Raw genomic sequence first — 144,179 nt, 5'->3', positions numbered from 1 at the left:
TATTCAAATCACATTCCATTAGGGCTTACCTTATGTCTGTTCAGAATTTCTATTCAAGAGAGGTTCTTTTAAAAAATGTTCAAAACAAATTTGGCTACGTACTTGTGTGATATGTCTAGGGAGCAAATTCCATCCAGTCATAGCTCTAAACATAACCATTCGTTGGACTGAATTTGTTCTTGCCTTCTGTAATGTAAAATTCCCTCCTATAGCATGTCTGGTAGAATAAGTGTGTCTATCTAAGCTGAACGATAAGTTCTTGTATAAACTAAATGGAATCTTAGTAACAGAGATATTTCTTATAAATACAAGTAATGAATAAAGTAATCTGTTTTCAACATATAACCAGGAGAGATATTTATGCATTGCAACAACAATCGTTCTGTATTTGCAACGAAGCTCAATACGCGCTGCTCTGTTTTGTACAAGTTGCAACTTCTTTATATTACGCATTGTAGCACTAGACCATACTGCCGGGCAATAGTCAAGTTGGGACAACACCAAGGCTTGAATTACCTGTCTAACTGAATTTTGTGTCACAAACTTTGAACATCTTTTATTAACCGTCAGGCTGTTTCCCATACTACCTTATCTATGTGCTTTACCCACGATAATTTACTATCTAAGATAATTCCTAGGAGCTTGGTTTCTTGGACTTGGTCAATCGACACATTATTTATGTAAAGATTCAGACATGGCTTCATGCTGAGAGAGTGATTTGTACCAAATTCAATGCTATTTGTCTTAGAAACATTCAAAACCAATTAATTGCTCCTTATCCATTCAACCACTGATTGCGGTTCAATACTTAAACATGTAGTTAACTCACTGGCTGTAAATGCAGACATGTATATTGTTGAATCATCCACATACATAGATATATTGGCCTTATTTAAAACAAGTGGTAAATCATTACTGAAAACAGTGTACAGCAGTGGCCCAAGGCAGCCTCCTTGAGGCACTCCATACTTTACAGTTGTAACCTCTGAATAGCTTCCATTAAAATTGTTTGTTTCTGATTAATTAGATAGCCCTTTATCCATAATAATGCAGATTGAACAAAACCATAACACTGTAATTTTGTCAATAAGTCATGATCAATAATATCAAAGGCTGCTGTAAAGTCAAGCAGTACAGCTCCCACTATTCTTTGCTCTTCAGTCTCTCTCATTTAATCATCAGTCATTTGCGTCAAAGCAGTAGCTGTTGTATGCGTGTTGAAAATCAGTGGTCAAATTATTCATAGAAAAATTGCATTGAATTTGTTCACTTACAATTTGTTCCATTATTTTAGTTAAAACAGGTAATAAACTTATAGGATGACTAATAGACCCAGAGAAAGTGCCCTTGTTACTTGTGTTACTACTGGATGCAGTTGCTGTTTGCCCTTATGTTTAGGTTTTCACTGTACAAGCCTAGTATCTCTGATATTGAAGCCCCTATCAAGAACAACATCTCCAGGTGACAGCATCTCCAGATGTCCACAGTTTTCTGTGATGTGCTTATCATTTCTGCTGTGTCATGATATGACTTGTTTAATAGTATTTATATAATATTTTTTTTCTTAAATTGCCATGGAGGATTAACAAAATTGAGTCTAACAGTAATATCCTAGCCAATGCCAAGTAAGCAGGCCGTAGTGATTTTCTAGTGAGCCAGCCAAGGCCGGCCAGCATAACTTATCTGATATGAAATGTTCATTTCAAATTCACTGGTGGTGTCCAGTGATCCCAGGTGACCGAAGCTCGCCACTTATTGCGACGATCTGGGTCTTTTGTTATGGAATAGAAATTTAAATCCGTATTTCTCTGTCGACTATTGTCACAACCCATGGCACAGCAGATCGAAGGCACTCTGAACACCAGAGTGACTGGACACTATACAAACAACAGCGCTGCTGATGTAGTGTGACGTCCCTTGAGATAAACGGATTGGTCTAACAAATCGTATGATTTGTCAACATTTAAGTTTTTCAGATTTCAATTCATCTTAAATAAAAACGCCATCTGCAAAATATTTTTCTTAACAAACAACAGTTAACCTCACACACACACACACACCAATTTTTAAATTACAATTAGAGTGCTTCTTTCACCATATAAAATAGACAAGCAGAATTAATCAAATTAAAAATTGTTAAAAAATAAAATGCTTGACACTAAGTCAGAATTTTGTCTTGAGCCTTTGCCCATTGTATCCTAGTCTCTACTCCAAAATACTGCGAGTTGTAGTTTGATTAGAGTCAGTTCAGTTAACCTGAACAAACAGCTGATTTTTGGCATTAGTTAGCTTACTAGACAGCATGCTAACTGAGCAAAGCAAAGGTATTAAAGATAATGTTAGGATAACTTATAGAGATTAAAAAGAGGGGAATCAGTTCTATTCTGGTAAGCCTTGATGCCTCTAATTAGATAAGATAATTTAAGATAATGAAATTTGTTAGTCCATATAACACACAGGGAGGTTGCCAGCACAACTCCATAGCAACCTTCTCCAAAACAACTGAAGTCAGTGGGGACCAGTTCTTCAGAGTTCCAAAAAGACCTACAGTATATTTACACCATCATTTAGTGCAAATCTTAACTACGGCTGATTGATTTGCAACAAATAATGGTGTATAGGTCTTTCTATTCACAGTGTGATTGTTTGGCTGTTTTTGTTTTGGAACACTAAAGAACTGCTTCCCCTTGACTTCAGTTGTTTTGGAGAAGGCTGCTACCAAGTTGTGCTGGCAACCTCAACTGTCAACCTTCAACTGACATGAGGGTGAGTAGATGATGACAGAATTTTCATTTTTGGGTGAACTATTCCTTTAAGGGCAGCTTAGGCTGTACATAGACTGTTTGGGGTTTATATAACAAGGGTATATGTCACTACTGTGTCCACCTTGATAACATCTTAAGATCTTGTTTTGGTTCAGCGACAGTCAGCAAGAAGTCCGGGTTCTGAGCATAACAGCCCCATTAGAACATGTTCCCAATCACCACTCCCATATAAACTGACCCATGGTAAAAGCCTTGCCTCCAGACCTGAATTATTTTTTAGTTTCCATTGCACACACTTTGTCTGTCCTCAATTAGCATTTTATTGAAATAGGTTCAGGTTTATGCATTTCAAAGCTTCCAAACAAACTGACATGAAATGCTTTCACAACACGCAGTGTTGAAGATGTTAACCGTTTCACAACCTTGTTATCTAAAATGCCTCATTGATATGGGTTTCACAACATATTGCAAAGAAAGCTGATACATTTCCTGTGCATATCTGGCAAACAACAAATATTGTGCATCATCAATAAAGTCACATAGTCACAGTGATGGTTGCAGGCTGAGAACTCATACTGGTCACGGTCTGAGAACTCATGGCCTACAATCAAACACACTTTTAAGTCATACAGTTGTTAAATGCCAACATGTGAGACTTTTCTGTCATGTTTCTGTCATTTGTTTATTGTACTATTCTAGGAACTATCCTGGAACACAGGATCAATAGCATTGCTACATTTATTGTCAGGGCGCTATGATTTTAACTCCTTACTATTACTTGCAAGCAATGCTGGTGTTATACTGTAGGAATTTAAGCTTCTTTCACTGTTGAATAAGCCTATTCTACTGTTGCACTCATTGCAAGTCACCGCATAAGAGCATCATCTAACTGCCTAAAGTGTAAAACATGAATGTAAATTGCAGCCACTCTTAGCTGCTCAGCATTAATTCCATTCTCTGTTGCTTTCAATATTTCAAGATCAGAATGAAAGGAGTATAAAGACTATGTACTGTCTCAAAGCGCAATACTGGAGAGTTATCCTTACTGAAACTCATATTGTTCCAACACTGTTTATATCATATATAAACTTTCATGTGCTGGAATATAGTATCTTGATAAAATACTAATTTATAAAATGTATGGTTCATGTTTTCCTACAATGCTTACTAATTAATTGCAAATTACATAATGGAAATATTTAATATTTAATTATGAGTTACTACATTAACATTTCAATTAATGGTTTACATGTTGCATTATAACTGAAATCAATAGTTTTGATTGTCGTAATTAACAATTTGTTACCAAATTTATTTGGATTTCATTTCATTTGTTATCCAGGTTAAACACTTTTTCAGAATTAATTAAAACTAGAAATAACCGCCTCGCGGTTGTATGCCTCCACCAATAAACTTTGTTTTATCATTGCAAGGACAGTCTTTATTTATTGAACATATATAATTAATGTGATTATTAGGTGAACTTAAAGCATTTTGGTGTCTGCAAAAGTAAGTCACAGCACAAGCAAAACATTATTATGTCACAGTGAAGTTGAACTTTTGGATATAAAATGTCATCACTTCATCATTTTATCCTATTAGACATTTGTGTGAAATTTTGTCATAATTAGCGTATGAATTCTTGAGTTATGGCCAAAAATGTCTTTTGTGAGGTCACAGTGACCTTGACCTTTCACCTTTGACCACCAAATTCTAATCAGTTCATCCTTGAGTCCAAGTGGACGTTTGTGCGAAATTTGGAGTAATTCCCTCAAGGTGTTCCTGAGATATCGTGTTCACGAGAATGGAACGGACGGACGGACGGACGGACGGATGGACAGACGACCCGAAAACATAATGCCTCCGGCCACGGCTGTAAACATAAACATATTTGTTGCACATAAATAACCATTATGTGGGATGCTATCAGTTACAACAGATGTTTGCAATCCTTAGTAAAGGGTTAGTAAGTGCTTTGCAAAACATTCATTTTTTAAGTTGTGTGCAGAGATCGACTATAGCTTGGCAGCATTTTGACCAATTTATTTATTTTTTTTTTCATTTTACTTTCCACAAGGTTTGCAGGTGTAGATCAACAAGTGATCTCTGTCAATAACATAACATATAGGTATACCAGGGCATTGATAGACAGGTAAGTAAATAAAACAGGAAATAGAAAAATAAAAAAAACAAATAAAATATATACTTTTTTTTTTTTTTTTTTTTTTCCGTAATAAATTCATAACTTAACGTTTTAGTCGCACTAAAGCCATGCAGTTATAACTAAGACAGTACAAGATACAGACAAGTAACAGAAAGCATACACCTGCACCTTTGGGCGCTCCTGAACCCTGACCTACCCCATCCCCATGGGTCTTTCTCTAAATTCCACACCAGTACGTTGCAAAATAAATAAGGAAACAAAAAATAAAAATAAAAATTTATATCGTGGTTATAGCTTCCTAGCCTTGAGCATAACCTGGCCTGCCCCATTCATCCTTGCAACAGAAAGCTCCATAGATAAAATCTCTATTAAAGAGTGATTCCACTGATGAATAGAAAGAGTGTGCGGTGGTTGCCACCTAACGGCCAACATTTTTTTAGCAACAGTGCATGCTGATAGCCACAGCTGTCTTTGAGTATGGTTAAAATTCTGCCCGGAATCATCATTCAAGAGCATACATTCTGGGGAGCAGTCGATCTCTAAACCTAGTGTTTCAGAGAAACGTTTTGTTATTTGTGTCCAAAAAGCTTGGCAGCATTTTAATGGCACTTCAACCGTCAAGATCAGAATCCTAGCAAGATTCTTAGGAAACTATGCTATATAGATAATATGAGCTAATTAGCTAGCAGACTTGGTTGAAGGCTTTCTATTCGTTGATGTAACACACCCTCAGGTAGCCATATTGGAGGTCCGCAAGGGGCTGGCTCCAAAAAGACTCCAAGCCCAACCCAACTTCTCCCTAAAAATATAAAGTCAATAAATTATTTCGACATGAGGTTATGGTCTCAGTAACTAATTTCACTTCTTCTAATGTGTGTCCTTAAGGCGATTTTCTAAATAATTGTGTCATTATCGGGATATAAAGGATCTACAACAGGGTTCTTTTCTTAGCGATTGACAGGTCACCCGCTCAGTGATCGACAGGTTATCGATTATGGACCAATAGTAGGCAGCGCTGCGGCTCTGCGGACAACCCGCGGCCTCGCTTTGGCTGCACTGGCTCCAAAAGATGTCAGCATGGCAGTGACAGTAAACCCAATCTCCAGGCTACTGTAACGCTCTTTATTCCAGCCTAAGCCAAAGGTCCCTCTTCTACCTGCAGTTAGTGCAAAATGAGGCAGCAATGCTTTTAACCAAGACTAAAAGACAGGACCGTGTCACCCCCATTTTAGCTTCTCTTCACTGGCTACCTAGATTTAGAATTGATTTTAAGGTTTTGCTCATAACTTGCGAGGCACTGTGTGGTCTGGCTCCCAGCTACATCACTGACCTTTTAACCCCATCTCTAAAAGTACGTCAGTACGTTAGTTTACCTTCTAAACTAAAACGCCCTGCCTGAGAATCTCAGGCTAGCAAATTCAGTGTCATCTTTTAAGTCTCTCCTCAAAACACATTTTTGTAAAGAGGCTTTTTTATGATTGTTATTTGTGTTTATTTTTCATTCCTTGTTTCGTAGTTGCTCTATTTTTTACTTCTTATTGCTGTAGTTGTGTTTTTATCGATACTACCTTATCTTTTTACTCTTTGTAAAAATAGCTTTGAAAGGTGCAATATAAATAAAGTTTATTATTATTTATTATTATTATCTTGAGGCTAATCCCTCACTCACTATTGCAGACTTGAAGTTGAGGAAGTGATAAAAAGGGGAAGTCCTGTGTGGACTGACTCAGGGCTCCTGGTAGAGATTAGATCAATGTTTTTTGTCCACATAAGCCTATGTTACGAAATTCAATAGGACTGTATGTCCAACCTGCAGAATACTACACACACACATTGAGAAAATGAACCCATGGGAGACTAATACCCACCCATAAACCAAGCCAGCCTTGCCCATATAAAGATGGGTGTACCTCTCAACTGACACTCTTCACTTTGCTGTCTTTGACATCAACCTTTTAACGTTGACTCTCAATCTGTGGAAAGGTAAGAAGTAAATATGTCATCATTATTTTACTAATATGAGGAAGACGATGTCCTTGGGATCCATGCTAAGTAAGGACACTGAATGTATATTGTGATTTGTACCCTGAATTACATTGTTGGATGACCGAATGAAATAAGATGACAACTGTTCACAAAAATACATGAAAAAAGCATAAAATATATTTGTCAAATTGATATAGTCACAAGACTAGAAACAGCTGAGTTGAAATGGGTCCGATGTGTTTGGTTCTTGTTTTCAGGATGAAGTCTGCTGTGGCCTTCGCTGTGTTGATGCTGGTTGTCAGCATGGTTGATCTTGGGGAATGTCAAGGGAACTTCGATCTGAACCAGCAGGGAGGCAGCCAGTACGGTTCTTCTCAAACTAAACAATTGCCACATTATCACTACAGTGACTAGTAGTCGTCAAAGTAATATATACATTTTGTCATATGTGATTCCCTTCCTTCCTCCTGCACCAGGTATGGCTTCGTGGGCTCGTACGGAGGACCCCAAAACTTCAACATGAACCAGCAAGGAGGCAACCAGTACGGTTTTTCCAAAACTCAAGCACTGTAACATTATGATGACAGTGACTAGTAGTCTTCTAAGTAATACATCAATTTTATCTTGTCAAATAAAATCTGAGTGTTATTCTCTTCCTTCTCCACCAGGAATGGCCCTTTGGGACGCTAAATCTTTCAGGGTTCATCTGAAGGGGCCACTCTGATGCTACGCTTTTGGAAAAACACAATTGGCTCTTACTGCTAAAGCTTCTTGCTCTGCAATGCCAGTAACAAATTGACTAACTACCATACTAGTAGTCTCATGACTCCATGACTCACTTGAGATGAAGTGATGTTTTTCATGTCAATCAACATATGCCCTGCACTGCCCTGATGAATAAATCTGCATTATGAAAAGTCAAAGCAACTCTCCTTTGTGTTATTATTAAAGTGAATAAGTTACTGTAATTTCATTTCAAGATGATGATGAGCATTGATATTCAATTTCTCTTAGGGAAAAAGCTCTGTTAGTGGGGTAGATGTAAAAAAAAGAGAAAGAAAGGACAACACAACTGAAAATTTATATTTTGCTCAAAGCTCAGTTAATGAACTTCAGACTGCAAATACTTTGTGGTGCCACTGGATTGTCGACATTTAGATCCCTACAGATATATTCAAATCACATTCCATTAGGGCTTACCTTATGTCTGTTCAGAATTTCTATTCAAGAGATGTTCTTTTAAAAAATGTTCAAAACAAATTTGACTACGTTCTTGTGTGATATGTCTAGGGAGCAAATTCCATCCAGTCATAGCTCTAAACATAACCATTCGTTGGACTGAATTTGTTCTTGCCTTCTGTAATGTAAAATTCCCTCCTATAGCATGTCTGGTAGAATAAGTGTGTCTATCTAAGCTGAACGATAAGTTCTTGTATAAACTAAATGGAATCTTAGTAACAGAGATATTTCTTATAAATACAAGTAATGAATAAAGTAATCTGTTTTCAACATATAACCAGGAGAGATATTTGTGCATTGCAACAACAATCGTTCTGTATTTGCATCGAAGCTCAATACGCGCTGCTCTGTTTTGTACAAGTTGCAACTTCTTTATATTACCCATTGTAGCACTAGACCATACTGCTGGGCAATAGTCAAGTTGGGACAACACCAAGGCTTGAATTACCTGTCTAACTGAATTTTGTGTCACAAACTTTGAACATCTTTTATTAACCGTCAGGCTGTTTCCCATACTACCTTATCTATGTGCTTTACCCACGATAATTTACTATCTAAGATAATTCCTAGGAGCTTGGTTTCTTGGACTTGTTCAATCGACACATTATTTATGTAAAGATTCAGACATGGCTTCATGCTAAGAGAGTGATTTGTACCAAATTCAATGCTATTTGTCTTAGAAACATTCAAAACCAATTAATTGCTCCTTATCCATTCAACCACTGATTGCGGTTCAATACTTAAACATGTAGTTAACTCACTGGCTGTAAATGCAGACATGTATATTGTTGAATCATCCACATACATAGATATATTGGCCTTATTCAAAACAAGTGGTAAATCATTACTGAAAACAGTGTACAGCAGTGGCCCAAGGCAGCCTCCTTGAGGCACTCCATACTTTACAGTTGTAACCTCTGAATAGCTTCCATTAAAATTGTTTGTTTCTGATTAATCAGATAGCCATAATAATGCAGATTGAACAAAACCATAACACTGTAATTTTGTCAACAAGTCATGATCAATAATATCAAAGGCTGCTGTAAAGTCAAGCAGTACAGCTCCCACTATTCTTTGCTCTTCAGTCTCATCTCTTCAGTCATTTGCGTCAAAGCAGTAGCTGTTGTATGCGTGTTGAAAATCAGTGGTCAAATTATTCACAGACAAATTGCATTGAATTTGTTCACTTACAATTTGTTCCATTATTTTAGTTAAAACAGGTAATAAACTTATAGGATGACTAATAGACCCAGAGAAAGTGCCCTTGTTACTTGTGTTACTACTGGATGCAGTTGCTGTTTGCCCTTATGTTTAGGTTTTCACTGTACAAGCCTAGTATCTCTGATATTGAAGCCCCTATCAAGAACAACATCTCCAGGTGACAGCATCTCCAGATGTCCACAGTTTTCTGTGATGTGCTTATCATTTCTGCTGTGTCATGATATGACTTGGTTAATAGTATTTATATAATATTTTTTTTCTTAAATTGCCATGGAGGATTAACAAAATTGAATCTAACAGTAATATCCTAGCCAATGCCAAGTAAGCAGGCCGTAGTGATTTTCTAGTGAGCCAGCCAAGGCCGGCCAGCATAACTTATCTGATATGAAATGTTCATCTCAAATTCACTGGTGGTGTCCAGTGATCCCAGGTGACTGAAGCTCGCCACTTATTGCAAAGATCTGGGTCTTTTGTTATGGAACAGAAATTTAAATCCGGATTTCTCTGTCGACTATTGTCACAACCCATGGCACAGCAGATCGAAGGCACTCTGAACACCAGAGTGACTGGACACTATACAAACAACAGTGCTGCTGATGTAGTGTGACGTCCCTTGAGATAAACGGATTGGTCTAACAAATCGTATAATTTGTCAACATTTAAGTTTTTCAGATTTCAATTCATCTTAAATAAAAACGCCATCTGCAAAATATTTTTCTTAACAAACAACAGTCAACCTCACACACACACACACACACACCAATTTTTAAATTACAATTAGAGTGCTTCTTTCACCATATAAAATAGACAAGCAGAATTAATCAAATTAAAAATTGTTAAAAAATAAAATGCTTGACACTAAGTCAGAATTTTGTCTTGAGCCCTTGCCCATTGTATCCTAGTCTCTACTCCAAAATACTGCGAGTTGTAGTTTGATTAGAGTCAGTTCAGTTAACCTGAACAAACAGCTGATTTTTGGCATTAGTTAGCTTACTAGACAGCATGCTAACTGAGCAAAGCAAAGGTATTAAAGATAATATTAGGATAACTTATAGAGATTAAAAAGAGGGGAATCAGTTCTATTCTGGTAAGCCTTGATGCCTCTAATTAGATAAGATAATTTAAGATAATGAAATTTGTTAGTCCATATAACACACAGGGAGGTTGCCAGCACAACTCCATAGCAACCTTCTCCAAAACAACTGAAGTCAGTGGGGACCAGTTCTTCAGAGTTCCAAAAAGACCTACAGTATAGTATAGTACTAGTATATTTACACCATCATTTAGTGCAAATCTTAACTACGGCTGATTGATTTGCAACAAATAATGGTGTATAGGTCTTTCTATTCACAGTGTGATTGTTTGGCTGTTTTTGTTTTGGAACAGTATAAAAATGGTTCCCCTTGACTTCAGTTGTTTTGGAGAAGGCTGCTACCAAGTTGTGCGGGCAACCTCAACTGTCAACCTTCAACTGACATGAGGGTGAGTAGATGATGACAGAATTTTCATTTTTGGGTGAACTATTCCTTTAAGGGCAGCTTAGGCTGTACATAGACTGTTTGGGGTTTATATAACAAGGGTATATGTCACTACTGTGTCCACCTTGATAACATCTTAAGTTCATTTCCGTACAATAATGTGAGATCTTGTTTTGGTTCAGCGACAGTCAGCAAGAAGTCCAGGTTCTGAGCATAACAGCCCCATTAGAACATGTTCCCAATCACCACTCCCATATAAACTGCCATGGTTGTGACTTTTGCCTTGTCTAGGTTTTGTATTTCTTTGTATGTTTCCCTGTCTAGTTCTTTTAGTTCTTTGTGTACCATGTTACCTGTCTGCCCCAGCTGTGTCTAATTTGTAATCACCCCCCATGTGTATATTAGTCTTGTTCCCCAGTTAGTCTTGGTCGGATCATTGTGTTATGTTTGTGTCAGTTTGTGTAGAGCTCTTATTTTTGGATTTCCTGTGTCACCTGCTATCTGTTCAATTAAACACCCAGTCCTGGGGTTTGATCACAACCTGCCTCGCTGTCCTGCGTTTGGGTCCTCACCACACCTCCCCGTGACAGACCCATGGTAAAAGCCTTGCCTCCAGACCTGAATTATTTTTTAGTTTCCATTGCACACACTTTGTCTGTCCTCAGTTAGCATTTTATTCACTGTAAACCCGAACAGTACTACTAACTTATAAAGATTGAGAACACTAGGCTACAAAAACCTCGCATAGTTGATAGAACTTAAAACTTTTCTATTTTCTGAACATGTGATCTAGTCTTCTTTTATGTGGCTCATCATTTCTGATTAAACACCGCTAGTTCAATGATTATTTTTAAGTGTGCGACGCACACTGACGTCATCCACGTCACGACGTTGCGGCTCTGCCCTGACCGACGCACGTTACCAGAAAAATCAATCCAACATGGCTGCCCTCCGCAAGCAACGGGAGTTAAGAAATGGAGCTACTTGTAAGTAAAAAAAACTTGTCATAACTAATTTGCGTGTTTTAACGTTGTAAGGATATCATAATGAGGAAAATGTTTGATCGCTAGACTGCCCTGTTTTTATATTTAGGGTAACGTAACGTGCAAAGCACTGCAGTTCCCCAGTGTTTCGCGCACATTTTTTGAACGCCATTAACGTCACTGCCTGATAACGTCGTTAGCTGGTAACTTTTTTTCAGTCAATGACAGCTGACTGTTTCTAAGTGTGTTGCGCACATTTTTTAATTCCATTAGCGGCACTGCCTGAAAACGGTAGTGTCAGCACTGCAGGGCAACAATGCTAGCGTTAACTCTTTTCAGTCAACGGCAGTCCTACTGTTTCTAAGTGTGTTGCTGCTGTTTATGTTAAGCGCCCTGATCTGGTAAATGTGATTTGTACATGCACCTGAATGAACTAGTCGCTAGGTGTAACTTTTATCCACGATTATGTTAAGGCTAATACACATGAAGTTAGCAAGATATTGAATATTAGTTAGCTAATTAAATCTTCAAACTTGTACTAAACCTTTGTACTAAATTTTCTTTCCTCGTAGGCTGAAGTGGATGCTGAGCTGCAGTGAACGTCCTCAAGAATCAAGGTAGCGTTAGGCTGTATTTTTTATTTTTTATTTTTTTTATTTTTTTCTCATTTCATTTATTTGGAGCATTTTTTTTCAGTACGTTAGCTTCACAAATAAACCTACATTAAATGTTGGGCTAGCAACTCAGTGAAATCAAATAACATGGTTTCTGTGTTGCCAGACAATTAATTTGAATGTTCAGGAAGACTGGAGGCAAAGACGGTATCGGTCTGATTTTATCATATCGAAGCAAAAGCCAGACAAGACCCCAGCTCTGTTTTGAAACCTGATAACATTGGCGTTGCACTCTTGGCCATAAAGTGACATTTTGGATGGAAAAAAAAGATTTTTTGTTGATGAAAACGAGTGGACACCCTGATTGTTTTGTGCATCACTCTGGTTAGGGAAGACGGATGTAATGCTGCAGTGTCTGGAAAAAAAATCTTAGTCAACCAGCAATCACTTGTAGCAGTAGTAAAAGTAGTAGTAGCAGTAGTAGTGCTAATGTTAGTACTACTAAAAGCAGTAGTATTAGTATCTGTCAGAAAATGTTTTTCCTTTTTTCTGTTCTTGAGTAAACTAATCAAAATCATCTCTTAAAAATGAAATGCTTTTTTGTGTGCATGTGTAGACCTACATAGAGGCACCTGACTCATCAGAGAGCAACTTTATTGGTAAGTTACATTAACACTTGAAATTTTGTATTAATAAATTAAATTTAGATTTGTTTGTAAAGATCTTGACTGCATAATTTGACTGGTTTCATATTGCTAATTTAATCTGTTTCTGTTTCATTGAAATTATAGGGTTCAAATGATTCAATGGAGTGGAAGTGCAAGTTGTGTGCTGTCTCCTCAGACACCCGGGCACAGTTATTTAGGCACTACCGTTTGAAGCATAGCCATTATTCAAGAGTGAGCCCTTTGCCATGTCTCTATGACTCTTGCATTTGTACATTTCAGTCATTTAATGCATTGAAAATTCATTTATCACGGTTTCACAAAGACATGTGTAGAACTGGTGCAAGTGAAGGAGCACAAGCAGGACGTGCGCTTTTTAGCTGTCCCTTGTGACTTTAAACAGCCCTTCTCAGAGGCAACACTGTTCAGTCATTTAAGGGGACACTTAAAAAACCATGAGAATGTAACATGCCCATTTAAGAACTGTAGCTACCGCACAAATGTGTATTCATCATTTAATGCACACAAAAGTAGGACACATGCAGGTAGTTTGGACATTTGTGATGACATTGTGTCAACAGAAAATGATAGTGCCCCAGTCATAAGCACTGCTGACCTTGATGGCGAGGATTAGCATGCAGGCACATCTGCTTTTCCTGAGGCTGACAGTTGGTGTGACACCAGCCAGTTAAGAGCCCAGTTACACCATAATTTGTCCTCCTTGTTCCTCAAGATGCAAACTATTCTTCATGTTTCCAACATGGCATCTCAGGAAATAGTTGATCATCTGACTCAGATATTTTCCTTGTCTCAACCTCTTATCAAAGATACTATAAAAGAGATACTTCAGAGGCATCACATCTCTCCTACTGAAGCTATCCTGAATGATTTGGTGAATGCTGTTATGGACACAAATATTTTTGTCAGTGCCACAGCTAAAGGTGAGGAGTTGTCTTCAACTAAACGAAGAAAAACATTTATTGAGAAATTACCCTGTGGTAATGCCAGTGCAGTATGTGTTAGAGCCCGGATGCACAGTGGTTTATGTCCCTATACTCCAGATGATCCAGGAAATGTTCAAACATACTGACATCCTTGACAGAATTAAGGAAAGCAAGATCTCACAAAAAGGCCATTACATGAGCCATCAAGATGGCTCATATTTCCAAGAGAATGATTTGTTGTCTTCTCCAGAGCTGTCACTGCCACTGCTTTTGTACATTGGTGACCTAGAAATTGCAAATCCACTAGGCACTTCACGGAAAATCCACAAACTGTGTGCAGTATACTGGGTGGTTGCTGATCTACCAGGTAAATACCGATCAGCGCTGCATGTGATTCAGCTAGCAGCACTATGTAAGGTACCTGATCTTCAGAGGTGTGGCTATCGAAGAGTACTTGGTCCTTTGTTACAAGACCTTTGCACTCTTGAACAAGATGGTGTATTCATTGAGTGCCTTGGTCAGTCAGTTCGGGGCACTGTTTTATGTGTTGTGTCTGATAACCTGGCAGCCCATGCATTAGCAGGCTTTATGCAGTCTTTCAGAGCAGGATATATTTGTAGATTCTGCACCGCTACGCGAGACCAAATTCAGTCTCATGATGTTGGAGATGGCGAATTTAGTCTAAGGACAAAAGCCAGTCATGACCGTGATGTGCAGGATGTTATGCACGGAGATGGTCAAAGTCAGTTTGGTGTCAAAGGGGACTGTATCTTGAGAGAGAGTTTGCAGTATTTTCATACAACCACTGGTTTCCCACCCGATGTCCTGCATGATCTTTTTGAGGGCATTGTACCTGTGTATTCAGGAGATGATTCGGCTCAAATATTTTACCCTTGAGTATTTTAACAGGAAAATTGTGTCATTCCCATACCAACACACAGACAAGACTGACAAACCAAAGCCTATCTCAAAGAACTTTGCTGGAAAGAGGACCATTGGTGGCAATGGCCATGAAAACAGCACATTGTTGAGACTACTCCCATTGATGGTTGGTAATACAGTTCCTGAGGGAGATGGTGCTTGGACTGTATTGATGGATTTGAAAGAGATTGTGGAGCTGGTGCTGTCCCCAGCATTTGATGATGAATCTATCCAGTATTTGCAGACTAAGATACAGGATCACAGACAAATGCTTCAGGAGGTTTTCCCTGAGTTCAGACTGCTCCCTAAGCATCACTATGTTGAGCACTACCCAGATCTCATACGTTGTTTTGGGCCTCTTGTCCATTTGTGGACTATGAGATTTGAGGGCAAACACCGCTTTTTCAAGCGTGTAGTACATGACACACAAAACTTCAAGAATGTGTTAAAAACACTAGCAACTAGGCATCAGCACATGGTGGCATACTACCTCAGTGCACCATCATTCTTTAAACCACATCAGCAGACATCAAATGTCTCTTCTGTCTTTGTTTCAGTGCTTCCTGAGGTTGCAAAAGAACACAAACAAAAAACAGACAGCAACATGATTTACAGCACATCAAAGATCATTATTGATGGCACTAATTATGATGTTGGGATGTTTGTATCTGTGGGGCAGGAGGGGGGACTGCCTCAGTTTAGCAAAATTGAACAGATCCTCCTTGTTAACAACGATGTCACATTTCTTTGTCAAGAACACAAAGCATGCTACATTGAACACCTGAGATCATATGAACTTTCCCCGGGGAATATGACTGTCCACAGCATGTCAGAGCTCAATGACAGCTCACCCCTCTCTGTATACAATGTTGAGGGACAACTGCTGTTGACGCCCAAACGATTCATACTGCTACACTGAAAGTAGATTTACATCTTGTGATTTTAAAAAACAGATCAGTTGATTTTAAACCAGATTAACATGAGGGTAAGGAATAAGGCTGATATAATTGTATTTCTTATTGTCAGCAAAGCCTACAAAAATAGAAATCTATGCCATATCCTTCCATTCTAAGGTGTTGATACTAGGACTGATAATATGTAAAGGGTGATAATTAGCTGTTAAATATTTGTATGCATTGAAACCGTTTAACTAAATCTGCCTGTTTTTCCATTCAATCCTTCCTTCATGCATTTGTCCATTAGATGATGGCAGCACCCCAGAAATTCCTGCTGCGTGTTTACATTGCCACAGATGTTGCCATGAAAGTAACTCTGACTGAGCAGCCAGAGTCAGTGGAAGAGCTAATCAACATACTGCGAGAGAAAGTCAAGCCAAGACTGGACTTTGAGTTTACCCTGCAGTATGAGGACCCTGACTTTGGTGGACAACTCAGCAGTCTAGTTGATATTCAAGAGTTACCAGAGAAGGGCACATTGAGAGTCGTCAGATCAGAAACTGATGCCAGCTCATGTGCCAGTTCTGACACAGACATCCTCCCTCACGTGCCTGTAAGCCAGCGTCAGAAGACCTGGCCTGACATTTTCCCTGTGCCTACCTTTTCCTATGAAGTGCAGCATGTGCTTGAAGACGGAAACAGTGCCTTTGAGGAATCTGGAAAGACACTGAAATTAAGCAGGGCCCAAAAGCACAACATATTGGAGAGCATGGCTGCAGTGATGCACAACTTCAAACTTTACCCAAGTGACAGGGACGTGGGTATGGCAGCGGAAGCTCTCGTAGCAGCTCATCCATGTCTTAAAGAGCCTGGAAGTGTGAGTGGATGGTACGGATGGAAGATAAGCCTCAAGTTTAAGATGGGGAATTATCGTACCAAGCTGGCCAGATCTGGATGTGTGGAGGTGTCTGTCAACGCAGGCAGAAGGAGCAGAAACAACCCTGACACAGAGCACCCCAACTCCAACATAAAAAGAGCCAGACGAGCTGAAGTGAACTACCTTCCAAACTTTCCCAGAGGAGAAAACCAGGCCAGTCTGGAAGAAATTAGACTACAGATTGTGCATGAAGTTGAGAAGAGTGAGAGAAACCTACAGTTGATAGAAAAGCTCATGCAGACGACCTTTGCCCTTCGTCGCCAGGAGATCGTTCAGGACAACCCATTGGTGAAGGACTTCTTAGAGAAATGGCCGGCCCTTCGGATCGAATCACAGGTAAAACACAGACTCTCAATCTTTCTCTTTTTTCTTTTCTCTTTTTTTTTGCTCCTCTTCACACATCTTTCTCAGTCTCCCCTCTCTATTCTGACTATTCTGTATCTCTCACCTTTTTTGTTTTATTAGGGCCCCCCTGGTAATCATCCTCTTTTTGTGAATAACGGTTACCTTTTAACCAGATGGTTACACCACCATCACTTTGAGGATAATTAATACTTTGCATGTGACCATGTTGCTCAACAATATATTTTAACAGAAAACATGTTGCATCACATCTAATTTTTCAGTTGCAAATCCATTATTGGTCTTTATACACTTGTCTGTGTTTGTGGTTTTGTAGGTTTGCGCTGAGTTTCCACCGAATCACAAACGTCAACCTACGGAACCAGTTCTATGCAGAGCTTGACCGACACACACCACGACTGGTGGCCATGTACAGACAGAAGGCGGCACGCACCGGAAAGATAGCAGAGGCGCTGCTTGACATCATAAAGATTTATGATCTCCAGGTGAGTTAAAGATGAACTTGGTCCAAATCAAGTTCTGCCAAGGACAGCTGAGTCTAAATTTGTCAATGTCACTACCACATCACTATCTTCATTGTATACAAACTAGTCACTCAAAATAAGTTGGCTTGCTTTAAGTCACATTCTGGCTGTGACACAAAGAAGGGCAATCCTACACTGTCATTTACGTTGTCAATTAGAAACTCCTGATAAGTTAATTGTCCTGTAATATAGACATGTTTTGAGCTTTAAGTCATGGAAAAATCTTTTTTGCCCCGCTGGCAAGCAGGGCCTCAGTTGTCTGTCTAACACTTCGCTCCAAGGCAACATATCTCAAAATCTATTGGGCCGAATGCCATGAAATTTGGTGAGCACATCCATGCTCTCCAGAGGATGAAACCTGTCAACTTTGGTGACCTCATGACCTTTTCTCTAGCGCCAACCTCAGGCCCCATTCTCCCACTACTTGCATTCTCCCAACATGCACCAAGCCAGTGGGAGGGCCTGCACTTGTTTATCATGTTAATTGTTGCTTGTCCTTCCAGCAAGTACACGATGTCAACATAAAACGCTCTGCAGCCCTTCGTGCCCTGCCAGTATACCTGCGTGAGGAGGACCCACAGTTCTTCAAGACTTGGAATGTAAGTATTCAGTGCATTTACAGAACTGTTAGTATCAATGAGATATATATATATATGAGATAAATCTACATGTCATAATATCTACCTGTACAATACCTACCTGTATAATATTTACCTATAAAATGCCTACTGATACACTTAACTGTTGGATGGTGGTCTGTAGAATAGTCACTTATGAAATACCTACCTATATACTTACCTGTTGAGTAATGACCTGTGAAATACTCACCTGTAATATAAATGCAATTGTCTAGTTCCTTCAAGTTAAACTTACAGTTGCTCCCTCTATGCATATTCCAGGTGGACGAGTCGGACGAGCCAGACATCACTGACACTCCTGTTGCTCTTGCCACAGTGGTCACCGAGAGCACTACAAGTCCGGTTAATTTCAGTCCTGCAAGCACTGCTATTGTGGTGGAAGATGATCTTGTGATGAGCGATATCCCCAGGTTGGCTGATGCATTTGCATTGTTGTTTGGGTTGATGTATGCATTGCATTTGGACTACCCCAGGAAACGTATTCACACTTTTACCTTCATCCAGAAAGTACTGATGGGTCTTGATGATGGTAAACCACTGAAACCCTGCCTACTCAATCTAAAAAATGACTTGTTACTGAAAGAGTAGGCCAAGTTACAAGTTGTGTGTACGCACGTGCACGTGTTTGTGGTGCCCAGTATCATAACTTGAGAGTATGTTGTTGAACACATTGTTGCTTAAACCATTTGAATAAACAGTTTACATTTGGTAGATTATGTCTTGTCCACCAAATCTACCTCAGTTGCTCATGTTTGCACTTTTAATAGTTTGTACAACAACTTGGTGATCTGAATCCTGAAATAATGTGAGATGTGCCTTTTTACAAAAGTAAATTATTATTTATTTTATTATTTTAGGTTTTGTTTTTGTAGGTCTTTCCAAACAGGATAGACCTGATGTCTTTGAATTGAATTCTTGTTTTAATAAGTGAATTATTTTATTGATTCATTTTATTTATTTACTATTATTTTTATGTTTTCAATTTCATTTGCAGTTTGATGGCCAGGGCTGCAAGATCATTTTAATTGCTGTTTTAAGAAATCAGGCCATAAGTTTTACATTAAGCACTTTAAGATGCTCAGTTCCTGATCCTCCTGTTCCTGTGTGTTTGACATGTAGAGATACACACGTTCACACACAACCACCCACATTCACCCACAACCATACACAAAATCAAGAGGTGAACGAGTTTTATGTTTACAGTTACATTTGCAGCTAGAGCAGAGGTGTCCAATTGTGCTGTGCCTGTGTGGGTTTTCCTTCCAACCAAACACTTCACCAGGTGATTTCACTGATTAACACACAGCCACAGAGGAGGAACGTATCAGTGAAATCACTTGGGTCTTTGGTTGGAAGGAAAACCTGCATACACTTGGCCCTCTATGGCACATGGTTAGACACCCCTGAGCTAGAGCAGGGTTTTTAAAAAATGATTGCTGTTACATGTTCAGACATGTTTGGATAAAAAATTTAAGACTGGATAAAAGAAAAAAGCTTAAATTGCACAGCTGAAGTGGTGTGTGTGTGTTTTTTTTTTTTGTTTTTGTTTTTTAAAACGGAGTATTCTGAACTTAAAAAAAAAAAAGTATATTTTTTGAGTTAGTAGATTTTATTCAATTAAGTACTGTTGTATCAAAATAATTAAGTATGGAGAAACTAAAAACATTACATATGTTGAACAATATTTTTAAGTACAATGCACTTAAATTAAAAAAAAATAAAATGTCAACTTAAGTTTGAATAAAGTGTAATTTTTAATAATTTCTTACTTAACAAAATTAGGTAAGTTAACTTAAATATTTTGATGTAATCAGTTTCCACAAACATTTTGAGTATTCTGAACTTATCGGGCTTTACAGTGTTGAAATACGTTCAGGTTTATGCATTTCAAAGCTTCCAAACAAACTGACATGAAATGCTTTCACAACACGCAGTGTTGAAGATGTTAACCGTTTCACAACCTTGTTATCTAAAATGCCTCATTGATATGGGTTTCACAACATATTGCAAAGAAAGGTGATACATTTCCTGTGCATATCTGGCAAACAACAAATATTGTGCATCATCAATAAAGTCACATAGTCACAGTGATGGTTGCAGGCTGAGAACTCATACTGGTCACGGTCTGAGAACTCATGGCCTACAATCAAACACACTTTTAAGTCATACAGTTGTTAAATGCCAACATGTGAGACTTTTCTGTCATGTTTCTGTCATTTGTTTATTGTACTATTCTAGGAACTATCCTGGAACACAGGATCAATAGCATTGCTACATTTATTGTCAGGGTGCTATGATTTTAACTCCTTACTATTACTTGCAAGCAATGCTGGTGTTATACTGTAGGAATTTAAGCTTCTTTCACTGTTGAATAAGCCTATTCTACTGTTGCACTCATTGCAAGTCACCGCATAAGAGCATCATCTAACTGCCTAAAGTGTAAACAGCCACTCTTAGCTGCTCAGCATTAATTCCATTCTCTGTTGCTTTCAATATTTGAAGATCAGAATGAAAGGAGCATAAAGACTATGTACTGTCTCACAGCGCAATACTGGAGAGTTATCCTTACTGAAACTCATATTGTTCCAACATTGTTTATATCATATATAAACTATATTGGAGGTCCGCAAGGGGCTGGCTCCAAAAAGACTCCAAACCCAACCCAACTTCTCCCTAAAAATATAAAGTCAATAAATTATTTCGACATGAGGTTATGGTCTAATTTCACTTCTTCTAATGTGTGTCCTTAAGGCGATTTTCAAAATAATTGTGTCATTATCGGGATATAAAGGATCTACAACAGGGTTGTTTTCTTAGCGATTGACAGGTCACCCGTTCAGTGATCGACAGGTTATCGATTATGGACCAATAGTAGGCAGCGCTGCGGCTCTGCGGACAACCCGCGGCCTCGCTTTGGCTGCACTGGCTCCAAAAGATGTCAGCATGGCAGTGACAGTAAACCCAATCTCCAGGCTACTGTAACGCTCTTTATTCCAGCCTAAGCCAAAGGTCCCTCTTCTACCTGCAGTTAGTGCAAAATGAGGCAGCAATGCTTTTAACCAAGACTAAAAGACAGGACCGTGTCACCCCCATTTTAGCTTCTCTTCACTGGCTACCTAGATTTAGAATTGATTTTAAGGTTTTGCTCATAACTTGCGAGGCACTGCGTGGTCTGGCTCCCAGCTACATCACTGACCTTTTAACCCCATCTCTAAAAGTACGTCAGTACGTTAGTTTACCTTCTAAACTAAACGCCCTGCCTGAGAATCTCAGGCTAGCAAATTCAGTGTCATCTTTTAAGTCTCTCCTCAAAACACATTTTGTCACGGCTGTGGTCATACCCCTTGTTGTTCCTAGTGTTTCTTTGTGTTTCCCTTCCCTTGTGTTTCCCTGGGTGCATTCCATTTGGCCAAAATGCGTCATCACCTCCGTCCTCGCGGCCTCGTCTCCTCGCTGACTCGGCATCCAAAAATGAGCCGCCATCATGAAGGACGTTCCAATTGGTCAAAAAACGCATGAAGGATCCTTCATGTCTCCTCGGGTGCATTGTATTGTGTCTCCTCCTCCGTCCTCGCGACCTCGTCTCCTCGCTGACCCGGCATCCAAAAATGAGCCGCCATCATTAAGGATGTTCCAATTGGTTAAAAGACACATGAAGGATCCTTCAAGTCTCCTCGCCTCCGTCCTCCAATAAGGCGTGGTCGGAGGATACTCAGGTGTATCCTCGATGCGGAAATAATGAGTGAAGTCAATTAACTATTGGCACGTGCGGATATAAGCCCGCCTCCATACCATCAGAAAACGTGCGGACATTGGCAGAAAAAAAATCCACAGGTGTAAGTAGCTAACCTGACTTGCCAGATGATTCCGCGAATCCAGCTGCCTCGCAAGGTAAGTAAGTAGCACCAACTTGTTATATATTTTTCAAACAGAAATAGCAGAGGTTTTAAATGTTAGCCTAACATTTGTTAATGAAGGGGTATACTTAAATGTTCATATACTGACAGATCTGCTGTAGTTGTAGGATGTCAAACTTTTCCCAAATAGGCATCAGGAAATGATCTTAAGGCTTGAATGTGATATAGGGACAGAGGAGACGCGCCAGCTGATCCTCCAGCGCATAGTGGGGTGAGTGGGGGGCAAGTAACGTGAATTTTATAGGCTATGGAGTTATTTTATAGGATTTATCATTAATATGAATGACATTCCATGGTCTAATAAGCCTAAATGAAATCCGTTCATTAGGACATATAGAAATAGCCTATAAATGCACACATGCGTCTCTTTTACCATGCGCGTCTCTTTCTAATAGGACCTCAAGTCACCAGCAACGGGCTCTGGGTCTGAGGATGGGGAGCAAACGGCTGCAGCTGGCCCCGGTTCTCCCTCATGCATGAGGCTACCGGCGGGAGGCCGTCGGCGCTCCCTCCCGCTTTAACAGACTCATGTGGACCAGCAGCCGGAGTCAGCCGCTGTGCGCTCCCCATCCAGCCCCGATCCCAGTCCCCCTGACGAGCAACCGGGGCCATCAGATGCTGCTGCCCGCTCCCATGTGTGACCTCCGCGGCTTCCTCGGGTCCCCCGGCAGCCAAGAGGCGAAGAGCAGAGGGAGCGCTGCTGGGGTTTCTCCGGGAAGTGACCGAGGACGCACGGGCTGAGCAGCAGACGGAGCGATTTTCAACTATATTAGAGACAGTTTTATTTTATTTTTTTAATGTAAAAAAAATAAATAATAATAATTCTCTGCCTTTTAGGCGTAGCCTTCCTCTGTTTCCATTCTCACCATATTCATAACCTTGGTCACGGTGCGTAATGACCGTTGCCATGACAGGACATATTTTCATCATAAAGGCCGCATGTTTGTCTTTTGCTGGAATCACTTCTGTGTCTTCTCTGGATCACCAGCTGGTTTGCTGCGTTTGTTTGATGTGTCTCTCATTCTTATCATGCTTATGAATTATGTTTGTGTGTGTTGCCATGGAATTTCTCTTCTGGAGAATAAATTCTTACTAAACATTAACAGCATTTCCTTGTTTTAAATCGCACATTTTGCTCTTACAGCTAGATCTATGGTTATTTGGGAATTGTATTTATTTATTTAGGAATAAAAAGAAAGCACTTTGGTTCATTGCCAGTGAGTGTCAAACAGCCACATGATCGTTGTCTAATCCAAGTCGCATAAAGGATAAAAGTTGGACAATTTGTATCGCACCTTTCTTATCAGTGCTGCAAGTGCTTCACAAAATTAAAATGTAGCATACAGCAGACAGAATAACACAAAAAAACTGAATAAAAACAGAAACAGAAACGCTTTTTAGGCATTAGGGATTTTTTGTTCTACGTTTTTTGAGGTAGACAAGGCTCACTATAGGCTGGCATAATTTAGATGAATTAAACATTAATCTGAACTTTGTTAAACGTTTTTATGTGGATAAAACATGAGCCTCAGAATAATTTAGACAGCTGTCATCCTGTGTGGGAGGAGCCTCAACGCAGCGCTTCACACGTCAGTTCAATATGGCGGAGTGAAGACGTTCCAATTGACAAGCCAGGTTCACTCGCCTCCTCGCATCTTCTCCTCGTTTCCTCCGTGACCTTTGACCGAGGAGTCGAGGAAGAGACGCGAGGCGAGGAGACGAGGAGAAATCGTTACCAAATGGAATGCACCCACTGTCTGTCTCCATGTTTTGTATGTGTGGGCGTGGTTTCCCTGGCTCCCGGCTCAGCAGCTCATCACCAGTCTGCGCACCTGCCATCAATCATCTCATCAGCCTCAGTATATCTACCCTGGTTCCGCATCCACTCTTCGCCAGATTGTCTTCTCCACCACCGTGGTAGATAACCAGGCCGTTCTGCTAGTCTTGTGTATTTCTCTGTGTATTATTCTTGCATTTAACCTGAATCTCCTGTGCCCAGGATCGCTACTCTCCAGCCTGACTTTGTGCCTGTTCCACCGCCTGCCCACCAGCTGCCTCCGGTCTTTCTCTGCCACCCAGCCTGCCTCGCTCCACGTTCACACCGGGACACATCCACCATCCACCCGCCAGCTCCCTCCGGTCCTCCTGGACGTCCAGCCTGCCTCACTCCACGCTCACGCCACAATCCATTCATTGTGCAATAAACCGTTTCTTAACTTCATCCCTTTGTCTGTGTCCTGCGCTTGGGTCCGACTCCAGTTCATAACACATTTTTGTAAAGTGGCTTTTTTATGATTGTTATTTGTGTTTATTTTTCATTCCTTGTTTCGTAGTTGCTCTATTTTTTACTTCTTATTTCTGTAGTTGTGTTTTTATCGATACTACCTTATCTTTTTACTCTTTGTAAAAATAGCTTTGAAAGGTGCAATATAAATAAAGTTTATTATGATTATCTTGAGGCTAATCCCTCACTCACTACTGCAGACTTGAAGTTGAGGAAGTGATAAAAAGGGGAAGTCCTGTGTGGACTGACTCGGGGCTCCTGGTTGAGATTAGATCAATGTTTTTTGTCCACATAAGCCTATGTTACGAAATTCAATAGGACTGTATGTCCAACCTGCAGAATACTACACACACACATTGAGAAAATGAACCCATGGGAGACTAATACCCACCCATAAACCAAGCCAGCCTTGCCCATATAAAGATGGGTGTACCTCTCAAACTGACACTCTTCACTTTGCTGTCTTTGACATCAACCTTTTAACGTTGACTCTCAATCTGTGGAAAGGTAAGAAGTAAATATGTCATTATTTTACTAATATGAGGAAGACGATGTCCTTGGGATCCATGCTAAGTAAGGACACTGAATGTATATTGTGATTTGTACCCTGAATTACATTGTTGGATGACCGAATGAAATAAGATGACAACTGTTCACAAAAATACATGAAAAAAGCATAAAATGTATTTGTCAAATTGATATAGTCACAAGACTAGAAACAGCTGGGCTGAAATGGGTCCGATGTGTTTGGTTCTTGTTTTCAGGATGAAGTCTGCTGTGGCCTTCGCTGTGTTGATGCTGGTTGTCAGCATGGTTGATCTTGGGGAATGTCAAGGGAACTTCAATATGAACCAGCAGGGAGGCAGCCAGTACGGTTCTTCTCAAACTAAACAACTGCCACATTATGACTACAGTGACTAGTAGTTGTCAAAGTAATATATACATTTTGTCATATGTGATTCCCTTCCTTCCTCCTGCACCAGGCATGGCTTCGTGGGCTCGTACGGAGGACCCCAAAACTTCAACATGAACCAGCAAGGAGGCAACCAGTACGGTTTTTCCAAAACTCAAGCACTGTCACATTATGATGACAGTGACTAGTAGTCTTTTAAGTAATACATCAATTTTATCTTGTCAAATAAAATCTGAGTGTTATTCTCTTCCTTCTCCACCAGGAATGGCCCTTTGGGACGCTAAATCTTTCAGGGTTCATCTGAACGGGCCACTCTGATGCTACGCTTTTGGAAAAACACAATTGGCTCTTACTGCTAAAGCTTCTTGCTCTGCAATGCCAGTAACAAATTGACTAACTACCATACTAGAAGTCTCATGACTCCATGACTCACTTGAGATGAAGTGATATTTTTCATGTCAATCAACATATGCCCTGCACTGCCCTGATGAATAAATTTGCATTATGAAAAGTCAAAGCAACTCTCCTTTGTGTTATTATTAAAGTGAATAAGTTACTGTAATTTCATTTCAAGATGATGATGAGCATTGATATTCAATTTCTCTTAGGGAAAAAGCTCTGTTAGTGGGGTAGATGTAAAAAAAAAAGAGAAAGAAAGGACAACACAACTGAAAATTTATATTTTGCTCAAAGCTCAGTTAATGAACTTCAGACTGCAAATACTTTGTGGTGCCACTGGATTGTCGACATTTAGATCCCTACAGATATATTCAAATCACATTCCATTAGGGCTTACCTCATGTCTGTTCAGAATTTCTATTCAAGAGAGGTTCTTTTAAAAAATGTTCAAAACAAATTTGACTACGTTCTTGTGTGATATGTCTAGGGAGCAAATTCCATCCAGTCATAGCTCTAAACATAACCATTCGTTGGACTGAATTTGTTCTTGCCTTCTGTAATGTAAAATTCCCTCCTATAGCATGTCTGGTAGAATAAGTGTGTCTATCTAAGCTGAAAGATAAGTTCTTGTATAAACTAAATGGAATCTTAGTAACAGAGATATTTCTTATAAATACAAGTAATGAATAAAGTAATCTGTTTTCAACATATAACCAGGAGAGATATTTGTGCATGCAACAACAATCGTTCTGTATTTGCATCAAAGCTCAATGCGCGCTGCTCTGTTTTGTACAAGTTGCAACTTCTTTATATTACCCATTGTAGCACTAGACCATACTGCCGGGCAATAGTCAAGTTGGGACAACACCAAGGCTTGAATTACCTGTCTAACTGAATTTTGTGTCACAAACGTTCAACATCTTTTATTAACCGTCAGGCTGTTTCCCATACTACCTTATCTATGTGCTTTACCCACGATAATTTTCTATGTAAGATAATTCCCAGGAGCTTGGTTTCTTGGACTTGGTCAATCGACACATTATTTATGTAAAGATTCAGACATGGCTTCATGCTGAGAGAGTGATTTGTACCAAATTCAATGCTATTTGTCTTAGAAACATTCAAAACTGATTGCGGTTCAATACTTAAACATGTAGTTAACTCACTGGCTGTAAATGCAGACACGTATATTGTTGAATCATCCACATACATAGATATATTGGCCTCATTTAAAACAAGTGGTAAATCATTACTGACGGACGGACGGATGGACGGACGACCCGAAAACATAATGCCTCCGGCCACGGCTGTCGCCGATGCGGAGGCATAAACATATTTGTCGCACCTAAATAACCATTATGTGGGATGCTATCAGTTACAACAGATGTTTGCAATCCTTAGTAAAGGGTTAGTAAGTGCTTTGCGAAACATTCATTTTTTAAGTTGTGTGCAGAGATCGACTATAGCTTGGCAGCATTTTAATGGCACTTCAACCGTCAAGATCAGAATCCTAGCAAGATTCTTAGGAAACTATGCTATATAGATAATATGAGCTAATTAGCTAGCAGACTTGGTTGAAGGCTTTCTATTCGTTGATGTAACACACCCTCAGGTAGCCATATTGGAGGTCCGCAAGGGGCTGGCTCCAAAAAGACTCCAAGCCCAACCCAACTTCTCCCTAAAAATATAAAGTCAATAAATTATTTCGACATGAGGTTATGGTCTCAGTAACTAATTTCACTTCTTCTAATGTGTGTCCTTAAGGCGATTTTCAAAATAATTGTGTCATTATCGGGATATAAAGGATCTACAACAGGGTTCTTTTCTTAGCGATTGACAGGTCACCCGTTCAGTGATCGACAGGTTATCGATTATGGACCAATAGTAGGCAGCGCTGCGGCTCTGCGGACAACCCGCGGCCTCGCTTTGGCTGCACTGGCTCCAAAAGATGTCAGCATGGCAGTGACAGTAAACCCAATCTCCAGGCTACTGTAACGCTCTTTATTCCAGCCTAAGCCAAAGGTCCCTCTTCCACCTGCAGTTAGTGCAAAATGAGGCAGCAATGCTTTTAACCAAGACTAAAAGACAGGACCGTGTCACCCCCATTTTAGCTTCTCTTCACTGGCTACCTAGATTTAGAATTGATTTTAAGGTTTTGCTCATAACTTGCGAGGCACTGTGTGGTCTGGCTCCCAGCTACATCACTGACCTTTTAACCCCATCTCTAAAAGTACGTCAGTACGTTAGTTTACCTTCTAAACTAAAACGCCCTGCCTGAGAATCTCAGGCTAGCAAATTCAGTGTCATCTTTTAAGTCTCTCCTCAAAACACATTTTTGTGAAGAGGCTTTTTTATGATTGTTATTTGTGTTTATTTTTCATTCCTTCTTTCGTAGTTGCTCTGTTTTTTACTTCTTATTGCTGTAGTTGTGTTTTTATCGATACTACCTTATCTTTTTACTCTTTGAAAAAATAGCTTTGAAAGGTGCAATATAAATAAAGTTTATTATTATTTATTATGATTATCTTGAGGCTAATCCCTCACTCACTATTGCAGACTTGAAGTTGAGGAAGTGATAAAAAGGGGAAGTCCTGTGTGGACTGACTCAGGGCTCCTGGTTGAGATTAGATCAATGTTTTTTGTCTACATAAGCCTATGTTACGAAATTCAATAGGACTGTATGTCCAACCTGCAGAATACTACACACACACATTGAGAAAATGAACCCATGGGAGACTAATACCCACCCATAAACCAAGCCAGCCTTGCCCATATAAAGATGGGTGTACCTCTCAACTGACACTCTTCACTTTGCTGTCTTTGACATCAACCTTTTAACGTTGACTCTCAATCTGTGGAAAGGTAAGAAGTAAATATGTCATCATTATTTTACTAATATGAGGAAGACGATGTCCTTGGGATCCATGCTAAGTAAGGACACTGAATGTATATTGTGATTTGTACCCTGAATTACATTGTTGGATGACCGAATGAAATAACATGACAACTGTTCACAAAAATACATGAAAAAAACATAAAATATATTTGTCAAATTGATATAGTCACAAGACTAGAAACAGCTGGGTTGAAATGGGTCCGTTGTGTTTGGTTCTTGTTTTCAGGATGAAGTCTGCTGTGGCCTTCGCTGTGTTGATGCTGGTTGTCAGCATGGTTAATCTTGGGGAATGTCAAGGGAACTTCAACATGAACCAGCAGGGAGGCAGCCAGTACGGTTCTTCTCAAACTAAACGATTGCCACATTATGACTACAGTGACTAGTAGTCGTCAAAGTAATATATACATTTTGTCATATGTGATTCCCTTCCTTCCTCCTGCACCAGGCATGACTTCGTGGGCTCATACAAAGGACCCGGAAACTTCAACATGAACCAGCAAGGAGGCAACCAGTACGGTTTTTCCAAAACTCAAGCACTGTCACATTATGATGACAGTGACTCGTAGTCTTTTAAGTAATACATCAATTTTATCTTGTCAAATAAAATCTGAGTGTTATTCTCTTCCTTCTCCACCAGGAATGGCCCTTTGGGACGCTAAATCTTTCAGGGTTCATCTGAAGGGGCCACTCTGATGCTACGCTTTTGGAAAAACAGAATTGGCTCTTACTGCTGAAGCTTCTTGCTCTGCAATGCGAGTAACAAATAGACTAACTACCATACTAGTAGTCTCATGATTCCATGACTCACTTGAGATGAAGTGATGTTTTTCATGTCAATTAACATATGCCCTGCACTGCCCTGATGAATAAATCTGCATTATGAAAAGTCAAAGCAACTCTCCTTTGTGTTATTATTAAAGTGAATAAGTTACTGAAATTTGATTTCAAGATGATGATGAGCATTGATATTCAATTTCTCTTAGGGAAAAAGCTCTATTAGTGGGGTAGATGTAAAAAAAAGAGAAAGAAAGGACAACACAACTGAAAATTTATATTTTGCTCAAAGCTCAGTTAATGAACTTCAGACTGCAAATACTTTGTGGTGCCACTGGATTGTCGACATTTACATCCCTACAGATATATTCAAATCACATTCCATTAGGGCTTACCTCATGTCTGTTCAGAATTTCTATTCAAGAGAGGTTCTTTTAAAAAATGTTCAAAACAAATTTGACTACGTTCTTGTGTGATATGTCTGGGGAGCAAATTCCATCCAGTCATAGCTCTAAACATAACCATTTGTTGGACTGAATTTGTTCTTGCCTTCTGTAATGTAAAATTCTCTCCTATAGCATGTCTGGTAGAATAAGTGTGTCTATCTAAGCTGAACGATAAGTTCTTGTATAAACTAAATGGAATCTTAGTAACAGAGATATTTCTTATAAATACAAGTAATGAATAAAGTAATCTGTTTTCAACATATAACCAGGAGAGATATTTGTGCATTGCAACAACAATCGTTCTGTATTTGCAACAAAGCTCAATACTCGCTGCTCTGTTTTGTACAAGTTGCAACTTCTTTATATTACCCATTGTAGCACTAGACCATACTGCTGGGCAATAGTCAAGTTGGGACAACACCAAGGCTTGAATTACCTGTCTAACTGAATTTTGTGTCACAAACTTTGAACATCTTTTATTAACCGTCAGGCTGTTTCCCATACTACCTTATCTATGTGCTTTACCCACGATAATTTACTATCTAAGATAATTCCCAGGAGCTTGGTTTCTTGGACTTGGTCAATCGACACATTATTTATGTAAAGATTCAGACATGGCTTCATGCTGAGAGAGTGATTTGTACCAAATTCAATGCTATTTGTCTTAGAAACATTCAAAACCGATTAATTGCTCCTTATCCATTCAACCACTGATTGCGGTTCAATACTTAAACATGTAGTTAACTCACTGGCTGTAAATGCAGACATGTATATTGTTGAATCATCCACGTACATAGATATATTGGCCTTATTTAAAACAAGTGGTAAATCATTACTGAAAACAGTGTACAGCAGTGGCCCAAGGCAGCCTCCTTGAGGCACTCCATACTTTACAGTTGTAACCTCTGAATAGCTTCCATTAAAATTGTTTGTTTCTGATTAATTAGATAGCCCTTTATCCATAATAATGCAGATTGAACAAAACCATAACACTGTAATTTTGTCAATAAGTCATGATCAATAATATCAAAGGCTGCTGTAAAGTCAAGCAGTACAGCTCCCACTATTCTTTGCTCTTCAGTCTCTCTCATCTAATCATCAGTCATTTGCGTCAAAGCAGTAGCTGTTGTATGCGTGTTGAAAATCAGTGGTCAAATTATTCATAGAAAAATTGCATTGAATTTGTTCACTTACAATTTGTTTCATTATTTTAGTTAAAACAGGTAATAAACTTACAGGATGACTATTAGACCCAGAGAAAGTGCCTTTGTTACTTGTGTTACTACTGGATGCAGTTGCTGTTTGCCCTTGGCTATGTTTAGGTTTTCACTGTACAAGCCTAGTATCTCTGATATTGAAGCCCCTATCAAGAACAACATCTCCAGGTGACAGCATCTCCAGATGTCCACAGTTTTCTGTGATGTGCTTATCATTTCTGCTGTGTCATGATATGACTTGTTTAATAGTATTTATATAATATTTTTTTTCTTAAATTGCCATGGAGGATTAACAAAATTGAGTCTAACAGTAATATCCTAGCCAATGCCAAGTAAGCAGGCCGTAGTGATTTTCTAGTGAGCCAGCCAAGGCCGGCCATCATAACTTATCTGTCAAGCATTGAACATCTATAATTAATGTGATTATTAGGTGAACTTAAAGCATTTTGGTGTCTGCAAAAGTAAGTCACAGCACAAGCAAAACATTATTATGTCACAGTGAAGTTGACCTTTGAACCTTTGGATATAAAATGTCATCACTTCATCATTTTATCCTATTAGACATTTGTGTGAAATTTTGTCATAATTAGCGTATGAATTCTTGAGTTATGGCCAAAAATGTCTTTTGTGAGGTCACAGTGACCTTGACCTTTGACCTTTGACCACCAAATTCTAATCAGTTCATCCTTGAGTCCAAGTGGACGTTTGTGCCAAATTTGAAGTAATTCCCTCAAGGTGTTCCTGAGATATCGTGTTCACGAGAATGGAACGGACGGACGGACGTATGGACGGACGACCCGAAAACATAATGCCTCCGGCCACGGCTGTCGCCGACGTGGAAGCATAAACATATTTGTCGCACCTAAATAACCATTATGTGGGATGCTATCAGTTACAACAGATGTTTGCAATCCTTAGTAAAGGGTTAGTAAGTGCTTTGCGAAACATTCATTTTTGAAGTTGTGTGCAGAGATCGACTATAGCTTGGCAGCATTTTAATGGCACTTCAACCGTCAAGATCAGAATCCTCGCAAGATTCTTAGGAAACTATGCTATATAGATAATATGAGCTAATTAGCTAGCAGACTTGGTTGAAGGCTTTCTATTCGTTGATGTAACACACCCTCAGGTAGCCATATTGGAGGTCCGCAACGGGCTGGCTCCAAAAAGACTCCAAACCCAACCCAACTTCTCCCTAAAAATATAAAGTCAATACATTTCGACATGAGGTTATGGTCTCAGTAACTAATTTCACTTCTTCTAATGTGTGTCCTTAAGGCGATTTTCAAAATAATTGTGTCATTATCGGGATATAAAGGATCTACAACAGGGTTCTTTTCTTAGCGATTGACAGGTCACCCGTTCAGTGATCGACAGGTTATCGATTATGGACCAATAGTAGGCAGCGCTGCGGCTCTGCGGACAACCCGCGGCCTCGCTTTGGCTGCACTGGCTCCAAAAGATGTCAGCATGGCAGTGACAGTAAACCCAATCTCCAGGCTACTGTAATGCTCTTTATTCCAGCCTAAGCCAAAGGTCCTGCCTGCAGTTAGTGCAAAATGAGGCAGCAATGCTTTTAACCAAGACTAAAAGACAGGACCGTGTCACCCCCATTTTAGCTTCTCTTCACTGGCTACCTAGATTTAGAATTGATTTTAAGGTTTTGCTCATAACTTGCGAGGCACTGCGTGGTCTGGCTCCCAGCTACATCACTGACCTTTTAACCCCATCTCTAAAAGTACGTCAGTACGTTAGTTTACCTTCTAAACTAAACGCCCTGCCTGAGAATCTCAGGCTAGCAAATTCAGCGTCATCTTTTAAGTCTCTCCTCAAAACACATTTTTGTAAAGAGGCTTTTTTCTGATCTTTATTTGTTTATTTTTCATTCCTTGTTTCGTAGTTGCTCTATTTTTATTTCTTATTGCTGTAGTTGTGTTTTTATCGATACTACCTTACCTTTCTACTCTTTGAAAAAATAGCTTTGAAAGGTGCAATATAAATAAAGTTTATTATTATTTATTATGATTATCTTGAGGCTAATCCCTCACTCACTATTGCAGACTTGAAGTTGAGGAAGTGATAAAAAGGGGAAGTCCTGTGTGGACTGACTCAGGGCCCCTGGTTGAGATTAGATCAATGTTTTTTGTCCACATAAGCCTATGTTATGAAATTCAATAGGACTGTACATCATAACTTATCTGATATGAAGTGTTCATCTCAAATTCACTGGTGGTGACCAGTGATCCCAGGTGACTGAAGCTCGCCACTTATTGCGACGATCTGGGTCTTTTGTTATGGAATAGAAATTTAAATCCAGATTTCTCTGTCGACTATTGTCACAACCCATGGCACAGCAGATCGAAGGCACTCTGAACACCAGAGTGACTGGACACTATACAAACAACAGCGCTGCTGATGTAGTGTGACGTCCCTTGAGATAAACGGATTGGTCTAACAAATCGTATGATTTGTCAACATTTAAGTTTTTCAGATTTCAATTCATCTTAAATAAAAACGCCATCTGCAAAATATTTTTCTTAACAAACAACAGTTAACCTCACACACACACACCAATTTTTAAATTACAATTAGAGTGCTTCTTTCACCCTATAAAATAGACAAGCAGAATTAATCAAATTAAAAATTGTTAAAAAATAAAATGCTTGACACTAAGTCAGAATTTTGTCTTGAGCCCTTGCCCATTGTATCCTAGTCTCTACTCCAAAATACTGCGAGTTGTAGTTTGATTAGAGTCAGTTCAGTTAACCTGAACAAACAGCTGATTTCTGGCATTAGTTAGCTTACTAGACAACATGCTAACTGAGAAAAGCAAAGGTATTAAAGATAATATTAGGATAACTTATAGAGATTAAAAAGAGGGGAATCAGTTCCGTTCTGTTAAGCCTTGATGCCTCTAATTAGATAAGATAATTTAAGATAATGAAATTTGTTAGTCTATATAACACACAGGGAGGTTGCCAGCACAACTCCATAGCAACCTTCTCCAAAACAACTGAAGTCAGTGGGGACCAGTTCTTCAGAGTTCCAAAAAGACCTACAATATATTTACACCATCATTTAGTGCAGTGGTTCCCAACCCAGTCCTCAAGGACCCCCTGTCCTGCAAGTTTTTATTCCATTTTTACTCTTGCACACCTGATCCCACTGGGGCCTACACACTTTCATGCTGCTCTGTTCAGGTAGATCTGTCTCTACCAATCAGCATTAAGACCTTAACTGGATCAGGTGCGCAAGAGTAGAGCTGGAACCAATACTTGCAGGAAAAGGGGTCCTTGAGGACTGGGTTGGGAAACACTGATTTAGTGCAAATCTTAACTACGGCTGATTGATTTGCAACAAATAATGGTGTATAGGTCTTTCTATTCACAGTGTGATTGTTTGGCTGTTTTTGTTTTGGAACACTAAAGAACTGGTTCCCCTTGACTTCAGTTGTTTTGGAGAAGGCTGCTACCAAGTTGTGCTGGCAACCTCAACTGTCAATCTTCAACTGACATGAGGGTGAGTAGATGATGACAGAATTTTCATTTTTGGGTGAACTATTCCTTTAAGGGCAGCTTAGGCTGTACATAGACTGTTTGGGGTTTATATAACAAGGGTATATGTCACTACTGTGTCCACCTTGATAACATCTTAAGATCTTGTTTTGGTTCAGCGACAGTCAGCAAGAAGTCCAGGTTCTGAGCATAACAGCCCCATTAGAACATGTTTGCAATCACCACTCCCATATAAACTGACCCATGGTAAAAGCCTTGCCTCCAGACCTGAATTATTTTTTAGTTTCCATTGCACACACTTTGTCTGTCCTCAATTAGCATTTTATTGAAATATGTTCAGGTTTATGCATTTCAAAGCTTCCAAACAAACTGACATGAAATGCTTTCACAACACGCAGTGTTGAAGATGTTAACCGTTTCACAACCTTGTTATCTAAAATGCCTCATTGATATGGGTTTCACAACATATTGCAAAGAAAGCTGATACATTTCCTGTGCATATCTGGCAAACAACAAATATTGTGCATCATCAATGAATTCACATAGTCACAGTGATGGTTGCAGGCTGAGAACTCATACTGGTCATGGTCTGAGAACTCATGGCTTACAATCAAACACACTTTTAAGTCATACAGTTATTAAATGCCAACATGTGAGACTTTTCTGTCATGTTTCTGTCATTTGTTTATTGTACTATTCTAGGAACTATCCTGGAACACAGGATCAATAGCATTGCTACATTTATTGTCAGGGTGCTATGATTTTAACTCCTTACTATTACTTGCAAGCAATGCTGGTGATATACTGTAGGAATGTAAGCTTCTTTCACTGTTGAATAAGCCTATTCTACTGTTGCACTCATTGCAAGTCACCGCATAAGAGCATCATCTAACTGCCTAAAGTGTAAAACATGAATGTAAATTGCAGCCACTCTTAGCTGCTCAGCATTAATTCCATTCTCTGTTGCTTTCAATATTTCAAGATCAGAATGAAAGGAGTATAAAGACTATGTACTGTCTCACAGCGCAATACTGGAGAGTTATCCTTACTGAAACTCATATTGTTACAACATTGTTTATATCATATATAAACTATATTGGAGGTCCGCAAGGGGTTGGCTCCAAAAAGACTCCAAACCCAACCCAACTTCTCCCTAAAAATATAAAGTCAATAAATTATTTCGACATGAGGTTATGGTCTAATTTCACTTCTTCTAATGTGTGTCCTTAAGGCGATTTTCAAAATAATTGTGTCATTATTGGGATATAAAGGATCTACAACAGGGTTCTTTTCTTAGTGATTGACAGGTCACCCGTTCAGTGATCGACAGGTTATCGATTATGGACCAATAGTAGGCAGCGCTGCGGCTCTGCGGACAACCCGCGGCCTCGCTTTGGCTGCACTGGCTCCAAAAGATGTCAGCATGGCAGTGACAGTAAACCCAATCTCCAGGCTACTGTAACGCTCTTTATTCCAGCCTAAGCCAAAGGTCCCTCTTCTACCTGCAGTTAGTGCAAAATGAGGCAGCAATGCTTTTAACCAAGACTAAAAGACAGGACCGTGTCACCCCCATTTTAGCTTCTCTTCACTGGCTACCTAGATTTAGAATTGATTTTAAGGTTTTGCTCATAACTTGCGAGGCACTGCGTGGTCTGGCTCCCAGCTACATCACTGACCTTTTAACCCCATCTCTAAAAGTACGTCAGTACGTTAGTTTACCTTCTAAACTAAACGCACTGCCTGAGAATCTCAGGCTAGCAAATTCCGCGTCATCTTTTAAGTCTCTCCTCAAAACACATTTTTGTAAAGAGGCTTTTTTCTGATCTTTATTTGTTTATTTTTCATTCCTTGTTTCGTAGTTTCTCTATTTTTATTTCTTATTGCTGTAGTTGTGTTTTTATCGATACTACCTTACCTTTCCACTCTTTGAAAAAATAGCTTTGAAAGGTGCAATATAAATAAAGTTTATTATTATTTATTATGATTATCTTGAGGCTAATCCCTCACTCACTATTGCAGACTTGAAGTTGAGGAAGTGATAAAAAGGGGAAGTCCTGTGTGGACTGACTCAGGGCCCCTGGTTGAGATTAGATCAATGTTTTTTGTCCACATAAGCCTATGTTACGAAATTCAATAGGACTGTATGTCCAACCTGCAGAATACTACACACACACATTGAGAAAATGAACCCATGGGAGACTAATACCCACCCATAAACCAAGCCAGCCTTGTCCATATAAAGATGGGTGTACCTCTCAACTGACACTCTTCACTTTGCTGTCTTTGACATCAACCTTTTAACGTTGACTCTCAATCTGTGGAAAGGTAAGAAGTAAATATGTCATCATTATTTTACTAATACGAGGAAGACAATGTCCTTGGGATCCATGCTAAGTAAGGACACTGAATGTATATTGTGATTTGTACCCTGAATTACATTGTTGGATGACCGAATGAAATAACATGACAACTGTTCACAAAAATACATGAAAAAAGCATAAAATGTATTTGTCAAATTGATATAGTCACAAGACTAGAAACAGCTGGGTTGAAATGGGTCCGATGTGTTTGGTTCTTGTTTTCAGGATGAAGTCTGCTGTGGCCTTCGCTGTGTTGATGCTGGTTGTCAGCATGGTTGATCTTGGGGAATGTCAAGGGACCTTCAATTTGAACCAGCAGCAAGGCAGACAGTACGGTTCTTCTCAAACTAAACAACTGCCACATTATGACTACAGTGACTAGTAGTCGTCAAAGTAATAGATACAGTTTGTCATATGTGATTCCCTTTCTTCCTCCTGCACCAGGCATGACTTCGTGGGCTCGTACGGAGGACCCCAAAACTTCAACATGAACCAGCAAGGAGGCAACCAGTACGGTTTTTCCAAAACTCAAGCACTGTCACATTATGATGACAGTGACTAGTAGTCTTCTAAGTAATACATCAATTTTATCTTGTCAAATAAAATCTGAGTGTTATTCTCTTCCTTCTCCACCAGGAATGGCCCTTTGGGACGCTAAATCTTTCAGGGTTCATCTGAAGGGGCCACTCTGATGCTACGCTTTTGGAAAAACACAATTGGCTCTTACTGCTAAAGCTTCTTGCTCTGCAATGCGAGTAACAAATTGACTAACTACCATACTAGAAGTCTCATGACTCCATGACTCACTTGAGATGAAGTGATGTTTTTCATGTCAATCAACATATGCCCTGCACTGCCCTGATGAATAAATCTGCATTATGAAAAGTCAAAGCAACTCTCCTTTGTGTTATTATTAAAGTGAATAAGTTACTGTAATTTCATTCCAAGATGATGATGAGCATTGATATTCAATTTCTCTTAGGGGAAAAGCTCTGTTAGTGGGGTAGATGTAAAAAAAGAGAAAGAAAAGACAACACAACTGAAAATTTATATTTTGCTCAAAGCTCAGTTAATGAACTTCAGACTGCAAATACTTTGTGGTGCCACTGGATTGTCGACATTTAGATCCCTACAGATATATTCAACTCACATTCCATTAGGGCTTACCTTATGTCTGTTCAGAATTTCTATTCAAGAGAGGTTCTTTTAAAAAATGTTCAAAACAAATTTGACTACGTTCTTGTGTGATATGTCTAGGGAGCAAATTCCATCCAGTCATAGCTCTAAACATAACCATTCGTTGGACTGAATTTGTTCTTGCCTTCTGTAATGTAAAATTCCCTCCTATAGCATGTCTGGTAGAATAAGTGTGTCTATCTAAGCTGAATGATAAGTTCTTGTATAAACTAAATGCAATCTTATAGTCCAGTCAATCTGTGGTTTGACCAAGGGAAAATTGCAATAGTAATCATTCAATTTTTTATGTGATCCCTAGGGACATCCAAATAACATATTAAAAGTATACCATTATATACTTAGTGGATCAATGTAAATTCAGGGGTCGAAATTTGGGGCCTTCATGTCACAACGTCACACAAAGAAGTGCATATCTCTGCTTCTGAACATGCTATTTTCATACAATTTATGTCTATACATTGGTTTTCTAGGGTGTTCTTTCACATACAACCATCAGATATGACCTGTTCTGAATGTATATGTGCACTTTGGGGGTACCCTTACCCCAAAATGACCAAAGTCATCAAACAAAGTCAATCACATTTATTATCACTGAATTTTCTGCACATACAAATGTGTCTTAGTAATATGTTCTTCCATGAAAACCATGATGCATATCAGCACACAGATTGAAACCTTAAATGAGATCAAGCTTGAAACATGCCTTGACTGTAGGCCTACATGTAATCTTCACTCCATGTCCTCATCCAAATGTTGTGTCAACATATTCGTGTACACACCTCTGCACTCTGAACAGGCTAGGGAGCAATCAAGTCCTTGATGCAACCTGACAATTGCAGCGCACAAGCTCCAACAAGGATTGAGGAGCAGGGTCCTGGTCGGAATGGATGGGAATGAGGCATGAGTCTTGAATCCTCCAGCCCCATTCCTCCGGTGGTAGTGAGTTACCCATCCATTCCTGAACCTGATGGTACACTCTGAAGCTGTGAAACATGGCAGACGAAGATGTTGCTGATTTTAAGAGGGGCATAGTGACTTCCACCGTTACCCGCGCTTTATTGCATTTCTTCACTTTGACATTCAGAAGCACTGGGCAGAATTCACATCGTTGTCAACCCCACCGAGGCGGAGCTGCAACAATGTGGGACCTCGGCCATGGACAGCCTGCTCGTCGCCACCAATACCAATCTGTTGACCAGCGAACTCCACAACCATGGATGCTCTGCCAGCCGCCACCGATACCTTCTCCATATTGACTGACAGAGTGTATACTTGAACTCAATAACTGAGCCAACGTATACGCCCATTTAGTGACGTTTAACGAGGCATGTCCTCAGGGGATCACCCACCCCTTCGTCATCCATAGTCGGGGATTCGCCCACACCGAGGTGGAGAATGGCCCAAGCTCCTCTAAACTATCGAACGCAATCAAATAATTCCCTAAGGCACTGTGACAGAGTTTGGGTTCTATTAAACGCTTCCCACGCTTCCTTCCTTTAGACGCACCGCCTCACCCAGCGGTGTGTATTTGAGAACCTTTTCTTGGTATGCATCCTTGAGTGTCCCCTCAGCCGACTTGAATCTTACCGTCACGTCAATGACCATCGCAACTCGTGCTTTGATCATGACCAAGTCGGGGACATTCGTTTGACCATCTGCATTGTTTGACCATCTGCATTGGTCAAGTGTGGTTCTCTGTAGACCTGCCAGCCTCGCCTCTCAGCCTCTTGGGCCAAGATCTCACACAACTTGTTGTGTCTCGCCATGCGGTTCGGTTTAAGGCTCTTACAAGCGCTGAGAATGTGCTTCAATGTTTCAGCCGCTCTTCCACACAGTCTACAGAGCTTCTCACACTCACCACCACCTTTGCCTCTTGACCCAAACGCCCTAGTGGGGAAGGTGTTGGTTCTCAGTTTGAGGGCAAGGACATACTGGCTTTCGCCAATATTATAATGACTTGGACTCTGCAGCCAGTGATAGCTGATCGGGTCCGCTCGGAAGTTGGTAATTCCCGTACCCTGGGCTTTGAGATTAACCAATTTCTCAAATTCCTACTATTTTCCAGTCAAAATTCACTCTTGGCCCTGATAGAAAGGCGTTTTTAGACACATCACAGGTTGACGAGGGTGGGCTGTCTCCTATTCCGCCCGACGCCTTCCACAGCCTCTGAAGATGACACACAGTGACAGTCTTTCTTGTAATAGCTTTGGTGCACTCATCTTTAGAATTCACCAGAAACACAATCCGGTTGGCTTGCACTTTGGGGATATGTCTTGCCAGCTTGTCTAGTCTCAGACCTCCATCTTTGCACCTGGCCTATGGGGTGGGACATGTTCTCCATCAGGGATGATAGCTTAGCCTTTGTCATAACCCGGCCCGTTAGGCCATGACAAAAACGGGAAAAGACACCGATTGCCAATAAATACAAATTATTTATTGTACTAAAGAAAACGAACTGGGTAACTTTGGATATGGGGTGTGTTAGTCAGTGGCATCAGTAGTGTTCATGTGGATGTGTGTGTATGGTGTGATGTAGGGTGTTGCGGAGTAAAAGCAAAATAAAGGCAAAGGCAAAGCCAAACAAAGAGGTGCAGGCGCTGGCAGGGAAGAGAGAGAGCGAGCCCCGCTGGAAGCTGGGACTTTTATATCCTGCAGAGCACTGGGCCCAGGTGCTCCAGATCTGGATGGCCACTACCAATCAGCTCCTGCAAACAGCTACTGCAATGGTAGACAACATGGTAGACACAGTAACTGACAATACACAGTCAGGCAGGGGCCATCACAGCCATCATTCTCCTTTCTCCCACCACCTCCACTGGGTCAAGGGGGCATTCCAGGACAAAGCTGGCCTTCTTAACCAGTCTGTTAAGTCTCTTCCTATCAGCAGTCGAGATGCTGCTGCCCCAGCAGACCACTCCATAGAAGATGGCTGATGCCACCACAGAGTCAAAGAAGGTCCTCAGGAGTGCCCCCTGCACTCCAAAAGACCTAAGGGGGCTTTAACACCTACCCTGTTTGGTCCGTTTTAATCGAACCATGGTGCGTTTACTCCATAAGTCCGGTTCGTTTGGAGAGGTGAGAACACGCATTCGAACTCTGGTGCGGACCAAACAAGCGAACCATGGTCCTCCTGAAAAGTCGGGACTCGGCCCGTTTCCAAGTGAACCACGGTTCGGTTCGCTTTAGGTGAGAACGTAATCGGACTTAATATAGGACCTAATATAGGAAGCAAACCAAAATACAGTGCATTGTGGGTTGAAAACGGATGTTGACATCCGTTGACGCTGGCCGTTTCCCATAGCAGCAACAAATATGGAGAAAGTGAAAGTGCCGGTGGAGAAATAGGACGTTGTAATCAGTGAATTTACGTTACTGTAACAGCGATCATAAAGGCAGATTATACCGGACATGTATTGGAAATGTCTGGTAAGCCTTTGCTTGTTCCGCAACATTGTCTGCTAGAAGTGCTAACCAGCAGATTACTGAGCTAGCAGCTGCTCAGCTAACGTCAGGTGACGTTATCATTTCTCCTCACAAAAAGCGCTCCATCAAAGCTACTATCGCAATCGCAACACGCTGCTGTTGCTCCATTGTTGTCCGTGACAATGTGGTTGACAGGAAGTGATTTTCTCTCGGAAATGTTCTGTCCAATAGATGAACGGCATGTAGGACCGTGTGTCATTTGTTTACAAATATTGGTTCACTTAACACAGGACCGTGTGAACACTAACCGGACCTAATGAAAAATGCAACAAAGTAGCAATTCATCCACTGATTCGGACCAAAGCAAACGGACTATAGGTGTGAAAGCGCCCTAAGTCTCCTCAGCAGATAGAGTCTGCTCTGGCCTTTCTTGTAAAGTGCATTTGTATTGTCCATCCAGTCCAGTTTATTATTCAGGTGAACACCCAGGTACTTGAAAGACTTCACTATATATACACTATACTGTATATACTATAATCAGCACAAGTGCTTTCATTGCATATTATTAATACTATTGAAATTACATAGTTGTGTTTACAGTGATATATTGGGAGGGACAAATCATAGGAACAATTTATACCCAGTTTAGATGCGGATAAACCCATAGGAGCAGTGTGGCACAAAATGTAAGTGGAAAATTTGGCAAAAAAATTGGGTGTTGGGGTAGTAGTACCCCAAATACAGGTATAAGACATTAGAATATCCTCTGAAAAAGTGTTTTATTGGAAAGATTGACTCCAAAAACCTAGGAAAAGACACCAAATATGTTGGATGGGTGTACATAGACCCTCCAATATTAACACCATTTTACCCAGACCGCGTCACTCTAAAACGTTGAAACTTTACTTTTGACCTTGAAAAAAGTATGTTCCACTAAATCCATGAAGGTATACTTTTAATATATGATGCAGGAGGGTATTAAGACCAATAAAACTATGAAACATTACTATTGCAATTTCTCCTGGGTTGGGCCCAGGAGAGTTAGATTGACTGGACTAAATACTGCGAGTTGTAGTTTGATTAGAGTCAGTTCAGTTAACCTGAACAAACAGCTGATTTTTGGCATTAGTTAGCTTACTAGACAGCATGCTAACTGAGCAAAGCAAAGGTATTAAAGATAATATTAGGATAACTTATAGAGATTAAAAAGAGGGGAATCAGTTCTATTCTGGTAAGCCTTGACGCCTCTAATTAGATAAGATAATTTAAGATAATGAAATGTGTTAGTCCATATAACACACAGGGAGGTTGCCAGCACAACTCCATAGCAACCTTCTCCAAAACAACTGAAGTCAGTGGGGACCAGTTCTTCAGAGTTCCAAAGAGACCTACAGTATATTTACACCATCATTTAGTGCAAATCTTAACTACGGCTGATTGATTTGCAACAAATAATGGTGTATAGGTCTTTCTATTCACAGTGTGATTGTGTGGCTGTTTTTGTTTTGGAACACTAAAGAACTGCTTCCCCTTGACTTCAGTTGTTTTGGAGAAGGCTGCTACCAAGTTGTGCTGGCAACCTCAACTGTCAACCTTCAACTGACATGAGGGTGAGTAGATGATGACAGAATTTTCATTTTTGGGTGAACTATTCCTTTAAGGGCAGCTTAGGCTGTACATAGACTGTTTGGGGTTTATATAACAAGGGTATATGTCACTACTGTGTCCACCTTGATAACATTTTAAGTTCATTTGCGTACAATAATGTGACAGCCCCAATAACAGCCCCATTAGAACATGTTTGCAATCACCACTCCCATATAAACTGACCCATGGTAAAAGCCTTGCCTCCAGACCTGAATTATTTTTTAGTTTCCATTGCACACACTTTGTCTGTCCTCAATTAGCATTTTATTGAAATATGTTCAGGTTTATGCATTTCAAAGCTTCCAAACAAACTGACATGAAATGCTTTCACAACACGCAGTGTTGAAGATGTTAACCGTTTCACAACCTTGTTATCTAAAATGCCTCATTGATATGGGTTTCACAACATATTGCAAAGAAAGCTGATACATTTCCTGTGCATATCTGGCAAACAACAAATATTGTGCATCATCAATGAATTCACATAGTCACAGTGATGGTTGCAGGCTGAGAACTCATACTGGTCATGGTCTGAGAACTCATGGCTTACAATCAAACACACTTTTAAGTCATACAGTTATTAAATGCCAACATGTGAGACTTTTCTGTCATGTTTCTGTCATTTGTTTATTGTACTATTCTAGGAACTATCCTGGAACACAGGATCAATAGCATTGCTACATTTATTGTCAGGGCGCTATGATTTTAACTCCTTACTATTACTTGCAAGCAATGCTGGTGATATACTGTAGGAATGTAAGCTTCTTTCACTGTTGAATAAGCCTATTCTACTGTTGCACTCATTGCAAGTCACCGCATAAGAGCATCATCTAACTGCCTAAAGTGTAAAACATGAATGTAAATTGCAGCCACTCTTAGCTGCTCAGCATTAATTCCATTCTCTGTTGCTTTCAATATTTCAAGATCAGAATGAAAGGAGTATAAAGACTATGTACTGTCTCACAGCGCAATACTGGAGAGTTATCCTTACTGAAACTCATATTGTTACAACATTGTTTATATCATATATAAACTATATTGGAGGTCCGCAAGGGGCTGGCTCCAAAAAGACTCCAAACCCAACCCAACTTCTCCCTAAAAATATAAAGTCAATAAATTATTTCGACATGAGGTTATGGTCTAATTTCACTTCTTCTAATGTGTGTCCTTAAGGCGATTTTCAAAATAATTGTGTCATTATCGGGATATAAAGGATCTACAACAGGGTTCTTTTCTTAGCGATTGACAGGTCACCCGTTCAGTGATCGACAGGTTATCGATTATGGACCAATAGTAGGCAGCGCTGCGGCTCTGCGGACAACCCGCGGCCTCGCTTTGGCTGCACTGGCTCCAAAAGATGTCAGCATGGCAGTGACAGTAAACCCAATCTCCAGGCTACTGTAACGCTCTTTATTCCAGCCTAAGCCAAAGGTCCCTCTTCCACCTGCAGTTAGTGCAAAATGAGGCAGCAATGCTTTTAACCAAGACTAAAAGACAGGACCGTGTCACCCCCATTTTAGCTTCTCTTCACTGGCTACCTAGTTTTAGAATTGATTTTAAGGTTTTGCTAATTTTTGCTTTTTTATGATTTTTATTTGTTTATTTTTCATTCCTTGTTTCGTAGTTGCTCTATTTTTTACTTCTTATTGCTGTAGTTTTTATCGATACTACCTTATCTTTTTACTCTTTGTAAAAAATAGCTTTGAAAGGTGCAATATAAATAAAGTTTATTATTATTTATTATGATTATCTTGAGGCTAATCCCTCACTCACTATTGCAGACTTGAAGTTGAGGAAGTGATAAAAAGGACTGACTCAGGGCCCCTGGTTGAGATTAGATCAATGTTTCTTGTCCACATAAGCCTATGTTACAAAATTCAATAGGACTGTATGTCCAACCTGCAGAATACTCCACACACACATTGAGAAAATGAACCCATGGGAGACTAATACCCACCCATAAACCAAGCCAGCCTTGCCCATATAAAGATGGGTGTACCTCTCAACTGACACTCTTCACTTTGCTGTCTTTGACATCAACCTTTTAACGTTGACTCTCAATCTGTGGAAAGGTAAGAAGTAAATATGTCATCATTATTTTACTAATATGAGGAAGACAATGTCCTTGGGATCCATGCTAAGTAAGGACACTGAATGTATATTGTGATTTGTACCCTGAATTACATTGTTGGATGACCGACTAAAATAAGATGACAACTGTTCACAAAAATACATGAAAAAAGCATAAAATGTATTTGTCAAATTGATATAGTCACAAGACTAGAAACAGCTGGGCTGAAATGGGTCCGATGTGTTTGGTTCTTGTTTTCAGGATGAAGTCTGCTGTGGCCTTCGCTGTGTTGATGCTGGTTGTCAGCATGGTTGATCTTGGGGAATGTCAAGGGAACTTCAATATGAACCAGCAGGGAGGCAGCCAGTACGGTTCTTCTCAAATTAAACAACTGCCACATTATGACTACAGTGACTAGTAGTCGTCAAAGTAATATATACATTTTGTCATATGTGATTCCCTTCCTTCCTCCTGCACCAGGCATGGCTTCGTGGGCTCGTACGGAGGACCCCAAAACTTCAACATGAACCAGCAAGGAGGCAACCAGTACGGTTTTTCCAAAACTCAAGCACTGTCACATTATGATGACAGTGACTAGTAGTCTTTTAAGTAATACATCAATTTTATCTTGTCAAATAAAATCTGAGTGTTATTCTCTTCCTTCTCCACCAGGAATGGCCCTTTGGGACGCTAAATCTTTCAGGGTTCATCTGAAGGGGCCACTCTGATGCTACGCTTTTGGAAAAACACAATTGGCTCTTACTGCTAAAGCTTCTTGCTCTGCAATGCGAGTAACAAATTGACTAACTACCATACTAGAAGTCTCATGACTCCATGACTCACTTGAGATGAAGTGATGTTTTTCATGTCAATCAACATATGCCCTGCACTGCCCTGATGAATAAATCTGCATTATGAAAAGTCAAAGCAACTCTCCTTTGTGTTATTATTAAAGAGAATAAGTTACTTGATGCTGGTAATTTGATTTCAAGATGATGATGAGCATTGATATTCAATTTCTCTTAGGAAAATGCTCTGTTAGTGGGGTATAAAAAAAAGAAAGGTGTACTGTTCTTGTCATCAGTTAATAAAATTATCACACTTCAGTGTGTGTGTGTGTGTGTGTGTGTGTGTGTTAACAGAGCAGCCTTGAGGAGTGATTTAAAGCTGGTAAGAAGTGTGGAAGATGTTTTATGAATCATCTGTGCGTGTGTGTGTGTGTGTGTGTGTGTGTGTGTGTGTGTGCCTTCCATCCTTCCATCTAACAACTGCCACATTTACTGTCTCTCTGTCTCTCTCACTATAGCGCTGGATTTCTAAATATTGGTCAGAATCAATCTGTTGATTGTCTTATAGTTCTCTCTCACACACACAAGAGGTAGATGACCAACTGCATGTTTTCTTTTTATTTGTGTCTATAAGCCAAGAGAAAGCACATGTAGTATGAGCGGCACATGTCACGGTACTATAGCAGCTCACCTTACCAAGTGCATTCACCTCAATCTCTGAACCATAAGAAAATGACACAAAGGTGAAGGCTTTTAAAGAGACGCATGTTAGCTGCAGGTTGTGTTTGGATGACAACACTGTCAAGGGTAAACGTTGTGATAAGTGATTAGTGATAAACACTCCACTCCACATTCACCCATAGGCACTTTTCAAGACAATGCTTATAGGATGGGTGCAACATTGACTGCTGCGTCCCCCATAGAGAACAAGGAATGAAGGCACTTCCACTGTATCCCAGTTACGCAGTCGCTCTTCCTTATTATGTAGTACTGCTGTGCTGCAAACTAGTTGCATCTCGGTATCATCAACTAAGCAAGTATCACACATATTGCAGGCTCAGTAAAGGTCAGGTTCAATGTATCCATAAGTTCATGGTGCTACTGATGTTCTTTGTTCGTAGCTGTTCTGTGGAGACCATAGAGGGGCAAATATTGCACAAGACACAGCAAACTGTGACTATCTTGTCAGGGGATATGATCTGTCCTTGAGTTGCTGCTTGGCACAGAGACAGGGGGATGTCGCTCTGTAAGATGCTGTACTTGTTCCTGACAAGACCAATGACTCTCTCTACATGGATTCAAATGGCAGCAAGTGCCCTTATTACTTCTATTTCTACTGGATGCAGTTGTCGTTTGCCCTTGGTGAATGCTGGTATTTTTAAGTGTTCACTGCCTATAGTATCTCTGATATTGAACCCTCTATCTCCAAGGACAGCATCTCCAGGTGACAGCATGTCCAGATGTCCAGTTTTCTGTGTTGTGCTTATCACCTGTGCTGCCTCATTAAATTACTTGGTTAATAATGTTTATATAATATTTATTTCTTAAATTGCCATGGAAGATTAACAAACGTGAGTCTAACAGTGTTAGCCAAAGCAAGCTAACACTGTTAGACCCACTAGAGATGGTCCACCTTAACACTAGATTTTAGTTCAAGAATAAAAGTGATGAAACAAATATCTGTCCATGGCTTCTTTACCTTTTTCAGTCCTTACCAGTAATCAGTTAATAATATGGGACAAGATGGTTTCCAGATTTATGTGGAATGGAAAGAAGCCTAGAACTAGATACGAGAACCTTCCCAAAGATGAGGGAGGTATGACTACTAAACATTAAGGAATACTTTTACGCAGCACAATTAAGACCATTAGTGTTCTTCTGTAGTCCTAAATACATACAATAATTACAAGATGGAATGATATGGAAGCAAAGATTCAAGATTACATCATTCAGTGCTTAGTGGGGGATATGGAACTGGCAGTGTCATTTCGGATACAATCACAGCATTGCATTAAAGAATTGGTTTACTGTAGTTAAAACAGAAGCTGAACTGGATACTGAAATCTCAAATGATGATTGGTGTAACATATAAGATACAACACACATTCACTACTTCACAGAGACGGAAGGAATTATGTTGGAAGTTTGTGTCGTAGTTTTTTAGGACACCTTTAGTTAAGCGTAGACAACTTCAAACTCAGCCGTGTTGGAGAAGGTGAGGTCAATTGGATGCAAATCACTCACATGTATTTCGGAACTGTCAGAAACTACAGCTGTTCTGGGACACAAGGTAGTCTTGTATATGAGTTTCCTAAGAAATGTTCTGTACTGTATTGTGGAAACATGAAGATGTATTAGGTGATGATAAGTATTTGGTGAGGCTATGACTACGACCAGTGGTTGGACATAGTGCGACAGATTTTTCCCATGGAAAAGGTTAACACACGTACTCAGACTTCAAGGACAATTTGATGATAAATGGAACAAATCTGAGTTTACATCGCAACAGATGGACACGAAAGAACTGCATATGAATACTCCACTGCAAAGTATATTCAGTGCATTCCAGGAGTTATTTTGTGAAGAAGTGATGTCATTCACCTTTTCGTTATACCCATTTTCCCTCAACCTGCCTGGTCTTCTTCTACTTCAGTTCGTGATTTCCTGCATTTCCCAGAATGATTTTCGACAAAACCCCCAGACAATGGGCCTTATGCAAGAACATTTTTGTATTCTTATCTTACATTTCTCATACTTTTTTGGTGAGGTGGACTTGTAGGAGTGTGCCACGTCAGATTCACCTAACGTTCACAAAGACTTGTGTAACTAAGGCTACACTGTGCAGTGTGCGGGGAATGTTGATGGTGGGATAAACCAGCTGGAGATTGGAGAAGTGTATACCGTTAATTAAATTAAAATTTAATTGGAATTTAGTCTATAATTACATTGTGTATGCACTGTGTAGCCCATTTGACCCGCAAAGTTGATGTGACAGTCCCATTACAGTCATTATCATTTTTTTGTTGTTTCTGTCTGTGTCAGGCAAAAGAGTGCAATAAATATTTCTATACATTTTTTTTGGAGAGAGAATCATGATCTCAATTCTAAGCAAGAAAATGAGATTCTCATTTTATCCAGAATCGTGCAGCCCTACTTCGGAGCTTGCTTTGTTACGCAAAATGTCACATGAATGATGACGTCAGAAGCAGCGACTGCTTCATTCCCGCAGTGAATTACATAACTGCTTCCATTTGCCCAGTACCGGGGTTATAGTAGTAGTTGCGTGGATAGCGTTGTCGTTGTGGACAGTCGAATAGATTGCGTTTATTTATGTATCATGATGGAGCCAAAAAGAAAAAGCTGGTTATCATATCACACACATGCCTTTGCCTAAGTAACACTTTCACTTGATTTCTGTTTAAAAACAGATATATAAATACCCAACCAAATCAATCTGTTTGTACGGCACATTCCATACAATAGCAAAATACAGGCTATTTCAAAACGTATTACTGAATTACCTCAGCCCAAATGCCCACAGTCTGTCCTTAAAGGAATAGTTCACCCAAAAATGAAAATTCAGTCATCATCTACACACCCCCATGCCAGCTGAAACTCGGGTGAAGTTTGTTAGTCCATACATCGCCCTGAGCTCCACAGCGGAACGGCGTAGAAGCCTCCTCCAAAACAACTGAAGTTGCTGGGGACCTGGGACTAGACTTCACGGTGAAAGAAATAAGAGAAAATAATCATAATCATTCATGCAGCTCGTCCAGCATAATCACCAGCGAAATCACCACTCTAACTGTTATTTCAAAATATGTCATGGGTGTGCGCACCCTGACCTCGATAGGTAAGACTAGCTCGAATAAGCAGAAACAAGACATCCCGATTGGCCGTTTAGCCTTCAGAATAAAAGTGTGAGATCTAGAAAATAGGTAGAAATACTGTTTTAGACTAATTACTTTATATGTAACCGTGAGTATCCATATTAGTGTCTGATGTCAAAATAACTTGATTTCGTGTTTTTAACAGAAACGTTAACTTAAGGTTAGATGAAAATAGCAATGAAACACTTATTGAAGCATGTCCTCCAAATTACAGTTTCTATCAATCAGACAGGGCAGACGTGGGGATGGAATAGCCGCTATCAGATCAGTTTAACAGTATAAAAGTTAACCTAGGAGAGTTCTTGTCCTTGGAATATCTGACCTTTTGGCATCAACGCTGAAACAGTAGTTCTTATTTTAAAGTTCTATCGGCCACCTAAGCAACTATAATACTTTTCCCCAGAATTCTCTTGATGGATATCATTTATTATCATCGGACATGATATAAGAATTTTAAATGGTGATCTAAACATTCACATAAAAATATGGTTGATTCGAAGGCTATGAAATTCACCAACCTACTGGACAGTTTTGAACTAACTCAACATGTCACTGAGGCTACACACCAACATGTTAACACACTTGACCTGGTTGTGACAAGAGGGTTGACAATGACAATGTTTCAATGTCTAATATCTCCGTTTCTGAGCACTGTTGTGTATTCTTTGATGCTCATTGGATTGTAACCAGAAACATGAAAGAAATTGTAGTTCAAAAGCAGTTCTTAGATGCAATAGCAGACCTTAAGTTCCCAGAGCCTGTAAGGGAATTGGACTCATTTTGTCTAAACTGCTCAGTTCATAAAATGCTTGATGCTTTCAATAACAATCTTATTAATACAGCCGCATGCGGCAATGAACAGGGTCCAAGCACAATGTTTCACAAAGTTTCACAACCTTGTTATCTCGAATGACTCATTAATATGGTTTCACAACATATTGCTAAAACTGAAAACTTTCATGTGCATCTCTGGCAAACAACAAACATCACATATCATCAATAAAATCACATAGTCACAGTGATAATGGCAGGGTGAACACTCATATTCGTGACAGTCTGAGACCGCAAAGCCTACAATCAACAAGTCAATTTAAGTCATAAGTTGTTTAATGCCAAAATGTGAGACTTTTCTGTCACTTTGCTGTCATTTGGCTATTCTAGGAAGTATCCTGCAACAAAGAATAAATAGGATTGCTACATTTATTGCGAGAGTGCCATGACTAACTCCTTACTATTAGCTGCTAGCAATGCTGGTGATCTTCTGTGGGAATTTAAGCATATGCTACTGCTGAATAAGACTATTGTAGAGTTGCACTCATTGCAAGTCACTCTGCATAAGAGCATCAGCTAATTTAAAATATTTAAAATGAATGTTAAATATAATAAATGTATATCGCAGTCACTCTTAGCTGCTTCCAATCAGTATGAATTTCATTCTCTATTGTTTTCAATACTTCAATTACGGATAGGAATGGAAGGAGTATAATGACCATTGTGTCAAAGCGCAAAACTGGAGAGTTATCCTTACTTAAACTACTACTGTTCTAACATTGTTTGTATCATTTTAGAATTTTAATGTGCTATTCAAATTTGATAGACATATTGTACAGCATCAATAAAAACACCCGGAATGCAGTTTCTTGATAAAAGGCTTATAAAATTACAAGTCAATCTTGTTGAACACCGTCGGAAAGAACAACCACTTCTGTCTTTAATATTGCTGTAATTCAACTAATTTTCACCACACATTCGGCCAATCTGATAAGGCAGCACAGCGCAACTCTGGCTAAGCAATATCATTGACTGTCTCAGTTCGGTAACACTTTATAATAGAGATTATTAGTGAATGGTGAATTTAGTATTATTTAATATTTATTAATTATTTAATGGATAAGTAACAACTACTTGACTAGTTAATTTCCAGAAATGGTTACTAATTACTTGTAGATAATGTAAATATTTAATCATTCATTACTGCATGTTAACAATTCAATGAATCGTGTACATGTTGTATTATGAATGCAAACATTTTGATTGCCTTAGTTAACAATTTGTCAGAAAATATAGTTCTATTTCATTTCATTTTATCCATGTTAAACCCTTTCAAATGTTATTAAGCATTCCTAAATAATTCATAAATTATTTGTAAAATATAAAAAAAACCATTATGTGGAACGACTAATGTTCACAATCCTTAATAAAAGGTTAATAACTGTTTTGTAAAATATGAATGGAATTTACGTATCTTGGCCCTTACTGATGTTCACAATGCTTAGTAGTATGGCAGGTTACTTGGTTGGGAAGGGGGCTGTGTGCGAAATGTTCTTTAATTCTCTGCACAATATATTCAAATAATGACAGACTTGATACTTTTCAATTGGAGCCAGATTACAGTTTGGCTGCATTTTAATGGCATTTACTTGTCAAGCTCAGTATCTTAGCAAGACTTACCAAGCTACGATATATAGATAATATTAGCTAAAGAAGGTACCATTGGCTAGCAGATTACTGTAAAATGTGCTTATTATTATTATCCCATCTGATTATTGCTACTTTATTGAAGCAAATGGAACAAACAGCTGATTAGAATGGGCTACCTCCTAGGTATACAACATCAAGTCCGTAATTATTTGAAAAGAGACTGAGTTTAGTTCGTTAGTAGTGGCTTGTAGTCGCATGTTAACATTAACATTGGTGACTTTGCCAAATGAGCTTGCTGACAAGTTATCTAGCTAACATTTTGTTCAGGTTAACTGAGCTGACTCTTCTCAAACTACAAGTCCAGAGTGTTTTGGAGAAGTGACTAGGGCTAAACAGGGCTAGACAGTTTACTGTGTCACAGGAACCGACATTGGGAAACAAATCTACCTTATCAGTCTAGAGCCCTGCATTCTGGCCCAACGGGACCCGACTGATATCAATCAAAGAAACTACTCATTTAAGAAAATACATAAAAATTGATTATAAAACAAAGTTAAAACAGAGAAATGTTTTAGCCTATCACAAAGACTACACACACAGTCTGGCACGCACACACACGCCCTCTCGTCGCTTCCAAGTAAGCACTGGCCTCATGGACTAATGTTACTGTTCTTGAAATGTTCTTGAGAAAATGGACTTTAGCCATTTAGCTTTGGTGAAGCTTTTGATCATCCTACACAGCATGCGTCCCGTTTCTGTATCCAAGCTGCTACACCTGCTCCGTTACGGTGTTTGGTGTAGTTTTGATTTAATAGGCTATTCGAAATTGATCAAACACTTTAGGTTTATATAAAAAAAAAGAAAAAGAAACATCGGGCTTGGGTCAGGCTCAGGATAAGAACTGTCTTAAGCCTTAGGGCTTAAGACAGGCCCGTGCAGGGCTCTATATCAGTCTATATAAAACTTTTACTTGTCATAATACTACTTAATTGACCTACAACTGCACCACAACAAACGTTTTCAGGTACCTCTCTTTTTCCTCCCTGGTTGTTAAATATATGTAGCCATAATTTGCACATAGCCAAACTTCAATAAACCTCTGTGATGGCACCAGAACTGGCTGATGTGAGATCTGTGACTCAACTGAAAAGCCTCTATTCATGATTTTATCATAGTGTAAACAATGAGGCACTTCAGAGTTCTTCTTGACCATTAACTTGAAACCAGTGTAACAGCTCAGCTACACCAGATGCACAGACAGCTCGTTGCTGGATCTGAAATGCAGCAGGATCGTTGATAGTTGAGATGCGCATATATTTTTGGTGGACTACACAGCTGTATGTTGCATGGTAGCATCCGTTGCCTCGCTACATTCGTCTGCTCTTCTCCCTGTACTTCAACGACCCTGGTTGTTGGTGACTCCATCCATTTGTTTCGGGTCCCATCCCCACATTTGGGCGAGGTGTTGGCTGCTTTAGTAGGATTCTCAGCCTCCACACTTGGCTTCAGTCTGCCTGCACCGCTCATGAAATTGGTTTTATTGACAATTTGAATTTATTCTGGGAGTGCTCTGCCTTGTTTAGGAGAGATGGCTTGCACCCAAACAGGCTGGGCACGCGCATACTAGCAGCCAACATGGTCTACACTGTACTGTCATCTCCACGTGATTGACTGTTTACACCGGGTGTGAACGTCACATCCCCCTCTGCGCCTACGTCTATTACTGCTGCTTCTCATAACATACCAATCTTTTTGAGTAGCCGGCCGCATGGCCAAGTGTTATGGTTACATAGTTTAGATAAGAAATATTCAAGACGTTCTGCTAATCTATCTAATCTGGTGCACATTCCCTGTATATCACCATTAATTCCAGAGCCTGCTATAAAAAATCTTAAACTGGTCTTGTTCAATGTCAGATCTCTAAACAGTAAGTCATTTTCAATAAGTGACGTCATTACATCTAATGAAATTGACTTTATGTTTTTAACTGAAACGTGGTTAGACACAAATGTTGATCAAACTGTCTTCTTAGAGACTGCACCAGAGAATTTTAAATTTATAGACTCCCCAGTGTTCTTTGATGAATTTGGTTCCTTGCTGTCCATAGCCACTACTGAGTTTGATTGTTTAGTCATTGCAGGTGATTTTAATGTGCATGTTGACAATTTCAATGACAGCTGTGCCAAAGATCTTCATGCCCTATTAGAAACCTTTGACTTAATACAGCATGTGAATACATTAGATCTAATAATAACAAATGGTGTTACTATTTCAAATGTTGCCTTAGTGGATGTTGCCTTGTCAGATCTTTTTTTTTTTAGATCATTCTTTAATGTGTCTGTTATCCCAGATAACCATGTTACATCTGAAAAGGTTAAAATGATCTATTAATGGAAATACCAGCACAGTTTATGCAAGCAATCTCATATACACCAGCCTTTTTTTCAGCCTCTGTGGAGGAGCAAATGGAACACTTTAGCTCAAAGATTACAAAGGTTATTGATAAATTTGCACCAGTCAAGGAAAAAACTATCCCAGGCTCCATGGAGAAATGCTTTATCTATAAGGACTGAGAAAAGAGAATGACGGAAAGCGGAATGCAAATGGTGAAAATCTACGCTCCAGATTCACTATGAAATATATAAAGAGAGACTACACATTTATCATCTGGAACTAAGAAGGCCAGACAATCATGTTTCTCTAACATCATCAGTACGAACAGTAACGATGCACACATTCTTTATCTAACGTCATCAGTACGAACAGTAACAATGCACACATTCTATTTGCCACTGTTGAAAGGCTGTGCCCCCAGGCACAGTTGCCCCTTGAGTTGCTGTCCACCAGTAAATGTGATGCATTTGCCACATTTTTCAGTGCTAAAATTCATGGCATTAGACAAATCATTAATCCTTCAATGGCAAATAGAAATGACTGGACTGTGCTGCAACCAACTGGAACAAACTCATGTATGGTGGAGTTCAATCCCATTACTCACAAAACTCTTGAGGACACTGTATCATGCCTTAATTCAACTAGTACCTGCACCCTTGATGTCTTACCCACTATGTTCTTTAAAAGTGTTTTTAGCAGCCTGGCTTCTGAACTACTGCAAATAGTGAATACTTCACTACTATCTGACATCTTTCCAACTGCCCTGAAAACCGCAGTGATAAAGCTTCTATTAAAAAAGAGCGGCTTGGAGCCACTGGTACTTAATAACTACAGACCCATATCAAACCTACCATTTATAGGTAAAATCATTGAGAAGGTTGCCTACCAACAACTTAGTGATTTTCTGACTACAAATAACTGCCATGACAATTTCCAATCAGGATTCCGCCTCCATCATAGCACTGAGACAGCTATCATTAAGGTTCTAAACTACATGCGCCTGAATACTAATTCCGGAAAAACTACAATTCTAGTGTTGCTTGACAGATAGGCTTGAAAACTGGGTTGGATTACTTTGTTTCTGTTGGTAGCTTCACATCTGAACATGCCAAATTGACCTGTGGAATCCCACAAGGATCAATACTGGGTCCTCTTCTTTTCAATCTTTACATGCTCCCATTGGGCCAAATCATCCACAATAACAAAATCAATTACCACAACTATGCAGATGATACTCAGATCTATATAGCCCTTTCACCAGGTGATTATGGTCCCATTAACTCATTGTATCAATGCACCGAACAAATAAATGACTGGCTGTGCCTGTCATGCCCTCTGCCTCCTAGTGTCTCTCTCTCTTTGTGTTTGGGTCGATTACAGAGCTGGAGTCAGGTGTGCAGAGTCAGGAGCTGGTCTGCTCAGCTGCAACTCATCACCCAATCATCTCCACAACTTAAGCCCGGCTCAAACCTCCAGACTCCGCCAGATTGTTTGACACAGTTCACTACCCTGTCCTGACTCCTGCCGCCTGCTCCAGCTCTGGAACTGACAGTCCTTCATCTAGCCTGCCGTCTCCCCAGGCCAGCCGCCAAGCCCGGACTCCTCCACCCCCCAGGCCAGCCGCCAAGCCCGGACTCCTCCAGCCGCCAAGCCTGGACTCCTCCAGCCGCCAAGCCCGGACTCCTCCACTCCCCAGGCCAGCCTCGTCCTCCCCCATATAAAATCTACAGCCATATAAAATCTAAACTAGTAACTAAATCTGCCTTTTATCATCTGAAAAATATATCAAGAGTCAGGATTCATATCCAAAGTGCACCTGAAAAAGCTGATCCATGCATTCATCTCAAGCAGATTGGATTACAATAATGGCCTCTATTCGGGTCGATCTAAAAACAGTCTGGGGCAGCTACACTTAGTTCAAAATGCAGCAGCAAGAGTACTGACGAAAATGAAAAAATATGAACACATCACCCCAATTCTCAAGTCTCTATATTGGCTCCCAATGAGTCAAAGAATTGCGTTTAAAATACTATTACTTTAAGTTTATAAATCGATAAATGGGTTAGGTCCTAAATACATTTCTGACATGCTTTTATCATATGAGCCCTCAAGAATGCTTAGATCATCTGAAATGAGTTTGTTGACCGTCCCCAGAGTCAGAACAAAACATGGGGAGGCAGCATTCTCTTATCACGCTCCCAGATAATATTAGACATGCCCCTACTTTGACCATTTTCAAATCTAGGCTAAAAACGTACATGTTCTCCATTGCCAATAACTAAGTCACCTTTTGTCTGCATTATTGATCTCCTGCTACTTTGGTATTTTATTTTAGTCATTTTTTATCCTGTGTGGACTGACTCAGGGCTCTTGGTTGAGGTTAGATCAATGTTGTTTGTCTACATAGCCCTACATTACGAAATACAATGAGAGTGTATGTCCAGCAAAATACTACACACGCATTGAGGAAATCAACCAAAAGGAGACTAATACCCACCCAGAAATCTTGCCTGCCTTGCCCATATAAAGATGGGTGTACTCAACTCTCAACTGTCAGATGCCAAGATTCACATCACCTGTGGATCAAATACTCTTCACTTTGCTGTCTTTGACAACAGCCTTTTAACATTGACTCTCAATCTGTGGAAAGGTAAGAAGTAAATATTTCAACATCATTTCACTAAAATGAGGAAGACAATGTCCTTGGGATCCATCCAAGTAAGGACACTGAATGTATATTGTGATTTGTAGTCTGAATTATATTGTTGGATGTTTAAATTAAATTAAAAAACAAAATAAATGTGAATGTGAATGAAATGTGTGTGATTTTGTTTGGTTCTTGTTTTCAGAATGAAGTGTGCCGTGGCCTTCACTGTGTTGATGCTGGCCGTCCTAATGGTTGATCCTGGGGAATGTGGTAAATACAGTAAATTTCAGTTTTGGAATATGTATGACTATATAAAATGTATAAAGCTAGATGTAAAGCTATATAAAGATAAAGTTATTAAGTGGATTACATATAAAGTAAGGGGTGCATTCTATAGTGTGCAATAACCTAGCTTTAGCTTTTGCATTTCAAAAGCATTTTTTTGCATTTTTGCATTCATCTACGAGTCTAAATGTTTTATCCAATGTTTAATTTAGTCCTGGCAGAAGTCTGATTTTGTTATGAAGCGCTGTATTGCATGTCAAACACACTCTTTAACAAGACATGGTAAATACAAAGAGAGATTCATTAATATATAAATTATTTCAAATATATAATTAAAATGAAAAAATGGAGGAATCAGAACATTGTTATAATACTGATTTGCTGTGATGTCATGTGTTCATAAACATTTTTATCTTTGTTAAATTTAGGTTGCTATCCTTGCAGACCCCGTTGTTGCAGACCCCGTTGTTGCAGACCCCCTCCTTGCAGACCCCGTTGTTGCAGACCCCGTTGTTGCAGACCCCCTCCTTGCAGACCCCGTTGTTGCATACGCCCTCCTTGCAGACCCCCTCCTTGCATACTTCCTCCTTGCATACTTCCTCCTTGCATACGCCCTCCTTGCATACGCCCTCCTTGCATACTTCCTCCTTGCATACTTCCTCCTTGCATACCCCCTCCTTGCATACCCCCTCCTTGCATACCCCCGCCTAGGCCCTGCCCACCTGGCAAAGGAAGGTAAAGACTTCTAACTAGTAAACACTGTTCATATCTGCTACTAAACTGCTAAAAAGATTCAAGATGTAGAAGACTTCAGTATTATAAATGTTATGCCAAACAAAACCTGAATCTGATTCCCTTCTTCCTCCATCAGAACTGGAGGCCAAAACTTCTAGTCTAGTAGACTAGACTAGTAGTCTTTAAAGTAATATATATATTTTGTCATATGTGATTCCCTTCCTTCCTCCTGCACCAGGAATGGCGGCACGGGCTCGAAAGGAGGACCCCAAAACTTCAACATGAACCAGCAGGGAGGCAGCCAGTACGGTTTTTCCAAAACTCAACCACTGTCAAATTATGATGACAGTGACTAGCAGTCTTTAAAGTAATATATACATTTTGTCATATGTGATTCCCTTCCTTCCTCCTGCACCAGGCATGACTTCGTGGGCTCGTACGGAGGACCCCAAAACTTCAACATGAACCAGCAAGGAGGCAACCAGTACGGTTTTTCCAAAACTCAACCACTGTCACATTATGATGACAGTGACTAGTAGTCTTTAAGGTAATACATCAATTTTATCTTGTCAAATAAAATCTGAGTGTTATTCTCTTCCTTCTCCACCAGGAATGGCGCTTGGGGACGCTAAATCTTTCAGGGTTCATCTGAAGGGGCCACTCTGATGCTACGCTTTTGGAAAAACAGAATTGGCTCTTACTGCTAAAGCTTCTTGCTCTGCAATGCGAGTAACAAATTGACTAATTACCATACTAGTAGTCTCATGACTCCATGACTCACTTGAGATGAGGTGATGTTTTTCATGTCAATCAACATATGCCCTGTACTGCCCTGATGAATAAATCTGCATTATGAAAAGTCAAAGCAACTCTCCTTTGTGTTATTATTAAAGTGAATAAGTTACTGTAATTTGATTTCAAGATGATGATGAGCATTGATATTCAATTTCTCTTAGGAAAATGCTCTGTTAGTGGGGTATAAAAAAAAGAAAGGTGTACTGTTCTTGTCATCAGTTAATAAAATTATCACACTTCAGTGTGTGTGTGTGTGTGTGTGTGTGTGTTAACAGAGCAGCCTTGAGGAGTGATTTAAAGCTGGTAAGAATTGTGGAAGATGTTATATGAATCATCTGTGTGTGTGTGTGTGTGTGTGTGCCTTCCATCCTTCCATCTAACAACTGCCACATTTACTGTCTCTCTGTCTCTCTCACTATAGCGCTGGATTTCTAAATATTGGTCAGAATCAATCTGTTGATTGTCTTATAGTTCTCTCTCACACACACAAGAGGTAGATGACCAACTGCATGTTTTCTTTTTATTTGTGTCTATAAGCCAAGAGAAAGCACATGTAGCATGAGCGGCACATGTCACGGTACTATAGCAGCTCACCTTACCAAGTGCATTCACCTCAATCTCTGAACCATAAGAAAAACGAAACAAAGGTGAAGGCTTTTAAAGAGACGCATGTTAGCTGCAGGTTGTTTGGATGACAACACTGTCAAGGGTAAACGTTGTGATAAGTGATTAGTGATAAACACTCCACTCCACATTCACCCATAGGCACTTTTCAAGACAATGCTTATAGGATGGGTGCAACATTGACTGCTGCGTCCCCCATAGAGTACAAGGAATGAAGGCACTTCCACTGTATCCCAGTTACGCAGTCGCTCTTCCTTATTATGTAGTACTGCTGTGCTGCAAACTAGTTGCATCTTGGTACCATCAACTAAGCAAGTATCACACATATTGCAGGCTCAGTAAAAGTCAGGTTCAATGTATCCATAAGTTCATGGTGCTACTGATGTTCTTTGTTCGTAGCTGTTCTGTGGAGACCATAGAGGGGCAAATATTGCAAAAGCTGCTTCAGTAGTCCTAAATATGTTACAAGATGGAATGATATGGAAGCAAAGATTCAAGATTACATCATTTAGTGCTTAGTGGGAGATATGGAACTGGCAGTGTCATTTCGAATACAATCACAGCATTGCATTAAAGAATTGGTTTACTGTAGTTAAAACAGAAGCTGAACTGGATACTGAAATCAGGTTCAATGTATCCATAAGTTCATGGTGCTACTGATGTTCTTTGTTCGTAGCTGTTCTGTGGAGACCATAGAGGGGCAAATATTGCAAAAGACACAGCAAACTGTGACTATCTTGTCAGGGGATGTGATCTGTCCTTGAGTTGCTGCTTGGCACAGAGACAGGGGGATGTCGCTCTGTAAGATGCTGTACTTGTTCCTGACAAGACCAATGACTCTCTCTACATGGATTCAAATGGCAGCAAGTGCCCTTATTACTTCTATTTCTACTGGATGCAGTTGTCGTTTGCCCTTGGTGAATGCTGGTATTTTTAAGTGTTCACTGCCTATAGTATCTCTGATATTGAACCCTCTATCTCCAAGGACAGCATCTCCAGGTGACAGCATGTCCAGATGTCCAGTTTTCTGTGATGTGCTTATCACCTGTGCTGCCTCATTAAATTACTTGGTTCATAATGTTTATATAATATTTATTTCTTAAATTGCCATGGAAGATTAACAAACGTGAGTCTGACAGTGTTAGACTCACTAAGCAAGCTAACACTGTTAGACTCACTAGAGATGGTCCACCTTAACACTATATTTTAGTTCAAGAATAAAAGTGATGAAACAAATATCTGTCCATGGCTTCTTTACCTTTTTCAGTCCTTACCAGTAATCTTCCCTCAACCTGCCTGGTCTTCTTCTACTTCAGTTCGTGATTTCCTGCATTTCCCAGAATGATTTTCGACAAACCCCAGACAATGGGCCTCATGCAAGAACATTTTTGTATTCTTATCTTACATTTCTCATACTTTTTTGTGAGGTGGACTTGTAGGAGTGTGCCACGTCAGATTCACCTAACGTTCACAAAGACTTGTGTAACTAAGGCTATACTTACTGCTACACTGTGCTGTGTGCGGGGAATGTTGATGGTGGGATAAACCAGCTGGAGATTGGAGAAGTGTATACCGTTAATTAAATTAAAATTTAATTGGAATTTAGTCTATAATTACATTGTGTATGCACTGTGTAGCCCATTTGACCCGCAAAGTTGATGTGACAGTCCCATTACAGTCATTATCATTTTTTGTTGTTTCTGTCTGTGTCAGGCAAAAGAGTGCAATAAATATTTCTATACATTTTTTTGGAGAGAGAATCATGATCTCAATTCTAAGCAAGAAAATGAGATTCTCATTTTGTCCAGAATTGTGCAGCCCTACTTCGGAGCTTGCTTTGTTACGCAAAATGTCACGTGAATGATGACGTCAGAAGCAGCGACTGCTTCATTCCCGCAGTGAATCACATGACTGCTTCCATTTGCCCAGTACCGGGTTTGTCAGATTTGAAGTGTATTGGAGGCTTTCCCTATACAATGAACTGTAAGAATGAACTAATCATGGGTTGTAGTAGTAGTTGCGTGGATAGCGTTGTCGTTGTGGACAGTCGAATAGATTGCGTTTATTTATGTATCATGATGGAGCCAAAAAGAAAAAGCTGGTTATCATATCACACACATGCCTTTGCCTAAGTAACACTTTCACTTGATTTCTGTTTAAAACAGATATATAAATACCCAACCAAATCAATCTGTTTGTACGGCACATTCCATACAATAGCAAAATACAGGCTATTTCAAAACGTATTACTGAATTACCTCAGCCCAAATGCCCACAGTCTGTCCTTAAAGGAATAGTTCACCCAAAAATGAAAATTCAGTCATCATCTACACACCCCCATGCCAGCTGAAACTCGGGTGAAGTTTGTTAGTCCATACATCGCCCTGAGCTCCACAGCGGAAAGGCGTAGAAGCCTCCTCCAAAACAACTGAAGTTGCTGGGGACCTGGGACTAGACTTCACGATGAAAGAAATAACAGAAAATAATCATAATCATTCATGCAGCTCGTCCAGCATAATCACCAGCGAAATCACCACTCTAACTGTTATTTCAAAATATGTCATGGGTGCGCGCACCTTGATAGGTAAGACTAGCTCGAATAAGCAGAAACAAGACGTCCCAATTGGCCGTTTAGCCTTCAGAATAAAAGTGTGAGATCTAGAAAATAGGTAGAAATACTGTTTTAGACTAATTACTTTATATGTAACCGTGAGTATCCATATTAGTGTCTGATGTCAAAATAACTTGATTTCGTGTTTTTAACAGAAACGTTAACTTAAGGTTAGATGAAAATAGCAATGAAACACTTATTGAAGCATGTCCTCCAAATTACAGTTTCTATCAATCAGACAGGGCAGACGTGGGGATGGAATAGCCGCTATCAGATCAGTTTAACAGTATAAAAGTTAACCTAGGAGAGTTCTTGTCCTTGGAATATCTGACCTTTTGGCATCAACGCTGAAACAGTAGTTCTTATTTTAAAGTTCTAACGGCCACCTAAGCAACTATAATACTTTTCCCCAGAATTCTCTTGATGGATATCATTTATTATCATCGGACATGATATAAGAATTTTAAATGGTGATCTAAACATTCACATAAAAATATGGTTGATTCGAAGGCTATGAAATTCACCAACCTACTGGACAGTTTTGAACTAACTCAACATGTCACTGAGGCTACACACCAACATGTTAACACACTTGACCTGGTTGTGACAAGAGGGTTGACAATGACAATGTTTCAATGTCTAATATCTCCGTTTCTGAGCACTGTTGTGTATTCTTTGATGCTCATTGGATTGTAACCAGAAACATGAAAGAAATTGTAGTTCAAAAGCAGTTCTTAGATGCAATAGCAGACCTTAAGTTCCTAGAGCCTCCTCCAAAACAACTGAAGTTGTTGGGGACCTGGGACTGGACTTCATGGTGAAAGAAATAACAGAAAATAATCATAATCATTCATGCAGCTCGTTCAGCATAATCACCAGCGAAATCACCACTCTAACTGTTATTTCAAAATATGTCATGGGTGCGCGCACCTTGATAGGTAAGACTAGCTCGAATAAGCAGAAACAAGACGTCCCGATTGGCCGTTTAGCCTTCAGAATAAAAGTGTGAGATCTAGAAAATAGGTAGAAATACTGTTTTAGACTAATTACTTTGTATGTAACCGTGAGTATCCATATTAGTGTCTGATGTCACAATAATGATGAAAAATGCCATAAAATGTGCTATTTTTAACTATAAACGCTGCATGTATTACACTGTGCACAATACATACAGAACAGTGGACATCAAACATTAATATGGGTGCTAAAATGGTAGGCCACCAGCAAACAAATCATTTTTAATTAATGATCTTATTGTTATTAATAAACTTGATTTTGTGTTTTTAACAGAAACTGTTCTGACTCCTGTCAGTGACTGAAAAGGTTAAGTTCCCCCTGGTGGTGATTTTGAGTTACTGCGGCTTTAAGGACCAGGCACTTTCAGTGTTCATGCATAAGCTACAAGTGCTCCACCACAGAGAGTTGGTTGTCTGAGTCTTGGAGTGGAACCAACAGTGAGTATGGATGCAAATGATTATTTTAGTTGTTTCGTGGCACTGTGATCTTGAAGATGGTGTTTGAGACATTTATTTTAAGTCACGAAAACCATGCTAACTATGCTGATGCTAATCGCGAAGCTAACCGTTAGCAAGAGGCTAGTTTAGCTGCTATGGCTAATCCAGTCCATTGTCAAACCTCGTTCGTGTTATATGCTATGTTTATGTGTGAACCAGTATTGCTGTTTACTGTGTTTATGCTGTTACTTAACTGTGGAAGCATACTGTAAAAAAGATGTGTTTGCCTTATTTAATAGTGTGATGTACTTACCTGATTTATAACCTGAAAAGGAAGAAGGAAAGTGTGACCAGTGTTGTTGTATATATTTAATTTCAAATTGTAACATTGTGTATATTTCATTGTGTTGCAGTTTTACAAAAAGTACTGAGAAGATTCAGTAAAGCAACTTCAGTCAAATCTACTGGGTTTCTCAAGTTTGTTCGCTATCTGTCAGCCTGGACAGAATAGTAAAATGTTGACCACTCAGCGGGAAAAGGCAATAGAACAACTGTGAGCAGCACGCAGAAACATTGCAACATGAGCAACCACGAGGAACGTCGGTCTCAGCTGGAGACGAGGTCTCGAGTCTCAGCTTCACACAAATCCTCCAGAACGTCATCCCGGACATCAGTCAGCGCTGCTGCGACAAGGGCCAGAGCTAAGGCTGAAGCAGCAAAAATTAAAGTATCCTTTGCAGAAAAGGAGGCAGCCATGATGAAAGAAAAGGCTTCAATAGAGGCAAGTCTTCACGTGTTAAAACAAGAAAAAGAAGCAACTGCAGCTTCAAAAGAGGCAGCAATATATGAAGAAGCAGCGGCAGCCGAATGTGAGGAAGAACGCTCTCTTGGTGAGTTACAGGATTTAGCTCTTGAAGATCCAATAGAACACACCAAAGACTATATAGAAACGCAGCCATTTGATACACATGCTCCACAAGATTCACTGCATGGGTCCTTTAAGGAGGAGCACAAACCCATTGCTGGAAAAGGCTATGCACCTCCCCCTGCCCCAAAGGTATTTTTGCCAAAGCAGAAATACTCACCCATTACTCCTGACACTCAAAAGAAACATACAGCAGCTACTCCTCCAGCCTCTCATCCAGCCCAGTGTAACAACTACTCACCTTCAACACCTCAAACCCCTGACCTAGCCCAGTATCTCATGAGAAGAGAGATGGTGAGCTCTGGACTCCTTGCCTTGATGATACCCCAGAAAATTACTGGGCATGGAAAGCGTCTTTCCTAGCAGCCACAAGGGAGCTAAACCTATCTGATCAGGAAGAGCTCAACCTATTGGTCAAATGGCTGGGGCCCGAGTCATCATCTCAAGCCAAGCGGATAAGGTCAGTACATGTAAATAATCCTCGAGCAGGTGTTTTTATGGTATGGGAGCGCTTGGAGGAAACATACGGAAGCCCAGAGGTGATCGAAAGTGCGCTACTGAAAAAACTAGATACTTTCCCACCTATTTCTAACAAGGACACACACAAGCTCAGGGAGTTAGGTGACTTGTTAAAAGAGCTAGAAGCTGCAAAGGCTGAGGGATTCTTTCCTGGACTCATGTTTCTAGACACAGCTAGAGGTGTGAATCCAATAGTCGAAAAGCTTCCCTTCTCACTGCGGGAACGCTGGATCACACAGGGATCCAAATATAAGGAGGATTATCGTGTCCCTTTCCCACCCTTCAGCTTTTTCGTAGACTTTGTAGGTTCCCAGGCTAAGACCCGCAACGACCCCAGTTTTGCATTTAACCTTTCCTCTACCCCCAGCCAACTCAAGGTTGAAAAAGCACCAAACTACTTCCGAAAATCAGCTGTAACAGTTAGGAAAACTGATGTTACTGCCACAGTTAGTGCATCTCAGAACAGCACAGCTGTGAAGAAAAATGAACCGGACAAACAGTGTCCTATACATAACAAACCTCATCCGTTGTCAAAATGCCGTGGGTTCCGAGGAAAACATCTTGATGAGAGGAAAACATACTTAAAGGAGAATTCAATCTGCTTTCGATGTTGTGCAAGCACCAAGCATATGGCTAAAGATTGCAAGACTACGCTTAAATGCACAGAGTGTGACAGCGACAAACATACCTCAGCTATGCATCCTGGTCCAGCTCCATGGTCGTTTGGTGGGCAGGCTAAACACTCACCTGAGGACAAGCAAAGCGGGGAGAGTGAAGATCTTTCACCCCCTATAGTCACTTCCAAGTGCACCGAGATATGCGGTGGCGCCCCCAAGCCCAGATCCTGTTCAAAAATCTGCTTGGTCAAGGTTTCCCACGCCGACCATCCAAGTAAGTCTCACAGGGTGTACGCAGTACTAGATGACCAAAGCAACCGGTCTTTAGTAAAATCAGAGTTCTTCAATCTATTGGACATTAACAGCAGTGCATCCCCCTACACTCTAAAAACATGCTCCGGCACGGTGGAGACTGCAGGGAGGAAAGCGAGTAACATCATAGTGGAATCACTTGATGGGAAAACCAAGGTGACACTTCCCACCTTGTTGGAGTGTAACTACCTGCCTGACGATAGATCAGAGATCCCAGCTCCTGAGTGCACCCAATATTTTCCTCACCTCAGACCAGTGGCTGATAAGATTCCTCCGCTTGACCCCAGTGCTCCCATCTTGCTGCTGCTAGGCAGGGATATTTTGAGCTTGCACAAGGTACGTGAACAGCGTAATGGGCCTCACAACTCACCATACGCTCAGCGTCTTGACCTTGGCTGGGTCATAGTTGGGGAGTTATGCTTAGGTGGTGCTCACCAGATAGAGGAAGTCAACGCCTACAAGACACATGTCCTTCAAAATGGACGCTCTTCTTTCCTTAAGCCATGCACCAACAACATCCATATAAAGGAGAGGTTTAAAGGTCCGACTCAGTGTGGTCTTCAAACGCCTTCACACAGTGAAGAGATCTTTCAAGAGATGTGTCGAGATGGTCTGGGGAAAAATGTGTTTCAGAAAACACCTGAGGATGACAAACCAGCCATGTCAGTTGATGACAACAATTTTCTCAGAATTATGGACAATGAAGTATACATAGACGACGAAAACCACTGGGTGGCACCACTACCTTTTCGTTCACCTCGCAGGCCCCTTCCTAATAATAGAGAACAGGCCTCCCAGAGACTCCTCTCTCTCCAGCGCTCATTCAGAAGGAGACCTGACATGAAAGAGCACTTCTTTGACTTTATGCAGAAAGTCATTGACAACCACCAGGCAGAACCAGCTCCTCAACTACAGCCAGGGCAGGAGTGTTGGTATTTGCCAACTTTTGGAGTATACCACCCCCAGAAGCCTGGAAAAATAAGAGTTGTTTTTGATTCCAGCGTGGAGTACAAAGGAACATCACTGAATGATACGCTTCTCAGTGGACCCAACCTCAACAACACTCTAGTTGGTGTTCTACTAAGGTTCAGGAGAGAACAAATAGCTGTCACAGCCGATGTGGAACAGATGTTCTATGGGTTCAAGGTCAGAGAGGACCACCGCCATTTCCTTCGGTTTCTGCGGTACAAAGATAATGATCCAGACAAGGAGATCATTGACTACTGGATGACTGTGCACGTGTTCGGGAACAGCCCGTCCCCAGCTGTAGCAACATATGGGATGAGGAAAGCTGCAGAACATGGAGAGACTGAACATGGTACAGATGCAAAGCATTTCGTCTTCAGAAATTTTTATGTCGACGATGGACTCGCCTCAGTGGCCAAGGAGGTTGAAGCTATCAATCTTCTGCAGCGAGCCAAGGCCCTGCTGGCTGAGTCCAACTTAAGACTTCACAAGATAGCTTCGAATAGCCCAAGGGTCATGGGGGCTTTTCCTGTGGAAGAACGAGCAAGTGACTTCAAAGATCTAGAATTGGGAGCTGACCCCTTGCCCCTCCAGAGGAGTCTGGGTTTAAGCTGGGAACTCCAGACTGACAGTTTCACCTTCAGAGTATCAAGAGATGTTAAACCATTCACTCGGAGAGGCATGCTGTCCACGGTAAATAGTCTTTATGATCCCCTTGGATTCGCTTCACCCATCACGATCCAAGGCAAAGCATTGGTGAGAGACATTTCCTCAGATCAGTACGAGTGGGACACACCTCTTCCACTGGAGAAAGAGACAAAGTGGAAGGCATGGACCAACTCTGAGCTTGAACAGGTTTGCATTCAGAGAGCATACATTCCGGTCTCTATGTCATGTTGTAAATGGATAGAACTATGTGTGTTTGCAGACGCTTCGACTTTGGCGATAGCTGCTGTAGCCTACCTGCGTGCCTTGGATTCTGAAGGAAGATGGCATGTAGGGTTTGTAATGGGAAAATCAAAGCTTGCTCCTTACCCCATGCACACTGTACCTCGCCTGGAGTTGTGCGCAGCAGTCTTGGCGGTCGAGCTGGCAGAAGTGCTCCAATCTGAAATAGATATAGAGTTGCAAGCAGTCAGGTTCTTCACAGACAGTCGCATCGTGCTGGGCTACATCCACAACAGTTCACGAAGGTTCTATACCTATGTAGCTAACCGAGTAGCTCGCATTCGAGGCTCCACTGAACCAAAACAGTGGCAGTATGTGCTGACTGACCAAAACCCTGCAGATCAGGGAACCAGGCCAATTCCGGCAGCTCACCTGGTCTCATCCAGTTGGTTGCTTGGCCCTCCTTTTCTCAGTCAGCTGAGTCCAAGACAGGATGATGAAGCAGAATTCGAGCTTGTGCAACCGGATGCAGATAAAGACGTTCGGCCCCAAGTCACCTGTCTCGTAACCAAGACCGCAGAGCAGTGTTTTGGAGCATCAAGGTTTGAACGCTTCTCTGTTTGGAAGAGTCTAGTAAGAGGCATGGCAAGTCTCGTTCGTGTAGCCAAGTCATTCTCCAGAGAGAGTAAGACTGATAGATGTAAGGGGTGGCATCAATGCAGTCAGCCGCTCACCACAGAGCGTTCTCAAGCGAAGATGGATATCTTCAAGGCTGTGCAGGAGGATGTGTATAAAGAGGAGCTGAAATGCTTAACTCAGGGTACCAAAGTGCACTGCCAAAGTCCCCTTGCAAAGCTGGATCCCTTCATTGACAAGAGCGGATTGATTAGAGTTGGAGGTCGGATACACAGGGCAGATTTGGAAGACCAAGAGAAACATCCACTCATCCTACCAGCTGGCCATCATGTGACCACTCTCCTGGTCCGACACTATCATGATAAAGTAGCCCACCAAGGTCGCCACTTCACAGAGGGTGCATTGCGCACCGCTGGTGTCTGGATAGTAGGAGGGAGGAGACTCACCTCTAGCATCATATTCAAATGCGTCACCTGTAAGAAGTTGAGAGGCAAGTTCAAAAGATGTCTGACCTGCCGGCTGGCAGGTTGGCAACAGACCCGCCTTTTACTCATGTAGGGCTTGACGTTTTTGGCCGATGGAGTGTCACCACCCGGCGGACACGAGGTGGAGCTGCTGAGAGCAAGAGGTGGGCGGTCATTTTTGCTTGTCTAAGTACAAGAGCTGTGCACCTTGAAGTTATCGAATCCATGTCGACCTCGAGCTTCACCAACGCCTTGAGGCGCTTTCTATCCATACGTGGACCTGTCAAACACCTAAGGTCGGATAGAGGCACGAATTTCATCGGTGCATGTAGAGAACTTCAAGTAAACACAGACGACCCTGAGATCAAGAACTACCTGCAGGAGCAGGGATGTATGTGGACCTTTAATGCTCCCCACTCCTCGCACATGGGAGGAGCTTGGGAGAGGCTAATAGGAGTGGCAAGACGCATCCTGGATGGACTGCTAGTAAAGGATGGTGCTATCAGATTGTCTCATGAAGTCCTATCAACCTTGATGGCTGAGGTTATGGCTATCATGAATGAATCAACCTCTGGTCCCAATCTCATACGATGCTGAGGTACCTGAAATGCTCTCACCTGCCACTCTGCTCACCCAGAAGGCGAGTGTTACTCCTGCACCCCTGGGAGACTTCGAATTAGATCATCTATGCAAGGTACAGTGGCGCCAGGTTCAGAGCTTGGCAGACTCCTTCTGGAAAAGGTGGAGATTGGAGTACCTGGCAACACTTCAATCACGCAGGAAGTGGACCTCAGAGAAGCCTGACCTCCAGGAAGGTGACATTGTTTTGATAAAGGACGTTCAAGCAAAACGTAACGAGTGGCCTCTTGGACGGATAGTTAAGGCCATTGCCAGCTCGGACGGCAAGGTCCGTAAGGTCATAGTGAAGACTCTTAGCCAAGGGGTAATTAAGGAGTATCTTAGACCCATTAGTGATGTTATTTTACTTATGCCACAGAAGAAGGTGTAAATAGTGGTATAACATGTTTATACCAAGCGGGGAGTGTTCTGACTCCTGTCAGTGACTGAAAAGGTTAAGTTCCCCCTGGTGGTGATTTTGAGTTACTGCGGCTTTAAGGACCAGGCACTTTCAGTGTTCATGCATAAGCTACAAGTGCTCCACCACAGAGAGTTGGTTGTCTGAGTCTTGGAGTGGAACCAACAGTGAGTATGGATGCAAATGATTATTTTAGTTGTTTCGTGGCACTGTGATCTTGAAGATGGTGTCACGAAAGTCACGAAAACCATGCTAACTATGCTGATGCTAATCGCGAAGCTAACCGTTAGCAAGAGGCTAGTTTAGCTGCTATGGCTAATTCAGTCCATTGTCAAACCTCGTTCGTGTTATATGCTATGTTTATGTGTGAACCAGTATTGCTGTTTACTGTGTTTACGCTGTTACTTACCTGTGGAAGCATACTGTAAAAAAGATGTGTTTGCCTTATTTAATAGTGTGATGTACTTACCTGATTTATAACCTGAAAAGGAAGAAGGAAAGTGTGACCAGTGTTAATTTCAAATTGTAACATTGTGTATATTTCATTGTGTTGCAGTTTTACAAAAAGTACTGAGAAGATTCAGTAAAGCAACATCAGTCAAATCTACTGGGTTTCTCAAGTTTGTTCGCTATCTGTCAGCCAGGACAGAATAGAAACGTTAACTTTAGGTTAGATGAAAATAGCAATGAAACACTTATTGAAGCATGTCCTCCAAATTACAGTTTCTATCAATCAGACAGGGCAGACATGGGGATGGAATAGCCGCTATCAGACCAATTTAGCAATATAAAAGTTAACCTAGGAGAGTTCTTGTCCTTGGAATATCTGACCTTTTGCCATCAACGCCTGACCTTTTGCCATCAACGCTGAAACAGTAGTTCTCATTTTAAAGTTCTATCAGCCACCTAAGCAACTATAATACTTTTCCCCAGAATTCTCTTGATGGATATCATTTATCACCGGACATGATATAAGAATTTTAAATGGTGATCTAAACATTCACATAAAAATATGGTTGATTCAAAGGCTATGAAATTCACCAACCTACTGGACAGTTTTGAACTAACTCAACACGTCACTGAGGCTACACACCAACATGTTAACACACTTGACCTGGTTGTGACAAGAGGGTTGCCAATGACAATGTTTCAATGTCTAATATTTCCGTTTCTGAGCACTGTTGTGTATTCTTTGATGCTCATTGGATTGTAACCAGAAACATGAAAGAAATTGTAGTTCAAAAGCAGTTCCTAGATGCAATAGCAGACCTTAAGTTCCCAGAGCCTGTAAGAGAATTGGACTCATTTTGTCTAAACTGCTCAGTTCATAAAATGCTTGATGCTTTCAATAACAATCTTATTAATACAGCCGCATGCGGCAATGAACAGGGTCCAAGCACAATGTTTCACAAAGTTTCACAACCTTGTTATCTCGAATGACTCATTAATATGGTTTCACAACATATTGCTAAAACTGAAAACTTTCATGTGCATCTCTGGCAAACAACAAACATCACATATCATCAATAAAATCACATAGTCACAGTGATGATGGCAGGGTGACCACTCATATTCGTGACAGTCTGAGACCTCAAAGCCTACGATCAACAAGTCAATTTAAGTCATAAGTTGTTTAATGCCAAAATGTGAGACTTTTCTGTCACTTCACTGTCATTTGGCTATTCTAGGAAGTATCCTGCAACAAAGAATAAATAGGATTGCTACATTTATTGTGAGAGTGCCATGACTAACTCCTTATTAGCTGCTAGCAATGCTGGTGATCTTCTGTAGGAATTTAAGCATATGCTACTGTTGAATAAGACTATTGTAGAGTTGCACTCATTGCAAGTCACTCTGCATAAGAGCATCAGCTAATTTAAAATATTTAAAATGAATGTAAAATATAATAAATGTATATCGCAGTCACTCTTAGCTGCTTCCAATCAGTATGAATTTCATTCTCTATTGTTTTCAATACTTCAATTACGGATAGGAATGGAAGGAGTATAATGACCATTGTGTCAAAGCGCAAAACTGGAGAGTTATCCTTACTTAAACTACTACTGTTCTAACATTGTTTGTATCATTTTAGAATTTTAATGTGCTATTCAAATTTGATAGACATATTGTACAGCATCAATAAAAACACCCGGAATGCAGTTTCTTGATAAAAGGCTTATAAAATTACAAGTCAATCTTGTTGAACACCGTCGGAAAGAACAACCACTTCTGTCTTTAATATTGCTGTAATTCAACTAATTTTCACCACACATTCGGCCAATCTGATAAGGCAGCACAGCGCAACTCTGGCTAAGCAATATCATTGACTGTCTCAGTTCGGTAACACTTTATAATAGAGATTATTAGTGAATGGTGAATTTAGTATTATTTAATATTTATTAATTATTTAATGGATAAGTAACAACTACTTGACTAGTTAATTTCCAGAAATGGTTACTAATTACTTGTAGATAATGTAAATATTTAATCATTCATTACTGCATGTTAACAATTCAATGAATCGTGTACATGTTGTATTATGAATGCAAACATTTTGATTGCCTTAGTTAACAATTTGTCAGAAAATATAGTTCTATTTCATTTCATTTTATCCATGTTAAACCCTTTCAAATGTTATTAAGCATTCCTAAATAATTCATAAATTATTTGTAAAATATAAAAAAAAACATTATGTGGAACGACTAATGTTCACAATCCTTAGTAAAAGGTTAATAACTGTTTTGTAAAATATGAATGGAATTTACGTATCTTGGCCCTTACTGATGTTCACAATGCTTAGTAGCATGGCAGGTTACTTGGTTGGGAAGGGGGCTATGTGCGAAATGTTCTTTAATTCTCTGCACAATATATTCAAATAATGACAGACTTGATACTTTTCAGTTGGAGCCAGATTACAGTTTGGCTGCATTTTAATAGCATTTAATTGTCAAGCTCGGTATCTTAGCAAGACTTACCAAGCTACGATATATAGATAATATTAGCTAAAGAAGGTACCATTGGCTAGCAGATTACTGTAAAATGTGCTTATTATTATTATCCCATCTGATTATTGCTACTTTATTGAAGCAAATGGAACACACAGCTGATTAGAATGGGCTACCTCCTAGGTATACGACATCAAGTCCGTAATTATTTGAAAAGAGACTGAGTTTAGTTTGTTAGTAGTGGCTTGTAGTCGCATGTTAACATTAACATTGGTGACTTTGCCAAATGAGCTTGCTGACAAGTTATCTAGCTAACATTTTGTTCAGGTTAACTGAGCTGACTCTTCTCAAACTACAAGTCCAGAGTGTTTTGGAGAAGTGACTAGGGCTAAACAGGGCTAGACAGTTTACTGTGTCACAGGAACCGACATTGGGAAACAAATCTACCTTATCAGTCTAGAGCCCTGCATTCTGGCCCAACGGGACCCGACTGTATTGACAGATTCGGGCTGGGCTTCGGGCCGATTTCCACATCACTAGTGCGGGTTCGCGGGCTGTTATTTTTATTTTCATTTATTTTTTGGTTTGAGACTTGAAATCAATAGAGATATCAATCAAAGAAACTACTCATTTAAGAAAATACATAAAAATTGATTATAAAACAAAGTTAAAACAGAGAAATGTTTTAGCCTATCACAAAGACTACACACACAGTCTGGCACGCACACACGCCCTCTCGTCGCTTCCAAGTAAGCACTGGCCTCATGGACTAATGTTACTGTTCTTGAAATGTTCTTGAGAAAATGGACTTTAGCCATTTAGCTTTGGTGAAGCTTTTGATCATCCTACACTTCAATAAACCTCTGTGATGGCACCAGAACTGGCTGATGTGAGATCTGTGACACAACTGAAAAGCCTCTATTCATGATTTTATCATAGCGTAAACAATGAGGCACTTCAGAGTTCTTCTTGACCAGTAACTTGAAACCAGTGGAACAGCTCAGCTACACCAGATGCACAGACAGCTCGTAGCTGGATCTGAAATGCAGCAGGATCGTTGATAGTTGAGATGCGCATATATTTTTGGTGGACTACACAGCTGTATGTTGCATGGTAGCATCCGTTGCCTCGCTACATTCGTCTGCTCTTCTCCCTGTACTTCAACGACCCTGGTTGTCGGTGACTCCATCCATTTATTTCGGGTCCCATCCCCACATTTGGGCGAGATGTTGGCTGCTTTAGTAGGATTCTCAGCCTCCACACTTGGCTTCAGTCTGCCTGCACCGCTCATGAAATTGGTTTTATTGACAATTTGTCTGGCGGCATGGCCAAGTGTTATGGTTACATAGTTTAGATAAGAAATATTCAAGACGTTCTGCTAATCTATCTAATCTGGTGCACATTTCCTGTATATCACCATTAATTCCAGAGCCTGCTATAAAAAATCTTAAACTGGTCTTGTTCAATGTCAGATCTCTAAACAGTAAGTCATTTTCAATAAGTGACGTCATTACATCTAATGAAATTGACTTCATGTTTTTAACTGAAACGTGGTTAGACACAAATGTTGATCAAACTGTCTTCTTAGAGACTGCACCAGAGAATTTTAAATTTATAGACTCCCCAGTGTTCTTTGATGAATTTGGTTCCTTGCTGTCCATAGCCACTACTGAGTTTGATTGTTTAGTCATTGCAGGTGATTTTAATGTGCATGTTGACAATTTCAATGACAGCTGTGCCAAAGATCTTCATGCCCTATTAGAAACCTTTGACTTAATACAGCATGTGAATACATTAGATCTAATAATAACAAATGGTGTTACTATTTCAAATGTTGCCTTAGTGGATGTTGCCTTGTCAGATCTTTTTTTTTTTTTTTAGATCATTCTTTAATGTGTCTGTTATCCCAGATAACCATGTTACATCTGAAAAGGTTAAAATGATCTATTAATGGAAATACCAGCACAGTTTATGCAAGCAATCTCATATACACCAGCCTTTTTTTCAGCCTCTGTGGAGGAGCAAATGGAACACTTTAGCTCAAAGATTACAAAGGTTATTGATAAATTTGCACCAGTCAAGGAAAAAACTATCCCAGGCTCCATGGAGAAATGCTTTATCTATAAGGACTGAGAAAAGAGAATGACGGAAAGCGGAATGCAAATGGCGAAAATCTACGCTACCATTGGTGTTGTTTGACAGATAGGCTTGAAAACTGGGTTGGATTACTTTGTTTCTGTTGGTAGCTGAACATGTCAAATTGACCTGTGGAATCCCACAAGAATCAATACTGGGTCCTCTTCCCATTGGGCCAAATCATCCACAATAACAAAATCAATTACCACAACTATGCAGATGATACTCAAATCTATATAGCCCTTTCACCAGGTGATTATGGTCCCATTAACTCATTGTGTCAATGCACCGAACAAATAAATGACTGGCTGTGCCTGTCATGCCCTCTGCCTCCTAGTGTCTCTCTCTCTTTGTGTTTGGTTCGATTACAGAGCTGGAGTCAGGTGTGCAGAGTCAGGAGCCGGTCTGCTCAGCTGCAACTCATCACCCAATCATCTCCACTACTTAAGCCCGGCTCAAACCTCCAGACTCCGCCAGATTGTTTGACACAGTTCACTACCCTGTCCTGACTCCTGCCGCCTGCTCCAGCTCTGTAACTGACAGTCCTTCATCTAGCCTGCCGTCTCCCCAGGCCAGCCGCCAAGCCCGGACTCCTCCACTCCCCAGGCCAGCCGTCAAGCCCGGACTCCTCCAGCCGCCAAGCCCGGGCTCCTCCAGCCGCCAAGCCCGGACTCCTCCACTCCCCAGGCCAGCCTCGTCCTCCCCCTCCACAGTCCACCCAGCCTGGTCACCTCTTTTCTTCCTCCACATTCCCTTACCTGACATTCTATTAAATCATTATTTAAACTACCCTGCTGCCTCCACGTGTTGTGTCTCTGCCTTTGAGTCCAACAACCTCAACCCGTGACAGTACAATCTGGCCACTATGGACTCTGCAGAGCACGAAACGTTGAGACAAGCAATTACCCTTCAAGGTCAGCGTTTAGGCCAACATGACCAGTCCCTGCAACGTCTTTCGGACCAGCTACAGGAGGTTAATACTGCTCTGATGACCCTTAACGAGCATTTAGCCTCAGCACCAGCCCTCACTGCGTCTCCACCTGCCGCTAGCCAACAGCCAGCCTCAGTTAGTCCGTCAGCCCCTCCTGTAGCCTCAGCCCCAGAGCCAAACATTCCTCCGCCGGCTAAATATTCCGGAGACCCAAATTCCTGTCGCCAATTCCTTATGCAGTGTCGGTTAGCGTTCAGCGCTCAGCCCACTCGATACGCAAATGAAGCCGCCAAAGTAGCTTACCTGGTGAATTTGTTGGAAGGCCCTCCGTTACACCTTTTCAATGTCCTCTTCGAACAAGGCTCCCCTCTGGCCATGTCGTTTGCTGCCTTCGCCGAAGAGTTGAAACAAGCTTACGATCACCCAGTTCGTGGGCAGCAAGCTGGTCAGCGCCTGTTAAGGCTCCGTCAAGGGAGACTCTCAGTCCGTGAGTTTGTTAATCAGTTCAGAAGCCTCGCGGTAGAATCTGGTTGGAACAACAGTGCCCTTATATCCGCCTTCCAAAGCGGCCTTAACAGGGAGATTGGAAAGGAGCTCGCTCTCCGGGGGGGAATTGTCTTCCTTGGATGAGGCCATCAAATTAGCCATTGGGGTAGCCGACCAAGTCTCACTGTGGCGTGTCGAGCCTTTTCCACCTGCCCAGCCCTTAGCTCTCCGTCCAGGCCCCCCGAATCTACACAAGCCCTGCCGTGAAGCGCTGAGTAGCTCCGAGGCAGAGCCCATGCAAGTGGATCGTGTTCATCTGTCCCCTGAAGAACAAGCCCGTAGGCTTAACTCCCAGTCATGTTTGTATTGTGGTCAGCCCGGTCATTTCCTTGCCTCCTGTCCTGTTCGTCCAGCAAAAGGCCCGGCTCGTCAGTAGTGGGAGAAATACTGGCGAGCCATGCAGTTAGTTCATCTCCCCCAGTTCGTTCTCTGTTGGATGCTGCCCTCGTGTGGCGAAGTCAATCATATCCCCTCTCTGCTCTCGTTGACTCAGGGGCTGATGATGCTTATTGACAGGACAGTGTGCCAGCAGCTGGGCATCAAGACTGAGCCCCTCGATGTCCCACTGGAGTCTAAAGCCCTCACAGGGATGCCGCTGGCCAGGGTGGACGGTAAGACTGTTCCTGTGTCTCTTCGCCTGTCAGGAAATCACCAAGAGGTAATCAGTTTCCATGTCATTGATTGTCCTCATGTGCCGTTAGTTCTGGGATTCCCTTGGTTAAAGATTCATAATCCACAGATGGATTGGGCCACTAGCAAGATAGTTTCCTGGAGTTCTTACTGTCATTCAAATTGTCTTCACTCTGCTCTGACTCCTGCCTCTGAACCTTGTCCTCTACTGAAACCCACAGATTTGTCCTCGGTGCCTGAGATTTACCATGATTTAGCCCCTGTATTCAGTAAACAGAAGGCTCTGTCTCTACCTCCTCACCGGCCGTATGATTGTGCCATTGAACTCTTGTCTGGAGCTCCTCTTCCCAGCAGCAGGCTCTACAATCTCTCCCGACCGGGGCAGCAGGCCATGGAGACGTACATTCGGGATTCTCTGGCGGCAGGGGTCATTAGACCATCTTCCTCTCCGGTGGGTGCAGGTTTTTTCTTTGTGGGAAAGAAGGATGGCACTCTCAGGCCTTGTATTGATTTTCGGGGACTTAACAACATAACTGTCAAGAACAAGTATCCTCTGCCTCTGATTGACTCTGCATTTGTCCCTCTGCACGGTGCCACTGTCTTCACCAAACTGGATTTGCGCAATGCTTACCACCTTGTGCGCATTAGGGAGGGGGACAAGTGGAAGACTGCTTTCAACACTCCTATGGGTCACTTTGAGTATCTGGTGATGCTTTTTGGCCTGACAAATGCTCCAGCAGTCTTCCAGGCTCTCGTTAATGACATCCTCAGAGACATGATTAACCGGTTTGTATTTGTCTACCTAGATGACATTCTGATCTTCTCCCAGTCTCCTCAGGAACACCAGGTCCATGTCCGTCAGGTGCTGCAGCGTCTCCTTGAGAATAAGCTATTTGTAAAAGCGGAGAAGTGTGAATTCCATGCCTCGACTGTGTCCTTTTTGGGCTATATCATCACACAGGGCGAAGTGCGCATGGATCCAGCCAAGGTCTCCGATGTCTCCAACTGGCCCGCTCCCACTAGCCGTAAGCAGCTGCAGCGCTTCCTGGGGTTCGCCAACTTTTACCGGAGGTTCATTCAAGATTACAGTTGAATGGCAGATTGCTGCCCCTCTGACAGCCCTCACCTCCACCTTGTCCTCCTTCCGCTGGACACTTGAGGCTGATGCAGCCTTCTCTGAGCTCAAGCGTCGCTTTGTCTCCACTCCCGTCCTGGTCCAGCCCGACCCGTCACTGCAGTTTATTGTAGAGGTGGACCCTTCATAGTTTGGACCGATCACAAGAACCTCTTGTACATCCAGACGGCTAAGCGGCTAAACTCTCGCCAGGCAAGGTGGGCCTTGTCCTTTGGTCGTTTTAACTTCACCCTTACTTACCGTCCAGGCTCCAGGAACGTGAAGCCTGATGCCTTGTCCCGTCAGTTCGCTGGTGAGGATGAAAACTCTGACCCTGAGCCCATACTGCCTTCCTCCTGTATAGTTGCCACTGTTGCGTGGGAGATTGAATCTCTGGTTCCTCAAGCCCAGAACGTCCAGCCCGACCCAGGTAACGGTCCTCCGAACTGTCTATTTGTCCCAGACTCTGTCCGCTCCCAGGTTCTGCTGTGGGCTCATTCCTCCCGCCTTACCTGTCACCCTGGAATCCACCGAACCCTCTCCTTCCTTCAGCAACGCTTCTGGTGGCCCACCATGAAGGCAGACACTCGGTCCTTCGTGGCTGCCTTTACCTTCTGATATAGTCTCTGACAGAGGACCCCAGTTCACTTCTCAAGTGTGGAAGGCGTTCTGTGTAGCCTTGGGAGCAACCTCCAGTCTCTCTTTGGGCTACCACCCTCAGACCAATGGCCAGATGGAGCGGGCTAACCAGGAGATGGAGGCTGCGCTCCGCTGCATCACCTCTGCCAACCCCTCCTCCTGGAGCTCTCAACTACTCTGGGTTGAGTATGCCCATAACACTCTCACTAACTCCTCCTCTGGTCTGTCTCCTTTTCTCTGCTCACTTGGCTATCAGCCTCCTCTGTTTCCTGCCCAGGAGAGTGACATTGCTGTTCCGTCAGTCCAGGCCCACATGCGCCGTTGTCGCAGTGTATGGAAACGTGCCCGCTCAGCTCTCCTTCGTGCATCCACCAGGACCCAGGATCAAGCCAATCGTCACCGTACCCCTGCACCCAACTATGCACCCGGGCAGAAGGTATGGCTTCTTGCTAAGGATCTGTCTCTCAAGGTTGAATCAAAAAAGCTCTCCCCTCGTTATGTTGGCCCATATGAAATTGAGTCTGTCGTTAACCCCTATGCTGTCCGGCTGAAGCTCCCTGCCTCTTTTCGTATCCATCCTACATTCCATGTGTCCCAACTCAAGCCTGTCCAGTCCAGCCCCCTCTCTCCCCCCGCAGCTGCTCCCCCTCCTCCTCGGATGGTGGCTGACCATCCGGCGTACTCCGTCCGGCGCATCCTAGACGTCGGCCGCCGGGGCAGGGGGTTCCAGTACCTTATCGACTGGGAGGGGTACGGTCCTGAGGAGCGCTGTTGGGTCCCTTGGCGCAACATCTTGGACCCCACACTCATCAGGGATTTCAATCGGCAGCATCCTGACTGGGCCAGAGGTGCACCAGGTGGCGCCCGTGGGGGGGGGGGGGTGTACTGTCATGCCCTCTGCCTCCTAGTGTTTCTCTCTCTTTGTGTTTGGTTCAATTACAGAGCTGGAGTCAGGTGTGCAGAGTCAGGAGCCGGTCTGCTCAGCTGCAACTCATCACCCAATCATCTCCACTACTTAAGCCCGGCTCAAACCTCCAGACTCCGCCAGATTGTTTGACACAGTTCACTACCCTGTCCTGACTCCTGCCGCCTGCTCCAGCTCTGGAAGTGCCACAGTTCCATTAAATAAGGACAAAACTGAGGTTATAGTTTTTGGCCCACAAAATGAAAGGCAAAAAGTTAGATCTTATCTTGACTCCCTTTCTCTAAAAACTAAAGACCAAGCCAGAAATCTAGGGGTAATCCTGCAGTCAGATCTAAATTTTAACAGCCATATAAAATCTAAACTAGTAACTAAATCTGCCTTTTATCATCTGAAAAATATATCAAGAGTCAGGATTCATATCCAAAGTGCACCTGAAAAAGCTGATCCATGCATTCATCTCAAGCAGATTGGATTACAATAATGGCCTCTATTCAGGTCGATCTAAAAACGAGGGGTCTGGGGGCAGCTACACTTAGTTCAAAATGCAGCAGCAAGAGTACTGACGAAAACGAAAAAATATGAACACATCACCCCAATTCTCAAGTCTCTATATTGGCTCCCAATGAGTCAAAGAATTGCGTTTAAAATACTATTACTTTAAGTTTATAAATCGAAAAATGGGTTAGGTCCTAAATACATTTCTGACATGCTTTTATCATATGAGCCCTCAAGAATGCTTAGATCATCTGAAATGAAGCATCGCCTTAGTTCATGCAGGACACGGACGTCACGCGTTGCTAGTCATCTACCAGCTGATCACCACGCACACCAATCATAATCCATTCTCATAACAAGGCGGTCTATTTAAATGGCCTCCTCCTACACTGATTCCTGCTTCACAACTGCTGCACACTCTGCTGCTTGGTAAAGCTTTACCTCCACCTCCCCAGCCTCCACCTGTTATAGTCTATGCAGTTGAGCCCACGGTGGCTCTTAAGTATCAGCACTGCTGAGTGTTGCTGCTCCGGCTCTGCTCTATATTCTTCCATGGGGGATTTGCATGGCGCCCCTGCTATACCTTCAGCATGCTTGCTGGGTAAGCAGGGAGCTGCTACAGCAGGGCCATATCCGCCAATCATAACTGTATTACCTTTAGTTGCAATTAATGGTTTTATCTTGTGACTAAAGTGTTCCTGACTGAAATTAGTTTGTTGACCATCCCCAGAGTCAGAACAAAACATGGGGAGGCAGCATTCTCTTATCACGCTCCCAGATAATATTAGACATGCCCCTAATTTGACCATTTTCAAATCTAGGCTAAAAACGTACATGTTCTCCGTTGCCAATAACTAAGTCACCTTTTGTCTGCATTATTGATCTCCTGCTACTTTGGTATTTTATTTTAGTCATTTTTTATCCTGTGTGGACTGACTCAGGGCTCTTGGTTGAGGTTAGATCAATGTTGTTTGTCTACATAGCCCTACATTACGAAATACAATGAGAGTGTATGTCCAGCAAAATACTACACACGCATTGAGGAAATCAACCAAAAGGAGACTAATACCCACCCAGAAATCTTGCCTGCCTTGCCCATATAAAGATGGGTGTACTCAACTCTCAACTGTCAGATGCCAAGATTCACATCACCTGTGGATCTAATACACTTCACTTTGCTGTCTTTGACAACAGCCTTTTAACATTGACTCTCAATCTGTGGAAAGGTAAGAAGTAAATATTTCAACATCATTTCACTAATATGAGGAAGACAATGTCCTTGTGATCCATCCAAGTAAGGACACTGAATGTATATTGTGATTTGTAGTCTGAATTATATTGTTGGATGTTTAAATTAAATTAAAAAACAAAATAAATGTGAATGTGAATGAAATGTGTGTGATTTTGTTTGGTTCTTGTTTTCAGAATGAAGTGTACCGTGGCCTTCACTGTGTTGATGCTGGCCGTCCTAATGGTTGATCCTGGGGAATGTGGTAAATACAGTAAATTTCAGTTTTGGAATATGTATGACTATATAAAATGTATAAAGCTAGATGTAAAGCTATATAAAGATAAAGTTATTAAGTGGATTACATATAAAGTAAGGGGTGCATTCTATAGTGTGCAATAACCTAGCTTTAGCTTTTGCATTTCAAAAGCATTTTTTTGCATTTTTGCATTCATCTACGAGTCTAAATGTTTTATCCAATGTTTAATTTAGTCCTGGCAGAAGTCTGATTTTGTTATGAAGCGCTGTATTGCATGTCAAACACACTCTTTAACAAGACATGGTAAATACAAAGAGAGATTCATTAATATATAAATTATTTCAAATATATAATTAAAATGAAAAAATGGAGGAATCAGAACATTGTTATAATACTGATTTGCTGTGATGTCATGTGTTCATAAACATTTTTATCTTTGTTAAATTTAGGTTGCTATCCTTGCAGACCCCATTGTTGCAGACCCCGTTGTTGCAGACCCCGTTGTTGCATACCCCATTGTTGCAGACCCCGTTGTTGCATACCCCATTGTTGCAGACCATGTCCTTGCAGACCCCGTCCTTGCAGACCCCCTCCTTGCATATTTCCTCCTTGCATACTCCCTCCTTGCAGACCCCCTCCTTGCATACTCCCTCCTTGCATACTCCCTCCTTGCATACTCCCTCCTTGCAGACCCCCTCCTTGCATATTTCCTCCTTGCAGACCCCCTCCTTGCAGACCCACTCCTTGGATACTCCCTCCTTGCATACGCCCTCCTTGCAGACCCACTCCTTGGATACTCCCTCCTTGCATACGCCCTCCTTGCAGACCCCCTCCTTGCATACTTCCTCCTTGCACACTTCCTCCTTGCATACCCCCTCCTTGCATACCCCCGCCTAGGCCCTGCCCACCTGGCAAAGGAAGGTAAAGACTTCTAACTAGTAAACACTGTTCATATCTGCTAGAAAACTGCTAAAAAGATTCAAGATGTAAAAGACTTCAGTATTATAAATGTTATGCCAAACAAAACCTGAATCTGATTCCCTTCTTCCTCCATCAGGCCTGGAGGCCAAAACTTCTAGTCTAGTAGACTAGACTAGTAGTCTTTAAAGTAATATATACATTTTGTCATATGTGATTCCCTTCCTTCCTCCTGCACCAGGAATGGCGGCACGGGCTCGAAAGGAGGACCCCAAAACTTCAACATGAACCAGAAGGGAGGCAGCCAGTATGTTTTTTCCAAAACTCAACCACTGTCACATTATGATGACAGTGACTAGTAGTTTTTAAAGTAATATATACATTTTGTCATATGTGATTCCCTTCCTTCCTCCTGCACCAGGAATGGCGGCGCGGGCTCGAAAGGAGGACCCCAAAACTTCAACATGACCCAGAAGGAAGGCAGCCAGTACGGTTTTTCCAAAACTCAACCACTGTCACATTATGATGACAGTGACTAATAGTCTTTAAAGTAATATATACATTTTGTCATATGTGATTCCCTTCCTTCCTCCTGCACCAGGAATGGCGGCACAGGCTCGAAAGGAGGACCCCAAAACTTCAACATGACCCAGAAGGGAGGAAGCAAGTACGGTTTTTCCAAAACTCAACCACTGTCACATTATGATGACAGTGACTAATAGTCTTTAAAGTAATATATACATTTTGTCATATGTGATTCCCTTCCTTCCTCCTGCACCAGGAATGGCGGCACAGGCTCGAAAGGAGGACCCCAAAACTTCAACATGACCCAGAAGGGAGGAAGCAAGTACGGTTTTTCCAAAACTCAACCACTGTCACATTATGATGACAGTGACTAGTAGTCTTTAAAGTAATATATACATTTTGTCATATGTGATTCCAATCCTTCCTCCTGCACCAGGAATGGTGGCACGGGCTCGAAAGGAGGACCCCAAAACTTCAACATGACCCAGAAGGGAGGCAGCCAGTACGGTTTTTCCAAAACTCAACCACTGTCACATTATGATGACAGTGACTAGTAGTCTTTAAAGTAATATATACATTCTGTCATATGTGATTCCAATCCTTCCTCCTGCACCAGCAATGGCGGCGCGGGCTCGAAAGGAGGACCCCAAAACTTCAACATGAACCAGCAGGGAGGCAGCCAGTATGTTTTTTCCAAAACTCAACCACTGTCACATTATGATGACAGTGACTAGTAGTCTTTAAAGTAATATATACATTTTGTCATATGTGATTCCCTTCCTTCCTCCTGCATCAGGCATGGCTTCGTGGGCTCGTACGGAGGACCCCAAAACTTCAACATGAACCAGAAGGGAGGCAACCAGTACGGTTTTTCCAAAACTCAAGCACTGTCACATTATGATGACAGTGACTAGTAGTCTTTTAAGTAATACATCAATTTTATCTTGTCAAATAAAATCTGAGTGTTATTCTCTTCCTTCTACACCAGGAATGGCGGTTTGGGACGCTAAATCTTTCAGGGTTCATCTGAAGGGGCCACTCTGATGCTACGCTTTTGGAAAAACACAATTGGCTCTTACTGCTAAAGCTTCTTGCTCTGCAATGCGAGTAACAAATTGACTAACTACCATACTAGAAGTCTCATGACTCCATGACTCACTTGAGATGAAGTGATGTTTTTCATGTCAATCAACATATGCCCTGCACTGCCCTGATGAATAAATCTGCATTATGAAAAGTCAAAGCAACTCTCCTTTGTGTTATTATTAAAGTGAATAAGTTACTGTCATTTGATTTCAAGATGATGATGAACATTGATATTCAATTTGTCTTATGAAAATGCTCTGTTAGTGGGGTATAAAAAAAAGAAAAAGGTGTACTGTTCTTGTCATCAGTTAATAAAATGATCACACTTCAGTGTGTGTGTGTGTGTGTGTGCGTGTTAACAGATCAGCCTTTAAAGCTGGTAAGAAGTGTGGAAGATGTTATATGAATCATCTGTGTGTGTGTGTGTGTGTGTGTGTGTGTGCGTGTGCGTGTGTGTGTGTGTGTGTGTGTGCCTTCCATCCTTCCATCTAATAACTGCCACATTTACTGTCTCTCTGTCTCTCTCACTATAGCGCTGGATTTCTAAATATTGGTCAGAATCAATCTGTTGATTGTCTTATAGTTCTCTCTCACACACACAAGAGGTAGATGACCAACTGCATGTTTTCTTTTTATTTGTGTCTATAAGCCAAGAGAAAGCACATGTAGTATGAGCGGCACATGTCACGGTACTATAGCAGCTCACCTTACCAAGTGCATTCACCTCAATCTCTGAACCATAAGAACAACGAAACAAAGGTGAAGGCTTTTAAAGAGACGCATGTTAGCTGCAGGTTGTGTTTGGATGACAACACTGTCAAGGGTAAACGTTGTGATAAGTGATTAGTGATAAACACTCCACTCCATATTCACCCATAGGCACTTTTCAAGACAATGCTTATAGGATGGGTGCAACATTGACTGCTGCGTCCCCCATAGAGAACAAGGAATGAAGGCACTTCCACTGTATCCCAGTTACGCAGTCGCTCTTCCTTATTATGTAGTACTGCTGTGCTGCAAACTAGTTGCATCTTGGTATCATCAACTAAGCAAGTATCACACATATTGCAGGCTCAGTAAAAGTCAGGTTCAATGTATCCATAAGTTCATGGTGCTACTGATGTTCTTTGTTCGTAGCTGTTCTGTGGAGACCATAGAGGGGCAAATATTGCAAAAGCTGCTTCAGTAGTCCTAAATATGTTACAAGATGGAATGATATGGAAGCAAAGATTCAAGATTACATCATTCAGTGCTTAGTGGGGGATATGGAACTGGCAGTGTCATTTCGGATACAATCACAGCATTGCATTAAAGAATTGGTTTACTGTAGTTAAAACAGAAGCTGAACTGGATACTGAAATCTCAAATGATGATTGGTGTAACATATAAGATACAACACACATTCACTACTTCACAGAGACGGAAGGAATTATGTTGGAAGTTTGTGTCGTAGTTTTTTAGGACACCTTTAGTTAAGCGTAGACAACTTCAAACTCAGCCGTGTTGGAGAAGGTGAGGTCAATTGGATGCAAATCACTCACATGTATTTCGGAACTGTCAGAAACTACAGCTGTTCTGGGACACAAGGTAGTCTTGTATATGAGTTTCCTAAGAAATGTTCTGTACTGTATTGTGGAAACATGAAGATGTATTAGGTGATGATAAGTATTTGGTGAGGCTATGACTACGACCAGTGGTTGGACATAGTGCGACAGATTTTTCCCATGGAAAAGGTTAACACACGTACTCAGACTTCAAGGACAATTTGATGATAAATGGAACAAATCTGAGTTTACATCGCAACAGATGGACACGAAGGAACTGCATATGAATACTCCACTGCAAAGTATATTCAGTGCATTCCAGGAGTTATTTTGTGAAGAAGTGATGTCATTCACCTTTTCGTTATACCCATTTTCCCTCAACCTGCCTGGTCTTCTTCTACTTCAGTTCGTGATTTCCTGCATTTCCCAGAATGATTTTCGACAAACCCCAGACAATGGGCCTCATGCAAGAACATTTTTGTATTCTTATCTTACATTTCTCATACTTTTTTGTGAGGTGGACTTGTAGGAATGTGCCACGTCAGAATCACCTAACGTTCACAAAGACTTGTGTAACTAAGGCTATACTTACTGCTACACTGTGCAGTGTGCGGGGAATGTTGATGGTGGGATAAACCAGCTGGAGATTGGAGAAGTGTATACCGTTAATTAAATTAAAATTTAATTGGAATTTAGTCTATAATTACATTGTGTATGCACTGTGTAGCCCATTTGACCCGCAAAGTTGATGTGACAGTCCCATTACAGTCATTATCATTTTTTTGTTGTTTCTGTCTGTGTCAGGCAAAAGAGTGCAATAAATATTTCTATACATTTTTTTGAGAGAGAATCATGATCTCAATTCTAAGCAAGAAAATGAGATTCTCATTTTATCCAGAATCGTGCAGCCCTACTTCGGAGCTTGCTTTGTTAAGCAAAATGTCACGTGAATGATGACGTCAGAAGCAGCGACTGCTTCATTCCCGCAGTGAATCACATGACTGCTTCCATTTGCCCAGTACCGGGTTTGTCAGGTTTGAAGTGTATTGTAGGCTTTCCCTATACAATGAACTGTAAGAATGAACTAATCATGGGTTGTAGTAGTAGTTGCGTGGATAGCGTTGTCGTTGTGGACAGTCGAATAGATTGCATTTATTTATGTATCATGATGGAGCCAAAAAGAAAGAACTGGTTATCATATCACACACATGCCTTTGCCTAAATAACACTTTCACTTGATTTCTGTTTAAAACAGATATATAAATACCCAACCAAATCAATCTGTTTGTACGGCACATTCCATACAATAGCAAAATACAGGCTATTTCAAAACGTATTACTGAATTACCTCAGCCCAAATGCCCACAGTCTGTCCTTAAAGGAATAGTTCACCCAAAAATGAAAAGTCAGTCATCATCTACACACCCCCATGCCAGCTGAAACTCGGGTGAAGTTTGTTAGTCCATACATCGCCCTGAGCTCCACAGCGGAACGGCATAGAAGCCTCCTCCAAAACAACTGAAGTTACTGGGGACCTGGGACTAGACTTCACGATGAAAGAAATAACAGAAAATGAAATATGTCATGGGTGTGCGCACCCTGACCTCGATAGGTAAGACTAGTTCGAATAAGCAGAAACAAGACTTCCCGATTGGCCGCTTAGCCTTCAGAATAAAAGTGTGAGATCTAGAAAATAGGTAGAAATACTGTTTTAGACCAATTACTTTATATGTAACCGTGAGTATCCATATTAGTGTCTGATGTCAAAATAATTTTGAAAAATGCCATAAAATGTGCTATTTTTTAACTATAAACGCTGCATGTATTACACTGTGCAGAATACATACAGAACAGTGGACATCAAACATTAATATGGGTGCTAAAATGGTAGGCCACCAGCAAACAAATCATTTTTAATTAATGATCTTATTGTTATTAATAAACTTGATTTTGTGTTTTTAACAGAAACATTAACTTTAGGTTAGATGAAAATAGCAATGAAACACTTATTGAAGCATGTCCTCCAAATTACAGTTTCTATCAATCAGACAGGGCAGACGTGGGGATGGAATAGCCGCTATCAGATCAATTTAACAGTATAAAAGTTAACCTAGGAGAGTTCTTGTCCTTGGAATATCTGACCTTTTGGCATCAACGCTGAAACAGTAGTTCTCATTTTAAAGTTCTATCGGCCACCTAAGCAACTATATTATTTTTTTCCCCAGAATTCTCTTGATTGATATCGTTTATTATCACCGGACATTATATAAGAATTTTAAATGGTGATCTAAACATTCACATAAAAACATGGTTGATTCGAAGGCTATGAAATTCATCAACCTACTGGACAGTTTTGAACTAACTTTAACTAACTAACTGAACTAACTTTGAACTAACATGTCACTGAGGCTACACACCAACATGTTAACACACTTGACCTGGTTGTGACAAGAGGGTTGCCAATGACAATGTTTCAGTGTCTAATATCTCTGAGCACTGTTGTGTATTCTTTGATGCTCATTGGATTGTAACCAGGAACATGAAAGAAATTGTAGTTCAAAAGCAGTTCCTAGATGCAATAGCAGACCTAAGTTCCTAGAGCCTGTAAGGGAATTGGACTCATTTTGTCTAAACTGCTCAGTTCATAAAATGCTTGATGCTTTCAATAACAATCTTAATATAGCCGCATGCAGCAATGAATAGGGTCCAAGCACAATGTGCTAAATTGTACTAAGATGAGAAACCTTAGCTTGCAGAGAACAGTGCCCCCATGTGACCAAGTTACCTATGTTTGGACACAGTGACGTTCATTTTATGGGAATATAACACCCATCACACTCATTAGCACTAACACCATAGCACTATCACAAAGTGATACTTAAACTATTGGTCATTTGAGCACCTCATGTACAATGGAAGTGAATGATATTCATACGTAGTTTTAGTGGCCCACCTGGGGTTTGAACTCATAACCCTGACTTCTGAAGGCAGTCAGTGACACTGTTCTGATTAACAGTCTAAATATTTTTTTCTTTGACTTCTATTGGTTTAAAGCACTTTCAGCTGCATGTTGTTTATGAAATCTGCTACACAAATAAAGGTTATTATACTTATTATGAAACACTTTTACAAAAGGTTGCTGAGAAAGTTTCATAACCTTGTTATCTCGAATAACTCACTAATATGGTTTCACAACATATTGCTAAAACTGATAAATTTCATGTGCATCTCTGGCAAACAACAAACATCACGTATCATTAATAAAATCACATAGTCACAGTGATGATGGCAGGGTGAACACTCATATTGGTGACAGTCTGAGACCTCACAGCCTACAATCAACAAGTCAATATAAGTCATAAGTTGTTTAATATCAAAATGTGAGACTTTTCTGTCACTTCTCTGTCATTTGGCTATTCTAGAAGTATCCTGCAACAAAGAATAAATAGGATTGCTACATTTATTGTGAGAGTACTATGACTAACTCCTTAGCTGCTATATTAGCTGCTAGCAATGCTGCTGATCTTCTGTAGGAATTTAAGCATATGCTACTGTTGAATAAGACTATTCTAGTGTTGCACTCATTGCAAGTCACTCTGCATAAGAGCATCAGCTAATTGCCTAAAATTAGGAATCAATTAGGAATGGAAGGAGTATAAAGACCATTGTCTCAAAGTGCAAAACTGGAGAGTTATCCTTACTTAAACTACTACTGTTCTAACATTGTATCATATTAGAATGGCTAAGCAGTATCACTGACTGTCTCAGTTCGGTAACACTTGATGATAGGGATTATTGATGAATGGTGAATTTAGCATTATTTAATATTAATTATTATTAATTATTATTAATTATAATTAATTATTTAAAGGTTAAGTAACAACTACTTGACTAGTTAATTTCCGAAATCGGTTACTAATTACTTGTAGATAATGTAAATCATTCATTACTGCATGTTAACAATTCAATTAATCATGTACATGTTGTATTATGAATGCAAAAAAAACTTTGATTGCCTTAGTTAACAGTTTGTCAGAAAATGTAGTTCTATTTCATTTCAATTTATCCAGGTTAAACACTTTTAAATGTTAAACATTCCTAAATAATTCATAAATTATTTGTAAAAACATAAAAACATATTATATTTATATATGTATATATGTATATATATATATATTATATTTCACAAAATAAATATTTTTCAACTAATCCCTCACTCATTAATTGAAGACTTGAACTTGAGGAAGTGATCAAAGGAGGAAGCACTGTGTGCACTGACTTTGGGCTCCTGGATGAGATTAGATCAATGTTGTTTGTCCACATAGCCCTACATTATGAAATACAATGAGATGGTATGTCCAGCAAAATACTACACACACATTAAGGAAATCAACTAAAAGGAGACTAATACCCACCCAGAAATCTTGCCTGCCTTGCCCATATAAAGATGGGTGTACTCAACTCTCAAATGTCAGATGCCAAGTTTCACATCACCTGTAGATCTAACACTCTTCACTTTGCTGTCTTTGACAACAGTCTTTTAACACTGAATCTCAATCTGCGGAAAGGTAAGAAGTACATATTTCAACATCATTTCACTATTATGAGGAAGACGATGTCCTTGGGATCCGTCCAAGTAAGGACACTGAATGTATATTGTGATTTGTAGTGTGATTTATTTTGTTAGATGTTTAAATGAAATTAAAAAAACAAAATAACTTAACAAATGTTCCTGAGCCAAAATTTGTTAATTCAATTTAATGGATTTTTTGTCATATTGTTATAGTCAAGTAAGTTTTTCTGAGACTGGAATTGGGTTGACGTGTCTGATTTTGATTGGTTCTTGTTTTCAGAATGAAGTGTGCCGTGGCCTTCACTGTCTTGATGCTGGTAGTCCTCATGATTGATCCTGGGGAATGTAAATACAGTAAATTTCAGTTTTGTAACATGTATGACTATGTAAAATGTATAAAGCTATACGTAAATCTATATAAAGGTAAAGTTATCAAGTGGATTACATATAAAGTAAGGGGTGCATGCCATATTGTGCAATAACCTAGCTTTTGTTTACTTGCATTTATTGATCTACTAGTCTAAATATTTTATCCAATGTTTAATTTAGTCCTGGCAGTAGTCTGATTTTGTTATAAAGCGCTGTATCGCATTTCAAACACTCTTTAACAAGACATGCTCAATACAAAGAGAGCTTCATTTCTATATATATATACATATATATATACACACACACACACACACATATATATATATATATATATATATATATAGAGAGAGAGAGAGAGAGAGAGAGAGAGAGAGAGAGAGAGAGAGAGATGTAGATATAATTATTACGTAATTACTTCAAACAAAAAATTAAAATTATAAAATGGAGCAATCAGAACAATGTTATAATACTAATTTGCTGTGATGTCCTGTGTTCATAAACATTTTTATCTTCATTAAATTTAGGTTGCTTCCCTTGCATACCCTGTCCACTGCCTTGCATACCCCGTATCCCTTGCCTCCCCCTGCCCATGCCTTTCATACCCCGTCCAATCCCTTGCATACCCCCTCCCATCCCTTGCATACCCCCGCCCATGCCTTCCATACCCCGTCCAATCCCTTGCATACCCCCTCCTTGCATACCCCCTCCTGGCATACCTTCTCCTGGCATACCCCCGCCTAGGCCCTGCCCACCTGGCGAAAGAAGGTAAAGACTTCTAACTAGTAAACACTGTTCATATCTGCTGCTAAACTGCTAAAAAGATTCAAGATGTAAAAGACTTCAATATTATAAATGTTATGCCAAACAAACCCTGAATCTGATTCCCTTCTTCCTCCACCAGGCCTGGAGGCCAAAACTTCAACATGAACCAGCAGGGAGGCAGCCAGTACGGTTCTTCCCAAACTCAACCACTGTCACATTATGATGACTAGTAGTCTTTAAAGTAATATATACATTAATATATACATTTTGTCATATGTGATTCCCTTCCTTCCTCCTGCACCAGACATGACTTCGTGGGCTCGTACGGAGGACCCCAAGGCTTCAACATGAACCAGCAAGGAGGCAACCAGTACGGTTTTTCCAAAACTCAAGCACTGTCACATTATGATGACAGTGACTAGTAGTCTTTTAAGTAATACATCAATTTTATCTTGTCAAATAAAATCTGAGTGTTATTCTCTTCCTTCTCCACCAGGAATGGCGCTTTGGGACGCTAAATCTTTCAGGGTTCATCTGAAGGGGCCACTCTGATGCTACGCTTTTGGAAAAACACAATTGGCTCTTACTGCTAAAGCTTCTTGCTCTGCAATGCGAGTAACAAATTGACTAACTACCATACTAGAAGTCTCATGACTCCATGACTCACTTGAGATGAAGTGATGTTTTTCATGTCAATCAACATATGACCTGCACTGCCCTGATGAATAAATTTGCATTATGAAAAGTCAAAGCAACTCTCCTTTGTGTTATTATTAAGTGAATAAGTTACTGTCATTTGATGATTACAGTACTGTGATCAAGATGATGATGAGCATTGATATTCAATTTCTCAAAAGCTCTGTTAGTGGGGTAGATGTAAAAAAAGAGAAAGAAAGGACAACACAACTGAAAATTTATATTTTGCTCAAAGCTCAGTTAATGAACTTCAGACTGCAAATACTTTGTGGTGCCACTGGATTGTCGACATTTAGATCCCTACAGATATATTCAACTCACATTCCATTAGGGCTTACCTTATGTCTGTTCAGAATTTCTATTCAAGAGAGGTTCTTTTAAAAAATGTTCAAAACAAATTTGACTACGTTCTTGTGATATGTCTAGGGAGCAAATTCCATCCAGTCATAGCTCTAAACATAACCATTTGTTGGACTGAATTTGTTCTTGCCTTCTGTAATGTAAAATTCCCTCCTATAGCATGTCTGGTAGAATAAGTGTGTCTATCTAAGCTGAACGATAAGTTCTTGTATAAACTAAATGGAATCTTAGTAACAGAGATATTTCTTATAAATACAAGTAATGAATAAAGTAATCTGTTTTCAACATATAACCAGGAGAGATATTTGTGCATTGCAACAACAATCGTTCTGTATTTGCATCGAAGCTCAATGCGCGCTGCTCTGTTTTGTACAAGTTGCAACTTCTTTATATTACCCATTGTAGCACTAGACCATACTGCCGGGCAATAGTCAAGTTGGGACAACACCAAGGCTTGAATTACCTGTCTAACTGAATTTTGTGTCAGAAACTTTGAACATCTTTTATTAACCGTCAGGCTGTTTCCCATACTACCTTATCTATGTGCTTTACCCACGATAATTTACTATCTAAGATAATTCCTAGGAGCTTGGTTTCTTGGACTTGGAGAAAGTGCCCTTGTTACTTGTGTTACTACTGGATGCAGTTGCTGTTTGCCCTTGGCTATGTTTAGGTTTTCACTGTACAAGCCTAGTATCTCTGATATTGAAGCCCCTATCAAGAACAACATCTCCAGGTGACAGCATCTCCAGATGTCCACAGTTTTCTGTGATGTGCTTATCATTTCTGCTGTGTCATGACTTGGTTAATAGTATTTATATAATATTTTTTTTCTTAAATTGCCATGGAGGATTAACAAAATTGAGTCTAACAGTAATATCCTAGCCAATGCCAAGTAAGCAGGCCGTAGTGATTTTCTAGTGAGCCAGCCAAGGCCGGCCAGCATAACTTATCTGATATGAAGTGTTCATCTCAAATTCACTGGTGGTGTCCAGTGATCCCAGGTGACTGAAGCTCGCCACTTATTGCGACGATCTGGGTCTTTTGTTATGGAATAGAAATTTAAATCCGGATTTCTCTGTCGACTATTGTCACAACCCATGGCACAGCAGATCGAAGGCACTCTGAACACCAGAGTGACTGGACACTATACAAACAACAGCGCTGCTGATGTAGTGTGACGTCCCTTGAGATAAACGGATTGGTCTAACGAATCGTATACTTTGTCAACATTTAAATTTTTCAGATTTCAATTCATCTTAAATAAAAACGCCATCTGCAAAATATTTTTCTTGACAAACAACAGTTAACCTCACACACACACACCAATTTTTAAATTACAATTAGAGTGCTTCTTTCACCCTATAAAATAGACAAGCAGAATTAATCAAATTACAAATTGTTAAAAAATAAAATGCTTGACACTAAGTCAGAATTTTGTCTTGAGCCCTTGCCCATTGTATCCTAGTCTCTACTCCAAAATACTGCGAGTTGTAGTTTGATTAGAGTCAGTTCAGTTAACCTGAACAAACAGCTGATTTTTGGCATTAGTTAGCTTACTAGACAGCATGCTAACTGAGCAAAGCAAAGGTATTAAAGATAATATTAGGATAACTTATAGAGATTAAAAAGAGGGGAATCAGTTCTATTCTGGTAAGCCTTGATGCCTCTAATTAGATAAGATAATTTAAGATAATGAAATTTGTTAGTCCATATTACACACAGGGAGGTTGCCAGCACAACTCCGTAGCAACCTTCTCCAAAACAACTGAAGTCCAGTTCTTCAGAGTTCCAAAAAGACCTACAGTATATTTACACCATCATTTAGTGCAAATCTTAACTACGGCTGATTGATTTGCAACAAATAATGGTGTATAGGTCTTTCTATTCACAGTGTGATTGTTTGGCTGTTTTTGTTTTGGAACACTAAAGAACTGCTTCCCCTTGACTTCAGTTGTTTTGGAGAAGGCTGCTACCAAGTTGTGCTGGCAACCTCAACTGTCAACCTTCAACTGACATGAGGGTGAGTAGATGATGACAGAATTTTCATTTTTGGGTGAACTATTCCTTTAAGGGCAGCTTAGGCTGTACATAGACTGTTTGGGGTTTATATAACAAGGGTATATGTCACTACTGTGTCCACCTTGATAACATCTTAAGTTCATTTTCGTACAATAATGTGACAGCCCCAATAACAGCCCCATTAGAACATGTTCCCAATCACCACTCCCATATAAACTGACACATGGTAAAAGCCTTGCCTCCAGACCTGAATTATTTTTTAGTTTCCATTGCACACACTTTGTCTGTCCTCAATTAGCATTTTATTGAAATAGGTTCAGGTTTATTTCAAAGCTTCCAAACAAACTGACATGAAATGCTTTCACAACACGCAGTGTTGAAGATGTTAACCGTTTCACAACCTTGTTATCTAAAATGCCTCATTGATATGGGTTTCACAACATATTGCAAAGAAAGGTGATACATTTCCTGTGCATATCTGGCAAACAACAAATATTGTGCATCATCAATAAAGTCACATAGTCACAGTGATGGTTGCAGGCTGAGAACTCATACTGGTCACGGTCTGAGAACTCATGGCCTACAATCAAACACACTTTTAAGTCATACAGTTGTTAAATGCCAACATGTGAGACTTTTCTGTCATGTTTCTGTCATTTGTTTATTGTACTATTCTAGGAACTATCCTGGAACACAGGATCAATAGCATTGCTACATTTATTGTCAGGGTGCTATGATTTTAATTCCTTAATATTACTTGCAAGCAATGCTGGTGATATACTGTAGGAATTTAAGCTTCTTTCACTGTTGAATAAGCCTATTCTACTGTTGCACTCATTGCAAGTCACCGCATAAGAGCATCATCTAACTGCCTAAAGTGTAAAACATGAATGTAAATTGCAGCCACTCTTAGCTGCTCAGCATTAATTCCATTCTCTATTGCTTTCAATATTTGAATATCAGAATGAAAGGAGTATAAAGACTATGTACTGTCTCAAAGCGCAATACTGGAGAGTTATCCTTACTGAAACTCATATTGTTCCAACATTGTTTATATCATATATAAACTTTCATGTGCTGGAATATAGTATCTTGATAAAATACTAATTTATAAAATGTATGGTTCATGTTTTCCTACAATGCTTACTAATTAATTGCAAATTACATAATGGAAATATTTAATATTTAATTATGAGTTACTACATTAACATTTCAATTAATGGTTTACATGTTGCATTATTTTTTTTTTTGAATATGAACAACCAAAAATAAAAAGTTCATTCATTCATTATAACTGAAATCAATAGTTTTGATTGTCATAATTAACAATTTGTTACCAAATTTATTTGGATTTCATTTCATTTGTTATCCAGGTTAAACACTTTTTCAGAATTAATTAAAACTAGAAATAAATGCCTCGCGGTTGTATGCCTCCGCCAATAAACGTTGTTTTATCATTGCAAGGACAGTCTTTATTTATTGAACATATATAATTAATGTGATTATTAGGTGAACTTAAAGCATTTTGGTGTCTGCAAAAGTAAGTCACAGCACAAGCAAAACATTATTATGTCACAGTGAAGTTGACCTTTGAACCTTTGGATATAAAATGTCATCAATTCATCATTTTATCCTATTAGACATTTGTGTGAAATTTTGTCATAATTAGCGTATGAATTCTTGAGTTATGGCCAAAAATGTCTTTTGTGAGGTCACAGTGACCTTGACCTTTGACCTTTGACCACCAAATTCTAATCAGTTTATCCTTGAGTCCAAGTGGACGTTTGTGCCAAATTTGAAGTAATTCCCTCAAGGTGTTCCTGAGATATCGTGTTCACGAGAATGGAACGGACGGACGGACGGACGGACGGATGGACGGACGACCCGAAAACATAATGCCTCCGGCCACGGCTGTCGCCGACGTGGAAGCATAAACATATTTGTCGCACCTAAATAACCATTATGTGGGATGCTATCAGTTACAACAGATGTTTGCAATCCTTAGTAAAGGTTTAGTAAGTGCTTTGCGAAACATTCATTTTTTAAGTTATGTGCAGAGATCGACTATAGTTTGGCAGCATTTTAATGGCACTTCAACCGTCAAGATCAGAATCCTAGCAAGATTCTTAGGAAACTATGCTATATAGATAATATGAGCTAATTAGCTAGCAGACTTGGTTGAAGGCTTTCTATTCGTTGATGTAACACACCCTCAGGTAGCCATATTGGAGGTCCGCAAGGGGCTGGCTCCAAAAAGACTCCCTAAAAATATAAAGTCAATAAATTATTTCGACATGAGGTTATGGTCTCAGTAACTAATTTCACTTCTTCTAATGTGTGTCCTTAAGGCGATTTTCTAAATAATTGTGTCATCATCGGGATATAAAGGATCTACAACAGGGTTGTTTTCTTAGTGATTGACAGGTCACCCGTTCAGTGATCGACAGGTTATCGATTATGGACCAATAGTAGGCAGCGCTGCGGCTCTGCGGACAACCCGCGGCCTCGCTTTGGCTGCACTGGCTCCAAAAGATGTCAGCATGGCAGTGACAGTAAACCCAATCTCCAGGCTACTGTAACGCTCTTTATTCCAGCCTAAGCCAAAGGTCCCTCTTCCACCTGCAGTTAGTGCAAAATGAGGCAGCAATGCTTTTAACCAAGACTAAAAGACAGGACCGTGTCACCCCCATTTTAGCTTCTCTTCACTGGCTACCTAGATTTAGAATTGATTTTAAGGTTTTGCTCATAACTTGCGAGGCACTGCGTGGTCTGGCTCCCAGCTACATCACTGACCTTTTAACCCCATCTCTAAAAGTACGTCAGTACGTTAGTTTACCTTCTAAACTAAACACCCTGCCTGAGAATCTCAGGCTAGCAAATTCAGTGTCATCTTTTAAGTCTCTCCTCAAAACACATTTTTGTAAAGAGGCTTTTTTATGATTTTTATTTGTGTTTATTTTTCATTCCTTGTTTCGTAGTTGCTCTATTTTTACTTCTTATTGCTGTAGTTGTGTTTTTATCGATACTACCTTATCGTTTTACTCTTTGTAAAAATAGCTTTGAAAGGTGCAATATAAATAAAGTTTATTATTATTTATTATTATTATCTTGAGGCTAATCCCTCACTCACTATTGCAGACTTGAAGTTGAGGAAGTGATAAAAAGGGGAAGTCCTGTGTGGACTGACTCAGGGCTCCTGGTAGAGATTAGATCAATGTTTTTTGTCCACATAAGCCTATGTTACGAAATTCAATAGGACTGTATGTCCAACCTGCAGAATACTACACACACACATTGAGAAAATGAACCCATGGGAGACTAATACCCACCCATAAACCAAGCCAGCCTTGCCCATATAAAGATGGGTGTACCTCTCAACTGACACTCTTCACTTTGCTGTCTTTGACATCAACCTTTTAACGTTGACTCTCAATCTGTGGAAAGGTAAGAAGTAAATATGTCATCATTATTTTACTAATATGAGGAAGACGATGTCCTTGGGATCCATGCTAAGTAAGGACACTGAATGTATATTGTGATTTGTACCCTGAATTACATTGTTGGATGACCGAATGAAATAAGATGACAACTGTTCACAAAAATACATGAAAAAAGCATAAAATGTATTTGTCAAATTGATATAGTCACAAGACTAGAAACAGCTGGGCTGAAATGGGTCCGATGTGTTTGGTTCTTGTTTTCAGGATGAAGTCTGCTGTGGCCTTCGCTGTGTTGATGCTGGTTGTCAGCATGGTTGATCTTGGGGAATGTCAAGGGAACTTCAATATGAACCAGCAGGGAGGCAGCCAGTACGGTTCTTCTCAAACTAAACAACTGCCACATTATGAATACAGTGACTAGTAGTCGTCAAAGTAATACATACATTTTGTCATATGTGATTCCCTTCCTTCCTCCTGCACCAGGCATGGCTTCGTGGGCTCGTACGGAGGACCCCAAGGCTTCAACATGAACCAGCAAGGAGGCAACCAGTACGGTTTTTCCAAAACTCAAGCACTGTCACATTATGATGACAGTGACTAGTAGTCTTTTAAGTAATACATCAATTTTATCTTGTCAAATAAAATCTGAGTGTTATTCTCTTCCTTCTCCACCAGGAATGGCGCTTTGGGACGCTAAATCTTTCAGGGTTCATCTGAAGGGGCCACTCTGATGCTACGCTTTTGGAAAAACACAATTGGCTCTTACTGCTAAAGCTTCTTGCTCTGCAATGCGAGTAACAAATTGACTAACTACCATACTAGAAGTCTCATGACTCCATGACTCACTTGAGATGAAGTGATGTTTTTCATGTCAATCAACATATGCCCTGCACTGCCCTGATGAATAAATCTGCATTATGAAAAGTCAAAGCAACTCTCCTTTGTGTTATTATTAAAGTGAATAAGTTACTGTAATTTGATTTCAAGATGATGATGAGCATTGATATTCAATTTCTCTTAGGAAAATGCTCTGTTAGTGGGGTATAAAAAAAAGAAAGGTGTACTGTTCTTGTCATCAGTTAATAAAATTATTACACTTCAGTCTGTGTGTGTGTGTGTGTGTGTTAACAGAGCAGCTTTGAGGAGTGATTTAAAGCTGGTAAGAAATGTGGAAGATGTTATATGAATCATCTGTGTGTGTGTGTGTGTGTGTGTGTGTGTGTGTGTGCCTTCCATCCTTCCATCTAACAACTGCCACATTTACTGTCTCTCTGTCTCTCTCACTATAGCGCTGGATTTCTAAATATTGGTCAGAATCAATCTGTTGATTGTCTTATAGTTCTCTCTCACACACACAAGAGGTAGATGACCAACTGCATGTTTTCTTTTTATTTGTGTCTATAAGCCAAGCATGTCCAGATGTCCAGTTTTCTGTGTTGTGCTTATCACCTCTGCTGCATTAAATTACTTGGTTAATAATGTTTATATAATATTTATTTCTTAAATTGTCATGGAAGATTAACAAACGTGAGTCTAACAGTGTTAGCCAAAGCAAGCACATGTAGTATGAGCGGCACATGTCACGGTACTATAGCAGCTCACCTTACCAAGTGCATTCACCTCACAATCTCTGAACAATAAGAAAACCGAAATGAAGGTGAAGGCTTTTAAAGAGACGCATGTTAGCTGCAGGTTGTTTGGATGACAACACTGTCAAGGGTAAACGTTGTGATAAGTGATTAGTGATAAACACTCCACTCCACATTCACCCATAGGCACTTTTCAAGACAATGCTTATAGGATGGGTGAAACAAATATCTGTCTATGGCTTCTTTACCTTTTTCAGTCCTTACCAGTAATCAGTTAATAATATGGGACAAGATGGTTTCCAGATTTATGTGGAATGGAAAGAAGCCTAGAACTAGATACGAGAACCAAAAACTTCCCAAAGATGAGGGAGGTATGACTACTAAACATTAAGGAATACTTTTACGCAGCACAATTAAGACCATTAGTGTTCTTCTGTAGTCCTAAATACATACAATAATTACAAGATGGAATGATATGGAAGCAAAGATTCAACATTACATCATTCAGTGCTTAGTGGGGGATATGGAACTGGCAGTGTCATTTCGGATACAATCACAGCATTGCATTAAAGAATTGGTTTACTGTAGTTAAAACAGAAGCTGAACTGGATACTGAAATCTCAAATGATGATTGGTGTAACATATAAGATACAACACACATTCACTACTTCACAGAGACGGAAGGAATTATGTTGGAAGTTTGTGTCGTAGTTTTTTAGGACACCTTTAGTTAAGCGTAGACAACTTCAAACTCAGCCGTGTTGGAGAAGGTGAGGTCAATTGGATGCAAATCACTCACATGTATTTCGGAACTGTCAGAAACTACAGCTGTTCTGGGACAAAAGGTATTCTTGTATATGAGTTTCCTAAGAAATGTTCTGTACTGTACCATGGAAACATGAAGATGTATTAGGTGATGATAAGTATTTGGTGAGGCTATGACTACGACCAGTGGTTGGACATAGTGCGACAGATTTTTCCCATGGAAAAGGTTAACACACGTACTCAGACTTCAAGGACAATTTGATGATGAATGGAACAAATCTGAGTTTACATCTCAACAGATGGACACGAAGGAACTGCATATGAATACTCCACTGCAAAGTATATTCAGTGCATTCCAGGAGTTATTTTGTGAAGAAGTGATGTCATTCACCTTTTCGTTATACCCATTTGAATGATTTTCGACAAACCCCAGACAATGGGCCTTATGCAAGAACATTTTTGTATTCTTATCTTACATTTCTCATACTTTTTGGTGAGGTGGACTTGTAGGAGTGTGCCACGTCAGATTCACCTAACGTTCACAAAGACTTGTGTAACTAAGGCTACACTGTGCAGTGTGCGGGGAATGTTGATGGTGGGATAAACCAGCTGGAGATTGGAGAAGTGTACACCGTTAATTAAATTAAAATTTAATTGGAATTTAGTCTATAATTACATTGTGTATGCACTGTGTAGCCCATTTGACCCGCAAAGTTGATGTGACAGTCCCATTACAGTCATTATCATTTTTTTGTTGTTTCTGTCTGTGTCAGGCAAAAGAGTGCAATAAATATTTCTATACATTTTTTTGGAGAGAGAATCATGATCTCAATTCTAAGCAAGAAAATGAGATTCTCATTTTATCCAGAATCGTGCAGCCCTACTTCGGAGCTTGCTTTGTTACGCAAAATGTCACGTGAATGATGACGTCAGAAGCAGCGACTGCTTCATTCCCGCAGTGAATCACATGACTGCTTCCATTTGCCCAGTACCGGGGTTATAGTAGTAGTTGCGTGGATAGCGTTGTCGTTGTGGACAGTCGAATAGATTGCGTTTATTTATGTATCATGATGGAGCCAAAAAGAAAAAGCTGGTTATCATATCACAGACATGCCTTTGCCTAAGTAACACTTTCACTTGATTTCTGTTTAAAACAGATATATAAATACCCAACCAAATCAATCTGTTTGTACGGCACATTCCATACAATAGCAAAATACAGGCTATTTCAAAACGTATTACTGAATTATCTCAGCCCAAATGCCCACTGTCTGTCCTTAAAGGAATAGTTCACCCAAAAATGAAAAGTCAGTCATCATCTACACACCCCCATGCCAGCTGAAACTCGGGTGAAGTTTGTTAGTCCATACATCGCCCTGAGCTCCACAGCGGAACGGCGTAGAAGCCTCCTCCAAAACAACTGAAGTTGCTGGGGACCTGGGACTAGACTTCACGGTGAAAGAAATAAGAGAAAATAATCATAATCATTCATGCAGCTCGTCCAGCATAATCACCAGCGAAATCACCACTCTAACTGTTATTTCAAAATATGTCATGGGTGCGCGCACCCTGACCTTGATAGGTAAGACTAGCTCGAATAAGCAGAAACAAGACATCCCGATTGGCCGTTTAGCCTTCAGAATAAAAGTGTGAGATCTAGAAAATAGGTAGAAATACTGTTTTAGACCATTTACTTTATATGCAACCGTGAGTATCCATATTAGTGTCTGATGTCAAAATAATGACGAAAAATGCCATAAAATGTGCTATTTTTTAACTGTATTACACTGTGCACAATACATACAGAACAGTGGACATCAAACATTAATATGGGTGCTAAAATGGTAGGCCACCACCAAACAAATAATTTTTAATTAATGATCTTATTGTTATTAATAAACTTGATTTCATGTTTTTAACAGAAACGTTAACTTTAGGTTAGATGAAAATAGCAATGAAACACTTATTGAAGCATGTCCTACAGTTTCTATCAATCAGACAGGGCAGACGTGGGGATGGAATAGCCGCTATCAGATCAATCAACAGTATAAAAGTTAACCTAGGAGAGTTCTTGTCCTTGGACTATCTGACCTTTTGTCATCAACGCTGAAACAGTAGTTCTCATTTTAAAGTTCTATCGGCCACCTAAGTAACTATAATACTTTTCCCCAGAATTCTCTTGATGGATATCGTTTATTATCACCGGACATGATATAAGAATTTTAAATGGTGATCTAAACATTCACATAAAAATATGGTTGATTCGAAGGCTATGAAATTCACCAACCTACTGGACAGTTTTGAACTAACTCAACATGTCACTGAGGCTACACACCAACATGTTAACACACTTGACCTGGTTGTGACAAGAGGGTTGACAATGACAATGTTTCAATGTCTAATATCTCCGTTTCTGAGCACTGTTGTGTATTCTTTGATGCTCATTGGATTGTAACCAGAAACATGAAAGAAATTGTAGTTCAAAAGCAGTTCTTAGATGCAATAGCAGACCTTAAGTTCCCAGAGCCTGTAAGGGAATTGGACTCATTTTGTCTAAACTGCTCAGTTCATAAAATGCTTGATGCTTTCAATAACAATCTTATTAATACAGCCGCATGCGGCAATGAACAGGGTCCAAGCACAATGTTTCACAAAGTTTCACAACCTTGTTATCTCGAATGACTCATTAATATGGTTTCACAACATATTGCTAAAACTGATAAATTTCATGTGCATCTCTGGCAAACAACAAACATCACATATCATCAATAAACTCACATAGTCACAGTGATGATGGCAGGGTGAACACTCATATTCGTGACAGTCTGAGACCGCAAAGCCTACAATCAACAAGTCAATTTAAGTCATAAGTTGTTTAATGCCAAAATGTGAGACTTTTCTGTCACTTCACTGTCATTTGGCTATTCTAGGAAGTATCCTGCAACAAAGAATAAATAGGATTGCTACATTTATTGTGAGAGTGCCATGACTAACTCCTTACTATTAGCTGCTAGCAATGCTGGTGATCTTCTGTGGGAATTTAAGCATATGCTACTGTTGAATAAGACTATTGTAGAGTTGCACTCATTGCAAGTCACTCTGCATAAGAGCATCAACTAATTTAAAATATTTCAAATGAATGTAAAATATAATAAATGTATATTGCAGTCACTCTTAGCTGCTTCCAATCAGTATGAATTTCATTCTCTATTGTTTTCAATACTTCAATTACAGATAGGAATGGAAGGAGTATAATGACCATTGTGTCAAAGCGCAAAACTGGAGAGTTATCCTTACTTAAACTACTACTGTTCTAACATTGTTTGTATCATATTAGAATTTTAATGTGCTATTCAAATTTGATAGACATATTGTACAGCATCAATAAAAACACCCAGAATGCAGTTTCTTGATAAAAGGCTTATAAAATTACAAGTCAATCTTCTTGAACACCGTCGGAAAGAACAACCACTTCTGTCAATATAATATTGCTGTAATTCAACTAATTTTCACCACACATTCAGCCAATCTGATAAGGCAGCACAGCGCAACTCTGGCTAAGCAGTATCATTGACTGTCTCAGTTCGGTAACACTTTATAATAGAGATTATTGGTGAATGGTGAATTTAGTATTATTTAATATTTATTAATTATTTAATGGTTAAGTAACAACTACTTGACTAGTTAATTTCCAGAAATGGTTACTAATTACTTGTGGATAATGTAAATATTTAATCATTCATTACTGCATGTTAACAATTCAATGAATCGTGTACATGTTGTATTATGAATGCAAACATTTTGATTGCCTTAGTTAACAATTTGTCAGAAAATATAGTTCTATTTCATTTCATTTTATCCATGTTAAACCCTTTCAAATGTTATTAAGCATTCCTAAATAATTCATAAATTATTTGTAAAATATAAAAAAAACATTATGTGGAACGACTAATGTTCACAATCCTTAGTAAAAGGTTAATAACTGTTTTGTAAAATATGAATGGAATTTATCTTGGCCCTTACTGATGTTCACAATGCTTAGTAGTATGGCAGGTTACTTGGTTGGGAAGGGGGCTGTGTGCGAAATGTTCTTTAATTCTCTGCACAATATATTCAAATAATGACAGACTTGATACTTTTCAATTGGAGCCAGATTACAGTTTGGCTGCATTTTAATGGCATTTACTTGTCAAGCTCAGTATCTTAGCAAGACTTACCAAGCTACGATATATAGATAATATTAGCTAAAGAAGGTACATTGGCTAGCAGATTACTGTAAAATGTGCTTATTATTATTATCCCATCTGATTATTGCTACTTTATTGAAGCAAATGGAACACACAGCTGATTAGAATGGGCTACCTCCTCAGTATACAACATCAAGTCCGTAATTATTTGAAAAGAGATTGAGTTTAGTTTGTTAGTAGTGGCTTGTAGTCGCATGTTAACATTAACATTGGTGACTTTGCCAAATGAGCTTGCTGACAAGTTATCTAGCTAACATTTTGTTCAGGTTAACTGAGCTGACTCTTCTCAAACTACAAGTCCAGAGTGTTTTGGAGAAGTGACTAGGGCTAAACAGGGCTAGACAATTTACTGTGTCACAGGAACCGACATTGGGAAACAAATCTACCTTATCAGTCTGCATTCTGGCCCAACGGGATCCAACTGTATTGACAGATTCGGGCCGGGTTTCAGGCCGATTTCCACATCACTAGTGCGGGTTCGCGGGCTGTTATTTTTATTTTCATTTATTTTTTGGTTTGAGACTTGAAATCAATATAGATATCAATCAAAGAAACTACTCATTTAAGAAAATAAATAAAAATTGATTATAAAACAAAGTTAAAATAGAGAAATGTTTTAGCCTATCACAAAGACTACACACACAGTCTGGCACGCACACACACGCCCTCTCGTCGCTTCCAAGTAAGCACTGGCCTCATGGACTAACGTTACTGTTCTTGAAATGTTCTTGAGAAAATGGACTTTAGCCATTTAGCTTTGGTGAAGCTTTTGATCATCCTACACAGCATGCGTCCCATTTGCGTATCCAAGCTGCTCCATCAGCTCCGTTACGGTGTTTGGTGTAGCTTTGATTTAATAGGCTATTCGAAATTGATCAAACACTTTAGGTTTATATAAAAAAATTTAAAAAAAACATCGGGCTCGGGTCAGGCTCAGGATGAGAATTATCTTAAGCCTTAGGGCTCGGGCCTGAATGTCTAAGGCCCTGGCCGGGCTAGGGCCTAAATTTGAGGCCCGTGCAGTCTACCTATCAGGCTACATAACACTTTTACTTGTCATAATACTACTTAATTGACCTAAAACTGCACCACAACAAACGTTTTCAGGTACCCCTCTTTTTCCTCCCTGGTAAATATATGTAGCCATAATTTGCACATAGCCAATCTTCAATAAACCTCTGTGATGGCACCAGAACTGGCTGATGTGAGATCTGTGACACAACTGAAAAGCCTCTATTCATGATTTTATCATAGTGTAAACAATGAGGCACTTCAGAGTTCTTCTTGACCAGTAACTTGAAACCAGTGTAACAGCTCAGCTACACCAGATGCACATACAGCTCGTTGCTGGATCTGAAATGCAGCAGGATCGTTGATAGTTGAGATGCGCATATATTTTTGGTGGACTACACAGCTGTATGTTGCATGGTAGCATCCGTTGCCTCGCTACATTCATCTGCTCTTCTCCCTCTACTTCCAACAACCCTGGTTGTTGGTGACTCCATCCATTTGTTTCGGGTCCCATCCCCACATTTGGGCGAGGTGTTGGCTGCTTTAGTAGGATTCTCAGCCTCCACACTTGGCTTCAGTCTGCCTGCACCGCTCATGAAATTGGTTTTATTGACAATTTTAATTTATTCTGGGAGTGCTCTGCCTTGTTTAGGAGAGATGGCTTGCACCCAAACAGGCTGGGCACGCGCATACTAGCAGCCAACATGGTCTACACTGTACTGTCATCTCCACGTGATTGACTGTTTACACCAGATGTGAACGTCACATCCCCCTCTGCGCCTACGTCTATTACTGCTGCTTCTCATAACATACCAATCTTTTTGAGTAGCCGGCCGCATGGCCAAGTGTCATCGTTACATAGTTTAGATAAGAAATATTCAAGACGTTCTGCTAATCTATCTAATCTGGTGCACATTCCCTGTATATCACCATTAATTCCAGAGCCTGCTGTAAAAAATCTTAAACTGATCTTGTTCAATGTCAGATCTCTAAACAGTAAGTCATTTTCAATAAATTACGTCATTACATCTAATGAAATTGACTTCATGTGTTTAACTGAAACGTGGTTAGACACAAATGTTGATCAAACTGTCTTCTTAGAGACTGCACCAGAGAATTTTAAATTTATAGACTCCCCAGTGTTCTTTGATGAATTTGGTTCCTTGCTGTCCATAACCACTACTGAGTTTGATTGTTTAGTCATTGCAGGTGATTTTAATGTGCATGTTGACAATATCAATGTCAACTGTGCCAAAGATCTTCATGCCCTATTAGAAACCTTTGACTTAATACAGCATGTGAAGAGCCAACCCACTCTAAAGGCCATACATTAGATCTAATAATAACAAAGGGTGTTACTATTTCAAATGTTGCTATAGTGGATGTTGCCTTTTTTTTTTATTTTTTTTTTTTAGATCATTCTTTAACTTGTCTGTTATCCCAGATAACCATGTTAGATCTGAAAAGGTTAAGACGATCTATTAATGAAAATACCAGTACAGTTTATGCAAGCAATCTCATATACACCAGCCTTTTTTTTCAGCCTCTGTGGATGAGAAAATGGAACACTTTAGCTCAAAGATTACAAAGGTTATTGATAAATTTGCGCCACTCAAAGAAAAAACTATCCCCAGTAAGCAAAAGGCTCCATGGAGAAATGCTTTATCTGTAAGGACTGAGAAAAGAGAATGTCGGAAAGCGGAACGCAAATGGCGAAAATCTAAGCTCCAGATTCACTATGAAATCTATAAAGAGAGACTACACATTTATCATCTGGAACTAAGAAAGGCCAGACAATCATGTTTCTCTAACATCATCAGTACGAACAGTAACAATGCACACATTCTATTTGCCACTGTTGAAAGGCTGTGCCCTCAGGCACAGTTGCCCCTTGAGTTGCTGTCCATCAGTTAATGTGATGAATTTGCCACATTTTTCAGTGCTAAAATTCATGGCATTAGACAAATCATTAATCCTTCAATGGCAAATAGAATAGAAATGAATGGAATGTGCTGCAACCAACTGGAACAAACTCATTATGTATGGTGGAGTTCAATCCCATTACTCATGAAACTCTTGAGGACACTGTATCATAACTTAATTCAGCTACCTGTACCCTTGATGTCTTACCCACTAGGTTCTTTAAAAGTGTTTTTAGCAGCCTGGCTTCTGAACTACTGCAAATAGTGAATACTTCACTACTATCTGACATCTTTCCAACTGCCCTGAAAACCGCAGTGATAAAGCCTCTATTAAAAAAGACTAGTACTTAATAACTACAGACCCATATCAAACCTACCATTTATAGGTAAAATCATTGAGAAGGTTGTCTACGAACAAGAAATTTTCTGACTACAAATAACTGCCATGACAATTTCCAATCAGGATTCCGCCTCCATCATAGCACTGAGACAGCTCTCATTAAGGTTCTAAACGACATACGCCTGAATACTGATTCCGGAAAAACTACAATTCTAGTGTTGCTGGATCTCAGTGCAGCATACAACATACTATTAGGCTTGAAAACTGGGTTGGATTACTTTGTTTCTGTTGGTAGCTTCACATCTCAATCTTTACATGCTCCCATTGGGCCAAATCATCCACAATAACAAAATCAATTACCACAACTATGCGGATGATACTCAAATCTATATATCCCTCTCACCAGGTGATTATGGTCCCATTAACTCATTGTGTCAATGCATCGAACAAATTAATGACTGGCTGTGCCACAGTTTTCTTCAATTAAATAAGGACAAAACTGAGGTTATAGTTTTTGACCTACAAAATGAAAGGCAAAAAGTTAGATCTTATCTCGACTCCCTTTCTCTAAAAACTAAAGACCAAGCCAGAAATCTAGGGTTAATCCTGCAGTCGGATCTAAATTTTAACAGCCATATAAAATCTAAACTAGTAACTAAATCTGCCTTTTATCATCTGAAAAATATAGCAAGAGTCAGAGGATTCATATCCAAAGTGCACCTGGAAAAGCTGATCCATTCATTCATCTCAAGCAGATTGGATTACAACAACGGCCTCTATTCGGGTCTATCTAAAAACGGTCTGGGGCAGCTACACTTAATTCAAAATGCAGCAGCAAGAGTACTGACGAAAACAAAAAAATATGAACACATCACCACAATTCTCAAGTCTCTACATTGGCTCCCAATGAGTCAAAGAATTGCGTTTAAAATACAATTGTTTATAAATCAATAAATGGGTTAGGTCCTAAATACATGTCTGACATGCTTTTATCATATGAACCCTCAAGAATGCTTAGATCATCTGAAATGAGTTTGTTGACCGTCCCCAGAGTAACAACAAAACATGGGGAGGCAGCAATCTCTTATCACGCTCCCAGATAATATTAGACATGCCCCTACTTTGACCATTTTCAAATCTAGGCTAAAAACTTACATGTTCTCTGTTGCCAATAACTAAGTCACCTTTTGTCTGCATTATTGATCTCCTGCTACTTTGCTATTTTATTTTATTTTATTTATTTTTTATCCTTTGTGGACTGACTCAGGGCTCTTGGTTGAGATTAGATCAATGTTGTTTGTCCACATAGCCCTACATTACGAAATACAATGAGACTGTATGTCCAGCAAAATACTACACACGCATTGAGGAAATAAACCAAAAGGAGACTAATACCCACCCAGAAATCTTGCCTGCCTTGCCCATATAAAGATGGGTGTACTCAACTCTCAACTGTCAGATGCCAAGATTCACATCACCTGTAGATCTAATACTCTTCACTTTGCTGTCTTTGACAACAGCCTTTTAACATTGACTCTCAATCTGTGGAAAGGTAAGAAGTACATATTTCAACATCATTTCACTAATATGAGGAAGACGATGTCCTTGGGATCCATCCCAGTAACGACACTGAATGTATATTGTGATTTGTAGTGTGAATTATAGGAAACCCTTCCTTTTACAGTCCCCTAATTACTAAGTATTTACCCGGTAAATATATGGTAAATTATAGTATATTATTGGGTAATACCACTGTAAATAAGTAGGTAAATACAGAGAAACTACAGCTGAAACACTAAGAAAAACCTCCACTATTACCCATCAACTCAACTAAGTACCATGTAGTTGTGACCGTTTTAGGTTGGTAATAACTCAGATATAATTGTGTACTTCCTAGGAAAGTAGGCAACCAATTCTTAGAAACACCTCCTCTATTACCCATCAATTCAAGTTACAATTGTACTTATCCAAGGTTTATGTTGGTAACAGCCCAAGTTTAATTATGTACTATCTAGAAATTAAGATAGTACTTTCCAATAAATAACTTTTTCTTATATAATTATTGTTCATGGCTACACCCATTTATAAAGGGTTTATTAGATATACCTTAGAAACTATGGAATTGTTTTTATTTAAGTTGAAAATTACATCAATACTTACCTGGTAACAACCTCCGCAGGAACAGTTTTCCTCTAGTGTCATGGTACATCTTCTTAAATACTGGGTACGTTCTTGCAGATGTTTTTACAATTTACTCAGTAAGTAAGCTGAAACTGTACTGTAAAAGGAAGCCTTGTTTGTTTCCATGGTATTACCAGGCTCTTACTATATAATTTGTAATAGATTATTCCCTTTTTCATGCAATCAACACAAACTGGTAGACATTACAATTTACGGAGTAAGTAAACTGAAACTGTACTGTAAAAGAAAGCAATGTTTAATCCCACAGTATTACAAAGTCCTTACCACATCCTTTCATCAAAATGGATGGTTTCCTTTCCCATGCAATATAGACAAACTTGTACCATATGTTCCATAGTGTTACTAACTAAAACATGACATTTTATTGAATAAGTACGCCGAAACAGGAGAACTGCAGGAGAAATTGAGTACTCCAATTTGACAATAAATTAAATAAGTAAAGCTCTCTGAATTAATAAATGGCGGTGCCTCCACTTAGTAGTGTTTAAAGAATTTAAACAATATCTACTAAGAATTTCAATTACTACAATTAACCTGAACTCAATGTCCCCCTTTGAAATATGTGACTGTATAAAATTACCACAACTCAACACCAGATACTTTAAATGCAAACCAATTGCCTTTAGTTATGCAACTAGCAAGATGTGAAATATAAAAACAGAATATAAAAAACAACAACTTCCAATTATCAAAGCAAATACCCAGATATTCCAATGTCAATCTTTTACATTCTACAGAGGCAAAGTGTGTACCTTAAAATTAACTGACCAATCTTACTTTCTTTAGCTTATTCTCAAATGAAATACAGCAATTGTGGATACACACACACACACTCAACAACAGTCTTTGGAATAATAGTAGGCCTACTAAAATAAATAAAAATATCCAAATTAAATAATCGTTGCAGGTCTGAGTCATTGCTGGGGTGCGTAGAGGCCTTTAAGGTGAAGATGATATTGCGTTCACTTCACTTGCTCCGAGCAAGGCAAAAACAAAAATAACGCAGTGCAAGTGCACAGACCTCACGACTTGATGACAGAGTTTGTGATGGTAGACCTGCTGAGGGCGATGTAGGAAAATGGCGAGTGAGGCCGGCTGCAAGCGGATCCAAACGGGCAAACGTTGTATTCCTGAAGCGAAGCATGTGGAAATAGCTGTAACAGTTGTGTTGTCCTCCTGGCCCACAGAGGATTTCCTGCTCCTTTCTCTCCCTATGCGGTACAACAGTCCAGTTCCTATATGCAGAAAATCCAACTAAAAATCAAGTACATAACACAAGGATGTATCATAATCTATTATTAGCAAACATACTTATAATGCGTTATAATCTGCTTATAGCACTGTATAATTATAGTTATAAGCACTCATATATAAATGTGTTATGATTATTGTTATAAAGAATTATGAATATTTGAATATATGAACAAGCTATCAGATAGCCTGTAAGCTAATAATAGATTATGATACATCCTTGTGTTATGTCATGGAAACAAACAAGGCTTCCTTTTACAGTACAGTTTCAGTTTACTTACTGAGTAAATTGTCATGTTTTACTTAGTAACGTTGCGGAATATATATGGTACAAGTTTGTGTTGATTGCATGAAAAAGGGAATAATCTATTACAAATTATATGGTAAGAGCCTGGTAATACCATGGAAACAAACAAGGCTTCCGTTTACAGTACAGTTTCAGCATTCTTACTGAGTAAATTGTAAAAACATCTGCAAGAACGTACCCAGTATTTAAGATGTACCATGACACTAGAGGAAAACTGTTCCTGCGGAGGTTGTTACCAGGTAAGTATTGATGTAATTTTCAACTTAAATAAAAACAATTCCATAGTTTCTAAGGTATATCTAATAAACCCTTTATAAATGGGTGTAGCCATGAACAATAATTATATAAGAAAAGGTAATTTATTGGAAAGTACTATCTTAATTTCTAGGTAGTACGTAATTAAACTTGGGCTGTTACCAACATAAACCTTGGATAACTACAATTGTAACTTGAATTGATGGGTAATAGAGGAGGTGTTTCTAAGAATTGGTTGCCTACTTTCCTAGGAAGTACACAATTATATCTGAGTTATTACCAACCTAAAACGGTCACAACTACACGGTACTTAGTTGAGTTGATGGGTAATAGTGGAGGTTTTTCTTAGTATTTCAGCTGTAGTTTCTCTGTATTTACTTACAGTGGTATTACCCAATAATATACTATAATTTACCATATATTTACCGGGTAAATACTTAGTAATTAGGGGACTGTAAAAGGAAGGGTTACCGAATTATATTGTTGGATGTTTAAATGAAATTAAAAAAACAAAAAACTTCACAAATGTTCCTGAACCAAAATTTGTTAATTCAATTTAATGGATTTTTTGGCATATTGTTATAGTCAAGTAAGTTTATCTGAGACTGGAATTGGGTTGAAATGTGTCTGATTTTGTTTGGTTCTTCTTTTCAGAATGAAGTGTGCCATGGCCTTCGCTGTGTTGATGCTGGCCGTCCTCATGGTTGATCCTGGGGAATGTGGTAAATACAGTAAATTTCAGTTTTGGAACATGTATGACTATGTAAAATGCATGAAGCTATATAAAGTTATTAAGTGGATTACATATAAAGTAAGGTGTGAATTCTATATTGTGCAATAATCTAGCTTTTGTTTACTTGCATCTACTAGTCTAAATATTTTATCCAATGTTTAATTTAGTCCTGGCAGCAGACTGATTTTGTTATAAAGTGCTGTATTGCATGTCAAACACACTCTTTAACAACACATGCTAAATATAAAGAGAGCTTCATTAAGATATATATATATATATATAAATTTGACTATATATATATACATAATTATTTCAATTATTTCAAACACATAATTCAAATTACAAAATGGAGCAGTCAGAACAATGTTATAATACTGATTTAATGTGATGTCATGTGTTCATAAACATTTTTATCTTTGTTTGCCCACCCGGTCCAGTGGTTTGCCCACCCGGTCCAGTGGTTTGCCCACCCCGCCCCATGATTTGCCCACCCGGTCCAGTGGTTTGCCCACCCGGTCCAGTGGCTCGCCCACCCCGCCCCATCATTTGCCCACCCGGTCCAGTGGCTCGCCCACCCCGCCCCGTGATTTGCCCACCCGGTCCAGTGGCTCGCCCACCCCGCCCATCATTTGCCCATTTTGACTACTCCATCCCTGACAACCTGGCAATGGAAGGTAAAGACTTCTAACTAGTAAACACTGTTCATATCTGCTGCTAAACTGCTAAAAAGTTTCAAGATGTAAAATACTTAAATATTATAAATGTTATGCCAAACAAAACCTGAAACTGATTCCCTTCTTCCTCCACCAGTCCTGGCGCTCCACCAGTCCTGATGCTGTGCTTTTGGAAAAACACAATTGGCTCTTACTACTAAAGCTTCTTGCTCTGCAATGCGAGTAACAAATTGACTAACTACCATACTAGAAGTCTCATGACTCCATGACTCACTTGAGATGAAGTGATGTTTTTCATGTCAATCAACATATGCCCTGCACTGCCCTGATGAATAAATCTGCATTATGAAAAGTCAAAGCAACTCTCCTTTGTGTTATTATTAAAGTGAATAAGTTACTGTAATTTGATCTCAAGACGATGATGAACATTAATATTAAATTTGTCTTCAGAAAATGCTCTGTTAGAGAGGTAGATGTAAAAAGAAAAAGGTGTACCGTTCTTGTCAACAGTTAATGAAATGATCACACTTCAGTGTGTCTGTGTGTGTGTGTGTGTGCATGTTAACAGAGCAGCCTTGAGGAGTGATTTAAAGCTGCTAAGAATTGTGTTTGATGCCTCTGTCAACAGAGATGTTATATGAATCATCACTGTGTGTGTGTGTGTGTGTATGCCTTCCATCCATCTCTCTACTTTTTCTAAACATTTGTCAGAATCAATCTGTTGATTGTCTTATAGTTCTCTCACACACACACAACTAGAGGTAGATGACCAACTGCATGTTTTCTTTTTATTTGTGTCTATAAGTCAAGAGCACATGTAGCATGAGCGGCACATGTCACGGTACTATAGCAGCTCACCTTACCAAGTGCATTCACCTCACAATCTCTGAACCATAAGAAAACCAAAATGAAGGTGAAAGCTTTTAAAGAGACGCATGTTAGCTGCAGGTTGTTTGGATGACAACACTGTCAAGGGTAAACGTTGTGATAAGTGATTAGTGATAAACACTCCACATTCACCCAATTACAATTACAATTACAATTACAATTTCACATTTGGCAGACGCTTTTATCCAAAGCGACTTACACATGAGATTTGCATACAACACAAGCAAGTTTCTAGATAGGAGAGAACAACGAGAGTAAGTGCTATAGAACTAAGTTCTGGTCCAACAGGACAAAGGTGCTACGAGACAGTGCAACAAGTTAAGTTCTGGTCCAAACAGGACATAGGTGCTACGAGGGAGTGCTACAAGGTAGTGCTATGAGGTAATGCGTAGAGTGCATCAAATTTTTTTTTTTTTTTTTTTTTTTTTATGAAAGGAGGTATTCGCTAAAGAGCTGGGTCTTTAGCCTTTTCTTAAGGATAGAGAGGGATTCTGCGGATCGAATGGAGTTTGGCAATCGTTCCACCACCGGGGAACCACAGAAGAGAAGAGTCTGGCTAGAGACTTAGGGCCTTGCTGAGGTGGCAGCACCAGGCGCCGCTCCATGGCAGAGCGTAGTGAGCGGGAGGGAGCGTAGACCTGAATGAGGGAGTTCAGGTAGGTCGGAGCCGTTTTGGTTATTGTTTTGTAGGCGAGCATCAAGGACTTGAACTTGATGCGGGCAGCAACTGGGAGCCAGTGGAGGGATATGAATAGCGGAGTGACATGTGCTCTTTTGGGCTGGTTGAAGACCAGACGCGCCGCCGCGTTCTGGATCATCTGCAGAGGTTTGAAAGTACAGGCCGGGAGCCCTGCCAGTAAGGAGTTGCAGTAGTCAAGGCGTGATATTACAAGAGCCTGTACCAGGAGTTGTGCTGCATGCCTCAGACAGGTAGGGTCTGATCTTCCTGATATTGTATAGAGCAAATCGGCATGACCGAGTAACAGAAGTCACATGCTCCTTGAAGGTTAGCTGGTCATCAATCATGACACCCAAGTTTCTGGCAGACTTTGTGGGTATGAGCTCAGTTGATTCGAGCTGGATGCTGATTTGTTGTTGTATAGAGGGACTGGCTGGGACGACAAGGAGCTCAGTCTTTGACAAGTTAAGCTGAAGGTGGCGTTCCTTCATCCAAGCCGAGATGTCGGCGAGGCATGCCGATGTCCGCGCCGAGACTGTGGGGTCATCTGGCGGGAACGACAGGAGGAGCTGGGTATCGTCAGCATATGAATGATAAGAGAAGCCATGTGAGCGGATCACTGCACCCAATGAGGTGGTGTATAATGAAAAGAGAAGGGGTCCAAGCACTGACCCTTGAGGTACCCCTGTGGACAAGTAGTGGGATTTAGACACTTCCCCTCTCCAAGACACTCTGAAGGATCTCCCTGAGAGGTAGGACTCAAACCAGCAGAGGGTAGATCCTGAGAAGCCGAGCTCAGCGAGTGTGGAGAGGAGGATTTGGTGGTTCACCGTGTCAAAGGCGGCCGATAGGTCAAGTAGCAGTAGGACAGAGGACTGACCGGCAGCTCTAGCTGATCGCAGTGTTTCTACTACAGACAAGAGCGCAGTCTCGGTAGAGTGTCCGCGTTTGAAGCCAGACTGGTTGGGATCATACAGGTTGTTCTCAGAAAGGAATTCAGAGACTTGATTAAAGACCGCCCGCTCAAGTGTTTTGGAAAGAAAGGTGAGTAGTGAAACCGGCCTGTAATTATCAACCTGCGATGGGTTGAGTGTAGGTTTCTTTAGTAGCGGGGTAACCCGGGCTTGCTTAAAAGCAGTGGGGAACACACCCGCTGAGAGTGAGGAGTTGATGATGTGCGTGACTGCAGGGATAAGTGTGGGAGAGATGGCCATAGGCACTTTTCAAGACAATGCTTATAGGATGGGTGAAACATTGACTGCTGCGTCCCCCACAGACACAGCAAACTGTGACTATCTTGTCAAGGATAAGATCTGTCCTTGAGTTGCTGCTTGGCACAGAGACAGGGGGATGTCGCTCTGTAAGATGCTGTACTTGTTCCTGACAAGACCAATGACTCTCTCTACATGGATTCAAATGGCAGCAAGTGCCCTTATTACTTCTATTTCTACTGGATGCAGTTGTCGTTTGCCCTTGGTGAATGCTGGTATTTTTAAGTGTTCACTGTCTATAGTATCTCTGATATTGAACCCTCTATCTGCAAGGACAGCATCTCCAGGTGACAGCATCTCCAGATGTCCAGTTTTCTGTGATGTGCTTATCACCTGTGCTGCCTCATTAAATTACTTGGTTCATAATATTTATATAATATTTATTTCTTAAATTGCCATGGAAGATTAACAAACTTGAGTCTAACAGTGTTAGCCAAAGCAAGCTAACACTGTTAGACTCACTAGAGATGGTCCACCTTAACACTAGATTTTAGTTCAAGAATAGAAGTGCTGAAGCAAATATATGTCCAAGGCGTCTTTACCTTTTTCAGTCCTTATCAGTAATGGCACCTCAACATCAGTTAATAATATGGGACAAGATGGTTTCCAGACTTATGTGGAATGGAAAGAAGCCTAGAACTAGATACGAGAACCAAAATCTTCCCAAAGATGAGGTATGCCTGCAAAATGTGGTATGACTACAAAAATTACCATTAGTGTGCTTCTGTAGTCCTAAATACATACAATAAGTACAAGATGGAATGATATGGAAGCAAAGATTCAACATTACATCATTCAGTGCTTAGTGGGGGATATGGAACTGGCAGTGTCATTTCGGATACAATCACAGCATTACATTAAAGAATTGGTTTACTGTAGTTAAACAGAAGCAGAACTGGATACTGAAATCTCAAATGATGATTGGTGTAACGTGTAAGATACAACACACATTCACTACTTCACAGAGATGGAAGGAATTCTGTTGGAAGTTTGTGTCGTTGTTTTTTAGGACACCTTTAGTTAAGCGTAGACAACTTCAAACTCAGCCGTGTTGGAGAAGGTGAGGTCAATTGGATGCAAATCACTCACGTATTTCGGAACTGTCAGAAACTACAGCTGTTCTGGGACAAAAGGTATTCTTGTATATGAGTTTCCTAAGAAATGTTCTGTACTGTATCGTAGAAACATGAAGATGTATTAGGTGATGATAAATATTCGTTGAGGCTATGACTACGACCAGTGGTTGGACATAGTGCGACAGATTTTTCCCATGGAAAAGGTAACACATACTCAGAATTCAAGGTAGAATTCAATTAGAGGATAAATGGAACAAATCCGAGTTTACATCTCAACGGATGGACATGAAGGAACTGGATATGACTATTCCACAAAGTATATATATTCAGTGCATTCCAGTGATTTTGTGAAGAAGTGATGTAATTCACCTTTTCATTATACCCATTTTCCCTCAACCTGCCTGGTCCTCTTCTACTTCAGTTAGTGATTTCCTGCATTTCCCAGAATGATTTTCGACAACCCCCAGAGAATGTGTTGTACTCAGCTGTGGGTTACACATGAAGGTGGAGAGAGCAATAATTAACAGAGCAAAAGCTGCATTGTACTTCTTCCAGGGATCTCCGGGACTGTTTTATGGACTAAGAAACTTTACCCGATTTTCTACTGGCATGGGGGTGAGTGGATAATGACTGAATTTTCATTTTTGGGTGAACTATTCCTTTAAGGTCAGAGAAATGGTTTGGTCATGGTAAAATAAGAAAAACGTTCGGTAAAAATTTGAATTTGACCTACGGTTGAAATGTCCTTTGAAAACGCTGGGAATCAAACTCCGGTCGCTGACATCGAAGGCAAACGTGAGAATCATACCCCTTACTACAAACACAATATGTCTGTGTTTGCATTGCATTCTGGACTATTTAGGCTACAGTCAGTGTAGAATTTGATATCTCTGCATCTTCTATGATGGATTTTGACCTGTACTATTGTTGAACATTGGTGCAAAATGGTGAGTCTAGAAAGAAGCCCTTGCTCTTTGATTGTGAGGGACTGACACCAAAACCTGACATTTACCGCTGATGTTTTAGATTGTTGAAAAATGTTGTCCCATTAAACACCACTGCAAATATCTGTGACTGTCAATGATGAAATAATCAATTCCCAGTCAAATACAGCACAAAAATTAAGCATGTCTATTCTACAGTGTTGAGACGGCCAAGTTCTATGTTTACAGCCACTGCTGCCCAAGAGCTGAGGACCTCCAGCATGGCCACCAGGGGTGTGTTATGTCACCTAAGAGCCCGCTATAGCACCTGATAGATGAATTCTATTAGGGATGCCGCGATTGATCGGCCAGCAATCGGAATCGCCCAATATTCAGTATAAATATGAGATCGGAGAATTCTGATAGTGCTTTATAGTCACCGATTGCAAAAAACGATCGTTGACGCAAAACACGTGAGCCATTTCTCAGCGAAGTTGGTGTCATTGTCACATGATAACTCACCTCAAAACATGTCGGCGGTGTGGATGTTAATTAAAAACACAAATCTTCATGGACAACCAGTAACGTCACAGTCCGTCACGCCCCCTACTTCCCCTCATTTAATTCTCTGCTTAATTAATGCATCAATTCATCACATGCCATGTGCGTTTGTTTACATAACTCTCTGAACTCTGCACCGCTGTCCGCAGTGCTGAACTGGACGACGGTCGAGACCCTAACAGTGGAGAGGCAACTGAAAAGTCTAATTTCTCTCTCTCTTAAGAACATTCACCAAAAACAAAGACTGAAACGGATAGGCTATATATGTTCGGAGGGTGTCTCCATTTATTTAACTCGACTCAACAACACAGGCAAGTGGCAACAGTCTGAGTCTTGTGCTTCGGTTATCTCACTAAATCATGTTGCGCTACCTAGAACGCACATGGTTTTGTTTACATAATGATCAAGTAAATACTGAGGTAGAAAAAAAGAAAATGTGGATACTTTTTAACCAGGACTCAATTTGATGGATGAAATGTATGTAAAATGGAAACTGTTAGACCTGTAATACTGCTATACCAGCTGCTATAACAAAACAAAAAAACTATTGTTATGGCCAATCGGTATTGGCAGATATGGCTCATAGACGATCAGCGGCAAAAAACATTATCGGGGCATCCCTAAATTCTATTTCATTATTCCCCTCTTATTTCCAATTAACCATTCCACCAGATAGGTTAGCTTTTATTCTGTGCTAAACTGAACCAAAATGGATTAAATTAAATCATGAGGCTGCTGCTTGGGCATGCTGTCTGTGACAGCAAAAGTCATATTTTTTCCTCTAGATACATGAAGGAATTCAAACGTTTGAGTTAGCCACACTTACTACACCACATCATTTAACATGTGTAGACTGTATTGTACTGTTAAGTTGATGTAGTGTTAGGAATTAACAGTTGTAGTGGTAGGACTGACTGATCTCACAGAAAAACGTGAAATAAACATGACATGTTAACAGCAAATTACGTGTTGGTGGAACGTTAAGTGTTAAATTTACGTTTTCCCAGCACGAAACGGTTACGTGAAGGAGACACGACTATAAACAGCAAGTAGCGTCACATTGAAGTAGCACGGTGGGCAGTAAGAGCGTAGAGGTCCGGGCGGTGGATGGGCATACACGTTTGCCTTTGATGTCAGCGACCGGAGTTTGATTCCCAGCGTTTTCAAAGGACATTTCAACCGTAAGTCAAATTTTAATTTTTACCGAACGTTTTTCTTATTTAACCATGACCAAACCATTTCTCTGACCTTAAAGGAATAGTTCACCCAAAAATGAAAATTCAGTCATTATCTACTCACCCCCATGCCAGTAGAAAATCGGGGTAAAGTTTCTTAGTCCATAAAACAGTCCCAGAGATCCCTGGAAGAAGTACAATGCAGCTTTCTCCAAAACAACTGCAGTTGCCCGAGACCTGTCTTCAGACCACGCTTCAGACTTCAAAAATAACAACAAAGTGGCTCCATGTAGCTCTCCCAAGATAATCCAAGTGTCTTGAAGCCAGCAGATTCCAACTTGGCTTGAAAAGTCGAACTGGCAGGTGGAGCGAGACGTGGGTTTGCTCTTGTTTCAATTGCAATTGCAACAAATTGCATTTGTGCTCATATCACGCACACTTCCACCTGAGTTTCACCACACAATTGATTCTTCAGTGGACACCATCTCACCTGACTAGTGAAATGAGAGTTTGAGAGTTTTTATGGCTTTATGGCTGCTTTCTTAGCAGCTACCAGGACATTAATGAGACCCCAAAGTGTTGGTGCAAGAGAGGGTGTATCAGGTACTTACATTACAATTCAGTAGTTATATATGGTAAAAGTGTATATATGTAAACGTAAACTAACATGCAAATGTTAGCTAGCTAGCTATCGTTCTAGCAGCATCTTGTAGACTACACAGCTGTGCTGTGTATTGCAGCTGTTTTGTGGAAGAATCACATTTGGACTGTGGGGTCCTAAGTAACTACAGGACCATATCAAACCATCCTTTTAAGCCCCACGACAGCAGGGGTTCTATGGATGGCGGTCGGTCGGTCGCTCTGTTCACCACTTAATGGGTCACGTGGCTCACAGGGAGTTAGACTGTAGACTCTTAGGGCTGGTTTCACAGACAGAGAAACATCATATAAGCCTAACTTGGTGTTGCACAAGCAAGCTGTCTTGTTCCCCTGCTTTTTTCTCCATAGCTACACTGATGATGCACAGCTATACATTTCTGTAGAGCCAAATCATGCAGATGAACTGAGCTCCCTCACTACTTGTCTGTTTGCTATCAATGATTGGATGAGTACAACTTTCTTAAAACTAAATGAAGACAGAAATACTTTTGGTCGGCCCCAAAGCCAAAAGGGACGAACTCTCCACAAGACTTGGGAACCTGAATCCCTGCATCAAATCAGAAGTAACAAGCCTGGCCGTTATTTTATCAATTTGAGTTTAAATTCCCATATAAACAAGGTGACCAAAAGAGTATTGTTTCATCTTCCAAATATTGCCAAAGCACAGCCCTTCCTTACCCAGAAACATGCTGAAAAGCTAACTTGCGCGTTTATTACAAGTAGATTGGACTACTGCAATGCCCTTTTTACCGGTCTTCCTAAAAAGTCTATTGAGAGGCTTCAACTCCAGAACTCTGCAGCTACAATTTTAACAAAAACAAGGACGCAACAGCATATCACTCCCATCTTAGCTACATTGCACTGGCTCCCAGTATCCTTTAGAATTAATTTAAAAGTTCTTTTACTTGTATACAAAGCTCTTAATGGCTTAGGACAGGCCTACATTACAGAATCCCAGCTGTTCTATATTCTTTAAAGAGCATTCTTAAAGAGGTCTTCTACTGCTGGTTTGTTAAAACTAGAATACCCCACTCAAAAGAAGATTTGGGACGTAGCCTTTAATCTATGCTCCTAAAGTGTGGAAAACCCTACCAACAGAGGCGGGCTCGGTAAGCATTTTCAAGTGACTGCTAAAAACCTTTCTTTTCAGGTTAGCTTTTAATTAGCCCTCATTTTACTGTTTCATTTTGATTGTGTTCTTTTAATGCAATGCATTTTGCTTGTTCTTTAATATATTCTTTATTTTTTTCATTTGTTTGTCTTCTATTGGTGTAAAGCACTTTGACCTGGATGCTGTGTATGAAATGTGCTGTACAAATAAAGGTTATAGCCTAATTATTATTATTATGAAATGCTTTTGCAACATGCAGTGATGAGTAAGTTTCACAACCTTGTTATCTTAAATGACTCACTAATATTTCACAACATATTGCTAAAACTGAAAAATGTCCTGTGCATCTCTGGCAAACAACAAACATCATGTGTTATCAATAAAATCATAGTCACAGTGATGGTTGCAGGGTGAGAACTCATATTGGTGACTATGAGAACTCTCTGGCAACACTTAAAAACACTTTGAAGTCATTTTAAGTCATAAGTCAGTTTTTTAATGGCATCATGTGGGACCTTTCTGTCACTTTTCTGTCATTTGGCTGTTGTACTATTCTAGGAACTATCCTGGAACACAGGATCAAAAATGCTGTCAAAGCTCAAGCTAGATACACTAAAATTACTAAATATAACAATTTGAATTGTTTATGGAAAAATAAACAAAATTATAGCTGCTGCGCAGCGGTGAGTCGGGGCCGGGCATTTTGAGGAGGTAGAGGAAGACGAAGAAGAAGAAGGAGGAAGAAGAGGAAAAATAGGAAGAGGAGGAAGACAAATGAGAAATACATGAGGGTGCATGAGCAGAGCTGTCCGGACCAAAATTATCATTAAACCTTGAAGTATCTTTGAAATCATGAGTCTCTAATCCACACAGCACAATGCCTGAGTAGACATAAATGTAAAAACATGTTCATTCAGCAGCACCCGGAGCTCGAACTCACAACATTTGTCACCAAGTCTTGATCATGTTGAGCTACCTGAGAAGTGGGCAACTTAGAGGAGGCTTCACACACTGACTTAACCAACCAACAGGGTGCAGGATAACAGCTGTGCATGCATTTACAGGCAGATTTCAAACTAGTGTCAAATATTCAGTATTCAAGACAAACTTCTGAGAATTTGCATACTTCATCTAGACAACATAGAGATGTCTGTAAGTTATTTTAACAAAGACTGATTGCTCCGTAAGCCAAAAACTGATGTTTAAAGATGCTCTATTTACATTGACTGCAATAGTTTACATGAGGGCAGAATTCAAAATACTGTCAAAAATTCAGTTTTTGAAATAAAATTCTGAAACTTTGCACACTTCATCTACCATGACTGGAAAATTTTGTCATTTCTTTTCATGAACATTGGAGATTTATTTAGCGAGAATTTGCAGTAGCTGTTTACAGTAGTGTTTACAGTAAAACATTTTGATGCACTGTGGGCTCAATTTTTGATAATTCAAAAATCTGGCTGGATCGTTTGTGGAGGACAGTCTGAAGATGCAGTGTAGCAAGTTTGGTGTCAATTGAGCAAAAAATGTGGGAGGAGATAGGTTTAATTAGTTTTACAGTTTTTGAGAAAAACAGAGCGATGGACTTCATAATTCCTGGCAGCTCGAAGCATCTGAACATTTCTGCTCACTTGGGCCTACATTTTGGTGAAAGTTGCAAAGCCGTAGCACGTACGACTGATTTGTTATGAATTTTCAAAGTTTTAAACTTTAGACGGTTGCTGTAGCGCCACCATCAGGACTATTGACCCCCAAAGCCAGTTGAGTAAGTTTGGCATGGGACTGGACCTATGTGCAAAGTTTGGTTTATTTTCATGCATGGGAAGGCAGATTTCCTTGTAGGAAGATGAAGAAGCAGAATAATAATAACATTGGCAAATACAAGAGGGACCGGCAGCAGAGCTGCCCGGCCCCTAACTAGACAATTTTGTTCACTTCCCCATAGGTAAAATGTAAATAGGTGCAACACAACCTGCAGCCCGTGTGGGACAAGAACAAAAGTGGTGTACCAGCTTGTGCCATACAGTGTATTTTAGACTGAAGCGAAATGACTAAAAAATATTTTTTGGGGTACAAACAGATGTTTTCAAGGGAAAACGGATTTCCATCAGGAAAGTCAGAGCAGGAAGAAAGAAGAGAAAGTCTCTGATAAGTGCTGATTCACATTCTAAGTAAAAAGTAAACAAACTTTATTTATAATGCGCCTCTCAAAACTGTTACACTGTTGCACACTGTTATACGATGTTACAAGGTGCAGTACAATGGGTTAGGGTTAGAGTTGTGTGTCGGAGACTTGGCTAGTTGAATCTGTGCTGGACAGTGAGACTGATCTTCCAGGCTACGTCATCCTACGACTCTATTATTCTTGGGGATTTTAATACAAATGTACAGCCAAATAAAAATGGACTGGTGGACTCTGCGTAATTTTAATATAGATTATTTGGCCTCCAACAGCTTATAACAGAACCAACTAATGTGTGTGCTAACAGTGAGTCAATTTTAGATTTGATATTGGTCGTTAAAATTGTTAAAATCCGTCAGGTGTTTTGGATATTGGGATCAATGACCACAAAATTATTTTTTGTATTCGTAAGGTTACCAAATCAAAAGTGAACACAGGACAGCAAAATTCAGTCAGGATTAGATCAATCAGAAAATAATAAGAAAATAGGAGTTATTTGTACAACAGTTAATCTAGATTTGATTAGTCAGAGGGACAAGTATCTGATGAACTTTAAAAAATCAAAACTTCAGGCAGACCATGAGGCATATGTCAGAAACCACGCTAGATACAAGATTCAGAAGGTACAGGTCAATATGGATTGCTTTTTTGTTTCTATCATGGCAAAGGTGTTGTTGATGACATGTTTAAATTATGTTATGCCTCAGATGAAGAAGTGACTAAAGTGCTGTCTTCACTGAGTGCTAATAAGGCAACTTGGACGACATTTCCAGGTTGTTAAAAGACAGTGCTGAACCTCAGCACTGTCTTTTAAAAACCTGGCAGACTTATTACTCATATAGTAAACTTAACAATCAAGCATGGAACTTTTCCAAGAGACTTAAAGCAGGCTAGAGTGGTCCCACTCCACAAAAAGAGCAGTCGGTCAGAAGTGGTAAACTATAGACCAGTGTCTATCTTGAGCATAACATCAAAGGTCATTGAGAAAATAGATTTTAATCAACTGGTAGAGTATCTTAACCAGCTAAATTTACTATATGAAAATCAGTCCGGTTTTAGAACTTCCTTTTCTACAGACACAAGCATTATACACTACAAACACACACATTGACCACATCAAACTGTTGAGTGAGAAAGGAAACTATACAGGGATGGTCATGTTGGATTTACAGAAGGCTTTTGACACCGTGGACCACAAAATTCTTTTGTCAAAGCTGAAATGTCTAGGTCTAAATCAGATGTCAGTTAAATGATTTGAATCATATTTAAGTGAGAGAGCTCAGATCTGTGATGTTGAGGGGACCCTCTCAGAGGCCATGGAGGTGACATGTGGGGTGCCCCAGGCGTCCATTCTGGGGCCATTACTGTTTTTAATTTATGTCAATGACATGTCAGCAGCCGTGAGGTCCAAACTTTTGTTATATGCCGATGACTCAGCTCTGATAGTGTCAGGGAAGGACACAGAGAGAATAGAGAAAGCCTTGAGCAAGGAACTTGAATCAGTAAGAGAGTGGCTAATTGACAACAAATTGTCATTACACCACGGCAAAACTGAATCTATTTTATTTGGTTCAAAACAAAGTGAATAGAATAAAGGTAACCTGTGCAGGAGATATTATTGAGTCCAGATCAAGTGTGGCTTATCTTGGAATAACACTGGACCAATAACTCTCAAGGGACAAAATAGCCGAAAGGGTTCTTTTAAAGAGTGCAAACAAACTAAAGTTCCTATACCGCAAAACCAGGGAGTTTGACACTAAAATCAAAAAGCTGCTTGTGTGGCACTGATACAGTGTCATTTCAATTATGGCTGCTCAGCCTGGTTTAGGGGATTGTCAGTCAAGCTAAAACATAAGTTACAGGTAATGCAAAACAACATCATCCGTTACATCCTGAATGCTCCCTCCAGAACCCATATTGGGGCTCGGGAATTCAGAGCAGTCAACATGTTACCAGAGCTGCGTGTTGAACAGCTCATGTTGAACCTTATGTTCAGTGTCATAAACGGGACTGCCCCAGCTTATCTGAGCAGCCAAGTTAGGATGGTCCACTCCCAGCATGAGTATAACACTAGAGCCAGTGTACACTCTTGCACGGTGGCTAGAGTGAATAGCACTGCCGCTAGGAGCTCTTTCTTTTATACAGGAGTATTATTATGGAATAGTCTGCCTTGGACTATTAAAGTAGTGTCATCCAAAAATGCTTTTAGTGTGTTTGCCTTGTCAGGCTCTAGACTAGGATTAGGTGCACATGCATGCACACACAGACACTCTTCTACTTGCATTACTAAGAATTTACACTTTTCATACACACAAACTTGCACACGCCTACACACACGCACTCTCACACTCCCATAGACACTTCATATACACCCACGATTTGTAGCTCAGTTTAGGTGTAGTGTGAAATAAATTTGTACTAAATACCTAACTATTGTTATTGTAATATTTAGTGGTGTAACGGACCGTAGTTGATCCGCGATCCGTACGGATCCGCCACCCCACGGTTCGGAACGCATGTGAACCGCGGATTAATTGCAAAGTTTAACCATCATAGTGTGAAATACAGTTTTACTGCCGCTGTTACTTTTTAAAGTAACAATTCCCTAAGTCTCGATGCAGAGTTGCAGTGAAAAGATACAGACAGACAGATGCGTGCTGTGTTTTACTCTGAAGCGCAATGAGTGCGTTAGGGAAGAAAAAAAAAGGAAGAGCGACTGATTTAAAAGCCGTCACTTTCGCCTCCGTTGAGTGAAATCCCGTAGGCTGTGACTTTGGGCATTTTCAGTGGTGGAACTGGGAAACTGGACATGCTTGTCATCATTGAAATAGATCGCAAGATTGTGATGTTTATTTCAACTTCAGCAACATGCTGCCTTCCCTTTACACACAGCTCCGCTCGGAGAAGCTCCAGTCTCTTTGCCTGTCTGTGGCAGAGCCTTCAGTGCTGATAGGCTATTACTCATGACGTGGTAACCAATCAGATAGTGCTGTGGGCGGGACATTGAGCGAGACTACAGAGTGGTGACTACAGACAGAGAGAGGCAGCTGTATCAGAGCCAAAGTAGCACATTTTTAAATTAATTAAATTCAATACTTTATTGCCATGTCAACACAGTTGATAGGAATTTGCCTCAGTGCAGCTCTTAACAACAGACACAAAACACATACATAAGTAAAAAAATATATAAAATAAGAACAGCAAAAACAGTTATCACATTTATACATTCAAACATACATAAAATAATAAAGTCCTAAAGTGCTGCATTCGTTTTAAAGTGCTTGTTGGTTTGTGCTGCTACCTACCTACTTTTAAAGTGCATTTAACCCTTTTTTTTTTTTTGCTGATCCAAAAAATGATCCGATCCGTGACTCAAAACCGTGATACGATCCATGAGTTTTGTGATCCGTTGCACCCCTAGTAATATTGTATGTTTTGTGTACTGTGTCCTCTTTTTGTTCTCCATCAAGGCCCACGTTGGAAATGTGTTTAAGTACGCTTTTACGTGTTATCCTCTGGGATGTACTACTGCCTGTACATTTATACCCAAAAATAAAATCAATCAATCAATCAATCGATCAATAATAAAACAATAATACTGTCACTTTTTGCTCTACTTGGTCTCTATTTGTTCTCACCTATTGTATCTAAGAGGAAATTAGCTACGTTTGCGGTGTCAGCCACTGTGTTAGTAGCTCTGACATTCCTGATGGAAACAAAGAATCTCAATTCATTTCCCCCTCAAACACCATTGTTTATTTAGTAATTTTGCTCCAGTGTAGACCTATGCCAGTTTCCCAGAATGGCCAGATGCGTAGTTGTTTACACTACATGAAAATAACGTATACCATGTGTTGCTCATATACCATATCATATACCATCTTGCATCATCAATGAATGGTCGTCATTGTTCACTAAAATTCTTTCAGTGGTGGATAGCAGTAAATCTTTGGTTTTATAAACTTCATCTAACAGAAACGACAGGTTTGAGTTAGTGCATCATAGCACCGTCAATTAATTTAAAACAGAAATTTGCTTGGCCAACTGCTAAAAATATATGCGAGTGATGGAATAAAAAATGCAATACAATGCCGGAAGTATACCAATGTAACACCATTATTTTTTCATGGTTCAGTCGTATTGCCTTTTTATTCTATCTTTCATGTCATAGACTTTTGACATTGTAACTCATAAAAAGCAAATGATTTTCTTATATATTTAAAAACCTTGTATTAACCACTTATTAACATAACTCACAACTTCATAATGAGCCCACATAATGATTATTTGTGTTTTACAAATATTTGTTGGGTCGGAAAAGCTTTGCTAATGAATTTTAAATTAGGGCAATCACAGATCAAAGTATAACTAATGAATATTACATAATCATTAATTCAGCATATATTATCACTATTAAAAAGTGTTTCAACTTTTTATATTTTCAATCTTACAATATAAAAAGCGATTTAATTTAGTTCTGCAAAATAAATGATAGTACAAACAGATATCTGTTTAGGGTATCAATATCCTTATGAAAATGAATATCATGGTGGGATGGTAGATTCATAGTGGAAACAACAATACCTACATTTCAAACAGTATATTTTAAATTTCTGGGGCATCAGCTATGTATCCATCTTTATGACCTAGGCATTAACAACTCCACATCCCCTGCAGTGTAGATGATTTTTGCATTACCAAGGCAATGTAAATCCATCTTTAAACTCCAGAAGCCAATGAACAATCTGGATCTGGTGTTAATAATACAGAATTCTAATGGTCTATTATGGAAACTTAAAGATACTATTTATGGAAAACCTCCACTCCACAACTTTGCAACATATGAATCAAGTGTGCAGGGATTAAAGCAAAAAAAAAATCTTCTGACTGAAAACATTTTTTCAGGCCAAGTCATATTCCCCATCTACAATTTCTAAAACAAGTTACAGAGGCGGCCCCCACATTAGGGCGTGTAGCCTACACACTGTCCAGCTTTTTTTTTTCTTTTTTTTTTTAGAAAAGGCGGGTGCCGCGCCACCTTTTTAGAGCGGCCGCTTTTTTTACGCCATGCAGTCGCTTCCCATAGGTTTTCATGTAAAAAAGGCGGAGGCAGCTGAGAAAAAGGCGGACATTGTACACACCCTTAGCCGTCAACGCCTGCTAAACAAGTAAAATTATGAGATTTCAGCACCACCCCACGCATAACCATTGCTGCTGTTCTCTAACGCAGCCATCAAGTTGTAAAAAGGCTTTAACCTACACTTTATTTAAATACTCGAGACCAATAGCGTTTTAAGGGAAGAAGATGCTTTTGAACAGCTTTTCTATTGCCAGTTTGCTTTTACGTAATTTCAATGCTGTTTTCAATCTATGAAACAAAACAATGTTTTTGTTTTAAGTGAGCACTCAGGGTTTCCCATTAATGTATTAAACTGTGGAACATCGCCTCAGTTTATGTGTGAGATGAGATGCAAACACGTGCATACACGCACGCGCACACACACACACTACATGATACTGTGGACGACTCTCAACGAAGCACAAGCCATGACCTGGAGCGCATTTGTAGCAGGCCCATTCACACAAAGAGTGACAACTATAAACATAACTATAAACTATAATGATATGCTGTTGCTCAAGCGTTCACACTACAACGATATTGGTGCCAAATATTCAGAGAAAACAATGGAGCTTTATCAACATGCTGTTATTTTAGTCACTCTCTAAAGTAAATAATGACAGAGCTGATGGATTTGGGTTCATGCATTGCCGCAAAAGAGAGAGGAGCCAGCAGAATCAATAATGCTCTTATACAGAGCTTTTTTACTTCAAACACCAGATCGAAATACTGAAAATGTACAGAGATTTTTTTCTTCACTTTTTTCTTCGTCTTCAGCCTTCTCTTGCTGAAGCAAGCACACAAAATTTCTTCAGAAAATTTAACCTTTTCTAGTTAGATTATTGTGCTTTGTTTATATGAGAGCTAATTGTACTGATGGCCACCAAGTGAAGCTATTCATTTTTTTACCAGTAGGAGACTCTGCACACCACATCTACTGTGGATCACAGAGCGAAGTCCCTTGTTGTCCATGTTGAGAGAAACACCTGTAACTTCTCCATGGCTAAACAGGTTTCAACAGGCTACTGAAGGGACACATGTTATTACCTCCCGGTCATATTATAAAAACATAGGATAATAGCGCATTTGCGTTCAGGTTGGCCAAGACATGGTGCTATTTTGTTTAGCTAGCAAAAGTTAGCGAGTTAACTAGCTTCCAGGTCAGTAAACTGCCTTACCGCTAATCCCAAGAGCTCTTCCGATTCCGACCGATATGTCACGTTTCTTTTCAACATTTTTAGAGGTGATGGTCATTGTAAATAGCGCCGGGGTCCTCTGGACTTGCAACCTGTTCTCATTCCCAGCTCGTCCTATGTTGACTCTTTGTCAAATCCCTTGGTGTCGCTATAACAACGCTAAAGGTACCCTTCTGCGTCTGGAAAGGACGCACGGGTGTTCCATAGACTCCATGGTAAAGCCTCTAGCGGCAGTATTAGATGCCTGCAACTTTCTCTCCTGGACCACGGAACACACAGTCTGGCTACATTTTCTGCCCAAATAAGGCATTCTGGTTTGATGCATTTCTTTGCTTGAGCTCTTTGGTGATAATATTAATTTAAAAAAAATTGGTTGTAGATCAATTTCGAGGCCAAATGAAAAAAAAAATTGCTTGCATTTACCATTTGATGTCACCTGCTAGATAAATAGAAATAAATTTGGCTCATAACCTATATAACAAGTTATTTCAGTGTTATCTCAATAAACTCCATAAAATATAGCACTTTATAACAACTATCATTACATCTACTTTAGAATAAGCATAATTTAAATAGAAGAACCAGTCGGGAGTTAATGTTTCTGAACGTTGCATAATCCGTTTCGTCATTGAACATACCTCTTTCTGCCCATGAAACACAGCTGATGAAATCACAGCAAAATAGCACCAACAAAAGTATATCTGTGTAATTTTTTTGATTATATCCTCTTATAACATCAACCTGTTGGTTCAGATTGTATTGCATGCTTTTCAATATTGAGCAGTTTGCCTTTTCACAACCGCAACTTTCCACCCGGAAAAACGTTTGGCACTTCCTATCAGCACTTCACGATAAAAGCCCTGCTCAGTGGGTTTTGTTGTTCTGTTGTTTTTCTTGTTGTTTTTCTTTTTTTTGTAATTTATTTGATTATATCGTCTTATAACATCAACCTGTTGGTTCAGATTGTATTGCATCTTTCTAATATTGAGCAGTTTGCCAGTAAACAGCAAACTACAGTTTGCACTTCCTATGAGCACTTCACAATAAAAGCATGGGTTTTGTTGTTTTGTTGTCGTTTCTTCCATAGTTGACATTGTAAAGAGCATAGGCGGATTATGAGACAACGGGCCCCTGGGCCCAGGTAGCTATAAGGCCCCCCACCCCCCCGCTTGGACGGTGCGCTACGGTGCGCCTGGCATTGCCAAGCAACCAAACCAAAGACAGCAACTTCACACAAAGTTTGTTACTAGTTATCTGAAATAATGGATTACCATCGCAGTAAAACTGTCGTAGTAGCTTTACTTCTTGATCTACATATGGAGCAGAAAAAGATCTCACCATGAATGCATCCGTCTCTCCAAGCCCGCAAAAATACGAGAGTACGGAAATATCGCCGGTAGATCCTGGACCTCCGTTTGGATGGTGAGCGATTCAAGACGTATTTCAGTCTTTCAGGCTGTGTGACATGCGGTGCGCTTGCGACGTTCCAAAAAGTTGAGATATTTGTATCTCAGTGCGCCATGGTCGCGGTCAGTGCGCATCTGCCGCGCGCCCCCATTAAAGTGAATGGATTTGAGTGTGCAAAAGACGGCATGTGAACCGGCCCCTTATGGGAGAGAAACTAAATTCTAACAGTTACAAAGGAATTACAAGGTGCAAACACATATTATTCTAGGCCTAAAAAACATATTTTAAAGTGCAAAATGCCTCTGATTGCCCACTGACTTGGTATGAGTCAGTGGGTCCTATTCTGACAGATCAGGAGTGGAAAACAACATTTTGGGGTTTTCATAAACCGTGACTTTACATTACGAGGCCTTTGGACAATGATGCAGAGCTTTAATGCTAAAGCGCTATAGATAAACTGAGGGGAACACTCACTGTGACAGAGCCATGTTGACACTTTCAAAACTAATGTTTAGGTTATTATAGGGGGAATTTTGGGGCTTTGGTAAATAAATAAATGACAAAGCCCTTCGACTGTAGGGCAGTAAATGTAAAGTTAGTGACAGCATCATCATGTATCAGGCTCTAGCTCAGGGGCCCCCTGAGCTCTTGGGCCCCTGGGCCTGTGCCCGGTAGGCCCGTTCAGTAATCCACCCCTGGTAAGGAGGGATCCGGTTCCTCAAACGTACAACCAGAACCAGCAAGGAGGCATCCAGTACGGATCTTCCCAAACTCAACAACTGTCACATTATGACGACAGCGACTAGTACTCTTCAAAGTAATATATAGTCTAAATGTTGTCATGCCAAATAAAATGTGAATCTGATCTGCTTCCTCCTCCACCAGGTATGGTGGAAATGATGGCCAACTCTACAACCAGAACCAGCAAGGAGGCAGCCAGGACGGTTCTTTACAAATTCAACAACTATCAGATTATGACTACAGTGACTAGTAGTCTTCAAAGTAATATATAAATATTGTCATGCCAAATAACAGCTGAGTCTGCTTTCCTTCCTCCTCCACCAGGTATGGCGGCAATGGATCCCAAAGCTTCAACCAGAAACAACAAGGAGGCAACCAGTACGGATCTTCCCAAACTCAACTGTCACATTATGACTACAGCGACTAGTACTCTTCAAAGTAATATATAGGCTAAATGTTGTCATGCCAATTAAAATCTTAATCTGATTTGTTTCCTCCTCCACCAGGTATGGCGGCAAGGGTGACCAACTCTACAAACCAGAACCAGCAAGGAGGCAGCCAGTACAGTTCTTTACTAGGGGTGGGACAAAATATTGATACTGGAATATATCGTCATACTTCATCTTGCGATACGTTATCGATACACTGGCGTCAAATATCGATATTTTTATTAAAACATGCAGGCGATCTAAACAGATTCCCCTGCATTAAGCCTGTTACCATTTTGACTTACCAGAGTCACTACTTCATGACTCCTCATGGTGGCGCTTCTCAAATGAATGACGGTAAAGTGAACGGAAGTGAACTAACTTGCGGAGAAGAAGAAGAGTAACTCACAGAGGGGGAAATGGCAGATAGCGGGGGGAAGCAAATAAGAGAGCCACCGTCATCTTTCAAGTCGAAAGTCTGGGCCCACTTCGGCTTTTACAACACTGATGACGGGACAAACAAAATTGATAAAGACTACGCGATCTGCAAGAAATGCCTTGCGAAAGTAAAGTACACCGGCAACACAACGAACATGCATAGCCATCTTGTTCGTCATCATCCTGATCTCGTCGTGGAGAAAACAGCTGACGTTACCACAACTGGAAGTCAGTCTACAATCAATACAATATTTAAAGCAAAGCTTCCTTTTAAGTCCCCGAGGGCCACGACTATTACTAAGGCTATCGCTGGGTTTATATGCAAGGACCTTCGCCCATACAGTGTAGTCGAAAATGAAGGTTTTCGCCGAATGCTTACTGGAATACACTGGAACCAAGATACGACATACCAAGTCGAAAACATTTCACTGAAAAAGTTATTCCAGCGTTGTATGCAGAGACGAGAGCAAAGGTGGAGGATGCACTTCAATCTGCAGAGAGAGTTGCACTCACCTGCGATGGGTGGACTTCAAGGGCCACCGAGTCCTATGTCACCATCACTGCTCATTTTATTGACAACGAGTGGGAAATGCAATCTTACGTTCTTCAGACTAGGGTGATGCACGAGAGTCACACCGGTGCTCACATGGCAGAAGTGTTACAGAAGGCTACGGAGGAATGGAAGCTTACTGAAAAAGACCCAGTAGTCGTTACTGACAACGCATCGAATATGACTGTAGCTGTTGAGCTGACTGGACATCAACACATTCGGTGTTTTGCGCATATGCTGAACCTCGCATCACAGCGTGCCCTGAAACTGACAGCCGTTGCTCGACTGCTTGCAAGGGTCCGGAGGATTTCCGTCTTCTTCCACAGAAGCACCACAGCCGCCGATGCACTGAAGAGAAACCAGAGGATGCTTGACCTTCCACAACACAAGCTCATAACAGATGTTTGTGTCCGATGGAACAGCGCCTATGAGATGCTCTCCCGGTTTCTCGAGGAGCAGCCTGCTGTCTGTGCTGCCCTCTTATCTCCCGAAGTAAGTTGTTTATTCTACATTGTTACTGATAAAGTGTATTAAAATCTGTATGTATGTATCTGATTTGTTTGTATATCATATAGATTCAATTTTAATAATGAGGTTGTGAATGATATAGCCTAAAATATTAATTCATGATTTTTAATTAAAGTGCTATGCTGCTCTGTTCTTGCATTAATTTAAAGCTTAGGCAAGTTGAATTTTAGTAATGACTAGGTTGTGAATTATATAAAATATAAATTATATAAAATGTATATAATTTAAAATGTGTATATAATTTATATTTTATATAATTCACAACCTAGTTACTTACCATTACTAAAATTCAACTTGCCTAAGCTTTAATGCAAGAACAGAGCAGCATAGCACTTTAATTAAAAATCATGAATTAATATTTTAGGCTATATCATTCACAAAATATACATTAAATTAATGTTTTTAATGAAAGTTCCATTCTGTCCTGTTCTTTCATTAAAGGTAAGAAAGAGTATCTCTGACATCTGCACCCTGACTGAGACAAATGCCGAAGAGGTTGTGCAAGCCCTCAAGCCAATGCTGGTGGCAACAAACATCATGTGTGAGGAGAAGAGTCCAACAATTTCTGTCATTGCTCCGCTTCATGCCCAACTTTTGAGTGACACAATCGGCACCATTGAGGATTCCCCTCTTGTCAGAGAGATAAAGAGCACCATCCATCAAGACCTATCAAAGAGATATGACTCTACAGAAGAGAAAAACAACCTGTACATCTCATCAGCCTTAGACCCCAGGTTTAAATCTCTGCTCTTCCTATCGCCACAAGATATGCAGGAGACGTATGCCAAAGTGGTGTCAAAGGCTGCTGCTCTGAAGGTAATTACATCTTGTAAACAGTAGTAGGTCATCTGAATTCTTAGTTTCAGTTGTGCCTTTAAACCATCAGACTACTGCTAGAGATGTCATCCATATATATCCAATCCATATGCAAAAAGTCTTGCATGAAAATTTAAATTAATAGAAATGGTTGACTTGATGTGAACATGTTTTTAAATAATAATGTAAAAGGTGTGCCACTGTTGAATGTCTTACAGGATGTAGACTTGGAAATGGAGAATAATTCTCAAGAGAGCACTACTGACGCGGAAGGAAGCGCTGAGCAGAGTGCTGCTGAATGTCTTGACACCAGTGACAATGGGAACGATCCTTCCACTGCACACACACCAAAGAAGAGGAAATCTGCACTTGCTGACCTCCTCGGGCAGACGTTCAAGAGCACCAGAGCTCCCTTGTTGTCGGCTACTTCCATAGCTGAAAAGGAGATCAGACAATACCAAGATGCTCCACCTCTACCACTGACAGATGACCCATTGGATTGGTGGAAATCTCAGGCACTCCTTGCCAAGCTGGCACAAAAGTATCTGTGTGTCCCGGGGACTAGTGTATCTGCAGAAAGAATCTTTTCGACTGCTGGTGACATAATCACCACTCAGAGGAGTGCACTCACCTCTGAGCATGCTGATCAGTTGCTGTTCCTGAAGAAGAACATGCATATTTCAGGATGAATTGAAATGTGTCCAGGTTTACATAAAACAAGTTGGTAAGCACTGAAATGTGCCCAGGTTTACATAAAACAAGTTGGTTATGCTTGTTATGCACTGAAATGTGTCCAGGTTTACATAAAACAAGTTGGTTATGCTTGTTAAGGACTGAAATGTGTATTTTTTGCATTCATTTATTTGTTTTTTTAGTTTTCTGTAAACTTAATTTGCACAGATTGAAAAGATTTTAGTGAGGCATAGTTGTATCCTTCCTTTAAACATTTTAACTCAGCCTTTTGCCAGTTTATGGCTATTTTACATTGGAATGATGGCACACGTGGAAAAGTTGCAGTCAGTGTGTGTGTGTGTGTGTGTGTTAAATAGGCACTAAGCTAAGACTCTATGCACTTTGTTGTAGCCTACATTGTTTCATCTCAGTTGTCAACTTCTGTGAAACTGACAGCACAATGCAGTCAATAAATACATAATTCCTGCTTTTTGCCTTTTTATAGTTTTATATTATGGTATCTTTTCTTCTTCAGTTACACACATATCGTGATGTATCGTAGATGAATTATCTTGCAATGTATCGAGTATCGCAGAATCGCTGTATCGTGATACCATCGTTATCGTGGGCAACGTATCGTGATAGTATCGTATCGTGAGTTACTCTGTGATTCCCACCCCTATTCTTTACAAATTCAACAACTATCAGATTCTGACTACAGTGACTAGTAGTCTTCAAAGTAATATATTTGTTATGCCAAATAAAATCTTAATCTGATTCCCTTCCTGCTCCACCAGGTATAGGGGCTAGGGAGCCCAACTCTACAACCAGAACCAGCAAGGAGGCAGCCAGTATGGTGCTCGCTACAAAGGATAAATGTTTCAGGATTCATCTAAAGGGGCCACTCTGACACTATGCTTTGGGAACAACAGAAAATAATTGCGTCTTAGTAGGGGCTCTTTCTCAGAGACTGTAATATGATAGTCACCAACTACAATGAATAACATAATGCCTTACAATTTAGCACTGCATTTCCAGTTTTGTGGGTTCAAGATGTTTAAAATGTATGTGATGTGCGTCTGCTCAAACTGTCCCTGTACCATGTGTGTCAAGATGTCAGTACAAATCACAGTGTTGGCAAAAAAATATATGATTAAGAAATTTGCTGAATCTGGCCTGTGCCGTTTGCTATGTCATCCCCTCTCTCTGCCCCGGCTTCCCTGTCTCTCTCGACTGTATTACTCAATAAAGCAAAATGCAAAAGAAAAAATAATCTTAAAAAAATTAAAAATTAAATATGCTGAATAATTATCATTAAAGTATTAACTTATGAATGAAATATCAAATACCCACCCCAATTTGCAACTACACTCCTTTAAGGTCATGTATAACATTTTGTCCTCACGTTGGTGAAAGATTTGTGTATGTGTGAGTGAGTGTGTGTGCAGGGGATGGCCAGAATGTTTGAGTAGCCGGCCAGATGGGATGTCATTTCTACCAAATTAATAAACAAACCTTAAATATGTGTTTACAAAAGTATGACAATTGAAATAACACAAATATTCTTACTAAAGGCCCATTGTTCAAAGAGACTTACTTCTCTTAGCTTTTAATCTCCATCATATACGTCGGTCCAATGATAATGGAATCTATTCAAAACGTTGGGCTATGCCCTTACCCAGCCCACACAATAAAACATCCACTCCTGACAGGTGAAATGGTCACTTGTGATTGGTGGAGATTACCCCTACTCTTGACATGAGCCTATCAAAACACTTTTATATTGTTAAATCAACAAATACCCACCCATGATAGGGAAATATATGCAGGGCTAGAATTAGTGGTTTATTATTTTTGACTGGATTTTGACTGCGCATTTAAATGTCTAGTCAACCCTTCTGACCAGATCTGGACAATGCATCTGAAAACTGGACAGTCCAGTCGAAAGCCAGGAATCTTGCTCCCCTACATAGTACCCCAATTCACAATTTGCACCAGTGTAAGAACACATTTTTTCCAGTTCACATACATACATTTTTAATTTGATACGCGAGCAAAATGTCGCACTGTAGAGCCCTGCCTCTGGTATGTGTGTGTGTGTGTGTGTGTGTGGTCTCATACTACATCTGCCCTCCATCCATCACTGTGTGAAGACATCCCTCAAGGCTCAAACAAATAGATTTCCTCATATTGACACAATGACTTATCTCCTTTCACATTTCCCGTCAAAGCTCCACATTGAGAAAAATGCATTGGCTTTGCAATGAATATGAACTGTAAGAGCATGTGTGGCTATTTCCACAGTAAAATGTCCTTTTGGAATGAAACCTGCAATACATTTGGCATTCATTGCAAGCAAGGACTATAACTATGTGCCAGCAGGTGGCAGTAGCCACAGCTGGTGCCAGCATAAGCAATGATTGTGATTTAATTAAAACACTAATATTATATTATTTTAATAATATAATATTAGTTTGTTCAATTTGATCAATTTCAGTTGATCAAATTGAACAAACATAAAACATTAACAGTGTATTCAAATCAAAGCTGCACTAGGCAACTTTGCACTTAAGAGGCCCCGAGTGGCAGCAAGAGATAACTGAATTTTTGAACCAGAACCCAGAAATCAAAACCCGTTCTCATTCTCAACTCATCCTATGTTGACTCTTTGTCAAATCCCTTGGCGTCGCTATAACGACGCTAAAGGTACCCTTCTGCGTCTGTATAGGACGCACCGGGTGTTCCATAGACTCCATGGTAAAGCCTCTCGTGGCAGCATTGGACGCCTACAGCTTTCTCTCCTGGACCAGGGAACACACAGTCTGGCGTACTGTCTGCACAGTCTGGTTTGATGCATTTCTTTGCTTGAGCTCTTTGGTACTATTCATTAAAAAAAAATGTTTAGTATGGTTGTAGATCAATTTCGAGGCCAAATGAAAAAAAAATCCCTTGCATTTACCTGCTAGATAAATAAATAAATTTGGCTCATAACCTATATAACAAGTTATTTCAGTGGCATCTCAATAAACTCTATACAATATAGCACTTTATAACAACTGTATCGTTACATCTACTTTACAATAAGCACAATTTAAATAGAAGAATGCAGCCAGGAGTTAATGTTTCTGAACGTTGCATAATCCGTTTCGTCATTGAACATACCTCTTTCTGCCCATGAAACACAGCTGATGAATTGCAAAATAGCACCAACAAAAGTATATTTTTTGTAATTTTTTTGATTATATCCTCTTATAACATCAACCTGTTGGTTCACATTGTATTGCATCTTTTTTAATATTGAGCAGTTTGCCTTTTCACAGCCGCAACCTTCCACCCGGAAAAACTACAGTTTGCAGTGTTTGGCACTTCCTATGAGCATTTCACAATAAAAGCCCTGCTCCGTGGGTTTTGTTGTTTTGTTGTTGTTTCTCCCATAGTTGACTTGTAAACATGGAATTGACATTGTTACTGGGGTATTTGAGGGTGGAAAAAAACAAATCTTTTGTCAGATTTCAGCCATCTTAATGGAAAGCAGGAGAATTTCAGAAAATATTGCATTTCAACCCAACTCAGTGCCGCCCGCCATCAGTAACTCCACTCCCATGAAAGTACACCTCAATAGCTTTCTAGAGAAGTTTACCCCATGTCTCTAGCCCCTTGTGTTGCTGCATAATAAGCCTTCAAAAGTAGCCCGGGGTCAGAGTTCAAAGGGCAATATTGCAGTACAGGAACCACCCATGTTCTTCATGTTGACATGTTACTCTCCAGGTCAAGGCCTTTCCAACGACAAAGTTAAATTTTCACCTGTGTCCCACCCCAGCCTCTTTCAGGCGTAGTTTCTGAGACCCTTGCCGGCGACTTGCCGTAAGTTGGTTCATACGGTACACATAAAAATGGCCATCGCTCCGACCATCGAGGAACGTTGATTTGAATGGGAAAGACCATTCTATCCATTCAAGTTCTGTGGTGCACATGCAGAGCGGGCAGAAACGAGCAGAAAACAAATGCAGAGAGAGAGACATACCGGAGAACAGCAGACACACACAGGAAAAAGGTTGATCAAAGGTTGTGTTCTAAATAAGAGAAGACAAGAGACGCAAGTTGATTGTTTGAGTACAATGCTGCTGGTCTACTGTCTGTGCATCTCCACGACAGACATGACGTCATGTGACATCAGGCGCCTTAGATTACAATTTCTATACACAGGCCAACTTTTTATTTTGTGGTGGTACTCCACACATGAGCCTATGTATGAGAAACACTGAATCTCACAGACGAAGCGTTGATGGCTGGCTGACAAAGTTGACAGTCCCATATCAATCACTATCACATTTTTTGTTGTGTTTCTCTCTGTATCAGGCAAAAGAGAGCAATAAAAAAATTCTATTAAAATTGTTTTCCCTAAGTACCTTGAGAGAGAATCCTGATCTCAATTCTAAGCAAGAAAACTGAGATTCTCATTTTATCCAGAATCCTGCAGCCCTAAACTTGACGTCAGTGTACTGTGCTCTTTAGACTTCTCTTTAGAATTTCTTCTTAGTGGTTGGAGGGGGTAGAGGTGATGGCAAAAGAAAACATTTTTGCAGCAGATTAAGGCTTGTGTGGCTAGATGTGCGGGAGCCGCAGACACCACATCCATGTACCTCGCCATTCACGCTTCTCGCGCTTCACGTGCCGATGGCGCACCTGGAATCTCCAGTACTTTAGTGGCACTGTAGGAAAATTCATCTCTCCACGTCCCCAGTGCTGGCCAGCGCTGTAATTCCAGTAACTTTTTGTTCAGCCAATCTTGGATGTAAGTGGGCCACAACCAGTATTGGGGAAAGTTACTTTTGAAATCAACTAGTTACTTTACATTACTTGCCCTAAATAATAACTAAGTTACTGGTTACTTAAAATCATGCCTTTAAAATGCATCTTCTGCTGATGTCACCAATAAGTAACAATCTACTGTTGTCTAAAGAAAATATCAAGGTAGCTTTCATTTACCTGGTTCCACAGTAAACTAGTCAGATCGCAGAGGAAACTAACTGATCCTGTCTGGTCTCAAAATAAACAGCAGACAGCGCTCACAAGCACTTTTAATTCAAATCTTAGGTATGATAGTGAAAGCTAGTGATAGTGAAAGCACAAAGTAGCCAAGCTTTGTTTCTAAAATAATCAGAAAAAAGGCGTAAATTAATTCTGAAATATCAACGCACATCTTGGACAGATTTATTTAAGCCTGGAAGTAAAACGCACCGGATGTAATCAAGCTTGCAATGTAACGTTAACTGTCTTGCTGTTTTTTCACCCGACCTCAGAAATGTTCTGGTTAAGTCAGTAACGTTATGTGACATTATGCTCACTGGAACACGTGAGCGTCCCAACGTCCAGCGTCCCAAGATGTGCGTTGATATTTCAGAATGAATTTACACCTTTCCTATCGTATCATGCAACACTATCAAACGGTAATGTTAGCTAGGAAGTGGTTGAATGCTAACGTTAGCTGTTGTCTTACGGCAGCTAACGGGTTATCAAATATGTAGTTTTACCTTGAAATATGGGCCGATGTCCATCCGGGTTTTCACTATCCATTGTCTTTTCAGTGGCTGCTCAATCGGGAAGCGGTGAAATGCCGACGATTTGTCAGATTCCCTACCTTTATACGACTTGCAACCTGGAACACAGCAGCACGACATTATCCTTTTGATAACAGCATTTGGGCTTCCCACCCTGAGCGTGACGTCAGAGGAAAATGGCCGCCGTGTGAATTCGGTGAATGGTCAGAAAAAGTCGCCAGATTTGTCGCTAGTATAAATTCCTTATTTTATATTTTAATTTATCACGGTATCCACGATATTGCAAAATCCATATCATGGCAGAGCGTCATGCGTTGAACATTACCGCCCGCCCCTAGTCGGTCATCATTTTGTATTTCTATTTTTTGCTTACACTATAATTTGTTATTTTAAATAAAAGTAGATCCGGGCTTCCAAGCAGCAACTATCTCTCCTAAATAGTATCCAACTGTGTTAAATGTCCGTTTTCAGTCTACTTTCTGGCCCCATTCAAATGAAAAAAAAGTTAAAAATCTGAACGCTACAATCTCGTCCCAGCTGCATCCCATCTTGGTGATTTATTTAATTATGTTTTTCATGGCGGTCAAGTGCCAAGTAACCCCCATGTTAAAACTAAGTGGAATATTGCCACAGGTACCTTTGGATATTGCTATATTGTTAAAGTCACTAACTCCCATGCATTTACAATTTTACTCAGGATATTGTTTGAATATTTACCAGTATCAATAAGTGATGCACTACCTCCCCTAAAGATACAAAAAAAAAACAATAACGCTACCCAATGACCCAAATAGGCAGTAGCCTATGAATGAAAATAGCTTTAACGATAATATTTACCAAAGAAATAAAAAATGGCAACTAAATACCCGGGGTTGTGTTTATTCAGTCATTGGCGCTCATGTTGGAGCTCAGTTATACCCATTTAGAAAGTTGTTGGATGTACTTACAGAACCGTAGTTCAAGGACTAAAACAGCTAGGTTCCTCGGTGTCTGCTGTAGCGGGAAGAACGTGTCGGTGTCGGTGCGCTGTCCATCCGTCACGGCAGGCAGGCTTCTCGGTTCGCGGTCTGGAGTCTGGAGGTGCGGTAGTTCTCTCCCACACGTGCCCTCCGGCTGCTAAGCTAGCTTTAGCTATCTTGAATTAGCTAATTCACGTTCCATGCAGATAACGCACTGTCCCTAATCATTAAACGCCTGATATTCCACTCCTTCGACTGCAACGGCGTCACTTCTCTTCCCCGTTATCCGGCAATAAAGTTATCCACTTCATTTCATCCTTTTCAGCAAAACCTTTTCTGCAAATCCTGACATCTTCTGAGAAAACCTCCAGAACTCTCTCTAGGGAAAAAAAATCAAGCTAACACTCTCCTCGGTCTCACAAGTCCCGCCCCTCCCCGAATATGATAGGTCAAAATAAGTATCCACATTGCAGCGATAGACTAACACACTTAGGTTTGATGAGAACTGACACGAACATTATCCTGTCCTAATTTTGTCAGTTTACCATGTAAAATGATTTAATATCATAACGTGAATTTAACTGTATGTACAGGTTTTCACTGCTACTTACAAATGTATTAGAAATATATGGCTAAGGGACTGTTCGTTATTTATGAGAGGGGGGGGGGGTGCAAAACGGGGGAGGCACGTCAAATATTTTTTTAAGCATTGGGGAGGGACTTATGTTTTTTATTTTGGCTTTAAGGGAGGGACATACAACTTTAAATGGTTGTATTTTGTATTTATTTTGAAATTTTCTTTTCAAAATACGTGTTTTACCGCTGTATGGTGACGGGACTCACTAAACTTGGTATCTCCCACCCCTACCTTAACCTCGGACCTCACGCCCGACTCATCAGCAGTACGGAGCTCCCGGTGGACAGCCACGATACCCACATGGGTTTGCGGCGTGTCCGGGCTCATATTCTCCCTATATTTCCCTACAGGAACGACACCCGGGGCCTCGTGTATAAACGTTGCACACGTACAAAAAGGTTGTGTACGCTGGTTTTCACGCACACGTCGGGATGTATAAAAATGAACTTTAGACCATGGGTACGCACATTTGTCTGGCTTTGTCAGTTGGCGACACCAAACTACAAAGTAGTGAAACTCTCCAAATGTTTCAAAATAACGTTTTCACTCAATTCACTGTGCTATGTCTATGAAGTAGTCTATGAAAAACCAGAATTATTTCTGCTGATACGCCATAATAGTTTGGTTATTTATGTGGGTAATGTTTAACATTAGAAAGGCCAAAACCCATCTGTTATTTTCAATTTTGAGTTCCTCCAAAACACGTAGGAAATAGATACAGGCACTCTCCGCTATATCGCCGCGTTGGTTTGTGTGAA

General features: G+C 40.1%; 3 protein-coding genes and 5 long non-coding RNA genes across 18 annotated transcripts; all 8 read left to right on the top strand.

Annotated features, from left to right (window-relative positions):
* The first annotated feature begins 6,756 nt into the window (after positions 1–6,756).
* LOC139660045 (uncharacterized) lies at positions 6,757–7,838 on the top strand. Its single transcript, XR_011696545.1, has 4 exons — positions 6,757–6,912; positions 7,173–7,277; positions 7,392–7,457; positions 7,584–7,838. It is a non-coding gene; the product is annotated as an uncharacterized lncRNA (long non-coding RNA).
* Positions 7,839–24,905: 17,067 nt separating this feature from the next.
* Positions 24,906–29,639, top strand: LOC139660042 (uncharacterized). Of its 2 annotated transcripts, none has more exons than XR_011696542.1 (4): positions 24,906–25,046; positions 25,304–25,408; positions 25,523–25,588; positions 29,385–29,639. It is a non-coding gene; the product is annotated as an uncharacterized lncRNA (long non-coding RNA). The 2 variants fall into 2 exon arrangements; XR_011696541.1 differs by lacking the exon at positions 29,385–29,639 and adding an exon at positions 25,715–25,969.
* Positions 29,640–36,869: 7,230 nt separating this feature from the next.
* On the top strand, positions 36,870–37,950 carry LOC139660044 (uncharacterized). Its single transcript, XR_011696544.1, has 4 exons — positions 36,870–37,024; positions 37,285–37,389; positions 37,504–37,569; positions 37,696–37,950. It is a non-coding gene; the product is annotated as an uncharacterized lncRNA (long non-coding RNA).
* Positions 37,951–45,240: 7,290 nt separating this feature from the next.
* Positions 45,241–92,780, top strand: LOC139660038 (RNA-binding protein 12-like). Of its 3 annotated transcripts, XM_071538080.1 has the most exons (6): positions 90,762–90,893; positions 91,179–91,243; positions 91,792–92,032; positions 92,169–92,213; positions 92,334–92,399; positions 92,526–92,780. In XM_071538080.1, exons 2-6 carry the CDS (start codon positions 91,180–91,182, stop codon positions 92,545–92,547), a joined length of 438 nt encoding a protein of 145 aa, XP_071394181.1. In that variant the 5' UTR covers positions 90,762–90,893; position 91,179; the 3' UTR covers positions 92,548–92,780. The 3 variants fall into 3 exon arrangements, 1 of the variants encoding a protein (XP_071394181.1); XR_011696540.1 differs by lacking the exons at positions 90,762–90,893; positions 91,179–91,243; positions 91,792–92,032; positions 92,169–92,213; positions 92,334–92,399 and adding exons at positions 45,241–45,398; positions 45,659–45,763; positions 45,878–45,943; XR_011696539.1 differs by lacking the exons at positions 90,762–90,893; positions 91,179–91,243; positions 91,792–92,032; ... (1 more) ...; positions 92,334–92,399; positions 92,526–92,780 and adding exons at positions 45,242–45,398; positions 45,659–45,763; positions 45,878–45,943; positions 46,070–46,324.
* Positions 57,404–59,583, top strand: LOC139660037 (keratin-associated protein 4-2-like). Of its 3 annotated transcripts, none has more exons than XM_071538079.1 (7): positions 57,404–57,540; positions 57,740–57,807; positions 58,251–58,301; positions 58,332–58,557; positions 58,796–58,861; positions 58,976–59,041; positions 59,168–59,583. In XM_071538079.1, the coding sequence occupies exons 2-7, from the start codon at positions 57,741–57,743 to the stop codon at positions 59,187–59,189; spliced, it is 498 nt and encodes a 165-aa protein (XP_071394180.1). In that variant the 5' UTR covers positions 57,404–57,540; position 57,740; the 3' UTR covers positions 59,190–59,583. The 3 variants fall into 3 exon arrangements, with proteins under 3 accessions (XP_071394180.1, XP_071394179.1, XP_071394178.1); XM_071538078.1 differs by having other exon boundaries at positions 58,251–58,448; positions 58,479–58,557; XM_071538077.1 differs by having other exon boundaries at positions 58,251–58,557.
* LOC139660040 (keratin-associated protein 4-3-like) lies at positions 81,902–84,938 on the top strand. 6 transcript variants are annotated; one of them, XM_071538083.1, is made up of 11 exons: positions 81,902–81,991; positions 82,191–82,258; positions 82,702–83,173; positions 83,412–83,477; positions 83,592–83,657; positions 83,772–83,837; positions 83,952–84,017; positions 84,132–84,197; positions 84,312–84,377; positions 84,492–84,557; positions 84,684–84,938. In XM_071538083.1, exons 2-11 carry the CDS (start codon positions 82,192–82,194, stop codon positions 84,703–84,705), a joined length of 1,023 nt encoding a protein of 340 aa, XP_071394184.1. In that variant the 5' UTR covers positions 81,902–81,991; position 82,191; the 3' UTR covers positions 84,706–84,938. The 6 variants fall into 6 exon arrangements, with proteins under 6 accessions (XP_071394184.1, XP_071394185.1, XP_071394186.1 ...); XM_071538084.1 differs by lacking the exon at positions 83,592–83,657; XM_071538085.1 differs by lacking the exon at positions 83,952–84,017.
* Positions 92,781–98,394: 5,614 nt separating the features above from the next.
* Positions 98,395–99,477, top strand: LOC139660043 (uncharacterized). Its single transcript, XR_011696543.1, has 4 exons — positions 98,395–98,551; positions 98,812–98,916; positions 99,031–99,096; positions 99,223–99,477. It is a non-coding gene; the product is annotated as an uncharacterized lncRNA (long non-coding RNA).
* A 10,402-nt stretch (positions 99,478–109,879) lies between these two features.
* Positions 109,880–114,201, top strand: LOC139660046 (uncharacterized). The gene is made up of 4 exons (XR_011696546.1): positions 109,880–109,973; positions 113,091–113,158; positions 113,607–113,843; positions 113,980–114,201. It is a non-coding gene; the product is annotated as an uncharacterized lncRNA (long non-coding RNA).
* The last annotated feature ends 29,978 nt before the right edge of the window (positions 114,202–144,179 follow it).

The sequence above is a fragment of the Centroberyx affinis genome, unplaced genomic scaffold, assembly GCF_046629955.1.
Source record: "Centroberyx affinis isolate AG114_WGS23_722 - 3 ecotype Tasmania unplaced genomic scaffold, CSIRO-AGI_Caff_v1 ptg003204l_1, whole genome shotgun sequence".
Taxonomy (NCBI): domain Eukaryota; kingdom Metazoa; phylum Chordata; class Actinopteri; order Beryciformes; family Berycidae; genus Centroberyx; species Centroberyx affinis.
The sequence above is the reverse complement of the archived record's forward strand: the minus strand, read 5'-3'. Positions and strand labels throughout refer to the sequence as shown.

Excerpts from the sequence above, each read along its gene's own strand:
- LOC139660037 (XM_071538077.1), top strand. The coding sequence starts at position 57,741 with ATGAAGTGTGCCGTGGCCTTCACTGTGTTGATGCTGGCCGTCCTAATG. Across the intron at positions 58,862-58,975 it reads AACCAGCAGGGAGGCAGCCA|GCATGACTTCGTGGGCTCGT; the intron begins GTACGGTTTTTC and ends CTCCTGCACCAG. Across the intron at positions 59,042-59,167 it reads AACCAGCAAGGAGGCAACCA|GAATGGCGCTTGGGGACGCT; the intron begins GTACGGTTTTTC and ends CTTCTCCACCAG.
- LOC139660040 (XM_071538083.1), top strand. The coding sequence starts at position 82,192 with ATGAAGTGTACCGTGGCCTTCACTGTGTTGATGCTGGCCGTCCTAATG. Across the intron at positions 82,259-82,701 it reads GGTTGATCCTGGGGAATGTG|GTTGCTATCCTTGCAGACCC; the intron begins GTAAATACAGTA and ends TGTTAAATTTAG. Across the intron at positions 84,558-84,683 it reads AACCAGAAGGGAGGCAACCA|GAATGGCGGTTTGGGACGCT; the intron begins GTACGGTTTTTC and ends CTTCTACACCAG.
- LOC139660038 (XM_071538080.1), top strand. The coding sequence starts at position 91,180 with ATGAAGTGTGCCGTGGCCTTCACTGTCTTGATGCTGGTAGTCCTCATG. Across the intron at positions 92,033-92,168 it reads TGCCCACCTGGCGAAAGAAG|GCCTGGAGGCCAAAACTTCA; the intron begins GTAAAGACTTCT and ends TTCCTCCACCAG. Across the intron at positions 92,214-92,333 it reads AACCAGCAGGGAGGCAGCCA|ACATGACTTCGTGGGCTCGT; the intron begins GTACGGTTCTTC and ends CTCCTGCACCAG.